This window comes from Lissotriton vulgaris, chromosome 1_1, assembly GCF_964263255.1.
Source record: "Lissotriton vulgaris chromosome 1_1, aLisVul1.2, whole genome shotgun sequence".
Lineage (NCBI taxonomy): Eukaryota > Metazoa > Chordata > Amphibia > Caudata > Salamandridae > Lissotriton > Lissotriton vulgaris.
This window is the reverse complement of record NC_141685.1, coordinates 1,371,002,247-1,371,145,487: the sequence shown is the minus strand read 5'-3', so window position 1 is coordinate 1,371,145,487 and position 143,241 is coordinate 1,371,002,247. Positions and strand designations below refer to the sequence as shown.

The window sequence follows — 143,241 nt, the reverse complement described above, 5'->3', positions numbered from 1 at the left end:
ATTAGTTGGTGGTGTATGCGGGTGGCGTTTTTGAAGGCGTCCCTGGTGATGGTGTTTGGGTCTTTTTTCCAGGCCTTCTCGAGGGAGCGACAGAGTTTCTTCGATTTCTTAAGATCATCGTTGTACCAGGATGTCGGCTCTGTTGGATAGCCATTGGGTGAGGTTAATGGCTGCTTGGTCGGGGTTTGAGGAGTGGGCGGGGGTTTAGAAGAAGCGATGAGGAGATCTGGTCGATGGTGATTTTGTTCCAATTTCTTCGCAGGGTGGGTTGAGGATGGTTGTGGATTGTGGTCTTATTGTAGATAAAGTGAACGCAGCTGTGGTCCGTCCAATGAAGAGCTGTGGTGTGACTGAATGAGACATGTTTGCTTGAGGTGAAGATAGGGTCGAGTGTGTGACCTGCAATGTGGGTGGGGATAGTGACAAGTTGTTTGAGTCCGAGGTTGGCGACATTGTCCAGAAGGGTGGTGGCGTTGCTGTCGTTGCTCTTTTCCAGGTGGAAATTGAGGTCTCCCAATAAAATGTAGTCCTCGGAGGGGAGGGCGTGTGGGGTGATAAAGTCAATGATGTCGTCACTGAATTGTGCACGGGGTCCTGGGGCCGGTAGAGGAGGGTGCCACTGAGTGTGGTCTTGGGGTCGGTGTGGATCTGGAAGTGGAGGTGTTCGGCGCTGGCAAGGTTGACGTCTGAGCTGGTTGAGATGCGGATGGAGTTCTTATGGACGATAGCGATGCCTCCTCCTGTTTGCTTGATGCGGTCCTTATGGATGATCTTGTATCCTTCCGGGATGGCAACGGTGATGTCTGGGGCTGAAGAGGCATTCATCCATGTTTCAGTTAGGAAGGCGACGTCCGGTGAGATGGTGTCTAGTAGATTCCAGAGGTCGATGGCGTGTCTGTGGACCGAGCGGGTGTTGAGCAAGATGCATTTTAGGTGGTTGGTGTCAGGTCTCTGTTTGGTGTTGGTGGATGGGGAGTTGGTTTTGGTGCCGTCGAACTTGAGTTCGACGGCACCAAAACCAACTGAGGGTCACTGAGGTCAGTTTCAATAATTCCTCAAAAACGTAACCATGCAGTCCCCCCTAACTGTGTAGTTATCTTGCTTTACTGCTGTTTGTGTGATTAGCTGGGAGGAGCTCACGGCAGCATCCTCCCAATAAAAGTGTAGATGGACCGTTCCTTAACTCTTTCTTGCTTCACATACAGATGGCTTGAGGAGGTACAGGGGAGATGCAGGTCTAATAAACAGAATAGAATATCTGTGCCCGGTGTGTTTCTCTGCATTGGTGTCCCATCACAGGCCCACCAGTGTATGTGTGATCTTTGACTCCTGCCAGTTCACAAGCAGGCGGCCAGGAAACGGTTTCAGCCTATCAACCACTGAGGAGATAAAGCCTTTGTATAAGGAATGAGGAAGCAATGAACACATTCAGCCTATCACAGGAGTAGCCCTGAGTGTTCCGAATTATAATTTCTTCATGTCACTGTACGTTATTGAGCCCAAGTAGCTCGCCGTGATCGTATAGTGGTTAGTACTCTACGTTGGGGCCGCAGCAACCTCGGTTCGAATCCGAGTCACAGCATTGTGGTTGGCAATGTCACGGCAGTTGGGTTTTTCCTTTACAGAATTCCCATATGTACCAGTTGTTTTTGTAAAATGTCTATTAAAAACAGATCCTTTTCAATATTTAAACGATCTAACGACAAATTATTTAAACACACATGATTATAAGATGTAGGTATACTGTACTTACTGACATAAATTATCATTCTTGAACATATTTGCCGTAAGGGGAGCGGAGCTCTCCCCCAGGCCAATCAGAATGCAGATGAATGCAGTTGCAGTTGAGTGACCTGTGTTGTGGCTGTTTACAGGGAATTCACATATGTAGCTGTCTCGCAGCCCAATCCAGACGTCAATTGAAGACAGGTTTTCATGCAAATAGAGCAGTAAGTGCAGAGAAATGCTCACTCTCTAAAAATTGCATTTATACAATAGTAAGATTAAATCTAACCTCACCAGTAGATAGGATTTATCAATAAATAAATAAAGCTTCTCCTCTCTGATATGGAATTACCCCCCAAAAAGTATAAGGGAATACCCAATGCTAACCTATGAGAGGGGCAGACCTCACAGTAGTGAAAAATGTAATAGACTGTTTGATACTACTAGGACATACAAACTACCACAGTACATGTCTTACCTTTTACTTACATAGCATGATGCCCCTAGGACTACCTAGGGCCTACCTTAGGGGTTACTGATATGTAATAAAATTGGAGTTTAAGGCTTGGCAAGTAGTTTTAAATGCCAAGTCGAAGTGGCAGTACACTGCAGCACAGGCACTGCAGTAGCAGGCTTGAGACAGGTTTGAAATGCTATTTCTTTGGGCGGCACAATCAGTCCCTGGGTATATGGTATACCACTTTACAAGGGGCTTTCAAGTAAATTAAATCTGTCAGTCAGGTATACTCCAATTATACACATGATTGGGGAAGAAGCACGTGCACTTCAGCAGTGATTAGTAGCGATAAAGTGATCAGAGTCCTAAGGCCAACAAAAAGATACAGCAAAATGCGGAGGTGAAAAGCAATAAGGTGGGGTTGGGACCACCTTAAGAATGCAAGGTCTAACAAAAACGAACTAAGGATAACATGAGTAAAACATCAGGTTTCTCTACAGCATTTGGTGAGACAAGTGGGCCTACTTTTATCTTCCATAAATGCAATCTTTACCGGACCCCTTTATTATATAGCTCTTCAAGGAAAAAATATAAAGCACTTACAAAGGAGCCTCAAATACTCAAAGATGGTAGACTTCTGTAATATGGGCCATATACTAAAAGCAGCACGAAAACAGAGTGCAATAGGGTCCAAAAAACTTGAGTGACCCATGAGAGTATGCATGCAAGCCTATGGTATTCCAAACTAGAGATATACGCCTGCAATTTTTGTTTTTAGGAGAGAATGTGCCTGCTGAAAAAAACGTTATTTTTAAAAAGTGCGTTGCAGAATATCAGGAATTTGCAGTGGGGCACCTTGAAAACTTGCATGCAGATTATGTGCACACACCTTACAGTCAGTTGTTGTGGCCGAGTGGTTAAGGCGATGGACTTGAAATCCATTGGGATCTCCCCGCGCAGGTTCGAATCCTGCCGACAACGAGAATCTTTTTAACATCGGCTACAATTTCAGAAGTTAACCTTTAGTATTTCTTCCATGTCAGTTTTATAAATAGGTGGCTTATTTTGGTGTCACTATTGCCATATCACATATTTAATATCGCTCCCCCTTTCATATCTTTGCTATAACTCTCGTCCTTCATTAGCGCTGGTGCAAACGCTTCAAATTATTATACCCTGGCTCTCTCGGTCATACCTGTGCATGCACTTGAAACTTACTTTACCAATAAAAGAAGCAAATAGAGAAATAAAATAAAAGTGCTAGCTGGATTAGGCAAACACACTTCATAAAACTGCATTTTCTTTTCTATTCTCCCCCGTGTTACAAGCTTAACTGCTCCCTGTGTAATTTCTCTTAACCTGCTGTTCCTGGAAGAGAATTTCATCTACAAGCTCTTTCTGTGTTTTTTCCTAGTCTTTTCTTTCCCTTTTCTTAGATTTGTAACTGTTCCTTTACGTGCTCTATTTAGGCGCCATTAATCTCATTTGAGCTCCCTGTATCTGCTGCTGTTTTCTCCACACCTCATACTGTCTTTTCCCTCTTTCTCTCTTTCTCTGCGGTTGGTGGCTACTTTCCAAAGTGTCTGATGCCCCAATGTTCCTTCGTCTTGTTGTCAGACGTGAATTTGAAAAGCAACAAAATTAACAAGCCTTTACCACTCACACATGGCAGAAGTTTATACTTTAATTCAATGAGCTAAGAAAAGTGTGTGTGGGGCCCCTACGAGCCATGGTGCTTGCTTCATCATAATTAGGCATGCAGTCATTAGCCACAGCTCTGATTATGGGTCACTGAGGTCAGTTTCAATAATTCCTCAAAAACCTAACCATGCAGTCCCCCTAACTGTGTAGTTATCTTGCTTTACTGCTGTTTGTGTGATTAGCTTTGAGGAGCTCACGGCAGCATCCTCCCAATAAAAGTGTAGATGGACCGTTCCTTAACTCTGTCTTGCTTCACATACAGATGGCTTGAGGAGGTACAGGGGAGATGCAGGTCTAATAAACAGAATAGAATATCTGCGCCAGGTGTGTTTCTCTGCATTGGTGTCCCATCACAGGCCCACCAGTGTATGTGTGATCTTTGACTCCTGCCAGTTCACAAGCAGGCGGCCAGGAAACGGTTTCAGCCTATCAACCACTGAGGAGATAAAGCCTTTGTATAAGGAATGAGGAAGCAATGAACACATTCAGCCTATCACAGGAGTAGCCCTGAGTGTTCCGAATTATAATTTCTTCATGTCACTGTATGTTATTGAGACCAAGTAGCTCGCCGTGATCGTATAGAGGTTAGTACTCTGCGTTGTGGCCGCAGCAACCTCGGTTCGAATCCGAGTCACGGCATTGTGGTTGGCAATGTCAAGGCAGTTGGGTTTTTCCTTTACAGAATTCCCAAATGTACCAGTTGTTTTTGTAAAATGTCTATTAAAAACAGATCCTTTTCAATATTTAAACGATCTAACGACAAATTATTTAAACACACATGATTATAAGATGTAGGTATACTGTACTTACTGACATAAATTATCATTCTTGAACATATTTGCGGTAAGGGGAGCAGAGCTCTCCCCCAGGCCAATCAGAATGCAGATGAATGCAGTTGCAGTTGAGTGACCTGTGTTGTGGCTGTCTACAGGGAATGCACATATGTAGCTGTCTCGCAGCCCAATCCAGACGTCAATTGAAGACAGGTTTCCATGCAAATAGAGCAGTAAGTGCAGAGAAATGCTCACTCTCTAAAAATGGCATTTATACAATAGTAAGATTAAATCCAGCCTCACCAGTAGATAGGATTTATCAATAAATAAATAAAGCTTCTCCTCTCTGATATGGAATTACCCCCCCAAAAGTATAAGGGAATACCCAATGCTAACCTATGAGAGGGGCAGACCTCACAGTAGTGAAAAATGTAATAGACTGTTTGATACTACTAGGACATACAAACTACCACAGTACATGTCTTACCTTTTACTTACATAGCATGATGCCCCTAGGACTACTTAGGGCCTACCTTAGGGGTTACTGATATGTAATAAAATTGGAGTTTAAGGCTTGGCAAGTAGTTTTAAATGCCAAGTCGAAGTGGCAGTACACTGCAGCACAGGCACTGCAGTAGCAGGCTTGAGACAGGTTTGAAATGCTATTTCTTTGGGCGGCACAATCAGTCCCTGGGTATATGGTATACCACTTTACAAGGGGCTTTCAAGTAAATTAAATCTGTCAGTCAGGTATACTCCAATTATACACATGATTAGGGAAGAAGCACGTGCACTTCAGCACTGATTAGTAGCGATAAAGTGATCAGAGTCCTAAGGCCAACAAAAAGATACAGCAAAATGCGGAGGTGAAAAGCAATAAGGTGGGGTTGGGACCACCTTAAGAATGCAAGGTCTAACAAAAACGAACTAAGGATAACATGAGTAAAACATCAGGTTTCTCTACAGCATTTGGTGAGACAAGTGGGCCTTCTTTTATCTTCCATAAATGCAATCTTTCCCGGACCCCTTTATTATATAGCTCTTCAAGGAAAAAATATAAAGCACTTACAAAGGAGCCTCAAATACTCAAAGATGGTAGACTTCTGTAATAAGGGCCATATACTAAAAGCAGCAAGAAAACAGAGTGCAATAGGGTCCAAAAAACTTGAGTGACCCATGAGAGTATGCAAGCAATCATATGGTATTCCAAACTAGAGATATACGCATGCAATTTTTGTTTTTAGGAGAGAATGTGCCTGCTGAAAAAAACATTATTTTTAAAAAGTGCGTTGCAGAATATCAGGAATTTGCTGTGGGACACCTTGAAAACTTGCATACAGATTATGTGCACACGGCTTACAGTCAGTTGTTGTGGCCGAGTGGTTAAGGCGATGGACTAGAAATCCATTGGGGTCTCCCCGCGCAGGTTTGAATCCTGCCGACAACGAGAATCTTTTTAACATCGGCTACAATTTCAGAAGTTAACCTTTAGTATTTCTTCCATGTCAGTTTTATAAATAGGTGGCTTATTTTGGTGTCACTATTGCCATATCACATTTTTATTATCGCTCCCCCTTTCATATCTTTGCTATAACTTTCGTCCTTCATTAGCGCTGGTGCAAACGCTTCAAATTATTATACCTTGGCTCTCTCGGTCATACCTGTGCATGCACTTGAAACTTACTTTACCAATAAAAGAAGCAAATAGAGAAATAAAATAAAAGTGCTAGCTGGATTAGGCAAACACACTTCATAAAACTGCATTTTCTTTTCTATTCTCCCCGTGTTACAAGCTTAACTGCTCCCTGTGTAATTTCTCTTAACCTGCTGTTCCTGGAAGAGAATTTCATCTACAAGCTCTTTCTGTGTTTTTTCCTAGTCTTTTCTTTCCCTTTTCTTAGATTTGTAACTGTTCCTTTACGTGCTCTATTTAGGCGCCATTAATCTCATTTGAGCTCCTTGTACCTGCTGCTGTTTTCTCCACACCTCATACTGTCTTTTCCCTCTTTCTCTCTTTCTCTCTTTCTCTGCGGTTGGTGGCTACTTTCCAAAGCGTCTGATACCCCAATGTTCCTTCGTCTTGTTGTCAGACGTGAATTTGAAAAGCAACAAAATTAACAAGCCTTTACCATTCACACATGGCAGAAGTTTATACTTTAATTCAATGAGCTAAGAAAAGTGTGTGTGGCGCCCCTACGAGCCATGGTGCTTGCTTCATCATAATTAGGCATGCAGTCATTAGCCACAGCTCTGATTATGGGTCACTGGGGTCAGTTTCAATAATTCCTCAAAAACCTAACCATGCAGTCCCCCCTAACTGTGTAGTTATCTTGCTTTACTGCTGTTTGTGTGATTAGCTGGGAGGAGCTCACGGCAGCATCCTCCCAATAAAGGTGTAGATGGACCGTTCCTTAACTCTTTCTTGCTTCACATACAGATGGCTTGAGGAGGTACAGGGGAGATGCAGGTCTAATAAACAGAATAGAATATCTGCGCCAGGTGTGTTTCTCTGCATTGGTGTCCCATCACAGGCCCACCAGTGTATGTGTGATCTTTGACTCCTGCCAGTTCACAAGCAGGCGGCCAGGAAACGGTTTCAGCCTATCAACCACTGAGGAGATAAAGCCTTTGTATAAGGAATGAGGAAGCAATGAACACATTCAGCCTATCACAGGAGTAGCCCTGAGTGTTCCGAATTATAATTTCTTCATGTCACTGTACATTATTGAGCCCAAGTAGCTCGCTGTGATCGTATAGTGGTTAGTACTCTGCGTTGTGGCCGCAGCAATCTCAGTTCGAATCTGAGTCATGGCATTGTGGTTGGCAATGTCACGGCAGTTGGGTTTTTCCTTTACAGAATTCCCAAATGTACCAGTTGTTTTTGTAAAATGTCTAATAAAAACAGATACTTTTCAATATTTAAACGATCTAACGACAAATTATTTAAACACACATGATTATAAGATGTAGGTATACTGTACTTACTGACATAAATTATCGTTCTTGAACATTTTTGCGGTAAGGGGAGCGGAGCTCTCCCCCAGGCCAATCAGAATGCAGATGAATGCAGTTGCAGTTGAGTGACCTGTGCTGTGGCTGTCTACAGGGAATGCACATATGTAGCTGTCTCGCAGCCCAATCCAGACGTCAATTGAAGACAGGTTTTCATGCAAATAGAGCAGTAAATGCATAGAAATGCTCACTCTCTAAAAATGGCATTTATACAATAGTAAGATGAAATCCAACCTCACCAGTAGATAGGATTTATCAATAAATAAATAAAGCTTCTCCTCTCTGATATGGAATTACCCCCCAAAAAGTATAAGGGAATACCCAATGCTAACCTATGAGAGGGGCAGACCTCACAGTATTGAAACATGTAATAGACTGTTTGATACTACTAGGACATACAAACTACCACAGTACATGTCTTACCTTTTACTTACATAGCATGATGCTCTAGGACTACCTAGGGCCTACCTTAGGGGTTACTGATATGTAATAAAATTGGAGTTTAAGGCTTGGCAAGTAGTTTTAAATGCCAAGTCGAAGTGGCAGTACACTGCAGCACAGGCACTGCAGTAGCAGGCTTGAGACAGGTTTGAAATGCTATTTCTTTGGGCGGCACAATCAGTCCCTGGGTATATGGTATACCACTTTACAAGGGGCTTTCAAGTAAATTAAATCTGTCAGTCAGGTATACTCCAATTATACACATGATTAGGGAAGAAGCACGTGCACTTCAGCACTGATTAGTAGCGATAAAGTGATCAGATTCCTAAGGCCAACAAAAAGATACAGCAAAATGCGGAGGTGAAAAGCAATAAGGTGGGGTTGGGACCACCTTAAGAATGCAAGGTCTAACAAAAACGAACTAAGGATAACATGAGTAAAACATCAGGTTTCTCTACAGCATTTGGTGAGACAAGTGGGCCTTCTTTTATCTTCCATAAATGCAATCTTTCCCGGACCCCTTTATTATATAGCTCTTCAAGGAAAAAATATAAAGCACTTACAAAGGAGCCTCAAATACTCAAAGATGGTAGACTTCTGTAATAAGGGCCATATACTAAAAGCAGCAAGAAAACAGAGTGCAATAGGGTCCAAAATACTTGAGTGACCCATGAGAGTATGCATGCAAGCCTATGGTATTCCAAACTAGAGATATACGCATGCAATTTTTGTTTTTAGGAGAGAATGTGCATGCTGAAAAAAACATTATTTTTAAAAAGTGCGTTGCAGAATATCAGGAATTTGCTGTGGGACACCTTGAAAACTTGCATACAGATTATGTGCACACGCCTTACAGTCAGTTGTTGTGGCCGAGTGGTTAAGGCGATGGACTAGAAATCCATTGGGGTCTCCCCGCGCAGGTTCGAATCCTGCCGACAACAAGAATCTTTTTAACATCGGCTACAATTTCAGAAGTTAACCTTTAGTATTTCTTCCATGTCAGTTTTATAAATAGGTGGCTTATTTTGGTGTCACTATTGCCATATTACATATTTATTATCGCTCCCCCTTTCATATCTTTGCTATAACTTTCGTCCTTCATTAGCGCTGGTGCAAACGCTTCAAATTATTATACCCTGGCTCTCTCGGTCATACCTGTGCATGCACTTGAAACTTACTTTACCAATAAAAGAAGCAAATAGAGAAATAAAATAAAAGTGCTAGCTGGATTAGGCAAACACACTTCATAAAACTGCATTTTCTTTTCTATTCTCCCCGTGTAACAAGCTTAACTGCTCCCTGTGTAATTTCTCTTAACCTGCTGTTCCTGGAAGAGAATTTCATCTACAAGCTCTTTCTGTGTTTTTTCCTAGTCTTTTCTTTCCCTTTTCTTAGATTTGTAACTGTTCCTTTACGTGCTCTATTTAGGCGCCATTAATCTCATTTGAGCTCCTTGTACCTGCTGCTGTTTTCTCCACACCTCATACTGTCTTTTCCCTCTTTCTCTCTTTCTCTGCGGTTGGTGGCTACTTTCCAAAGCGTCTGATACCCCAATGTTCCTTCGTCTTGTTGTCAGACGTGAATTTGAAAAGCAACAAAATTAACAAGCCTTTACCATTCACACATGGCAGAAGTTTATACTTTAATTCAATGAGCTAAGAAAAGTGTGTGTGGCGCCCCTACGAGCCATGGTGCTTGCTTCATCATAATTAGGCATGCAGTCATTAGCCACAGCTCTGATTATGGGTCACTGGGGTCAGTTTCAATAATTCCTCAAAAACCTAACCATGCAGTCCCCCCTAACTGTGTAGTTATCTTGCTTTACTGCTGTTTGTGTGATTAGCTGGGAGGAGCTCACGGCAGCATCCTCCCAATAAAGGTGTAGATGGACCGTTCCTTAACTCTTTCTTGCTTCACATACAGATGGCTTGAGGAGGTACAGGGGAGATGCAGGTCTAATAAACAGAATAGAATATCTGCGCCAGGTGTGTTTCTCTGCATTGGTGTCCCATCACAGGCCCACCAGTGTATGTGTGATCTTTGACTCCTGCCAGTTCACAAGCAGGCGGCCAGGAAACGGTTTCAGCCTATCAACCACTGAGGAGATAAAGCCTTTGTATAAGGAATGAGGAAGCAATGAACACATTCAGCCTATCACAGGAGTAGCCCTGAGTGTTCCGAATTATAATTTCTTCATGTCACTGTACGTTATTGAGCCCAAGTAGCTCGCTGTGATCGTATAGTGGTTAGTACTCTGCGTTGTGGCCGCAGCAATCTCGGTTCGAATCCGAGTCATGGCATTGTGTTTGGCAATGTCACGGCAGTTGGGTTTTTCCTTTACAGAATTCCCAAATGTACCAGTTGTTTTTGTAAAATGTCTAATAAAAACAGATCCTTTTCAATATTTAAACGATCTAACGACAAATTATTTAAACACACATGATTATAAGATGTAGGTATACTGTACTTACTGACATAAATTATCGTTCTTGAACATATTTGCGGTAAGGGGAGCGGAGCTCTCCCCCAGGCCAATCAGAATGCAGATGAATGCAGTTGCAGTTGAGTGACCTGTGCTGTGGCTGTCTACAGGGAATGCACATATGTAGCTGTCTCGCAGCCCAATCCAGACGTCAATTGAAGACAGGTTTTCATGCAAATAGAGCAGTAAGTGCATAGAAATGCTCACTCTCTAAAAATGGCATTTATACAATAGTAAGATGAAATCCAACCTCACCAGTAGATAGGATTTATCAATAAATAAATAAAGCTTCTCCTCTCTGATATGGAATTACCCCCCAAAAAGTATAAGGGAATACCCAATGCTAACCTATGAGAGGGGCAGACCTCACAGTAGTGAAAAATGTAATAGACTGTTTGATACTACTAGGACATACAAACTACCACAGTACATGTCTTACCTTTTACCTACATAGCATGATGCCCCTAGGACTACCTAGGGCCTACCTTAGGGGTTACTGATATGTAATAAAATTGGAGTTTAAGGCTTGGCAAGTAGTTTTAAATGCCAAGTCGAAGTGGCAGTACACTGCAGCACAGGCACTGCAGTAGCAGGCTTGAGACAGGTTTGAAATGCTATTTCTTTGGGCGGCACAATCAGTCCCTGGGTATATGGTATACCACTTTACAAGGGGCTTTCAAGTACATTAAATCTGTCAGTCAGGTATACTCCAATTATACACATGATTAGGGAAGAAGCACGTGCACTTCAGCACTGATTAGTAGCGATAAAGTGATCAGAGTCCTAAGGCCAACAAAAAGATACAGCAAAATGCGGAGGTGAAAAGCAATAAGGTGGGGTTGGGACCACCTTAAGAATGCAAGGTCTAACAAAAACGAACTAAGGATAACATGAGTAAAACATCAGGTTTCTCTACAGCATTTGGTGAGACAAGTGGGCCTACTTTTATCTTCCATAAATGCAATCTTTACCGGACCCCTTTATTATATAGCTCTTCAAGGAAAAAATATAAAGCACTTACAAAGGAGCCTCAAATACTCAAAGATGGTAGACTTCTGTAATATGGGCCATATACTAAAAGCAGCACGAAAACAGAGTGCAATAGGGTCCAAAAAACTTGAGTTACCCATGAGAGTATGCATGCAAGCCTATGGTATTCCAAACTAGAGATATACGCCTGCAATTTTTGTTTTTAGGAGAGAATGTGCCTGCTGAAAAAAACATTATTTTTAAAAAGTGCGTTGCAGAATATCAGGAATTTGCAGTGGGGCACCTTGAAAACTTGCATGCAGATTATGTGCACATACCTTACAGTCAGTTGTTGTGGCCGAGTGGTTAAGGCGATGGACTTGAAATCCATTGGGGTCTCCCCGCGCAGGTTCGAATCCTGCCGACAACGAGAATCTTTTTAACATCGGCTACAATTTCAGAAGTTAACCTTTAGTATTTCTTCCATGTCAGTTTTATAAATAGGTGGCTTATTTTGGTGTCACTATTGCCATATCACATATTTATTATCGCTCCCCCTTTCATATCTTTGCTATAACTCTCGTCCTTCATTAGCGCTGGTGCAAACGCTTCAAATTATTATACCCTGGCTCTCTCGGTCATACCTGTGCATGCACTTGAAACTTACTTTACCAATAAAAGAAGCAAATAGAGAAATAAAATAAAAGTGCTAGCTGGATTAGGCAAACACACTTCATAAAACTGCATTTTCTTTTCTATTCTCCCCCGTGTTACAAGCTTAACTGCTCCCTGTGTAATTTCTCTTAACCTGCTGTCCTGGAAGAGAATTTCATCTACAAGCTCTTTCTGTGTTTTTTCCTAGTCTTTTCTTTCCCTTTTCTTAGATTTGTAACTGTTCCTTTACGTGCTCTATTTAGGCGCCATTAATCTCATTTGAGCTCCTTGTACCTGCTGCTGTTTTCTCCACACCTCATACTGCCTTTTTCCTCTTTCTCTCTTTCTCTGCGGTTGGTGGCTACTTTCCAAAGCGTCTGATGCCCCAATATTCCTTTGTCTTGTTGTCAGACGTGAATTTGAAAAGCAACAAAATTAACAAGCCTTTACCACTCACACATGGCAGAAGTTTATACTTTAATTCAATGAGCTAAGAAAAGTGTGTTGTGGGGCCCCTACGAGCCATGGTGCTTGCTTCATCATAATTAGGCATGCAGTCATTAGCCACAGCTCTGATTATGGGTCACTGAGGTCAGTTTCAATAATTCCTCAAAAACCTAACCATGCAGTCCCCCCTAACTGTGTAGTTATCTTGCTTTACTGCTGTTTGTGTGATTAGCTGGGAGGAGCTCACGGCAGCATCCTCCCAATAAAAGTGTAGATGAAACGTTCCTTAACTCTTTCTTGCTTCACATACAGATGGCTTGAGGAGGTACAGGGGAGATGCAGGTCTAATAAACAGAATAGAATATCTGCGCCAGGTGTGTTTCTCTGCATTGGTGTCCCATCACAGGCCCACCAGTGTATGTGTGATCTTTGACTCCTGCCAGTTCACAAGCAGGCGGCCAGGAAACGGTTTCAGCCTATCAACCACTGAGGAGAGAAAGCCTTTGTATAAGGAATGAGGAAGCTATGAACACATTCAGCCTATCACAGGAGTAGCCCTGAGTGTTCCGAATTATAATTTCTTCATGTCACTGTACGTTATTGAGCCCAAGTAGCTCGCCGTGATCGTATAGTGGTTAGTACTCAGCGTTGTGGCCGCAGCAACCTCGGTTCGAATCCGAGTCACGTCATTGTGGTTGGCAATGTCACGGCAGTTGGGTTTTTCCTTTACAAAATTCCCAAATGTACCAGTTGTTTTTGTAAAATGTCTATTAAAAACAGATCCTTTTCAATATTTAAACGATCTAACGACAAATTATTTAAACACACATGATTATAAGATGTAAGTATACTGTACTTACTGACATAAATTATCGTTCTTGAACATATTTGCGGTAAGGGGAGCGGAGCTCTCCCCCAGGCCAATCAGAATGCAGATGAATGCAGTTGCAGTTGAGTGACATGTGTTGTGGCTGTCTACAGGGAATGCACATATGTAGCTGTCTCGCAGCCCAATCCAGACGTCAATTGAAGACAGGTTTTCATGCAAATAGAGCAGTAAGTGCAGAGAAATGCTCACTCTCTAAAAATGGCATTTATACAATAGTAAGATTAAATCCAACCTCACCAGTAGATAGGATTTATCAATAAATAAATAAAGCTTCTCCTCTCTGATATGGAATTACCCCCCAAAAAGTATAAGGGAATACCCAATGCTAACCTATGAGAGGGGCAGACCTCACAGTAGTGAAAAATGTAATAGACTGTTTGATACTACTAGGACATACAAACTACCAGAGTACACGTCTTACCTTTTACTTACATAGCATGATGCCCCTAGGACTACCTAGGGCCTACCTTAGGGGTTACTGATATGTAATAAAATTGGAGATTAAGGCTTGGCAAGTAGTTTTAAATGCCAAGTCGAAGTGGCAGTACACTGCAGCACAGGCACTGCAGTAGCAGGCTTGAGACAGGTTTGAAATGCTATATCTTTGGGCGGCACAATCAGTCCCTGGGTATATGGTATACCACTTTACAAGGGGCTTTCAAGTAAATTAAATCTGTCAGTCAGGTATACTCCAATTATACACATGATTAGGGAAGAAGCACGTGCACTTCAGCAGTGATTAGTAGCGATAAAGTGATCAGAGTCCTAAGGCCAACAAAAAGATACAGCAAAATGCGGAGGTGAAAAGCAATAAGGTGGGGTTGGGACCACCTTAAGAATGCAAGGCAAGACAAGTGGGCCTACTTTTATCTTCCATAAATGCAATCTTTACCGGACCCCTTTATTATATAGCTCTTCAAGGAAAAAATATAAAGCACTTACAAAGGAGCCTCAAATACTCAAAGATGGTAGACTTCTGTAATAAGGGCCATATACTAAAAGCAGCACGAAAACAGAGTGCAATAGGGTCCAAAAAACTTGAGTGACCCATGAGAGTATGCATGCAAGCCTATGGTATTCCAAACTAGAGATATACGCCTGCAATTTTTGTTTTTAGGAGAGAATGTGCCTGCTGAAAAAAACATTATTTTTAAAAAGTGCGTTGCAGAATATCAGGAATTTGCAGTGGGGCACCTTGAAAACTTGCATGCAGATTATGTGCACTTACCTTACAGTCAGTTGTTGTGGCCGAGTGGTTAAGGCGATGGACTTGAAATCCATTGGGATCTCCCCGCGCAGGTTCGAATCCTGCCGACAACGAGAATCTTTTTAACATCGGCTACAATTTCAGAAGTTAACCTTTAGTATTTCTTCCATGTAAGTTTTATAAATAGGTAGCTTATTTTGGTGTCACTATTGCCATATCACATATTTATTATCGCTCCCCCTTTCATATCTTTGCTATAACTCTCGTCCTTCATTAGCGCTGGTGCAAACGCTTCAAATTATTATACCCTGGCTCTCTCGGTCATACCTGTGCATGCACTTGAAACTTACTTTACCAATAAAAGAAGCAAATAGAGAAATAAAATAAAAGTGCTAGCTGGATTAGGCAAACACACTTCATAAAACTGCATTTTCTTTTCTATTCTCCCCCGTGTTACAAGCTTAACTGCTCCCTGTGTAATTTCTCTTAACCTGCTGTTCCTGGAAGAGAATTTCATCTACAAGCTCTTTCTGTGTTTTTTCCTAGTCTTTTCTTTCCCTTTTCTTAGATTTGTAACTGTTCCTTTACGTGCTCTATTTAGGCGCCATTAATCTCATTTGGGCTCCCTGTACCTGCTGCTGTTTTCTCCACACCTCATACTGTCTTTTCCCTCTTTCTCTCTTTCTCTGCGGTTGGTGGCTACTTTCCAAAGTGTCTGATGCCCCAATGTTCCTTCGTCTTGTTGTCAGACGTGAATTTGAAAAGCAACAAAATTAACAAGCCTTTACCACTCACACATGGCAGAAGTTTATACTTTTATTCAATGAGCTAAGAAAAGTGTGTGTGGGGCCCCTACGAGCCATGGTGCTTGCTTCATCATAATTAGGCATGCAGTCATTAGCCACAGCTCTGATTATGGGTCACTGAGGTCAGTTTCAATAATTCCTCAAAAACCTAACCATGCAGTCCCCCTAACTGTGTAGTTATCTTGCTTTACTGCTGTTTGTGTGATTAGCTGGGAGGAGCTCACGGCAGCATCCTCCCAATAAAAGTGTAGATGGACCGTTCCTTAACTCTGTCTTGCTTCACATACAGATGGCTTGAGGAGGTACAGGGGAGATGCAGGTCTAATAAACAGAATAGAATATCTGCGCCAGGTGTGTTTCTCTGCATTGGTGTCCCATCACAGGCCCACCAGTGTATGTGTGATCTTTGACTCCTGCCAGTTCACAAGCAGGCGGCCAGGAAACGGTTTCAGCCTATCAACCACTGAGGAGATAAAGCCTTTGTATAAGGAATGAGGAAGCAATGAACACATTCAGCCTATCACAGGAGTAGCCCTGAGTGTTCCGAATTATAATTTCTTCATGTCACTGTATGTTATTGAGACCAAGTAGCTCGCCGTGATCGTATAGTGGTTAGTACTCTGCGTTGTGGCCGCAGCAACCTCGGTTCGAATCCGAGTCACGGCATTGTCGTTGGCAATGTCAAGGCAGTTGGGTTTTTCCTTTACAGAATTCCCAAATGTACCAGTTGTTTTTGTAAAATGTCTATTAAAAACTGATCCTTTTCAATATTTAAACGATCTAACGACAAATTATTTAAACACACATGATTATAAGATGTAGGTATACTGTACTTACTGACATAAATTATCATTCTTGAACATATTTGCGGTAAGGGGAGCGGAGCTCTCCCCCAGGCCAATCAGAATGCAGATGAATGCAGTTGCAGTTGAGTGACCTGTGTTGTGGCTGTCTACAGGGAATGCACATATGTAGCTGTCTCGCAGCCCAATCCAGACGTCAATTGAAGACAGGTTTTCATGCAAATAGAGCAGTAAGTGCAGAGAAATGCTCACTCTCTAAAAATGGCATTTATACAATAGTAAGATTAAATCCAGCCTCACCAGTAGATAGGATTTATCAATAAATAAACAAAGCTTCTCCTCTCTGATATGGAATTACCCCCCAAAAAGTATAAGGGAATACCCAATGCTAACCTATGAGAGGGGCAGACCTCACAGTAGTGAAAAATGTAATAGACTGTTTGATACTACTAGGACATACAAACTACCACAGTACATGTCTTACCTTTTACTTACATAGCATGATGCCCCTAGGACTACTTAGGGCCTACCTTAGGGGTTACTGATATGTAATAAAATTGGAGTTTAAGGCTTGGCAAGTAGTTTTAAATGCCAAGTCGAAGTGGCAGTACACTGCAGCACAGGCACTGCAGTAGCAGGCTTGAGACAGGTTTGAAATGCTATTTCTTTGGGCGGCACAATCAGTCCCTGGGTATATGGTATACCACTTTACAAGGGGCTTTCAAGTAAATTAAATCTGTCAGTCAGGTATACTCCAATTATACACATGATTAGGGAAGAAGCACGTGCACTTCAGCACTGATTAGTAGCGATAAAGTGATCAGATTCCTAAGGCCAACAAAAAGATACAGCAAAATGCGGAGGTGAAAAGCAATAAGGTGGGGTTGGGACCACCTTAAGAATGCAAGGTCTAACAAAAACGAACTAAGGATAACATGAGTAAAACATCAGGTTTCTCTACAGCATTTGGTGAGACAAGTGGGCCTACTTTTATCTTCCATAAATGCAATCTTTACCGGACCCCTTTATTATATAGCTCTTCAAGGAAAAAATATAAAGCACTTACAAAGGAGCCTCAAATACTCAAAGATGGTAGACTTCTGTAATATGGGCCATATACTAAAAGCAGCACGAAAACAGAGTGCAATAGGGTCCAAAAAACTTGAGTGACCCATGAGAGTATGCATGCAAGCCTATGGTATTCCAAACTAGAGATATACGCCTGCAATTTATGTTTTTAGGAGAGAATGTGCCTGCTGAAAAAAACGTTATTTTTAAAAAGTGCGTTGCAGAATATCAGGAATTTGCAGTGGGGCACCTTCAAAACTTGCATGCAGATTATGTGCACACACCTTACAGTCAGTTGTTGTGGCTGAGTGGTTAAGGCGATGGACTTGAAATCCATTGGGATCTCCCCGCGCAGGTTCGAATCCTGCCGACAACGAGAATCTTTTTAACATCGGCTACAATTTCAGAAGTTAACCTTTAGTATTTCTTCCATGTCAGTTTTATAAATAGGTGGCTTATTTTGGTGTCACTATTGCCATATCACATATTTAATATCGCTCCCCCTTTCATATCTTTGCTATAACTCTCGTCCTTCATTAGCGCTGGTGCAAACGCTTCAAATTATTATACCCTGGCTCTCTCGGTCATACCTGTGCATGCACTTGAAACTTACTTTACCAATAAAAGAAGCAAATAGAGAAATAAAATAAAAGTGCTAGCTGGATTAGGCAAACACACTTCATAAAACTGCATTTTCTTTTCTATTCTCCCCCGTGTTACAAGCTTAACTGCTCCCTGTGTAATTTCTCTTAACCTGCTGTTCCTGGAAGAGAATTTCATCTACAAGCTCTTTCTGTGTTTTTTCCTAGTCTTTTCTTTCCCTTTTCTTAGATTTGTAACTGTTCCTTTACGTGCTCTATTTAGGCGCCATTAATCTCATTTGAGCTCCCTGTATCTGCTGCTGTTTTCTCCACACCTCATACTGTCTTTTCCCTCTTTCTCTCTTTCTCTGCGGTTGGTGGCTACTTTCCAAAGTGTCTGATGCCCCAATGTTCCTTCGTCTTGTTGTCAGACGTGAATTTGAAAAGCAACAAAATTAACAAGCCTTTACCACTCACACATGGCAGAAGTTTATACTTTAATTCAATGAGCTAAGAAAAGTGTGTGTGGGGCCCCTACGAGCCATGGTGCTTGCTTCATCATAATTAGGCATGCAGTCATTAGCCACAGCTCTGATTATGGGTCACTGAGGTCAGTTTCAATAATTCCTCAAAAACCTAACCATGCAGTCCCCCTAACTGTGTAGTTATCTTGCTTTACTGCTGTTTGTGTGATTAGCTGGGAGGAGCTCACGGCAGCATCCTCCCAATAAAAGTGTAGATGGACCTTTCCTTAACTCTGTCTTGCTTCATATACAGATGGCTTGAGGAGGTACAGGGGAGATGCAGGTCTAATAAACAGAATAGAATATCTGCGCCAGGTGTGTTTCTCTTCATTGGTGTCCCATCACAGGCCCACCAGTGTATGTGTGATCTTTGACTCCTGCCAGTTCACAAGCAGGCGGCCAGGAAACGGTTTCAGCCTATCAACCACTGAGGAGATAAAGCCTTTGTATAAGGAATGAGGAAGCAATGAACACATTCAGCCTATCACAGGAGTAGCCCTGAGTGTTCCGAATTATAATTTCTTCATGTCACTGTATGTTATTGAGACCAAGTAGCTCGCCGTGATCGTATAGTGGTTAGTACTCTGCGTTGTGGCCGCAGCAACCTCGGTTCGAATCCGAGTCACGGCATTGTGGTTGGCAATGTCAAGGCAGTTGGGTTTTTCCTTTACAGAATTCCCAAATGTACCAGTTGTTTTTGTAAAATGTCTATTAAAAACAGATCCTTTTCAATATTTAAACGATCTAATGACAAATTATTTAAACACACATGATTATAAGATGTAGGTATACTGTACTTACTGACATAAATTATCATTCTTGAACATATTTGCGGTAAGGGGAGCGGAGCTCTCCCCCAGGCCAATCAGAATGCAGATGAATGCAGTTGCAGTTGAGTGACCTGTGTTGTGGCTGTCTACAGGGAATGCACATATGTAGCTGTCTCGCAGCCCAATCCAGACGTCAATTGAAGACAGGTTTTCATGCAAATAGAGCAGTAAGTGCAGAGAAATGCTCACTCTCTAAAAATGGCATTTATACAATAGTAAGATTAAATCCAGCCTCACCAGTAGATAGGATTTATCAATAAATAAATAAAGCTTCTCCTCTCTGATATGGAATTACCCCCCAAAAAGTATAAGGGAATACCCAATGCTAACCTATGAGAGGGGCAGACCTCACAGTAGTGAAAAATGTAATAGACTGTTTGATACTACTAGGACATACAAACTACCACAGTACATGTCTTACCTTTTACTTACATAGCATGATGCCCCTAGGACTACTTAGGGCCTACCTTAGGGGTTACTGATATGTAATAAAATTGGAGTTTAAGGCTTGGCAAGTAGTTTTAAATGCCAAGTCGAAGTGGCAGTACACTGCAGCACAGGCACTGCAGTAGCAGGCTTGAGACAGGTTTGAAATGCTATTTCTTTGGGCGGCACAATCAGTCCCTGGGTATATGGTATACCACTTTACAAGGGGCTTTCAAGTAAATTAAATCTGTCAGTCAGGTATACTCCAATTATACACATGATTAGGGAAGAAGCACGTGCACTTCAGCACTGATTAGTAGCGATAAAGTGATCAGATTCCTAAGGCCAACAAAAAGATACAGCAAAATGCGGAGGTGAAAAGCAATAAGGTGGGGTTGGGACCACCTTAAGAATGCAAGGTCTAACAAAAACGAACTAAGGATAACATGAGTAAAACATCAGGTTTCTCTACAGCATTTGGTGAGACAAGTGGGCCTTCTTTTATCTTCCATAAATGCAATCTTTCCCGGACCCCTTTATTATATAGCTCTTCAAGGAAAAAATATAAAGCACTTACAAAGGAGCCTCAAATACTCAAAGATGGTAGACTATTGTAATAAGGGCCATATACTAAAAGCAGCAAGAAAACAGAGTGCAATAGGGTCCAAAAAACTTGAGTGACCCATGAGAGTATGCATGCAAGCCTATGGTATTCCAAACTAGAGATATACGCATGCAATTTTTGTTTTTAGGAGAGAATGTGCCTGCTGAAAAAAACATTATTTTTAAAAAGTGCGTTGCAGAATATCAGGAATTTGCTGTGGGACACCTTGAAAACTTGCATACAGATTATGTGCACAGGCCTTACAGTCAGTTGTTGTGGCCGAGTGGTTAAGGCGATGGACTAGAAATCCATTGGGGTCTCCCCGCGCAGGTTCGAATCCTGCCGACAACGAGAATCTTTTTAACATCGGCTACAATTTCAGAAGTTAACCTTTAGTATTTCTTCCATGTCAGTTTTATAAATAGGTGGCTTATTTTGGTGTCACTATTGCCATATTACATATTTATTATCGCTCCCCCTTTCATATCTTTGCTATAACTTTCGTCCTTCATTAGCGCTGGTGCAAACGCTTCAAATTATTATACCCTGGCTCTCTCGGTCATACCTGTGCATGCACTTGAAACTTACTTTACCAATAAAAGAAGCAAATAGAGAAATAAAATAAAAGTGCTAGCTGGATTAGGCAAACACACTTCATAAAACTGCATTTTCTTTTCTATTCTCCCCGTGTAACAAGCTTAACTGCTCCCTGTGTAATTTCTCTTAACCTGCTGTTCCTGGAAGAGAATTTCATCTACAAGCTCTTTCTGTGTTTTTTCCTAGTCTTTTCTTTCCCTTTTCTTAGATTTGTAACTGTTCCTTTACGTGCTCTATTTAGGCGCCATTAATCTCATTTGAGCTCCTTGTACCTGCTGCTGTTTTCTCCACACCTCATACTGTCTTTTCCCTCTTTCTCTCTTTCTCTGCGGTTGGTGGCTACTTTCCAAAGCGTCTGATACCCCAATGTTCCTTCGTCTTGTTGTCAGACGTGAATTTGAAAAGCAACAAAATTAACAAGCCTTTACCATTCACACATGGCAGAAGTTTATACTTTAATTCAATGAGCTAAGAAAAGTGTGTGTGGCGCCCCTACGAGCCATGGTGCTTGCTTCATCATAATTAGGCATGCAGTCATTAGCCACAGCTCTGATTATGGGTCACTGGGGTCAGTTTCAATAATTCCTCAAAAACCTAACCATGCAGTCCCCCCTAACTGTGTAGTTATCTTGCTTTACTGCTGTTTGTGTGATTAGCTGGGAGGAGCTCACGGCAGCATCCTCCCAATAAAGGTGTAGATGGACCGTTCCTTAACTCTTTCTTGCTTCACATACAGATGGCTTGAGGAGGTACATTGGAGATGCAGGTCTAATAAACAGAATAGAATATCTGCGCCAGGTGTGTTTCTCTGCATTGGTGTCCAATCACAGGCCCACCAGTGTATGTGTGATCTTTGACTCCTGCCAGTTCACAAGCAGGCGGCCAGGAAACGGTTTCAGCCTATCAACCACTGAGGAGATAAAGCCTTTGTATTAGGAATGAGGAAGCAATGAACACATTCAGCCTATCACAGGAGTAGCCCTGAGTGTTCCGAATCATAATTTCTTCATGTCACTGTATGTTATTGAGACCAAGTAGCTCGCCGTGATCGTAAAGTGGTTAGTACTCTGCGTTTCGGCCGCAGCAACCTCGGTTCGAATCCGAGTCACGGCATTGTGGTTGGCAATGTCAAGGCAGTTGGGTTTTTCCTTTACAGAATTCCCAAATGTACCAGTTGTTTTTGTAAAATGTCTATTAAAAACAGATCCTTTTCAATATTTAAACGATCTAATGACAAATTATTTAAACACACATGATTATAAGATGTAGGTATACTGTACTTACTGACATAAATTATCATTCTTGAACATATTTGCGGTAAGGGGAGCGGAGCTCTCCCCCAGGCCAATCAGAATGCAGATGAATGCAGTTGCAGTTGAGTGACCTGTGTTGTGGCTGTCTACAGGGAATGCACATATGTAGCTGTCTCGCAGCCCAATCCAGACGTCAATTGAAGACAGGTTTTCATGCAAATAGAGCAGTAAGTGCAGAGAAATGCTCACTCTCTAAAAATGGCATTTATACAATAGTAAGATTAAATCCAGCCTCACCAGTAGATAGGATTTATCAATAAATAAATAAATAAAGCTTCTCCTCTCTGATATGGAATTACCCCCCAAAAAGTATAAGGGAATACCCAATGCTAACCTATGAGAGGGGCAGACCTCACAGTAGTGAAAAATGTAATAGACTGTTTGATACTACTAGGACATACAAACTACCACAGTACATGTCTTACCTTTTACTTACATAGCATGATGCCCCTAGGACTACTTAGGGCCTACCTTAGGGGTTACTGATATGTAATAAAATTGGAGTTTAAGGCTTGGCAAGTAGTTTTAAATGCCAAGTCGAAGTGGCAGTACACTGCAGCACAGGCACTGCAGTAGCAGGCTTGAGACAGGTTTGAAATGCTATTTCTTTGGGCGGCACAATCAGTCCCTGGGTATATGGTATACCACTTTACAAGGGGCTTTCAAGTAAATTAAATCTGTCAGTCAGGTATACTCCAATTATACACATGATTAGGGAAGAAGCACGTGCACTTCAGCACTGATTAGTAGCGATAAAGTGATCAGAGTCCCAAGGCCAACAAAAAGATACAGCAAAATGCGGAGGTGAAAAGCAATAAGGTGGGGTTGGGACCACCTTAAGAATGCAAGGTCTAACAAAAACGAACTAAGGATAACATGAGTAAAACATCAGGTTTCTCTACAGCATTTGGTGAGACAAGTGGGCCTTCTTTTATCTTCCATAAATGCAATCTTTCCCGGACCCCTTTATTATATAGCTCTTCAAGGAAAAAATATAAAGCACTTACAAAGGAGCCTCAAATACTCAAAGATGGTAGACTTCTGTAATAAGGGCCATATACTAAAAGCAGCAAGAAAACAGAGTGCAATAGGGTCCAAAAAACTTGAGTGACCCATGAGAGTATGCATGCAAGCCTATGGTATTCCAAACTAGAGATATACGCATGCAATTTTTGTTTTTAGGAGAGAATGTGCCTGCTGAAAAAAACATTATTTTTAAAAAGTGCGTTGCAGAATATCAGGAATTTGCTGTGGGACACCTTGAAAACTTGCATACGATTATGTGCACATGCCTTACAGTCAGTTGTTGTGGCCGAGTGGTTAAGGCGATGGACTAGAAATCCATTGGGGTCTCCCCGCGCAGGTTCGAATCCTGCCGACAACGAGAATCTTTTTAACATCGGCTACAATTTCAGAAGTTAACCTTTAGTATTTCTTCCATGTCAGTTTTATAAATAGGTGGCTTATTTTGGTGTCACTATTGCCATATTACATATTTATTATCGCTCCCCCTTTCATATCTTTGCTATAACTTTCGTCCTTCATTAGCGCTGGTGCAAACGCTTCAAATTATTATACCCTGGCTCTCTCGGTCATACCTGTGCATGCACTTGAAACTTACTTTACCAATAAAAGAAGCAAATAGAGAAATAAAATAAAAGTGCTAGCTGGATTAGGCAAACACACTTCATAAAACTGCATTTTCTTTTCTATTCTCCCCGTGTAACAAGCTTAACTGCTCCCTGTGTAATTTCTCTTAACCTGCTGTTCCTGGAAGAGAATTTCATCTACAAGCTCTTTCTGTGTTTTTTCCTAGTCTTTTCTTTCCCTTTTCTTAGATTTGTAACTGTTCCTTTACGTGCTCTATTTAGGCGCCATTAATCTCATTTGAGCTCCTTGTACCTGCTGCTGTTTTCTCCACACCTCATACTGTCTTTTCCCTCTTTCTCTCTTTCTCTGCGGTTGGTGGCTACTTTCCAAAGCGTCTGATACCCCAATGTTCCTTCGTCTTGTTGTCAGACGTGAATTTGAAAAGCAACAAAATTAACAAGCCTTTACCATTCACACATGGCAGAAGTTTATACTTTAATTCAATGAGCTAAGAAAAGTGTGTGTGGCGCCCCTACGAGCCATGGTGCTTGCTTCATCATAATTAGGCATGCAGTCATTAGCCACAGCTCTGATTATGGGTCACTGGGGTCAGTTTCAATAATTCCTCAAAAACCTAACCATGCAGTCCCCCCTAACTGTGTAGTTATCTTGCTTTACTGCTGTTTGTGTGATTAGCTGGGAGGAGCTCACGGCAGCATCCTCCCAATAAAGGTGTAGATGGACCGTTCCTTAACTCTTTCTTGCTTCACATACAGATGGCTTGAGGAGGTACAGGGGAGATGCAGGTCTAATAAACAGAATAGAATATCTGCGCCAGGGGGGCGTGGCTTGGCGCCGTGGGCAATGGCAGCGCCTGAGTGAGGCTCCGGCTGGACACCGGGAGAACTCCCTTTCTCCATTCACAGTTCCTGTCCTTTGGTCCTGAATCCCCGTCGGAATACCTCCGCCATGTAGTGGCACCTTCGTGGACCTTTTTCCGACGTCGGAGGCTGAGGTATTTGCGAGTTTGCCTTCAGGGACGCTCCGGTATTAGTGGCCGCCATTTCGCGGCTCCAGTCACGGAGCAGTCCCCTGGTGAGGGCGAATGTGATTTTACCCAGTGTGAGCGCTCTCCTCAATATGCCTGCAGTCCGCCTCTGACTCCCTCTTCAAGACCGCGCTGCATGTCTCGCCTGCTCTGCGCCGTCCGACGGCAGTAAAGATTCTCCTCACACAGAGTGACCACCATCTTGCGCGCTATTGAGTCCTTCAGCCTGGAAAGCGGAATGTCTGTCAAGCTTTCATTTTCCCTCAAGGTTTGACTTCTCCTGCACTTTTTACTATCTGGATACTTTTTAAAACGTCTTTTGGTAATCCTTTTTCATTTCAATACCAACAGGGACAGCAGTTTGATTATTGTTCCCATCAGTCCTTATGTTTACATGGGATGTCCTTCAATGCTGCAGATGTATCCTTCCTGCCTTCTTCTAATTTCTAATTTCGGTGGCGCACTGGGAATTTGTCATATTTACAAGCTTTGCGGTTTTGACTCTCTCTCCATTTCTGATGAGCTCTATTTGTATTTCAGCCTCTCATGAACTTTAAAGCAGAATTTCATTTTCTTCTGTGACATAACTGGACGCACGCTCCCACCTTCATGCACTGCGCGCTCTATGTGTGCACGTATATCCTCATTGACTTTTCTCAATATGCCTGAGTGGGTTATCTTTATATGAGCTCTTTCTTTGTTTTCTTCAGCAGCGCACCTTCTTCATTAAGGTTGTGACTAGTGCTTCTGCTTGCTACCATCCAGTGTTTGTCACTCTTCGTCCCAGGCTCCTTGCATGGGAAAACACCAACACATGTCTCGCTTTTCATCTAAACCACCTACAAAGGTGGCTTTTGTCAAGAACTCTAAAGTTTTTTCAGCTTTGTCCCAAATGGAAGACTCCCTTCCACCTTCTGACTCGGAGGCACTCCTGGAAACGCCGTCTCCTACTTCTTCAGGAAAAGTAACGGCCAAACGACTCAAAAAGCATCCTCCGTCTCCACCTAAATCACCGTCACCTGTTTCCATGGAACTATTATTAGAGGAAATTCGTTCTTTTCGTCCTTTCCTTGAAGAAATTGGAACTTTACGCCCTTTCATGGAGGAAACTAATACCAAACTCCAAGTTTTAACGGACAATTGGTCTCAAATTGAAACGAGAGTTTCTACGGTGGAGCAATCTGTTGCATCTTTTCAAGAATCTCAAACTAAAGTCACACACTTGTCTTCACAGGTAGGGGCTCTTCAGAAGCAGGTGGAGGAGTTGGAAAATAGAGGCAGGCGTAATAATCTTCGCATTTACGGCCTGGCGGAAAATCTTGAAGGGTCCGATCCGCTTGCCTTTTTCAAGTCCTTCCTTCCCAAACTGCTCCATTTACCACAGGATACCTCTCTCAACATTCAACGGGCGCATCGTCTAGGCCGTTTGCCTACATCCCTCTCCATGTCACAAAGGCCACGAGGTGTCATCCTTTATTTCCTGGAATACACTGACCTCCTGAAAGTTCTAGCAGCTGCCAAGGCTCTTCCCAAATTGTCTTGGTTGGACTCTCCATTGTTCTTCGCCCAGGACTACGCTAAAGCAACTGCTAACCGTAGGAAAGCTTTCCTCAGCATGAGAGAGGCCCTCCGTGCCATGGGCGCCCGCTATGGCCTGTACCATCCATGTCTGTTTAAGGTCACTTACAATAACAAGACCACCACCTATGAGGATCCTGTGAGACTGCAGAGTTTCATTAATGCGCATCGTACTTCTACCATGGATACCTCTGGTCCTTCGTCCTTCTCTCCTGGCTGACTTTTGCACTACGAGTCTGTCTCAAGATTCCAGTTTTCATGTTGATGCGTTGTTGTTCGCTTCATGTTTTTGGCTGACTGTCTGGTTATGTTAGCGAAGTTCTTGTTCTCCTGGTTGACTCTTTGCACCACACGCCTGTTTTCAGGTTCCAGTTCTCTTACTGATATGTTGTTGTTCGCCTCATGTCTTTGGCTGATTATCTGGTTATGTTGGCGAAGTTCTTGTTCTCCTCATACGTTCAGTTAATGTGTTTTTTCCCTTTTTGAAATTTTCTGATTGCTTGTTTATTCTATTCCTTTTTAATATTGTAATGCATTTTATTTAGTTTCATTCTCTTCTCTTCACTTTTTGCTACTGCTCTTTGTATTATTGTCTCAGTTTTACCCCGTCTTTGTTCCCGCAGGAACTCCTCATCGTATGATGTCATCTCCCTGGTTCCTTGCCCGGCTGTCCTCAGTTGTGTTGCCTCTCCCACCTGGCTCCTTCCCCCCTCAACCTCTTCTCGTACCTCCCCTTAATAGGTATGTTATTTTCATGTTTTTTGTACCTTCCTTGTTTTTTGTTCCTCTTTACTTCCCCTTCCTTTATCAGTGACTTCATGTTTTGCTTTACGATGATGATTTCTTTCTTCTCAGGTTATATTACATCTTTTCTTCCTTTCTTTCCTCTTTATTTCTTAATCCTGTCTTCATTCTTCTGTACTCCTTCTCTGCTTCTTACTCATTACTCGTTACTCTTTGATCTCTCTCCTCTTTATAATCTTTCTCTTCATGTATATTTATCCCATCTTCCACAGCTTCCTTTCTTCTTTTTTCATCTCTTTTTCCTCGTTCTTTCATTTATTTCTACCTTCTTTTCTTCTATTCCTCATTACTTCCTTGAATCGTTGATCAAGAAATTTATGGCTTTCATGTACATACTATGTCTCTAAATTTGGTTACATGGAATGTTAAGGGTATTAACTCCCCAATTAAGCGTCAGCGCATTTTATCTCACTTAGCTAAATTAAATGTTGACATTGCGTTTCTTCAAGAAACTCACCTTTCGGACCTAGAATCTGACAAACTCAAGAGAGGTTGGGTGGGTGACGTCTTTTTCTCACAGGGTGATGGGAAACGTAATGGTGTTGCCATTTTATGTCGTAGGTCACTTCCTCTAACGGTTATATCTCAAGAATCTGATACTAATGGCAGATGGATTCATGTCAGACTATCACTTAGAGGTGTTCCAATCTCTCTCCTTAATGTTTATGGTCCCACGGCTGGTGAACCCCTTTTTTGGGCTGATCTTTCTCCCCGCATCACCCAATTCATGGACGATAACTTCATCCTTGCGGGAGACTGTAATCACCCTTTTGATCCTTTTCTGGACAGGAAGTCTGATGCCACTTATATTCCCACGAAATCGCACAAATTGTTTACCCAAGCTATTTTGCAACATAAGCTTGTGGACTCCTGGCGTTTATGTAACCCAACTTTACAAGAATTCACTTTTTACTCCCCTCACCATCGGTCCCAATCACGGCTTGATTACATTTTTGTCTCCCACGCACTTACTCAAACTCTCCAGGCAGCAGAAATCGGCCCGATTTTACTTTCTGACCATGCCCCTGTACTGGTCAGTCTCGAAGTTTTACCCAAAACTGATGGTCCTAAACGATGGCGTTTCAACAATGCCCTTCTTTTGGATCCCAACTTTTCTGCTTCTTTTTCTGCCTTTTTTGATGAGTTTTTCCTCTTTAATGATATCCCACCCATTTCGAAACATACCCTTTGGGATACCTTTAAAGCAGCTGCTCGTGATTTTACTATTACTTTTGTTGCTAAAAAACGTAAATCTGCACGCCAATTTACCAAAACCCTTCTTCATGACATTAAAAGATTGGAACACGCCTACTTCACTTCTCATTCCTCAGATAGTCTGACATCTCTGGTTGCTGCCAAACTTAAATTTAATGAACAGTCAACTGAAGATGCTTCTCTGTACTTGCTTAAATCTAGTGCCAAGTTTTATGGTGGTAGGAACAAGGCCGGGAAGATTCTTGCTAATTACTTAAAGATCAAACAAAATAAAGTCAATATTGAATCAATTTATGATGATAATGCCCATTTACAACATAAAGATGCTGACATTCTTGCTACCTTCTCACATTTTTATGAGTCCTTATACACTTCAGATACACCCTCTTCTCCTCAGTCTCTTACTCACTTTTTCTCTACCATTCAGACCCCCCCTTCCTTCCCTCTTGACCTTTCATCCTTAGAATCTGATGCCTCACAGCCAGAATTGTTTGCTGCTCTTCATCGTTTGAAACTAAACAAAGCCCCTGGCCCTGACGGGTTCACTGTTGAGTTTTATCTTCACTTTTCGAAGCTTCTTATTCCAAAACTTCACTCCCTTATATCCTCTTTTACTGAGTTAGGCACTTCTTCCGGTACTTTCTCAGACGCCCATATTTGTCTAATTCCCAAACCTGGAAAAGATGTCCAATATTGTAAAAATTACAGACCTATTTCACTAGTTAATATAGATTACAAAATTTTCGCTAAATTATTGGCAATGAGATTAGACCGTTTACTCCCTGAACTGCTTGGAGATGAACAATCAGGCTTTGTTAAAGGCCGTTACATTACAGATAACACAAGGCTCCTATTCAACATCTTAACAAAATCTTCCCATCTCCAATCTCCCCTTGCAGCCATAGCCTTAGATGCTGAAAAGGCATTCGACAGGGTCGAATGGTCGTACCTTTTTCACACTCTTAATTGGTTTGGATTCGGTCCTAAATTTATCTCCCTAGTCTCACTGTTATACTCTCATCCCCGGGCTGCAGTTTTCGCTAATGGCCAAATTTCTCCTTATTTTGATCTCGGTAGAGGTGTCCGTCAAGGTTGTCCCCTCTCACCCTTCCTTTTCAACCTGGCCCTCGAACCTTTTTTATCCAAACTCCGTCAAAACCCTAATATTACTGGTTTTAGTACTACAGAGCTCTCCGTAAAACTAGCTGCTTACGCAGACGACATTTTATTATTTATTTCGAATCCTACTGTTTCCATCCCTGCTTTTTTAGCGGAAGTGCAACATTATTCCTCAGTCTCTGGTTATAAACTTAATAACGATAAATGCGAAATTTTACCTTTAACAAAGTTTACTTTTAAAAATGATTTCACTGCCTCCAACTTCACCTGGAGTCCTTCCAATATTAAATACCTAGGTTTACATATTACCCCCTCAATTCGTGAAACTGTCTCCCTTTGTTTAACCAAGTGCATCCAGAAAATATCTGATCTCAAGGCTAGGTGGCATCCCCTTTACTTGTCCTGGTGGGGTCGCCTTGATACAATCAAGATGATGATCTCCCCTATTATTCTTTACACCTTATCCAATATTCCCGTTCCCATTCCAGCTAAATTCATCAAAAAAATAAATTCAGTTTTATCTTCCTTTCTTTGGCATAAAAGCAAACCTAGAATGTCTTTAGCTAGACTTAGTCGTCCTACCTCCGAAGGTGGGGTCAACTTTCCAAATTTCTCCGCTTATCACAAGGCCTTTTTGCTACGTCAGTCTTCCTTCTGGTTACAAGACCCTGATTCTCCATGCCCTTTATGGACAAAGGTAGAGCGCCTCTTTCTCTCACCTTTCTCTTTTGCTGAATGCATCTCCTTTTCCCGCAAGCCTGCCTCACTTCTTACCCCTATTCATAAGTTCACCCTCAAACTCCTCCTTTCCTCTCACCCTCCGGCCCCTACTTGTATTGCTGACTTCCTCTCCTCTACTATATGGCATAATAAATACCTTCTGACCTGAGGTAAACCCATCCTATGGAAGTCTTGGAGATCCCATGGATTGCTTTGGGTTTCCCAATTGTTTTCACAATCCACTTTCTTACCCTTTTCCACTCTTCGTCTCACCTTTCAACTACCCCTCTCCTGTCTTCCCCAGTATCTTCTCCTTAAGGCGTCAGTCATGGACGTGTATGTTACACTTTCTGCCACTCCTCCTCCTACACCTACTCCAGACCCTATCGCTCACCTTCATTCCACTTTACTCACCCTTCCAAAAGCTTCTCTTCTTTATAAACAGCTTCATGTACACACTATTCCCAGACTTAAGAGCAAAGTTGAGGAGCAGTGGGAGACTGATCTTTCCCTCTCCTGGCCGACTCCCCTTTGGGATAGGATTTGGTTAAAGATTCGTAAACCCTCCAGGGCTGCTTCCTTAACGCAATCCCTATTCTTCATTTATAACCGTCTATTACACACTCCTTACACCCTTCACCAACGTTTCCCTAAAACACCCGATACTTGTTGGTCATGTGCTTCCCCACATGCTACCTTGTTTCACATGTTGTTCCTTTGCAAGAATGTTCATGCCTTCTGGTTACAAGTTTGGGCACAAATTAATGTCATTTTTTCCACTACTATTCCGTTCTCAAATGCTCATGTTTTCCTGGGTAGCCTGTCTCCTTGTTGGGACTGTAATGACCTTAATGTTCGAATTGTTGATTTATTATTAGCGGTTGCCTTTCAACAGATCAAGATCAATTGGAAGTCTACATCCAGTATTACTTTTAAAGCTTGGTGGTGTAATGTAGTTCACAACCACAGACTCGATACTGCTTTTGTTTTTCCTCCACAGATGGCAACTAAACGTGCTGACTTATGGCTTCCTATTACATTGTATTTAGATAAATGTGCACTCCGTTCTTTTCGCCCTCGACCTGCGCAGCAGGAAGTACCTAAACCTCCTTGATACCCTTCACATTACTTTCTATTTAACCATTCTATTTTACTGCATAGCCGTATTTGCATTCTATTACATTACTTGTTTATTATGCCCTTTATTTTTTGTGCTTTCCCAAATATGATTCACTTCTATATTTTGTATGTTGTATTGATTGTGTTGAATTGCATTGCTCTCCTTTTTATTACTCCATCATTGTAAGATTTTATTTCCCCTCTCCCCTACTCCCTTCTTATTATTTCTCCACCATTGCTCCCTTATTAGTATTGTCCCTGATTTGTATTATTACCATGCTCTTCTTCAATAAACTTGATTTTGAACTGAAAAAGAATATCTGCGCCAGGTGTGTTTCTCTGCATTGGTGTCCCATCACAGGCCCACCAGTGTATGTGTGATCTTTGACTCCTGCCAGTTCACAAGCAGGCGGCCAGGAAACGGTTTCAGCCTATCAACCACTGAGGAGATAAAGCCTTTGTATAAGGAATGAGGAAGCAATGAACACATTCAGCCTATCACAGGAGTAGCCCTGAGTGTTCCGAATTATAATTTCTTCATGTCACTGTACGTTATTGAGCCCAAGTAGCTCGCTGTGATCGTATAGTGGTTAGTACTCTGCGTTGTGGCTGCAGCAATCTCGGTTCGAATCCGAGTCATGGCATTGTGTTTGGCAATGTCACGGCAGTTGGGTTTTTCCTTTACAGAATTCCCAAATGTACCAGTTGTTTTTGTAAAATGTCTAATAAAAACAGATCCTTTTCAATATTTAAACGATCTAACGACAAATTATTTAAACACACATGATTATAAGATGTAGGTATACTGTACTTACTGACATAAATTATCGTTCTTGAACATATTTGCGGTAAGGGGAGCGGAGCTCTCCCCCAGACCAATCAGAATGCAGATGAATGCAGTTGCAGTTGAGTGACCTGTGCTGTGGCTGTCTACAGGGAATGCACATATGTAGCTGTCTCGCAGCCCAATCCAGACGTCAATTGAAGACAGGTTTTCATGCAAATAGAGCAGTAAGTGCATAGAAATGCTCACTCTCTAAAAATGGCATTTATACAATAGTAAGATGAAATCCAACCTCACCAGTAGATAGGATTTATCAATAAATAAATAAAGCTTCTCCTCTCTGATATGGAATTACCCCCCAAAAAGTATAAGGGAATACCCAATGCTAACCTATGAGAGGGGCAGACCTCACAGTAGTGAAAAATGTAATAGACTGTTTGATACTACTAGGACATAGAAACTACCACAGTACATGTCTTACCTTTTACCCTACATAGCATGATGCCCCTAGGACTACCTAGGGCCTACCTTAGGGGTTACTGATATGTAATAAAATTGGAGTTTAAGGCTTGGCAAGTAGTTTTAAATGCCAAGTCAAAGTGGCAGTACACTGCAGCACAGGCACTGCAGTAGCAGGCTTGAGACAGGTTTGAAATGCTATTTCTTTGGGCGGCACAATCAGTCCCTGGGTATATGGTATACCACTTTACAAGGGGCTTTCAAGTACATTAAATCTGTCAGTCAGGTATACTCCAATTATACACATGATTAGGGAAGAAGCACGTGCACTTCAGCACTGATTAGTAGCGATAAAGTGATCAGAGTCCTAAGGCCAACAAAAAGATACAGCAAAATGCGGAGGTGAAAAGCAATAAGGTGGGGTTGGGACCACCTTAAGAATGCAAGGTCTAACAAAAACGAACTAAGGATAACATGAGTAAAACATCAGGTTTCTCTACAGCATTTGGTGAGACAAGTGGGCCTACTTTTATCTTCCATAAATGTAATCTTTACCGGACCCCTTTATTATATAGCTCTTCAAGGAAAAAATATAAAGCACTTACAAAGGAGCCTCAAATACTCAAAGATGGTAGACTTCTGTAATATGGGCCATATACTAAAAGCAGCACGAAAACAGAGTGCAATAGGGTCCAAAAAACTTGAGTGACCCATGAGAGTATGCATGCAAGCCTATGGTATTCCAAACTAGAGATATACGCCTGCAATTTTTGTTTTTAGGAGAGAATGTGCCTGCTTAAAAAAACATTATTTTTAAAAAGTGTGTTGCAGAATATCAGGAATTTGCAGTGGGGCACCTTGAAAACTTGCATGCAGATTAGTGCACATACCTTACAGTCAGTTGTTGTGGCCGAGTGGTTAAGGCGATGGACTTGAAATCCATTGGGGTCTCCCCGCGCAGGTTCGAATCCTGCCGACAACGAGAATCTTTTTAACATCGGCTACAATTTCAGAAGTTAACCTTTAGTATTTCTTCCATGTCAGTTTTATAAATAGGTGGCTTATTTTGGTGTCACTATTGCCATATCACATATTTATTATCGCTCCCCCTTTCATATCTTTGCTATAACTCTCGTCCTTCATTAGCGCTGGTGCAAACGCTTCAAATTATTATACCCTGGCTCTCTCGGTCATACCTGTGCATGCACTTGAAACTTACTTTACCAATAAAAGAAGCAAATAGAGAAATAAAATAAAAGTGCTAGCTAGATTAGGCAAACACACTTCATAAAACTGCATTTTCTTTTCTATTCTCCCCCGTGTTACAAGCTTAACTGCTCCCTGTGTAATTTCTCTTAACCTGCTGTTCCTGGAAGAGAATTTCATCTACAAGCTCTTTCTGTGTTTTTTCCTAGTCTTTTCTTTCCCTTTTCTTAGATTTGTAACTGTTCCTTTACGTGCTCTATTTAGGCGCCATTAATATCATTTGAGCTCCTTGTACCTGCTGCTGTTTTCTCCACACCTCATACTGCCTTTTTCCTCTTTCTCTCTTTCTCTGCGGTTGGTGGCTACTTTCCAAAGCGTCTGATGCCCCAATATTCCTTTGTCTTGTTGTCAGACGTGAATTTGAAAAGCAACAAAATTAACAAGCCTTTACCACTCACACATGGCAGAAGTTTATACTTTAATTCAATGAGCTAAGAAAAGTGTGTTGTGGGGCCCCTACGAGCCATGGTGCTTGCTTCATCATAATTAGGCATGCAGTCATTAGCCACAGCTCTGATTATGGGTCACTGAGGTCAGTTTCAATAATTCCTCAAAAACCTAACCATGCAGTCCCCCCTAAGTGTGTAGTTATCTTGCTTTACTGCTGTTTGTGTGATTAGCTGGGAGGAGCTCACGGCAGCATCCTCCCAATAGAAAGTGTAGATGAAACGTTCCTTAACTCTTTCTTGCTTCACATACAGATGGCTTGAGGAGGTACAGGGGAGATGCAGGTCTAATAAACAGAATAGAATATCTGCGCCAGGTGTGTTTCTCTGCATTGGTGTCCCATCACAGGCCCACCAGTGTATGTGTGATCTTTGACTCCTGCCAGTTCACAAGCAGGCGGCCAGGAAACGGTTTCAGCCTATCAACCACTGAGGAGAGAAAGCCTTTGTATAAGGAATGAGGAAGCAATGAACACATTCAGCCTATCACAGGAGTAGCCCTGAGTGTTCCGAATTATAATTTCTTCATGTCACTGTACGTTATTGAGCCCAAGTAGCTCGCCGTGATCGTATAGTGGTTAGTACTCAGCGTTGTGGCCGCAGCAACCTCGGTTCGAATCCGAGTCACGGCATTGTGGTTGGCAATGTCACGGCAGTTGGGTTTTTCCTTTACAAAATTCCCAAATGTACCAGTTGTTTTTGTAAAATGTCTATTAAAAACAGATCCTTTTCAATATTTAAACGATCTAACGACAAATTATTTAAACACACATGATTATAAGATGTAAGTATACTGTACTTACTGACATAAATTATCGTTCTTGAACATATTTGCGGTAAGGGGAGCGGAGCTCTCCCCCAGGCCAATCAGAATGCAGATGAATGCAGTTGCAGTTGAGTGACATGTGTTGTGGCTGTCTACAGGGAATGCACATATGTAGCTGTCTCGCAGCCCAATCCAGACGTCAATTGAAGACAGGTTTTCATGCAAATAGAGCAGTAAGTGCAGAGAAATGCTCACTCTCTAAAAATGGCATTTATACAATAGTAAGATTAAATCCAACCTCACCAGTAGATAGGATTTATCAATAAATAAATAAAGCTTCTCCTCTCTGATATGGAATTACCCCCCAAAAAGTATAAGGGAATACCCAATGCTAACCTATGAGAGGGGCAGACCTCACAGTAGTGAAAAATGTAATAGACTGTTTGATACTACTAGGACATACAAACTACCACAGTACATGTCTTACCTTTTACTTACATAGCATGATGCCCCTAGGACTACCTAGGGCCTACCTTAGGGGTTACTGATATGTAATAAAATTGGAGTTTAAGGCTTGGCAAGTAGTTTTAAATGCCAAGTCGTAGTGGCAGTACACTGCAGCACAGGCACTGCAGTAGCAGGCTTGAGACAGGTTTGAAATGCTATTTCTTTGGGCGGCACAATCAGTCCCTGGGTATATGGTATACCACTTTACAAGGGGCTTTCAAGTAAATTAAATCTGTCAGTCAGGTATACTCCAATTATACACATGATTAGGGAAGAAGCACGTGCACGTCAGCACTGATTAGTAGCGATAAAGTGATCAGAGTCCTAAGGCCAACAAAAAGATACAGCAAAATGCGGAGGTGAAAAGCAATAAGTTGGGGTTGGGACCACCTTAAGAATGCAAGGTCTAACAAAAACGAACTAAGGATAACATGAGTAAAACATCAGGTTTCTCTACAGCATTTGGTGAGACAAGTGGGCCTTCTTTTATCTTCCATAAATGCAATCTTTCCCGGACCCCTTTATTATATAGCTCTTCAAGGAAAAAATATAAAGCACTTACAAAGGAGCCTCAAATACTCAAAGATGGTAGACTTCTGTAATATGGGCCATATACTAAAAGCAGCACGAAAACAGAGTGCAATAGGGTCCAAAAAACTTGAGTGACCCATGAGAGTATGCATGCAAGCCTATGGTATTCCAAACTGGAGATATACGCATGCAATTTTTGTTTTTAGGAGAGAATGTGCCTGCTGAAAAAAACATTATTTTTAAAAAGTGCATTGCAGAATATCAGGAATTTGCTGTTGGACACCTTGAAAACTTGCATACAGATTATGTGCACACGCCTTACAGTCAGTTGTTGTGGCCGAGTTGTTAAGGCGATGCACTAGAAATCCATTGGGGTCTCCCCGCGCAGGTTCGAATCCTGCCGACAACGAGAATCTTTTTAACATCGGCTACAATTTCAGAAGTTAACCTTTAGTATTTCTCCCATGTCAGTTTTATAAATAGGTGGCTTATTTTGGTGTCACTATTGCCATATCACATATTTAATATCGCTCCCCCTTTCATATCTTTGCTATAACTCTCGTCCTTCATTAGCGCTGGTGCAAACGCTACAAATTATTATACCCTGGCTCTCTCGGTCATACCTGTGCATGCACTTGAAACTTACTTTACCAATAAAAGAAGCAAATAGAGAAATAAAATAAAAGTGCTAGCTGGATTAGGCAAACACACTTCATAAAACTGCATTTTTTTTTCTATTCTCCCCCGTGTTACAAGCTTAACTGCTCCCTGTGTAATTTCTCTTAACCTGCTGTTCCTGGAAGAGAATTTCATCTACAAGCTCTTTCTGTGTTTTTTCATAGTCTTTTCTTTCCCTTTTCTTAGATTTGTAACTGTTCCTTTACGTGCTCTATTTAGGCGCCATTAATCTCATTTAAGCTCCTTGTACCTGCTGCTGTTTTCTCCACACCTCATACTGTCTTTTCCCTCTTTCTCTCTTTCTCTGCAGTTGGTGGCTACTTTCCAAAGCGTCTGATGCCCTAATGTTCCTTCGTCTTGTTGTCAGACGTGAATTTGAAAAGCAACAAAATTAACAAGCCTTTACCACTCACACATGGCAGAAGTTTATACTTTAATTCAATGAGCTAAGAAAAGTGTGTTGTGGGGCCCCTACGAGCCATGGTGCTTGCTTCATCATAATTAGGCATGCAGTCATTAGCCACAGCTCTGATTATGGGTCACTGAGGTCAGTTTCAATAATTCCTCAAAAACCTAACCATGCAGTCCCCCCTAACTGTGTAGTTATCTTGCTTTACTGCTGTTTGTGTGATTAGCTGGGAGGAGCTCACGGCAGCATCCTCCCAATAAAAGTGTAGATGGACCGTTCCTTAACTCTGTCTTGCTTCACATACAGATGGCTTGAGGAGGTACAGGGGAGATGCAGGTCTAATAAACAGAATAGAATATCTGCGCCAGGTGTGTTTCTCTGCATTGGTGTCCCATCACAGGCCCACCAGTGTATGTGTGATCTTTGATTCCTGCCAGTTCACAAGCAGGCGGCCAGGAAACGGTTTCAACCTATCAACCACTGAGGGGATAAAGCCTTTGTATAAGGAATGAGGAAGCAATGAACACATTCAGCCTATCACAGGAGTAGCCCTGAGTGTTCCGAATTATAATTTCTTCATGTCACTGTACATTATTGAGCCCAAGTAGCTCGCCGTGATCGTATAGTGGTTAGCCCTCTGCGTTGTGGCCGCAGCAACCTCGGTTCGAATCCGAGTCACGGCATTGTGGTTGGCAATGTCACGGCAGTTGGGTTTTTCCTTTACAGAATTCCCAAATGTACCAGTTGTTTTTGTAAAATGTCTATTAAAAACAGATCCTTTTCAATATTTAAACGATCTAACAACAAATTATTTAAACACACATGATTATAAGATGTAGGTATACTGTACTTACTGACATAAATTATCGTTCATGAACATATTTGCAGTAAGGGGAGCGGAGCTCTCCCCCAGGCCAATCAGAATGCAGATGAATGCAGTTGCAGTTGAGTGACCTGTGTTGTGGCTGTCTACAGGGAATGCACATATGTAGCTGTCTCGCAGCCCAATCCAGACGTCAATTGAAGACAGGTTTTCATGCAAATAGAGCAGTAAGTGCAGAGAAATGCTCACTCTCTAAAAATGGCATTTATACAATAGTAAGATTAAATCCAACCTCACCAGTAGATAGGATTTATCAATAAATAAATAAAGCTTCTCCTCTCTGATTTGGAATTACCCCCCAAAAAGTATAAGGGAATACCCAATGCTAAACTATGAGAGGGGCAGACCTCACAGTAGTGAAAAATGTAATAGACTGTTTGATACTACTAGGACATACAAACTACCACAGTACATGTCTTACCTTTTACTTACATAGCACGATGCCCCTAGGACTACCTAGGGCCTACCTTAGGGGTTACTGATATGTAATAAAATTGGAGTTTGGGGCTTGGCAAGTAGTTTTAAATGCCAAGTCGAAGTGGCAGTACACTGCAGCACAGGCACTGCAGTAGCAGGCTTGAGACAGGTTTGAAATGCTATTTCTTTGGGCGGCACAATCAGTCCCTGGGTATATGGTATACCACTTTACAAGGGGCTTTCAAGTAAATTAAATCTGTCAGTCAGGTATACTCCAATTATACACATGATTAGGGAAGAAGCACGTGCACTTCAGCACTGATTAGTAGCGATAAAGTGATCAGAGTCCTAAGGCCAACAAAAAGATACAGCAAAATGCGGAGGTGAAAAGCAATAAGGTGGGGTTGGGACCACCTTAAGAATGCAAGGTCTAACAAAAACGAACTAAGGATAACATGAGTAAAACATCAGGTTTCTCTACAGCATTTGGTGAGACAAGTGGGCCTTCTTTTATCTTCCATAAATGCAATCTTTCCCGGACCCCTTTATTATATAGCTCTTCAAGGAAAAAATATAAAGCACTTACAAAGGAGCCTCAAATACTCAAAGATGGTAGACTTCTGTAATATGGGCCATATACTAAAAGCAGCACGAAAACAGAGTGCAATAGGGTCCAAAAAACTTGAGTGACCCATGAGAGTATGCATGCAAGCCTATGGTATTCCAAACTAGAGATATACGCATGCAATTTTTGTTTTTAGGAGAGAATGTGCCTGCTGAAAAAAACATTATTTTTAAAAAGTGAATTGCAGAATATCAGGAATTTGCTGTGGGACACCTTGAAAACATGCATACAGATTATGTGCGCACGCCTTACAGTCAGTTGCTGTGGCCGAGCGGTTAAGGCGATGGACTAGAAATCCATTGGGGTCTCCCCGCGCAGGTTCGAATCCTGCCGACAACGAGAATCTTTTTAACATCGGCTACAATTTCAGAAGTTAACCTTTAGTATTTCTTCCATGTCAGTTTTATAAATAGGTGGCTTATTTTGGTGTCACTATTGCCATATCACATATTTATTATCGCTCCCCCTTTCATATCTTTGCTATAACTCTCGTCCTTCATTAGCGCTGCTGCAAACGCTTCAAATTATTATACCCTGGCTCTCTCGGTCATACCTGTGCATGCACTTGAAACTTACTTTACCAATAAAAGAAGCAAATAGAGAAATAAAATAAAAGTGCTAGCTGGATTAGGCAAACACACTTCATAAAACTGCATTTTCTTTTCTATTCTCCCCCGTGTTACAAGCTTAACTGCTCCCTGTGTAATTTCTCTTAACCTGCTGTTCCTGGAAGAGAATTTCATCTACAAGCTCTTTCTGTGTTTTTTCCTAGTCTTTTCTTTCCCTTTTCTTAGATTTGTAACTGTTCCTTTACGTTCTCTATTTAGGCGCCATTAATCTCATTTGAGCTCCTTGTACCTGCTGCTGTTTTCTTCACACCTCATACTGTCTTTTCCCTCTTTCTCTCTTTCTCTGCGGTTGGTGGCTACTTTCCAAAGCGTCTGATGCCCCAATGTTCCTTCGTCTTGTTGTCAGACATGAATTTGAAAAGCAACAAAATTAACAAGCCTTTACCACTCACACATGGCAGAAGTTTATACTTTAATTCAATGAGCTAAGAAAAGTGTGTTGTGGGGCCCCTACGAGCCATGGTGCTTGCTTCATCATAATTAGGCATGCAGTCATTAGCCACAGCTCTGGTTATGTCAATTCAAGTCAAGTCAAGTCAAGAGATTTATATAGCGCGCTACATACCCATAGGGTCTCAAGGCGCTTGAGGAAGGTTGGGGAATTATTTGTCGAATATCCAAGTTTTAAGTTGCTTTCTGAATGCTAGGTGGTTCTGAGTAAGGCGAAGGTGAGTGGGAAGAGAGTTCCAAGTTTTAGCTGCCAGGTAGGAGAAGGATCTACCTCCCATGGTGGTGTTGTTGATGCGAGGTACAGTGGCAAGGGATTTGTTGGAGGATCGTAGCTGACGGGAGGGGGTGTAGAAGGACAATCGTGTGTTGAGACATTCGGGTCCAAGTGCGTAAAGTGCTTTGTGTGCGTGGGTTAGGAGGCGGAAAGTAATCCTCTTATTTATGGGGAGCCAGTGGAGGTTTTTCAGGTGACCAGAGATGTGTTCTTTACGCGGGATGTCTAGTATGAGCCTCACTGAAGCGTTCTGGATGCGTTGGAGTTTTTGCTGGAGTTTTGCGGTGGTACCGGCGTATAGGGTGTTTCCGTAGTCCAGGCGGCTTGTGACCAGTGCGTGGGTGACCGTTTTTCTAGTTTCGGTGGGGATCCAGCGAAATGTTTTTTTGAGCATGCGAAGAATGTTGAAGCAAGATGATGAAACGGCGTTGACTTGTCTGGTCATCGAGAGTGAGGAGTCCAGGATGACGCCCAGGTTCCGTGCGTGGTCCGTCGGGATGGGTGCTTTTCCAAGGGCCTCTGGCCACCAAGAGTCATCCCAGGCGGAGGGGGAGGTGCCTAAGATGAGGACTTCTGTTTTGTCTGAATTCAGTTTCAGACGGCTGTGCTTCATCCACTCGGCTACTTCTTTCATTCCTTGGTGTAAGTTGGTTTTGGCGGTGTTAGGGTCTTTGGTGAGTGAGAGGATCAGTTGAGTGTCGTCAGCGTAGGAGATGATGTTGAGATTGTGTTGGCGAGCGATGGCCGCAAGGGGGCTCATGTATACGTTGAAGAGGGTGGGGCTGAGAGACGATCCTTGTGGCACGCCGCAGATGACTTCAGAGGCCTCTGATTTGAATGGTGGGAGGCGGACTCTCTGGGTTCTTCCTGTGAGGAACGAGGTGATCCATTCCAGTGCTTTTCCTTGGATTCCGACGTTTCTGAGGCGCTGTAGAAGGGTGCTATGACAGACTGTGTCGAAGGCAGCGGAGAGGTCGAGGAGGATGAGGGCGACTGTGTCTCCGTTGTCCAGTAGAGTTTGAATGTCGTCTGTTGCTGCGATAAGTGCGGTCTCAGTGCTGTGTTTGGCTCGGAAGCCGGACTGTGAGGAGTCAGGGGATTCGTTGGTTTTGAGGAAGGTGGCGAGCTGGTTGTTGACAGCTTTCTCGATGACTTTGGCCGGGAATGGAAGAAGCGAGATGGGGCGGTAGTTTTTGAGTTCGGTGGGGTCAGCTGTGGGTTTTTTCAGAAGGGCGCTGAGTTCTGCGTGTTTCCAGCTTTCCGGGAAGGTGGCGGAGTTGAGGGAGCAGTTGATGACATCTCGGAGGTGTGGTGCTATGAAGGAGTCTGCTTTGTTGAAGATGTGGTGAGGGCATGGGTCAGTTGGGGATCCTGAGTGGATGGAGTTCATCAGGCGGATGGTGTCCTCAGTGGAGATTGGGTTCCATTCGTTAAGGATGTTCAAGGGGGGTGAAGGTCCTGCCGAAGGTTGGGTGGGTTGGTCTCCGGGTCGGTTGTCGAAGCTGTTGTGGATGTCTGCGATTTTGTTGTGGAAGAAGGAAGCTAGGGAGTCGCAGAGGGCTTGGGAGGGGGTGATGTCGTTGGAGTTGGCTGATGGGTTGGTAAATTCTTTGACGATGTTGAATAATTCCTTGCTGTTGTGGGCGTTGTTGTCTAGTCGGTCTTTGAATGCGGCTTTCTTGGCAGACCGGATTAGTTGGTGGTGTATGCGGGTGGCGTTTTTGAAGGCGTCCCTGGTGATGGTGTTTGGGTCTTTTTTCCAGGCCTTCTCGAGGGAGCGACAGAGTTTCTTCGATTTCTTAAGATCATCGTTGTACCAGGAGGTGTTTTTGCTGCCTAGTTTGATTTGATGTTTTTTCAACAGTGCTAGGATGTCGGCGCTGTTGGATAGCCATTGGGTGAGGTTAATGGCTGCTTGGTCGGGGTTTGAGGAGTGGGCGGGGGGGGTTTAGAAGAAGCGATGAGGAGATCTGGTCGATGGTGATTTTGTTCCAATTTCTTCGCAGGGTGGGTTGAGGATGGTTGTGGATTGTGGTCTTATTGTAGATAAAGTGAACGCAGCTGTGGTCCGTCCAATGAAGAGCTGTGGTGTGACTGAATGAGACATGCTTGCTGGAGGTGAAGATAGGGTCGAGTGTGTGACCTGCAATGTGGGTGGGGGTAGTGACAAGTTGTTTGAGTCCGAGGTTGGCGACATTGTCCAGAAGGGTGGTGGCGTTGCTGTCGTTGCTCTTTTCCAGGTGGAAATTGAGGTCTCCCAATAAAATGTAGTCCTCGGAGGGGAGGGCGTGTGGGGTGATAAAGTCAATGATGTCGTCACTGAATTGTGCACGGGGTCCTGGGGGCCGGTAGAGGAGGGTGCCTCTGAGTGTGGTCTTGGGATCGGTGTGGATCTGGAAGTGGAGGTGTTCGGCGCTGGCAAGGTTGACGTCTGAGCTGGTTGAGATGCGGATGGAGTTCTTATGGACGATAGCGATGCCTCCTCCTATTTGCTTGATGAGGTCCTTACGGATGATCTTGTATCCTTCCGGGATGGCAACGGTGATGTCTGGGGCTGAAGAGGCATTCATCCATGTTTCAGTTAGGAAGGCGACATCCGGTGAGATGGTGTCTAGTAGATTCCAGAGGTCGATGGCGTGTCTGTGGACCGAGCGGGTGTTGAGCAAGATGCATTTTAAGTGGTTGGTGTCAGGTCTCTGTTTGGTGTTGGTGGATGGGGAGTTGGTTTTGGTGCCGTCGAACTTGAGTTCGACGGCACCAAAACCAACTGAGGGTCACTGAGGTCAGTTTCAATAATTCCTCAAAAACGTAACCATGCAGTCCCCCCTAACTGTGTAGTTATCTTGCTTTACTGCTGTTTGTGTGATTAGCTGGGAGGAGCTCACGGCAGCATCCTCCCAATAAAAGTGTAGATGGACCGTTCCTTAACTCTTTCTTGCTTCACATACAGATGGCTTGAGGAGGTACAGGGGAGATGCAGGTCTAATAAACAGAATAGAATATCTGCGCCAGGTGTGTTTCTCTGCATTGGTGTCCCATCACAGGCCCATCAGTGTATGTGTGATCTTTGACTCCTGCCAGTTCACAAGCAGGCGGCCAGGAAACGGTTTCAGCCTATCAACCACTGAGGAGATAAAGCCTTTGTATAAGGAATGAGGAAGCAATGAACACATTCAGCCTATCACAGGAGTAGCCCTGAGTGTTCCGAATTATAATTTCTTCATGTCACTGTACGTTATTGAGCCCAAGTAGCTCGCCGTGATCGTATAGTGGTCAGTACTCTGCGTTGTGGCCGCAGCAACCTCGGTTCGAATCCGAGTCACAGCATTGTGGTTGGCTATGTTACGGCAGTTGGGTTTTTCCTTTACAGAATTCCCAAATGTACCAGTTGTTTTTGTAAAATGTCTATTAAAAACAGATCCTTTTCAATATTTAAACGATCTAACGACAAATTATTTAAACACACATGATTATAAGATGTAGGTATACTGTACTTACTGACATAAATTATCATTCTTGACATATTTGCGGTAAGGGGAGCGGAGCTCTCCCCCAGGCCAATCAGAATGCAGATGAATGCAGTTGCAGTTGAGTGACCTGTGTTGTGGCTGTCTACAGGGAATGCACATATGTAGCTGTCTCGCAGCCCAATCCAGACGTCAATTGAAGACAGGTTTTCATGCAAATAGAGCAGTAAGTGCAGAGAAATGCTCACTCTCTAAAATTGGCATTTATACAATAGTAAGATTAAATCTAACCTCACCAGTAGATAGGATTTATCAATAAATAAATAAAGCTTCTCCTCTCTGATATGGAATTACCCCCCAAAAAGTATAAGGGAATACCCAATGCTAACCTATGAGAGGGGCAGACCTCACAGTAGTGAAAAATGTAATAGACTGTTTGATACTACTAAGACATACAAACTACCACAGTACATGTCTTACCTTTTACTTACATAGCATGATGCCCCTAGGACTACTTAGGGCCTACCTTAGGGGTTACTGATATGTAATAAAATTGGAGTTTAAGGCTTGGCAAGTAGTTTTAAATGCCAAGTCGAAGTGGCAGTACACTGCAGCACAGGCACTGCAGTAGCAGGGTTGAGACAGGTTTGAAATGCTATTTCTTTGAGCGGCACAATCAGTCCCTGGGTATATGGTATACCACTTTACAAGGGGCTTTCAAGTAAATTAAATCTGTCAGTCAGGTATACTCCAATTATACACATGATTAGGGAAGAAGGGCGTGCACTTCAGCACTGATTAGTAGCGATAAAAAGATCAGAGTCCTAAGTCCAACAAAAAGATACGGCAAAATGCGGAGGTGAAAAGCAATAAGGTGGGGTTGGGACCACCTTAAGAATGCAAGGTCTAACAAAAACGAACTAAGGATAACATGAGTAAAACATCAGGTTTCTCTACAGCATTTGGTGAGACAAGTGGGCCTACTTTTATCTTCCATAAATGCAATCTTTCCCGGACCCCTTTATTATATAGCTCTTCAAGGAAAAAATATAAAGCACTTACAAAGGAGCCTCAAATACTCAAAGATGGTAGACTTCTGTAATATGGGCCATATACTAAAAGCAGCATGAAAACAGAGTGCAATAGGGTCCAAAAAACTTGAGTGACCCATGAGAGTATGCATGCAAGCCTAAGGTATTCCAAACTAGAGATATACGCATGCAATTTTTGTTTTTAGGAGAAAATGTGCCTGCTGAAAAAAACATTATTTTTAAAAAGTGCGTTGCAGAATATCAGGAATTTGCAGTGGGGCACCTTGAAAACTTGCATACAGATTATGTGCACACGCCTTACAGTCAGTTGTTGTGGCCGAGAGGTTAAGGCGATGGACTTGAAATCCATTGGGGTCTCCCCGCGCAGGTTCGAATCCTGCCGACAACGAGAATGTTTTTAACATCGGCTACAATTTCAGAAGTTAACCTTTAGTATTTCTTCCATGTAAGTTTTATAAATAGGTGGCTTATTTTGGTGTCACTATTGCCATATCACATATTTATTATCGCTCCCCCTTTCATATCTTTGCTATAACTCTCGTCCTTCATTAGCGCTGGTGCAAACGCTTCAAATTATTATACCCTGGCTCTCTCGGTCATACCTGTGCATGCACTTGAAACTTACTTTACCAATAAAAGAAGCAAATAGAGAAATAAAATAAAAGTGCTAGCTGGATTAGGCAAACACACTTCATAAAACTGCATTTTCTTTTCTATTCTCCCCCGTGTTACAAGCTTAACTGCTCCCTGTGTAATTTCTCTTAACCTGCTGTTCCTGGAAGATAATTTCATCTACAAGCTCTTTCTGTGTTTTTTCCTAATCTTTTCTTAGATTTGTAACTGTTCCTTTACGTGCTCTATTTAGGCGCCATTAATCTCATTTGAGCTCCTTGTACCTGCTGCTGTTTTCTCCACACCTCATACTGTCTTTTCCCTCTTTCTCTCTTTCTCTGCGGTTGGTGGCTACTTTCCAAAGCGTCTGATGCCCCAATGTTCCTTCGTCTTGTAGTCAGACGTGAATTTGAAAAGCAACAAAATTAACAAGCCTTTACCACTCACACATGGCAGAAGTTTATACTTTAATTCATTGAGCTAAGAAAAGTGTGTTGTGGGGCCCCTACGAGCCATGATGCTTGCTTCATCATAATTAGGCATGCAGTCATTAGCCACAGCTCTGATTATGGGTCACTGAGGTCAGTTTCAATAATTCCTCAAAAACCTAACCATGCAGTCCCCCCTAACTGTGTAGTTATCTTGCTTTACTGCTGTTTGTGTGATTAGCTGGGAGGAGCTCACGGCAGCATCCTCCCAATAAAAGTGTAGATGGACCGTTACTTAACTCTTTCTTGCTTCACATACAGATGGCTTGAGGAGGTACAGGGGAGATGCAGGTCTAATAAACAGAATGGAATATCTGCGCCAGGTGTGTTTGTCTGCATTGGTGTCCCATCACAGGCCCACCAGTGTATGTGTGATCTTTGACTCCTGCCAGTTCACAAGCAGGCGGCCAGGAAACGGTTTCAGCCTATCAACCACTGAGGAGATAAAGCCTTTGTATAAGGAATGAGGAAGCAATGAACACATTCAGCCTATCACAGGAGTAGCCCTGAGTGTTCCGAATTATAATTTCTTCATGTCACTGTACGTTATTGAGCCCAAGTAGCTCGCCATGATCGTATAGTGGTTAGTAGTCTGCGTTGTGGCCGCAGCAACCTCGGTTCGAATCCGAGTCACGGCATTGTGGTTGGCAATGTCACGGCAGTTGGGTTTTTCCTTTACAGAATTCCCAAATGTACCAGTTGTTTTTGTAAAATGTCTATTAAAAACAGATCCTTTTCAATATTTAAACGACCTAACGACAAATTATTTAAACACACATGATTATAAGATGTAGGTATACTGTACTTACTGACATAAATTATCGTTCTTGAAAATATTTGCGGTAAGGGGAGCGGAGCTCTCCCCCAGGCCAATCAGAATGCAGATGAATGCAGTTGCAGTTGAGTGACCTGTGTTGTGGCTGTCTACAGGGAATGCACATATGTAGCTGTCTCGCAGCCCAATCCAGACGTCAATTGAAGACAGGTTTTCATGCAAATAGAGCAGTAAGTGCAGAGAAATGCTCACTCTCTAAAAATGGCATTTATACAATAGTAAGATTAAATCCAACCTCACCAGTAGATAGGATTTATCAATAAATAAATAAAGCTTCTCCTCTCTGATATGGAATTACCCCCCAAAAAGTATAAGGGAATACCCAATGCTAACCTATGAGAGGGGCAGACCTCACAGTAGTGAAAAATGTAATAGACTGTTTGATACTACTAGGACATACAAACTACCACAGTACATGTCTTACCTTTTACTTACATAGCACGATGCCCCTAGGACTACCTAGGGCCTACCTTAGGGGTTACTGATATGTAATAAAATTGGAGTTTAAGGCTTGGCAATTAGTTTTAAATGCCAAGTCGAAGTGGCAGTACACTGCAGCACAGGCACTGCAGTAGCAGGCTTGAGACAGGTTTGAAATGCTATTTCTTTGGGCGGCACAATCAGTCCCTGGGTATATGGTATACCACTTTACAAGGGGCTTTCAAGTAAATTAAATCTGTCAGTCAGGTATACTCCAATTATACACATGATTAGGGAAGAAGCACGTGCACTTCAGCACTGATTAGTAGCCATAAAGTGATCAGAGTCCTAAGGCCAACAAAAAGATACAGCAAAATGCGGAGGTGAAAAGCAATAAGGTGGGGTTGGGACCACCTTAAGAATGCAAGGTCTAACAAAAACGAACTAAGGATAACATGAGTAAAACATCAGGTTTCTCTACAGCATTTGGTGAGACAAGTGGGCCTTCTTTTATCTTCCATAAATGCAATCTTTCCCGGACCCCTTTATTATATAGCTCTTCAAGGAAAAAATATAAAGCACTCACAAAGGAGCCTCAAATACTCAAAGATGGTAGACTTCTGTAATGTGGGCCATATACTAAAAGCAGCACGAAAACAGAGTGCAATAGGGTCCAAAAAACTTGAGTGACCCATGAGAGTATGCATGCAAGCCTATGGTATTCCAAACTAGAGATACACGCATGCAATTTTTGTTTTTAGGAGAGAATGTGCCTGCTGAAAAAAACATTATTTTTAAAAAGTGAATTGCAGAATATCAGGAATTTGCTGTGGGACACCTTGAAAACTTGCATACAGATTATGTGCACACGCCTTACAGTCAGTTGTTGTGGCCGAGTGGTTAAGGCGATGGACTAGAAATCCATTGGGGTCTCCGCGCGCAGGTTTGAATCCTGCCGACAACGAGAATCTTTTTAACATCGGCTACAATTTCAGAAGTTAACCTTTAGTATTTCTTCCATGTCAGTTTTATAAATAGGTGGCTTATTTTGGTGTCACTATTGCCATATCACATATTTATTATCGCTCCCCCTTTCATATCTTTGCTATAACTCTCGTCCTTCATTAGCGCTGCTGCAAACGCTTCAAATTATTATATCCTAGCTCTCTCGGTCATACCTGTGCATGCACTTGAAACTTACTTTACCAATAAAAGAAGCAAATAGAGAAATAAAATAAAAGTGCTAGCTGGATTAGGCAAACACACTTCATAAAACTGCATTTTCTTTTCTATTCTCCCCCGTGTTACAAGCTTAACTGCTCCCTGTGTAATTTCTCTTAACCTGCTGTTCCTGGAAGAGAATTTCATCTACAAGCTCTTTCTGTGTTTTTTCCTAGTCTTTTCTTTCCCTTTTCTTAGATTTGTAACTGTTCCTTTACGTGCTCTATTTAGGCGCCATTAATCTCATTTGAGCTCCTTGTACCTGCTGCTGTTTTCTCCACACCTCATACTGTCTTTTCCCTCTTTCTCTCTTTCTCTGCGGTTGGTGGCTACTTTCCAAAGCGTCTGATGCCCCAATGTTCCTTCGTCTTGTTGTCAGACATGAATTTGAAAAGCAACAAAATTAACAAGCCTTTACCACTCACACATGGCAGAAGTTTATACTTTAATTCAATGAGCTAAGAAAAGTGTGTTGTGGGGCCCCTACGAGCCATGGTGCTTGCTTCATCATAATTAGGCATGCAGTCATTAGCCACAGCTCTGGTTATGTCAAGTCAAGTCAAGTCAAGTCAAGAGATTTATATAGCGCGCTACATACCCATAGGGTCTCAAGGCGCTTGAGGAAGGTTGGGGAATTATTTGTCGAATATCCAAGTTTTAAGTTGCTTTCTGAATGCTAGGTGGTTCTGAGTAAGGCGAAGGTGAGTGGGAAGAGAGTTCCAAGTTTTAGCTGCCAGGTAGGAGAAGGATCTACCTCCCATGGTGGTGTTGTTGATGCGAGGTACAGTGGCAAGGGATTTGTTGGAGGATCGTAGCTGACGGGAGGGGGTGTAGAAGGACAATCGTGTGTTGAGACATTCGGGTCCAAGTGCGTAAAGTGCTTTGTGTGCGTGGGTTAGGAGGCGGAAAGTAATCCTCTTATTTATGGAGAGCCAGTGGAGGTTTTTCAGGTGACCAGAGATGTGTTCTTTACGCGGGATGTCTAGTATGAGCCTCGCTGAAGCGTTCTGGATGCGTTGGAGTTTTTGCTGGAGTTTTGCGGTGGTACCGGCGTATAGGGTGTTTCCGTAGTCCAGGCGGCTTGTGACCAGTGCGTGGGTGACCGTTTTTCTAGTTTCGGTGGGGATCCAGCGAAATGTTTTTTTGAGCATGCGAAGAATGTTGAAGCAAGATGATGAAACGGCGTTGACTTGTCTGGTCATCGAGAGTGAGGAGTCCAGGATGACGCCCAGGTTCCGTGCGTGGTCCGTCGGGATGGGTGCTTTTCCAAGGGCCTCTGGCCACCAAGAGTCATCCCAGGCGGAGGGAGAGGTGCCTAAGATGAGGACTTCTGTTTTGTCTGAATTCAGTTTCAGACGGCTGTGCTTCATCCACTCGGCTACTTCTTTCATTCCTTCGTGTAAGTTGGTTTTGACGGTGTTAGGGTCTTTGGTGAGTGAGAGGATCAGTTGAGTGTCGTCAGCGTAGGAGATGATGTTGAGATTGTGTTGGCGAGCGATGGCCGCAAGGGGGCTCATGTATACGTTGAAGAGGGTGGGGCTGAGAGACGATCCTTGTGGCACGCCGCAGATGACTTCAGAGGCCTCTGATTTGAATGGTGGGAGGCGGACTCTCTGGGTTCTTCCTGTGAGGAACGAGGTGATCCATTCCAGTGCTTTTCCTTGGATTCTGACGTTTCTGAGGCGCTGTAGAAGGGTGCTATGACAGACTGTGTCGAAGGCAGCGGAGAGGTCGAGGAGGATGAGGGCGACTGTGTCTCCGTTGTCCAGTAGAGTTCGAATGTCGTCTGTTGCTGCGATAAGTGCGGTCTCAGTGCTGTGTTTGGCTCGGAAGCCGGACTGTGAGGAGTCGAGGGATTCGTTGGTTTTGAGGAAGGTGGCGAGCTGGTTGTTGACAGCTTTCTCAATGACTTTGGCCGGGAATGGAAGAAGCGAGATGGGGCGGTAGTTTTTGAGTTCGGTGGGGTCAGCTGTGGGTTTTTTCAGAAGGGCGCTGAGTTCTGCGTGTTTCCAGCTTTCCGGGAAGGTGGCGGAGTTGAGGGAGCAGTTGATGACATCTCGGAGGTGTGGTGCTATGAAGGAGTCTGCTTTGTTGAAGATGTGGTGAGGGCATGGGTCAGTTGGGGATCCTGAGTGGATGGAGTTCATCAGGCGGATGGTGTCCTCAGTGGAGATTGGGTTCCATTCGTTAAGGATGTTCAAGGGGGGTGAAGGTCCTGCCGAAGGTTGGGTGGGTTGGTCTCCGGGTCGGTTGTCGAAGCTGTTGTGGATGTCTGCGATTTTGTTGTGGAAGAAGGAAGCTAGGGAGTCGCAGAGGGCTTGGGAGGGGGTGATGTCGTTGGAGTTGGCTGATGGGTTGGTAAATTCTTTGACGATGTTGAATAATTCCTTGCTGTTGTGGGCGTTGTTGTCTAGTCGGTCTTTGAATGCGGCTTTCTTGGCAGACCGGATTAGTTGGTGGTGTATGCGGGTGGCGTTTTTGAAGGCGTCCCTGGTGATGGTGTTTGGGTCTTTTTTCCAGGCCTTCTCGAGGGAGCGACAGAGTTTCTTCGATTTCTTAAGATCATCGTTGTACCAGGAGGTGTTTTTGCTGCCTAGTTTGATTTGATGTTTTTTCAACGGTGCTAGGATGTCGGCGCTGTTGGATAGCCATTGGGTGAGGTTAATGGCTGCTTGGTCGGGGTTTGAGGAGTGGGCGGGGGGGGTTTAGAAAAAGCGAAGAGGAGATCTGGTCGATGGTGATTTTGTTCCAATTTCTTCGCAGGGTGGGTTGAGGATGGTAGTGGATTGTGGTCTTATTGTAGATAAAGTGAACGCAGCTGTGGTCCGTCCAATGAAGAGCTGTGGTGTGACTGAATGAGACATGTTTGCTGGAGGTGAAGATAGGGTCGAGTGTGTGACCTGCAATGTGGGTGGGGGTAGTGACAAATTGTTTGAGTCCGAGGTTGGCGACATTGTCCAGAAGGGTGGTGGCGTTGCTGTCGTTGCTCTTTTCCAGGTGGAAATTGAGGTCTCCCAATAAAATGTAGTCCTCGGAGGGGAGGGCGTGTGGGGTGATAAAGTCAATGATGTCGTCACTGAATTGTGCACGGGGTACTGGGGGCCGGTAGAGGAGGGTGCCTCTGAGTGTGGTCTTGGGATCGGTGTGGATCTGGAAGTGGAGGTGTTCGGCGCTGGCAAGGTTGACGTCTGAGCTGGTTGAGATGCGGATGGAGTTCTTATGGACGATAGCGATGCCTCCTCCTATTTGCTTGATGAGGTCCTTACGGATGATCTTGTATCCTTCCGGGATGGCAACGGTGATGTCTGGGGCTGAAGAGGCATTCATCCATGTTTCAGTTAGGAAGGCGACGTCCGGTGAGATGGTGTCTAGTAGATTCCAGAGGTCGATGGCGTGTCTGTGGACCGAGCGGGTGTTGAGCAAGATGCATTTTAAGTGGTTGGTGTCAGGTCTCTGTTTGGTGTTGGTGGATGGGGAGTTGGTTTTGGTGCCGTCGAACTTGAGTTCGACGGCACCAAAACCAACTGAGGGTCACTGAGGTCAGTTTCAATAATTCCTCAAAAACGTAACCATGCAGTCCCCCCTAACTGTGTAGTTATCTTGCTTTACTGCTGTTTGTGTGATTAGCTGGGAGGAGCTCACGGCAGCATCCTCCCAATAAAAGTGCAGATGGACCGTTCCTTAACTCTTTCTTGCTTCACATACAGATGGCTTGAGGAGGTACAGGGGAGATGCAGGTCTAATAAACAGAATAGAATATCTGCGCCAGGTGTGTTTCTCTGCATTGGTGTCCCATCACAGGCCCACCAGTGTATGTGTGATCTTTGACTCCTGCCAGTTCACAAGCAGGCGGCCAGGAAACTGTTTCAGCCTATCAACCACTGAGGAGATAAAGCCTTTGTATAAGGAATGAGGAAGCAATGAACACATTCAGCCTATCACAGGAGTAGCCCTGAGTGTTCCGAATTATAATTTCTTCATGTCACTGTACGTTATTGAGCCCAAGTAGCTCGCCATGATCGGATAGTGGTTAGTACTCTGCGTTGTGGCCGCAGCAACCTCGGTTGGAATCCGAGTCACAGCATTGTGGTTGGCTATGTCACGGCAGTTGGGTTTTTCCTTTACAGAATTCCCAAATGTACCAGTTGTTTTTGTAAAATGTCTATTAAAAACAGATCCTTTTCAATATTTAAACGATATAACGACAAATTATTTAAACACACATGATTATAAGATGAAGGTATACTGTACTTACTGACATAAATTATCGTTCTTGAACATATTTGCGGTAAGGGGAGCGGAGCTCTCCCCCAGGCCAATCAGAATGCAGATGAATGCAGTTGCAGTTGAGTGACCTGTGTTGTGGCTGTCTACAGGGAATGCACATATGTAGCTGTCTCGCAGCCCAATCCAGACGTCAATTGAAGACAGGTTTTCATGCAAATAGAGCAGTAAGTGCAGAGAAATGCTCACTCTCTAAAAATGGCATTTATACAATAGTAAGATTAAATCTAACCTCACCAGTAGATAGGATTTATCAATAAATAAATAAAGCTTCTCCTCTCTGATATGGAATTACCCCCCAAAAAGTATAAGGGAATACCCAATGCTAACCTATGAGAGGGGCAGACCTCACAGTAGTGAAAAATGTAATAGACTGTTTGATACTACTAGGACATACAAACTACCACAGTACATGTCTTACCTTTTACTTACATAGCATGACGCCCCTAGGACTACTTAGGGCCTACCTTAGGGGTTACTGATATGTAATAAAATTGGAGTTTAAGGCTTGGCAAGTAGTTTTAAATGCCAAGTCGAAGTGGCAGTACACTGCAGCACAGGCACTGCAGTAGCAGGCTTGAGACAGGTTTGAAATGCTATTTCTTTGAGCGGCACAATCAGTCCCTGGGTGTATGGTATACCACTTTACAAGGGGCTTTCAAGTAAATGAAATCTGTCAGTCAGGTATACTCCAATTATACACATGATTAGGGAAGAAGCACGTGCACTTCAGCACTGATTAGTAGCGATAAAAAGATCAGAGTCCTAAGGCCAACAAAAAGATACGGCAAAATGCGGAGGTGAAAAGCAATAAGGTGGGGTTGGGACCACCTTAAGAATGCAAGGTCTAACAAAAATGAACTAAGGATAACATGAGTAAAACATCAGGTTTCTCTACAGCATTTGGTGAGACAAGTGGGCCTACTTTTATCTTCCATAAATGCAATCTTTCCCGGACCCCTTTATCATATAGCTCTTCAAGGAAAAAATATAAAGCACTTACAAAGGAGCCTCAAATACTCAAAGATGGTAGACTTCTGTAATATGGGCCATATACTAAAAGCAGCATGAAAACAGAGTGCAATAGGGTCCAAAAAACTTGAGTGACCCATGAGAGTATGCATGCAAGCCTAAGGTATTCCAAACTAGAGATATACGCATGCAATTTTTGTTTTTAGGAGAGAATGTGCCTGCTGAAAAAAACATTATTTTTAAAAAGTGCGTTGCAGAATATCAGGAATTTGCAGTGGGGCACCTTGAAAACTTGCATACAGATTATGTGCACATGCCTTACAGTCAGTTGTTGTGGCCGAGTGGTTAAGGCGATGGACTTGAAATCCATTGGGGTCTCCCCGCGCAGGTTCGAATCCTGCCGACAACGAGAATGTTTTTAACATCGGCTACAATTTCAGAAGTTAACCTTTAGTATTTCTTCCATGTAAGTTTTATAAATAGGTGGCTTATTTTGGTGTCACTATTGCCATATCACATATTTATTATCGCTCCCCCTTTCATATCTTTGCTATAACTCTCGTCCTTCATTAGCGCTGGTGCAAACGCTTCAAATTATTATACCCTGGCTCTCTCGGTCATACCTGTGCATGCACTTGAAACTTACTTTACCAATAAAAGAAGCAAATAGAGAAATAAACGAAAAGTGCTAGCTGGATTAGGCAAACACACTTCATAAAACTGCATTTTCTTTTCTATTCTCCCCCGTGTTACAAGCTTAACTGCTCCCTGTGTAATTTCTCTTAACCTGCTGTTCCTGGAAGATAATTTCATCTACAAGCTCTTTCTGTGTTTTTTCCTAATCTTTTCTTAGATTTGTAACTGTTCCTTTACGTGCTCTATTTAGGCGCCATTAATCTCATTTGAACTCCTTGTACCTGCTGCTGTTTTCTCCACACCTCATACTGTCTTTTCCCTCTTTCTCTCTTTCTCTGCGGTTGGTGGCTACTTTCCAAAGCGTCTGATGCCCCAATGTTCCTTCGTCTTGTTGTCAGACGTGAATTTGAAAAGCAACAAAATTAACAAGCCTTTACCACTCACACATGGCAGAAGTTTATACTTTAATTCATTGAGCTAAGAAAAGTGTGTTGTGGGGCCCCTACGAGCCATGGTGCTTGCTTCATCATAATTAGGCATGCAGTCATTAGCCACAGCTCTGATTATGGGTCACTGAGGTCAGTTTCAATAATTCCTCAAAAACCTAACCATGCAGTCCCCCCTAACTGTGTAGTTATCTTGCTTTACTGCTGTTTGTGTGATTAGCTGGGAGGAGCTCACGGCAGCATCCTCCCAATAAAAGTGTAGATGGACCGTTACTTAACTCTTTCTTGCTTCACATACAGATGGCTTGAGGAGGTACAGGGGAGATGCAGGTCTAATAAACAGAATAGAATATCTGCGCCAGGTGTGTTTGTCTGCATTGGTGTCCCATCACAGGCCCACCAGTGTATGTGTGATCTTTGACTCCTGCCAGTTCACAAGCAGGCGGCCAGGAAACGGTTTCAGCCTATCAACCACTGAGGAGATAAAGCCTTTGTATAAGGAATGAGGAAGCAATGAACACATTCAGCCTATCACAGGAGTAGCCCTGAGTGTTCCGAATTATAATTTCTTCATGTCACTGTACGTTATTGAGCCCAAGTAGCTCGCCATGATCGTATAGTGGTTAGTACTCTGCGTTGTGGCCGCAGCAACCTCGGTTGGAATCCGAGTCACGGCATTGTGGTTGGAATTGTCACGGCAGTTGGGTTTTTCCTTTACAGAATTCCCAAATGTACCAGTTGTTTTTGTAAAATGTCTATTACAAACAGATCCTTTTCAATATTTAAACGATATAACGACAAATTATTTAAACACACATGATTATAAGATGTAGGTATACTGTACTTACTGACATAAATTATCGTTCTTGAACATATTTGCGGTAAGGGGAGCGGAGCTCTCCCCCAGGCCAATCAGAATGCAGATGAATGCAGTTGCAGTTGAGTGACCTGTGTTGTGGCTGTCTACAGGGAATGCACATATGTAGCTGTCTCGGAGCGCAGTCCAGACGTCAATTGAAGACAGGTTTTCATGCAAATAGAGCAGTAAGTGCAGAGAAATGCTCACTCTCTAAAAATGGCATTTATACAATAGTAAGATGAAATCCAACCTCACCAGTAGATAGGATTTATCAATAAATAAATAAAGCTTCTCCTCTCTGATATGGAATTACCCCCCAAAAAGTATAAGGGAATACCCAATGCTAACCTATGAGAGGGGCAGACCTCACAGTAGTGAAAAATGTAATAGACTGTTTGATACTACTAGGACATACAAACTACCACAGTACATGTCTTACCTTTTACTTACTTAGCATGATGCCCCTAGGACTACCTAGGGCCTACCTTAGGGGTTACTGATATGTAATAAAATTGGAGTTTAAGGCTTGGCAAGTAGTTTTAAATGCCAAGTCGAAGTGGCAGTACACTGCAGCACAGGCACTGCAGTAGCAGGCTTGAGACAGGTTTGAAATGCTATTTCTTTGGGTGGCACAATCAGTCCCTGGGTATATGGTATACCACTTTACAAGGGACTTTCAAGTAAATTAAATCTGTCAGTCAGGTATACTCCAATTATACACATGATTAGGGAAGAAGCACGTGCACTTCAGCACTGATTAGTAGCCATAAAGTGATCAGAGTCCTAAGGCCAACAAAAAGATACAGCAAAATGCGGAGGTGAAAAGCAATAAGGTTGGGTTAGGACCACCTTAAGAATGCAAGGTCTAACAAAAACGAACTAAGGATAACATGAGTAAAACATCAGGTTTCTCTACAGCATTTGGTGAGACAAGTGGGCCTTCTTTTATCTTCCATAAATGCAATCTTTACCGGACCCCTTTATTATATAGCTCTTCAAGGAAAAAATATAAAGCACTTACAAAGGAGCCTCAAATACTCAAAGATGGTAGACTTCTGTAATATGGGCCATATACTAAAAGCAGCACGAAAACAGATTGCAATAGGGTCCAAAAAACTTGAGTGACCCATGAGAGTATGCATGCAAGGCTATGGTATTCCAAACTAGAGATATACGCATGCAATTTTTGTTTTTAGGAGAGAATGTGCCTGCTGAAAAAAACATTATTTTTAAAAAGTGCATTGCAGAATATCAGGAATTTGCTGTGGGACACCTTGAAAACTTGCATACAGATTATGTGCACACGCCTTGCAGTCAGTTGTTGTGGCCGAGTGGTTAAGGCGATGGACTAGAAATCCATTGTGGTCTCCCCGCGCAGGTTCGAATCCTGCCGACAACGAGAATCTTTTTAACATCGGCTACAATTTCAGAAGTTAACCTTTAGTATTTCTTCCATGTCAGTTTTAAAAAATAGGTGGCTTATTTTGGTGTCACTATTGCCATATCACATATTTATTATCGCTCCCCCTTTCATATCTTTGCTATAACTCTCATCCTTCATTAGCGCTGGTGCAAACGCTTCAAATTAATATACCCTGGCTCTCTCGGTCATACCTGTGCATGCACTTGAAACTTGCTTTACCGATAAAAGAAGCAAATAGAGAAATAAAATAAAAGTGCTAGCTGGATTAGGCAAACACACTTCATAAAACTGCATTTTCTTTTCTATTCTCCCCCGTGTTACAAGCTTAACTGCTCCCTGTGTCATTTCTCTTAACCTGCTGTTCCTGGAAGAGAATTTCATCTACAAGCTCTTTCTGTGTTTTTTCCTAGTCTTTTCTTTCCCTTTTCTTAGATTTGTAACTGTTCCTTTACGTGCTCTATTTAGGCGCCATTAATCTCATTTGAGCTCCTTGTACCTGCTGCTGTTTTCTCCACACCTCATACTGTCTTTCCCCTCTTTCTCTCTTTCTCTGCCATTGGTGGCTACTTTCCAAAGCGTCTGATGCCCCAATGTTCCTTCGTCTTGTTGTCAGACGTGAATTTGAAAAGCAACAAAATTAACAAGCCTTTACCACTCACACATGGCAGAAGTTTATACTTTAATTCAATGAGCTAAGAAAAGTGTGTTGTGGGGTCCCTACGAGCCATGGTGCTTGCTTCATCATAATTAGGCATGCAGTCATTAGCCACAGCTCTGATTATGGGTCACTGAGGTCAGTTTCAATAATTCCTCAAAAACCTAACCATGCAGTCCCCCCTAACTGTGTAGTTATCTTGCTTTACTGCTGTTTGTGTGATTAGCTGGGAGGAGCTCACGGCAGCATCCTCCCAATAAAAGTGTAGATGGACCGTTCCTTAACTCTTTCTTGCTTCACATACAGATGGCTTGAGGAGGTACAGGGGAGATGCAGGTCTAATAAGCAGAATAGAATATCTGCGCCAGGTGTGTTTCTCTGATTTGGTGTCCCATCACCGGCCCACCAGTGTATGTGTGATCTTTGACTCCTGACAGTTCACAAGCAGGCTGCCAGGAAACGGTTTCAGCCTATCAACCACTGTGGAGATAAAGCCTTTGTATAAGGAATGAGGAAGCAATGAACACATTCAGCCTATCACAGGAGTAGCCCTGAGTGTTCCGAATTATAATTTCTTCATGTCACTGTTCGTTATTGAGCCCAAGTAGCTCGCCGTGATCGTATAGTGGTTAGTACTCTGCGTTGTGGCCGCAGCAACCTTGGTTCGAATCCGAGTCACGGCATTGTGGTTGGCAATGTCACGGCAGTTGGGTTTTTCCTTTACAGAATTCCCAAATGTACCAGTTGTTTTTGTAAAATGTCTATTAAAACAGATCCTTTTCAATATTTAAACGATCGAACGACAAATTATTTAAACACACATGATTATAAGATGTAGGTATACTGTACTTACTGACATAAATTATCGTTCTTGAACATATTTGCGGTAAGGGGAGCGGAGCTCTCCCCCAGGCCAATCAGAATGCAGATGAATGCAGTTGCAGTTGAGTGACCTGTGTTGTGGCTGTCTACAGGGAATGCACATATGTAGCTGTCTCGCAGCCCAATCCAGACGTCAATTGAAGACAGGTTTTCATGCAAATAGAGCAGTAAGTGCAGAGAAATGCTCACTCTCTAAAAATGGCATTTATACAATAGTAAGATTAAATCCAACCTCACCAGTAGATAGGATTTATCAATAAATAAATAAAGCTTCTCCTCTCTGATACGGAATTTCCCCCCAAAAAGTATAAGGGAATACCCAATGCTAACCTATGAGAGGGGCAGACCTCACAGTAGTGAAAAATGTAATAGACTGTTTGATACTACTAGGACATACAAACTACCACAGTACATGTCTTACCTTTTACTTACATAGCATGATGCCCCTAGGACTACCTAGGGCCTACCTTAGGGGTTACTGATATGTAATAAAATTGGAATTTAAGGCTTGGCAAGTAGTTTTCAATGCCAAGTCGAAGTGGCAGTACACTGCAGCACAGGCACTGCAGTAGCAGGCTTGAGACAGGTTTGAAATGCTATTTCTTTGGGCGGCACAATCAGTCCCTGGGTATATGGTATACCACTTTACAAGGGGCTTTCAAGTAAATTAAATCTGTCAGTCTGGTATACTCCAATTATACACATGATTAGGGAAGAAGCACGTGCACTTCAGCACTGATTAGTAGCAACAAAGTGATCAGAGTCCTAAGGCCAACAAAAAGATACAGCTAAATGCGGAGGTGAAAAGCAATAAGGTGGGGTTGGGACCACCTTAAGAATGCAAGGTCTAACAAAAACGAACTAAGGATAACATGAGTAAAACATCAGGTTTCTCTACAGCATTTGGTGAGACAAGTGGGCCTTCTTTTATCTTCCATAAATGCAATCTTTCCCGGACCCCTTTATTATATAGCTCTTCAAGGAAAAAATATAAAGCACTTACAAAGGAGCCTCAAATACTCAAAGATGGTAGACTTCTGTAATATGGGCCATATACTAAAAGCAGCACGAAAACAGAGTGCAATAGGGTCCAAAAAACTTGAGTGACCCATGAGAGTATGCATGCAAGCCTATGGTATTCCAAACTAGAGATATACACATGCAATTTTTGTTTTTAGGAGAGAATGTGCCTGCTGAAAAAAACATTATTTTTAAAAAGTGCATTGCAGAATATCAGGAATTTGCTGTGGGACACCTTCAAAACGCATACAGATTATGTGCACACGACTTACAGTCAGTTGTTGTGGCCGAGTGGTTAAGGCGATGGACTAGAAATCAATTGGGGTCTCCCCACGCAAGTTCGAATCAAGCCGACAACGAGAATCTTTTTAACATCGGCTACAATTTCAGAAGTTAACCTTTAGTATTTCTTCCATGTCAGTTTTATAAATAGGTGGCTTATTTTGGTGTCACTATTGCCATATCACATATTTATTATCGCTCCCCCTTTCATATCTTTGCTATAACTCTCGTCCTTCATTAGCGCTGGTGCAAACGCCTCAAATTATTATACCCTGGCTCTCTCGGTCATACCTGTGCATGCACTTGAAACTTACTTTACCAATAAAAGAAGCAAATAGAGAAATAAAATAAAAGTGCTAGCTGGATTATGCAAACACACTTCATAAAACTGCATTTTCTTTTCTATTCTCCCCCGTGTTACAAGCTTAACTGCTCCCTGTGTAATTTCTCTTAACCTGCTGTTCCTGGAAGAGAATTTCATCTACAAGCTCTTTCTGTGTTTTTTCCTAGTCTTTTCTTTTTCTTTTCTTAGATGTGTAACTGTTCCTTTACGTGCTCTATTTAGGCGCCATTAATCTCATTTGAGCTCCTTGTACCTGCTGCTGTTTTCTCCACACCTCATACTGTCTTTTCCCTCTTTCTCTCTTTCTCTGCGGTTGGTGGCTACTTTCCAAAGCGTCTGATGCCCCAATGTTCCTTCCTCTTGTTGTCAGACGTGAATTTGAAAAGCAACAAAATTAACAAGCCTTTACCACTCACACATGGCAGAAGTTTATACTTTAATTCAATGAGCTAAGAAAAGTTTGTTGTGGGGCCCCTACGAGCCATGGTGCTTGCTTCATCATAATTAGGCATGCAGTCATTAGCCACAGCTCTGATTATGGGTCACTGAGGTCAGTTTCAATAATTCCTCAAAAACCTAACCATGCAGTCCCCCCTAACTGTGTAGTTATCTTGCTGTTTGTGTGATTAGCTGGGAGGAGCTCACGGCAGCATCCTCCCAATAAAAGTGTAGATGGACCGTTCCTTAACTCTTTCTTGCTTCACATACAGTTGGCTTGAGGAGGTACAGGGGAGATGCAGGTCTAATAAACAGAATAGAATATCTGCGCCAGGTGTGTTTCTCTGCATTGGTGTCCCATCACAGGCCCACCAGTGTATGTGTGATCTTTGACTCCTGCCAGTTCACAAGCAGGCGGCCAGGAAACGGTTTCAGCCTATCAACCACTGAGGAGATAAAGCCTTTGTATAAGGAATGAGGAATCAATGAACACATTCAGCCTATCATAGGAGTAGCCCTGAGTGTTCCGAATTATAATTTCTTCATGTCACTGTACGTTATTGAGCCCAAGTAGCTCGCCGTGATCGTATAGTGGTTAGTACTCTGCGTTGTGGCCGCAGCAACCTCGGTTCGAATCCGAGTCACGGCAATGTGGTTGGCATTGTCACGGCAGTTGGGTTTTTCCTTTACAGAATTCCCAAATGTACCAGTTGTTTTTGTAAAATGTCTATTAAAAACAGATCCTTTTCAATATTTAAACGATCTAACGACAAATTATTTAAACACACATGATTATAAGATGTAGGTATACTGTACTTACTGACATAAATGATCGTTCTTGAACATATTTGCAGTAAGGGGAGCGGAGCTCTCCCCCAGGCCAATCAGAATGCAGATGAATGCAGTTGCAGTTGAGTGACCTGTATTGTGGCTGTCTACAGGGAATGCACATATGTAACTGTCTCGCAGCCCAATCCAGACGTCAATTGAAGACAGGTTTCAATGCAAATAGAGCAGTAAGTGCAGAGAAATGCTCACTCTCTAAAAATGGCATTTATAAAATAGTAAGATTAAATCCAACCTCACCAGTAGATAAGATTTATCAATAAATAAATAAAGCTTCTCCTCTCTGAAATGGAATTACCCCCCAAAAAGTATAAGGGAATACCCAATGCTAACCTATGAGAGGGGCAGACCTCACAGTAGTGAAAAATGTAATAGACTGTTTGATACTACTAGGACATACAAAGTACCACAGTACATGTCGTACCTTTTACTTACATAGCATGATGCCCCTAGGACTACCTAGGGCCTACCTTAGGGGTTACTGATATGTAATAAAATTGGAGTTTAAGGCTTGGCAAGTAGTTTTAAATGCCAAGTCAAAGTGGCAGTACACTGCAGCACAGGCACTGCAGTAGCAGGCTTGAGACAGGTTTGAAATGCTATTTCTTTGGGCGGCACAATCAGTCCCTGGGTATATGGTATACCACTTTACAAGGGGCTTTCAAGTAAATTAAATCTGTCAGTCAGGTATACTCCAATTATACACATGATTAGGGAAGAAGCACGTGCACTTCAGCACTGATTAGTAGCGATAAAGTGATCAGAGTCCTAAGGCCAACAAAAAGATACAGCAAAATGCGGAGGTGAAAAGCAATAAGGTGGGGTTGGGACCACCTTAAGAATGCAAGGTCTAACAAAAACGAACTAAGGATAACATGAGTAAAACATCAGGTTTCTCTACAGCATTTGGTGAGACAAGTGGGCCTTCTTTTATCTTCCATAAATGCAATCTTTCCCGGACCCCTTTATTATATAGCTCTTCAAGGAAAAAATATAAAGCACTTACAAAGGAGCCTCAAATACTCAAAGATGGTAGACTTCTGTAATATGGGCCATATACTAAAAGCAGCACGAAAACAGAGTGCAATAGGATCCAAAAAACTTGAGTGACCCATGAGAGAATGCATGCAAGCCTATGGTATTCCAAACTAGAGATATACGCATGCAATTTTTGTTTTTAGGAGAGAATGTGCCTGCTGAAAAAAACATTATTTTTAAAAAGTGCATTGCAGAATATCAGGAATTTGCTGTGGGACACCTTGAAAACGCATACAGATTATGTGCACACGGCTTACAGTCAGTTGTTGTGGCCGAGTGGTTAAGGCGATGGACTAGAAATCAATTGGGGTCTCCCCACGCAAGTTCGAATCAAGCCGACAACGAGAATCTTTTTAACATCGGCTACAATTTCAGAAGTTAACCTTTAGTATTTCTTCCATGTCAGTTTTATAAATAGGTGGCTTATTTTGGTGTCACTATTGCCATATCACATATTTATTATCGCTCCCCCTTTCATATCTTTGCTATAACTCTCGTCCTTCATTAGCGCTGGTGCAAACGCCTCAAATTATTATACCCTGGCTCTCTCGGTCATACCTGTGCATGCACTTGAAACTTACTTTACCAATAAAAGAAGCAAATAGAGAAATAAAATAAAAGTGCTAGCTGGATTATGCAAACACACTTCATAAAACTGCATTTTCTTTTCTATTCTCCCCCGTGTTAAAAGCTTAACTGCTCCCTGTGTAATTTCTCTTAACCTGCTGTTCCTGGAAGAGAATTTCATCTACAAGCTCTTTCTGTGTTTTTTCCTAGTCTTTTCTTTTTCTTTTCTTAGATGTGTAACTGTTCCTTTACGTGCTCTATTTAGGCGCCATTAATCTCATTTGAGCTCCTTGTACCTGCTGCTGTTTTCTCCACACCTCATACTGTCTTTTTCCTCTTTCTCTCTTTCTCTGCGGTTGGTGGCTACTTTCCAAAGCGTCTGATGCCCCAATGTTCCTTCCTCTTGTTGTCAGACGTGAATTTGAAAAGCAACAAAATTAACAAGCCTTTACCACTCACACATGGCAGAAGTTTATACTTTAATTCAATGAGCTAAGAAAAGTGTGTTGTGGGGCCCCTACGAGCCATGGTGCTTGCTTCATCATAATTAGGCATGCAGTCATTAGCCACAGCTCTGATTATGGGTCACTGAGGTCAGTTTCAATAATTCCTCAAAAACCTAACCATGCAGTCCCCCCTAACTGTGTAGTTATCTTGCTGTTTGTGTGATTAGCTGGGAGGAGCTCACGGCAGCATCCTCCCAATAAAAGTGTAGATGGACCGTTCCTTAACTCTTTCTTGCTTCACATACAGATGGCTTGAGGAGGTACAGGGGAGATGCAGGTCTAATAAACAGAATAGAATATCTGCGCCAGGTGTGTTTCTCTGCATTGGTGTCCCATCACAGGCCCACCAGTGTATGTGTGATCTTTGACTCCTGCCAGTTCACAAGCAGGCGGCCAGGAAACGGTTTCAGCCTATCAACCACTGAGGAGATAAAGCCTTTGTATAAGGAATGAGGAATCAATGAACACATTCAGCCTATCATAGGAGTAGCCCTGAGTGTTCCGAATTATAATTTCTTCATGTCACTGTACGTTATTGAGCCCAAGTAGCTCGCCGTGATCGTATAGTGGTTAGTACTCTGCGTTGTGGCCGCAGCAACCTCGGTTCGAATCCGAGTCACGGCAATGTGGTTGGCATTGTCACGGCAGTTGGGTTTTTCCTTTACAGAATTCCCAAATGTACCAGTTGTTTTTGTAAAATGTCTATTAAAAACAGATCCTTTTCAATATTTAAACGATCTAACGACAAATTATTTAAACACACATGATTATAAGATGTAGGTATACTGTACTTACTGACATAAATTATCATTCTTGAACATATTTGCAGTAAGGGGAGCGGAGCTCTCCCCCAGGCCAATCAGAATGCAGATGAATGCAGTTGCAGTTGAGTGACCTGTATTGTGGCTGTCTACAGGGAATGCACATATGTAACTGTCTCGCAGCCCAATCCAGACGTCAATTGAAGACAGGTTTCAATGCAAATAGAGCAGTAAGTGCAGAGAAATGCTCACTCTCTAAAAATGGCATTTATAAAATAGTAAGATTAAATCCAACCTCACCAGTAGATAAGATTTATCAATAAATAAATAAAGCTTCTCCTCTCTGAAATGGAATTACCCCCCAAAAAGTATAAGGGAATACCCAATGCTAACCTATGAGAGGGGCAGACCTCACAGTAGTGAAAAATGTAATAGACTGTTTGATACTACTAGGACATACAAAGTACCACAGTACATGTCGTACCTTTTACTTACATAGCATGATGCCCCTAGGACTACCTAGGGCCTACCTTAGGGGTTACTGATATGTAATAAAATTGGAGTTTAAGGCTTGGCAAGTAGTTTTAAATGCCAAGTCAAAGTGGCAGTACACTGCAGCACAGGCACTGCAGTAGCAGGCTTGAGACAGGTTTGAAATGCTATTTCTTTGGGCGGCACAATCAGTCCCTGGGTATATGGTATACCACTTTACAAGGGGCTTTCAAGTAAATTAAATCTGTCAGTCAGGTATACTCCAATTATACACATGATTAGGGAAGAAGCACGTGCACTTCAGCACTGATTAGTAGCGATAAAGTGATCAGAGTCCTAAGGCCAACAAAAAGATACAGCAAAATGCGGAGGTGAAAAGCAATAAGGTGGGGTTGGGACCACCTTAAGAATGCAAGGTCTAACAAAAACGAACTAAGGATAACATGAGTAAAACATCAGGTTTCTCTACAGCATTTGGTGAGACAAGTGGGCCTTCTTTTATCTTCCATAAATGCAATCTTTCCCGGACCCCTTTATTATATAGCTCTTCAAGGAAAAAATATAAAGCACTTACAAAGGAGCCTCAAATACTCAAAGATGGTAGACTTCTGTAATATGGGCCATATACTAAAAGCAGCACGAAAACAGAGTGCAATAGGATCCAAAAAACTTGAGTGACCCATGAGAGTATGCATGCAAGCCTATGGTATTCCAAACTAGAGATATACGCATGCAATTTTTGTTTTTAGGAGAGAATGTGCCTGCTGAAAAAAACATTATTTTTAAAAAGTGCATTGCAGAATATCAGGAATTTGCTGTGGGACACCTTGAAAACGCATACAGATTATGTGCACACGGCTTACAGTCAGTTGTTGTGGCCGAGTGGTTAAGGCGATGGACTAGAAATCCATTGGGGTCTCCCCGCGCAAGTTCGAATCATGCCGACAACGAGAATCTTTTTAACATCGGCTACAATTTCAGAAGTTAACCTTTAGTATTTCTTCCATGTCAGTTTTATAAATAGGTGGCTTATTTTGGTGTCACTATTGCCATATCACATATTTATTATCGCTCCCCCTTTCATATCTTTGCTATAACTCTCGTCCTTCATTAGCGCTGGTGCAAACGCCTCAAATTATTATACCCTGGCTCTCTCGGTCATACCTGTGCATGCACTTGAAACTTACTTTACCAATAAAAGAAGCAAATAGAGAAATAAAATAAAAGTGCTAGCTGGATTATGCAAACACAATTCATAAAACTGCATTTTCTTTTCTATTCTCCCCCGTGTTACAAGCTTAACTGCTCCCTGTGTAATTTCTCTTAACCTGCTGTTCCTGGAAGAGAATTTCATCTACAAGCTCTTTCTGTGTTTTTTCCTAGTCTTTTCTTTCCCTTTTCTTAGATTTGTAACTGTTCCTTTACGTGCTCTATTTAGGCGCCATTAATCTCATTTGAGCTCCTTGTACCTGCTGCTGTTTTCTCCACACCTCATACTGTCTTTTCCCTCTTTCTCTCTTTCTCTGCGGTTGGTGGCTACTTTCCAAAGCGTCTGATGCCCCAATGTTCCTTCGTCTTGTTGTCAGACGTGAATTTGAAAAGCAACACAATTAACAAGCCTTTACCACTCACACATGGCAGAAGTTTATACTTTAATTCAATGAGCTAAGAAAAGTTTGTTGTGGGGCCCCTACGAGCCATGGTGCTTGCTTCATCATAATTAGGCATGCAGTCATTAGCCACAGCTCTGATTATGGGTCACTGAGGTCAGTTTCAATAATTCCTCAAAAACCTAACCATGCAGTCCCCCCTAACTGTGTAGTTATCTTGCTTTACTGCTGTTTGTGTGATTAGCTGGGAGGAGCTCACGGCAGCATCCTCCCAATAAAAGTGTAGATGGACCGTTCCTTAACTCTTTCTTGCTTCACATACAGATGGCTTGAGGAGGTACTGGGGAGATGCAGGTCTAATAAACAGAATAGAATATCTGCACCAGGTGTGTTTCTCTGCATTGGTGTCCCATCACAGGCCCACCAGTGTATGTGTGATCTTTGACTCCTGCCAGTTCACAAGTAGGCGGCCAGGAAACGGTTTCAGCCTATCAACCACTGAGGAGATAAAGCCTTTGTATAAGGAATGAGGAATCAATGAACACATTCAGCCTATCATAGGAGTAGCCCTGAGTGTTCCGAATTATAATTTCTTCATGTCACTGTACGTTATTGAGCCCAAGTAGCTCGCCGTGATCGTATAGTGGTTAGTACTCTGCGTTGTGGCCGCAGCAACCTCGGTTCGAATCCGAGTCACGGCATTGTGGTTGGCATTGTCACGGCAGTTGGGTTTTTCCTTTACAGAATTCCCAAATGTACCAGTTGTTTTTGTAAAATGTCTTTTAAAAACAGATCCTTTTCAATATTTAAACGATCTAACGACAAATTATTTAAACACACATGATTATAAGATGTAGGTATACTGTACTTACTGACATAAATTATCATTCTTGAACATATTTGCGGTAAGGGGAGCGGAGCTCTCCCCCAGGCCAATCAGAATGCAGATGAATGCAGTTGCAGTTGAGTGACCTGTGTTGTGGCTGTCTACAGGGAATGCACATATGTAGCTGTCTCGCAGCCCAATCCAGACGTCAATTGAAGACAGGTTTTCATGCAAATAGAGCAGTAAGTGCAGAGAAATGCTCACTCTCTAAAAATGGCATTTATACAATAGTAAGATTAAATCCAACCTCACCAGTAGATAGGATTTATCAATAAATAAATAAAGCTTCTCCTCTCTGATATGGAATTACCCCCCAAAAAGTATAAGGGAATACCCAATGCTAACCTATGAGAGGGGCAGACCTCACAGTAGTGAAAAATGTAATAGACTGTTTGATACTACTAGGACATACAAAGTACCACAGTACATGTCGTACCTTTTACTTACATAGCATGATGCCCCTAGGACTACCTAGGGCCTACCTTAGGGGTTACTGATATGTAATAAAATTGGAGTTTAAGGCTTGGCAAGTAGTTTTAAATGCCAAGTCAAAGTGGCAGTACACTGCAGCACAGGCACTGCAGTAGCAGGCTTGAGACAGGTTTGAAATGCTATTTCTTTGGGCGGCACAATCAGTCCCTGGGTATATGGTATACCACTTTACAAGGGGCTTTCAAGTAAATTAAATCTGTCAGTCAGGTATACTCCAATTATACACATGATTAGGGAAGAAGCACGTGCACTTCAGCACTGATTAGTAGCGATAAAGTGATCAGAGTCCTAAGGCCAACAAAAAGATACAGCAAAATGCGGAGGTGAAAAGCAATAAGGTGGGGTTGGGACCACCTTAAGAATGCAAGGTCTAACAAAAACGAACTAAGGATAACATGAGTAAAACATCAGGTTTCTCTACAGCATTTGGTGAGACAAGTGGGCCTTCTTTTATCTTCCATAAATGCAATCTTTCCCGGACCCCTTTATTATATAGCTCTTCAAGGAAAAAATATAAAGCACTTACAAAGGAGCCTCAAATGCTCTAAGATGGTAGACTTCTGTAATATGGGCCATATACTAAAAGCAGCACGAAAACAGAGTGCAATGGGGTCCAAAAAACTTGAGTGACCCATGAGAGTATGCATGCAAGCCTATGGTATTCCAAACTAGAGATATGCGCATGCAATTTTTGTTTTTAGGAGAGAATGTGCCTGCTGAAAAAAACATTATTTTTAAAAAGTGCATTGCAGAATATCAGGAATTTGCTGTGGGACACCTTGAAAACTTGCATACAGATTATGTGCACACGCCTTACAGTCAGTTGTTGTGGCCGAGTAGTTAAGGCGACGGACTAGAAATCCATTGGGGTCTCCCCGCGCAAGTTCGAATCCTGCCGACAACGAGAATCTTTTTAACATCGGCTACAATTTCAGAAGTTAACCTTTAGTATTTCTTCCATTTCAGTTTTATAAATAGGTGGCTTATTTTGGTGTCACTATTGCCATATCACATATTTATTATCGCTCCCCCTTTCATATCTTTGCTATAACTCTCGTCCTTCATTAGCGCTGGTGCAAACGCTTCAAATTATTATACCCTGGCTCTCTCGGTCATACCTGTGCATGCACTTGAAACTTACTTTACCAATAAAAGAAGCAAATAGAGAAATAAAATAAAAGTGCTAGCTGGATTAGGCAAACACACTTCATAAAACTGCATTTTCTTTTCTATTCTCCCCCGTGTTACAAGCTTAACTGCTCCCTGTGTAATTTCTCTTAACCTGCTGTTCCTGGAAGAGAATTTCATCTACAAGCTCTTTCTGTGTTTTTTCCTAGTCTTTTCTTTCCCTTTTCTTAGATGTGTAACTGTTCCTTTACGTGCTCTATTTAGGCGCCATTAATCTCATTTGAGCTCCTTGTACCTGCTGCTGTTTTCTCCACACCTCATACTGTCTTTTCCCTCTTTCTCTCTTTCTCTGCGGTTGGTGGCTACTTTCCAAAGCGTCTGATGCCCCAATGTTCCTTCGTCTTGTTGTCAGACGTGAATTTGAAAAGCAACAAAATTAACAAGCCTTTACCACTCACACATGGCAGAAGTTTATACTTTAATTCAATGAGCTAAGAAAAGTGTGTTGTGGGGCCCCTACGAGCCATGGTGCTTGCTTCATCATAATTAGGCATGCAGTCATTAGCCACAGCTCTGATTATGGGTCACTGAGGTCAGTTTCAATAATTCCTCAAAAACCTAACCATGCAGTCCCCCCTAACTGTGTAGTTATCTTGCTTTACAGCTGTTTGTGTGATTAGCTGGGAGGAGCTCACGGCAGCATCCTCCCAATAAAAGTGTAGATGGACCGTTCCTTAACTCTTTCTTGCTTCACATACAGATGGCTCTAGGCGGTACAGGAGAGATGCAGGTCTAATAAACAGAATAGAATATCTGCGCCAGGTGTGTTTCTCTGCATTGGTGTCCCATCACAGGCCCACCAGTGTATGTGAGATCTTTGACTCCTGCCAGTTCACAAGCAGGCGGCCAGGAAACGGTTTCAGCCTATCAACCACTGAGGAGATAAAGCCTTTGTATAAGGAATGAGGAATCAATGAACACATTCAGCCTATCATAGGAGTAGCCCTGAGTGTTCCGAATTATAATTTCTTCATGTCACTGTACGTTATTGAGCCCAAGTAGCTCGCCGTGATCGTATAGTGGTTAGTACTCTGCGTTGTGGCCGCAGCAACCTCGGTTCAAATCCGAGTCACAGCATTGTGGTTTGCAATGTCACGGCTGTTGGGTTTTTCCTTTACAGAATTCCCAAATGTACCAGTTGTTTTTGTAAAATGTCTATTAAAAACAGATCCTTTTCAATATTTAAACGATCTAACAACAAATTATTTAAACACACATGATTATAAGATGTAGGTATACTGTACTTACTGACATAAATTATCGTTCTTGAACATATTTGCAGTAAGGGGAGCGGAGCTCTCCCCCAGGCCAATCAGAATGCAGATGAATGCAGTTGCAGTTGAGTGACCTGTGTTGTGGCTGTCTACAGGGAATGCACATATGTAGCTGTCTCGCAGCCCAATCCAGACGTCAATTGAAGACAGGTTTTCATGCAAATAGAGCAGTAAGTGCAGAGACATGCTCACTCTCTAAAAATGGCATTTATACGATAGTAAGATTAAATCCAACCTCACCAGTAGATAGGATTTATCAATAAATAAATAAAGCTTCTCCTCTCTGATATGGAATTACCCCCCAAAAAGTATAAGGGAATACCCAATGCTAACCTATGAGAGGGGTAGACCTCACAGTAGTGAAAAATGTAATAGACTGTTTGATACTACTAGGACATAGAAACTACCACAGTACATGTCTTACCTTTTACTTACATAGCATGATGCCCCTATGACTACCTAGGGCCTACCTTAGGGGTTACTGATATGTAATAAAATTGGAGTTTGAGGCTTGGCAAGTAGTTTTAAATGCCAAGTCGAAGTGGCAGTACACTGCAGCACAGGAACTGCAGTAGCAGGCTTGAGACAGGTTTGAAATGCTATTTCTTTTGGCGGCACAATCAGTCCCTGGGTATATGGTATACCACTTTACAAGGGGCTTTCAAGTAAATTAAATCTGTCAGTCAGGTATACTCCAATTATACACATGATTAGGGAAGAAGCACTTGCACTTCAGCACTGATTAGTAGCGATAAAGTGATCAGAGTCCTAAGGCCAACAAAAAGATACAGCAAAATGCGGAGGTGAAAAGCAATAAGGTGGGGTTGGGACCACCTTAAGAATGCAAGGTCTAACAAAAACGAACTAAGGATAACATGCGTAAAACATCAGGTTTCTCTACAGCATTTGGTGAGACAAGTGGGCCTACTTTTATCTTCCATAAATGCAATGTTTCCCGGACCCCTTTATTATATAGCTCTTCAAGGAAAAATATAAAGCACTTACAAAGGAGCCTCAAATACTCAAAGATGGTAGACTTCTGTAATATGGGCCATATACTAAAAGCAGCATGAAAACAGAGTGAAATAGGGTCCAAAAAACTTGAGTGACCCATGAGAGTATGCATGCAAGCCTATGGTATTCCAAACTAGAGATATACGCATGCAATTTTTGTTTTTAGGAGAGAATGTGCCTGCTGAAAAAATCATTATTTTTAAAAAGTGCGTTGCAGAATATCAGGAATTTGCAGTGGGGCACCTTGAAAACTTGCATACAGATTATGTGCACACGCCTTACAGTCAGTTGTTGTGGCTGAGTGGTTAAGGCGATGGACTTGAAATCCATTGGGGTCTCCCCGCGCAGGGTCGAATCCTGCCGACAACGAGAATCTTTTTAACATCGGCTACAATTTCAGAAGTTAACCTTTAGTATTTCTTCCATGTCAGTTTTATAAATAGGTGGCTTATTTTGGTGTCACTATTGCCATATCACATATTTATTATCGCTCCCCCTTTCATATCTTTGCTATAACTCTCGTCCTTCATTAGCGCTGGTGCAAACGCTTCAAATTATTATACCCTGGCTCTCTCGGTCATACCTGTGCATGCACTTGAAACTTGCTTTACCAAAAAAAGAAGCAAATAGAGAAATAAAATAAAAGTGCTAGCGGGATTAGGCAAACACACTTCATAAAACTGCATTTTCTTTTCTATTCTCCCCCGTGTTACAAGCTTTACTGCTCCCTGTGTAATTTCTCTTAACCTGCTGTTCCTGGAAGAGAATTTCATCTACAAGCTCTTTCTGTGTTTTTTCCTAGTCTTTTCTTTCCCTTTTCTTACATTTGTAACTGTTCCTTTACGTGCTCTATTTAGGCGCCATTAATCTCATTTGAGCTCCTTGTACCTGCTGCTGTTTTCTCCACACTTCATACTGTCTTTTCCCTCTTTCTCTCTTTCTCTGCGGTTGGTGGCTACTTTCCAAAGCGTCTGATGCCCCAATGTTCCTTCGTCTTGTTGTCAGACTTGAATTTGAAAAGCAACAAAATTAACAAGCCTTTACCACTCACACATGGCAGAAGTTTATACTTTAATTCAATGAGCTAAGAAAAGTGTGTTGTGGGGCCCCTACGAGCCATGGTGCTTGCTTCATCATAATTAGGCATGCAGTCATTAGCCACAGCTCTGATTATGGGTCACTGAGGTCAGTTTCAATAATTCCTCAAAAACCTAACCATGCAGTCCCCCCTAACTGTGTAGTTATCTTGCTTTACTGCTGTTTGTGTGATTAGCTGGGAGGAGATCACGGCAGCATCCTCCCAATAAAAGTGTAGATGGACCGTTCCTTAACTCTTTCTTGCTTCACATACAGATGGCTTGAGGAGGTACAGGGGAGATGCAGGTCTAATAAACAGAATAGAATATCTGCGCCAGGTTTGTTTCTCTGCATTGGTGTCCCATCACAGGCCCACCAGTGTATGTGCGATCTTTGACTCCTGCCAGTTCACAAGCAGGCGGCCAGGAAACGGTTTCAGCCTATCAACCACTGAGGAGATAAAGCCTTTGTATAAGGAATGAGGAAGCAATGAACACATTCAGCCTATCACAGGAGTAGCCCTGTGTGTCCCAAATTATAATTTCTTCATGTCACTGTAAGTTATTGAGCCCAAGTAGCTCGCCGTGATTTTATAGTGGTTAGTAATCTGCGTTGTGGCCGCAGCAACCTCGGTTCGAATCCGAGTCACGGCATTGTGGTTGGCAATGTCACGGCAGTTGGGTTTTTCCTTTACAGAATTCCCAAATGTACCAGTTGTTTTTGTAAAATGTCTATTAAAAACAGATCCTTTTCAATATTTAAACGATCTAACGACAAATTATTTGAACACACATGATTATAAGATGTAGGTATACTGTACTTACTGACATAAATTATCGTTCTTGAACATATTTGCGGTAAGGGGAGCGGAGCTCTCCCCCAGGCCAATCAGAACGCAGATGAATGCAGTTGCAGTTGAGTGACCTGTGTTGTGGCTGTCTACAGGGAATGCACATATGTAGCTGTCTCGCAGCCCAATCCAGACGTCAATTGAAGACAGGTTTTCATGCAAATAGAGCAGTAAGTGCAGAGAAATGCTCACTCTCTAAAAATGGCATTTATACAATAGTAAGATTAAATCCAACCTCACCAGTAGATAGGATTTATCAATAAATAAATAAAGCTTCTCCTCTCTGATATGGAATTACCCCCCAAAAAGTATAAGGGAATACCCAATGCTAACCTATGAGAGGGGCAGACCTCACAGTAGTGAAAAATGTAATAGACTGTTTGACACTACTAGGACATAGAAACTACCACAGTACATGTCTTACCTTTTACTTACATAGCATGATGCCCCTAGGACTACCTAGGGCCTACCTTAGGGGTTACTGATATGTAATAAAATTGGAGTTTAAGGCTTGGCAAGTAGTTTTAAATGCCAAGTCGAAGTGGCAGTAAACTGCAGCACAGGCACTGTAGTAGCAGGCTTGAGACAGGTTTGAAATGCTATTTCTTTGGGCGGCGCAATCAGTCCCTGGGTATATGGTATACCACTTTACAAGGGGCTTTCAAGTAAATTAAATCTGTCAGTCAGGTATACTCCAATTATACACATGATTAGGGAAGAAGCACGTGCACTTCAGCACTGATTAGTAGCGATAAAGTGATCAGAGTCCAAAGGCCAACAAAAAGATACAGCAAAATGCGGAGGTGAAAAGCAATAAGGTGGGGTTAGGACCACCTTCAGAATGCAAGGTCTAACAAAAACGAACTAAGGATAACATGAGTAAAACATCAGGTTTCTCTACAGCATTTGGTGAGACAAGTGGGCCTTCTTTTATCTTCCATAAATGCAATCTTTCCCGGACCCCTTTATTATATAGCTATTCAAGGAAAAAATATAAAGCACTTACAAAGGAGCCTCAAATACTCAAAGATGGTAGACTTCTGTAATATGGGCCATATACTAAAAGCAGCACGAAAACAGAGTGCAATAGGGTCCAAAAAACTTGAATGACCCATGAGAGTATGCATGCAAGCCTATGGTATTCCAAACTAGAGATATACGCATGCAATTTTTGTTTTTAGGAGAGAATGTGCCTGCTGAAAAAAACATTATTTTTAAAAAGTGCATTGCAGAATATCAGGAATTTGCTGTGGGACACCTTGAAAACTTGCATACAGATTATGTGCACACGCCTTACAGTCAGTTGTTGTGGCCGAGTGGTTAAGGCGATGGACTAGAAATCCATTGGGGTCACCCCGCGCAGGTTCGAATCCTGCCGACAACGAGAATCTTTTTAACATCGGCTACAATTTCAGAAGATAACCTTTAGTATTTCTTCCATGTCAGTTTTATAAATAGGTGGCTTATTTTGGTGTCACTATTGCCATATCACATATTTATTATCGCTCCCCCTTTCATATCTTTGCTATAACTCTCGTCCTTCATTAGCGCTGGTGCAAACGCTTCAAATTAATATACCCTGGCTCTCTCGGTCATACCTGTGCATGCACTTGAAACTTGCTTTACCAATAAAAGAAGCAAATAGAGAAATAAAATAAAAGTGCTTGCTGGATTAGGCAAACACACTTCATAAAACTGCATTTTCTTTTCTATTCTCCCCCGTGTTATAAGCTTAACTGCTCCCTGTGTAATTTCTCTTAACCTGCTGTTCCTGGAAGAGAATTTCATCTACAAGCTCTTTCTGTGTTTTTTCCTAGTCTTTTCTTTCCCTTTTCTTAGATTTGTAACTGTTCCTTTACGTGCTCTATTTAGGCACCATTAATCTCATTTGAGCTCCTTGTACCTGCTGCTGTTTTCTCCACACCTCATACTGCCTTTTCCCTCTTTCTCTCTTTCTCTGCGGTTGGTGGCTACTTTCCAAAGCGTCTGATGCCCCAATGTTCCTTCGGCTTGTTGTCAGACGTGAATTTGAAAAGCAACAAAATTAACAAGCCTTTACCACTCACACATGGCAGAAGTTTATACTTTAATTCAATGAGCTAAGAAAAGTGTGTTGTGGGGCCCCTACGAGCCATGGTGCTTGCTTCATCATAATTAGGCATGCAGTCATTAGCCACAGCTCTGATTATGGGTCACTGAGGTCAGTTTCAATAATTCCTCAAAAACCTAACCATGCAGTCCCCCCTAACTGTGTAGTTATCTTGCTTTACTGCTGTTTGTGTGATTAGCTGGGAGGAGCTCACAGCAGCATCCTCCTAATAAAAGTGTAGATGGACCGTTCCTTAACTCTTTCTTGCTTCACATACAGATGGCTTGAGAAGGTACAGGAGAGATGCAGGTCTAATAAACAGAATAGAATATCTGCGCCAGGTGTGTTTCTCTGCATTGGTGTCCCATCACAGGCCCACCAGTGTATGTGTGATCTTTGACTCCTGCCAGTTCAAAAGCAGGCGTCCAGGAAACGGTTTCAGCCTATCAACCACTGAGGAGATAAAGCCTTTGTACAAGGAATGAGGAAGCAATGAACACATTCAGCCTATCACAGGAGTAGCCCTGAGTGTTCCGAATTATAATTTCTTCATGTCACTGTACATTATTGAGCCCAAGTAGCTCGCCGTGATCGTATAGTGGTTAGTACTCTGCGTTGTGGCCGCAGCAACCTCGGTTCGAATCCAGGTCACGGAATTGTGGTTGGCAATGTCACGGCAGATGGGTTTTTCCTTTACAAAATTCCCAAATGTACCAGTTGTTTTTGTAAAATGTCTATTAAAAACAGATCCTTTTCAATATTTAAACGATCTAACGACAAATTATTTAAACACACATGATTATAAGATGTAGGTATACTGTACTTACTGACATAAATTATCGTTCTTGAACAAATTTGCGGTAAGGGGAGCGGAGCTCTCCCCCAGGCCAATCAGAATGCAGATGAATGCAGTTGCAGTTGAGTGACATGTGTTGTGGCTGTCTACAGGGAATGCACATATGTAGCTGTCTCGAAGCCCAATCCAGACGTCAATTGAAGACAGGTTTTCATGCAAATAGAGCAGTAAGTGCAGAGAAATGCTCACTCTCTAAAAATGGCATTTATACAATAGTACGATTAAATCCAACCTCACCAGTAGATAGGATTTATCAATAAATAAATAAAGCTTCTCCTCTCTGATATGGAATTACCCCCCAAAAAGTATAAGGGAATACCCAATGCTAACCTATGAGAGGGGCAGACCTCACAGTAGTGAAAAATGTAATAGACTGTTTGATACTACTAGGACATACAAACTACCACAGTACATGTCTTACCTTTTACTTGCATAGCATGATGCCCCTAGGACTACTTAGGGCCTACCTTAGGGGTTACTGATATGTAATAAAATTGGAGTTTAAGGCTTGGCAAGTAGTTTTAAATGCCAAGTCGAAGTGGCAGTACACTGCAGCACAGGCACTGCAGTAGCAGGCTTGAGACAGGTTTGAAATGCTATTTCTTTGGGCGGCACAATCAGTCCCTGGGTATATGGTATACCACTTTACAAGGGGCTTTCAAGTAAATTAAATCTGTCAGTCAGGTATACTCCAATTATACACATGATTAGGGAAGAAGCACGTGCACTTCAGCACTGATTAGTAGCGATAAAGTGATCAGAGTCCTAAGGCCAACAAAAAGATACAGCAAAATGCGGAGGTGAAAAGCAATAAGGTGGGGTTGGGACCACCTTAAGAATGCAAGGTCTAACAAAAACGAACTAAGGATAACATGAGTAAAACATCAGGTTTCTCTACAGCATTTGGTGAGACAAGTGGGCCTTCTTTTATCTTCCATAAATGCAATCTTTCCCGGACCCCTTTATTATATAGCTCTTCAAGGAAAAAATATAAAGCACTTACAAAGGAGCCTCAAATACTCAAAGATGGTAGACTTCTGTAATATGGGCCATATACTAAAAGCAGCACGAAAACTGAGTGCAATAGGGTCCAAAAAACTTGAGTGACCCATGAGAGTATGCATGCAAGCCTATGGTATTCCAAAGTAGAGATATACGCATGCAATTTTTGTTTTTAGGAGAGAATGTGCCTGCTGAAAAATACATTATTTTTAAAAAGTGCATTGCAGAATATCAGGAATTTGCTGTGGGACACCTTGAAAACTTGCATACAGATTATGTGCACACGCCTTACAGTCAGTTGTTGTGGCCGAGTAGTTAAGGCGACGGACTAGAAATCCATTGGGGTCTCCCCGCACAAGTTCGAATCCTGCCGACAACGAGAATCTTTTTAACATCGGCTACAATTTCAGAAGTTAACCTTTAGTATTTCTTCCATTTCAGTTTTATAAATAGGTGGCTTATTTTGGTGTCACTATTGCCATATCACATATTTATTATCGCTCCCCCTTTCATATCTTTGCTATAACTCTCGTCCTTCATTAGCGCTGGTGCAAACGCTTCAAATTATTATACCCTGGCTCTCTCGGTCATACCTGTGCATGCACTTGAAACTTACTTTACCAATAAAAGAAGCAAATAGAGAAATAAAATAAAAGTGCTAGCTGGATTAGGCAAACACACTTCATAAAACTGCATTTTCTTTTCTATTCTCCCCCGTGTTACAAGCTTAACTGCTCCCTGTGTAATTTCTCTTAACCTGCTGTTCCTGGAAGAGAATTTCATCTACAAGCTCTTTCTGTGTTTTTTCCTAGTCTTTTCTTTCCCTTTTCTTAGATGTGTAACTGTTCCTTTACGTGCTCTATTTAGGCGCCATTAATCTCATTTGAGCTCCTTGTACCTGCTGCTGTTTTCTCCACACCTCATACTGTCTTTTCCCTCTTTCTCTCTTTCTCTGCGGTTGGTGGCTACTTTCCAAAGCGTCTGATGCCCCAATGTTCCTTCGTCTTGTTGTCAGACGTGAATTTGAAAAGCAACAAAATTAACAAGCCTTTACCACTCACACATGGCAGAAGTTTATACTTTAATTCAATGAGCTAAGAAAAGTGTGTTGTGGGGCCCCTACGAGCCATGGTGCTTGCTTCATCATAATTAGGCATGCAGTCATTAGCCACAGCTCTGATTATGGGTCACTGAGGTCAGTTTCAATAATTCCTCAAAAACCTAACCATGCAGTCCCCCCTAACTGTGTAGTTATCTTGCTTTACAGCTGTTTGTGTGATTAGCTGGGAGGAGCTCACGGCAGCATCCTCCCAATAAAAGTGTAGATGGACCGTTCCTTAACTCTTTCTTGCTTCACATACAGATGGCTCTAGGCGGTACAGGAGAGATGCAGGTCTAATAAACAGAATAGAATATCTGCGCCAGGTGTGTTTCTCTGCATTGGTGTCCCATCACAGGCCCACCAGTGTATGTGAGATCTTTGACTCCTGCCAGTTCACAAGCAGGCGGCCAGGAAACGGTTTCAGCCTATCAACCACTGAGGAGATAAAGCCTTTGTATAAGGAATGAGGAATCAATGAACACATTCAGCCTATCATAGGAGTAGCCCTGAGTGTTCCGAATTATAATTTCTTCATGTCACTGTACGTTATTGAGCCCAAGTAGCTCGCCGTGATCGTATAGTGGTTAGTACTCTGCGTTGTGGCCGCAGCAACCTCGGTTCGAATCCGAGTCACAGCATTGTGGTTTGCAATGTCACGGCTGTTGGGTTTTTCCTTTACAGAATTCCCAAATGTACCAGTTGTTTTTGTAAAATGTCTATTAAAAACAGATCCTTTTCAATATTTAAACGATCTAACAACAAATTATTTAAACACACATGATTATAAGATGTAGGTATACTGTACTTACTGACATAAATTATCGTTCTTGAACATATTTGCAGTAAGGGGAGCGGAGCTCTCCCCCAGGCCAATCAGAATGCAGATGAATGCAGTTGCAGTTGAGTGACCTGTGTTGTGGCTGTCTACAGGGAATGCACATATGTAGCTGTCTCGCAGCCCAATCCAGACGTCAATTGAAGACAGGTTTTCATGCAAATAGAGCAGTAAGTGCAGAGAAATGCTCACTCTCTAAAAATGGCATTTATACGATAGTAAGATTAAATCCAACCTCACCAGTAGATAGGATTTATCAATAAATAAATAAAGCTTCTCCTCTCTGATATGGAATTACCCCCCAAAAAGTATAAGGGAATACCCAATGCTAACCTATGAGAGGGGTAGACCTCACAGTAGTGAAAAATGTAATAGACTGTTTGATACTACTAGGACATAGAAACTACCACAGTACATGTCTTACCTTTTACTTACATAGCATGATGCCCCTATGACTACCTAGGGCCTACCTTAGGGGTTACTGATATGTAATAAAATTGGAGTTTGAGGCTTGGCAAGTAGTTTTAAATGCCAAGTCGAAGTGGCAGTACACTGCAGCACAGGAACTGCAGTAGCAGGCTTGAGACAGGTTTGAAATGCTATTTCTTCTGGCGGCACAATCAGTCCCTGGGTATATGGTATACCACTTTACAAGGGGCTTTCAAGTAAATTAAATCTGTCAGTCAGGTATACTCCAATTATACACATGATTAGGGAAGAAGCACTTGCACTTCAGCACTGATTAGTAGCGATAAAGTGATCAGAGTCCTAAGGCCAACAAAAAGATACAGCAAAATGCGGAGGTGAAAAGCAATAAGGTGGGGTTGGGACCACCTTAAGAATGCAAGGTCTAACAAAAACGAACTAAGGATAACATGAGTAAAACATCAGGTTTCTCTACAGCATTTGGTGAGACAAGTGGGCCTACTTTTATCTTCCATAAATGCAATGTTTCCCGGACCCCTTTATTATATAGCTCTTCAAGGAAAAATATAAAGCACTTACAAAGGAGCCTCAAATACTCAAAGATGGTAGACTTCTGTAATATGGGCCATATACTAAAAGCAGCATGAAAACAGAGTGAAATAGGGTCCAAAAAACTTGAGTGACCCATGAGAGTATGCATGCAAGCCTATGGTATTCCAAACTAGAGATATACGCATGCAATTTTTGTTTTTAGGAGAGAATGTGCCTGCTGAAAAAATCATTATTTTTAAAAAGTGCGTTGCAGAATATCAGGAATTTGCAGTGGGGCACCTTGAAAACTTGCATACAGATTATGTGCACACGCCTTACAGTCAGTTGTTGTGGCTGAGTGGTTAAGGCGATGGACTTGAAATCCATTGGGGTCTCCCCGCGCAGGTTCGAATCCTGCCGACAACGAGAATCTTTTTAACATCGGCTACAATTTCAGAAGTTAACCTTTAGTATTTCTTCCATGTCAGTTTTATAAATAGGTGGCTTATTTTGGTGTCACTATTGCCATATCACATATTTATTATCGCTCCCCCTTTCATATCTTTGCTATAACTCTCGTCCTTCATTAGCGCTGGTGCAAACGCTTCAAATTATTATACCCTGGCTCTCTCGGTCATACCTGTGCATGCACTTGAAACTTGCTTTACCAATAAAAGAAGCAAATAGAGAAATAAAATAAAAGTGCTAGCGGGATTAGGCAAACACACTTCATAAAACTGCATTTTCTTTTCTATTCTCCCCCGTGTTACAAGCTTTACTGCTCCCTGTGTAATTTCTCTTAACCTGCTGTTCCTGGAAGAGAATTTCATCTACAAGCTCTTTCTGTGTTTTTTCCTAGTCTTTTCTTTCCCTTTTCTTACATTTGTAACTGTTCCTTTACGTGCTCTATTTAGGCGCCATTAATCTCATTTGAGCTCCTTGTACCTGCTGCTGTTTTCTCCACACTTCATACTGTCTTTTCCCTCTTTCTCTCTTTCTCTGCGGTTGGTGGCTACTTTCCAAAGCGTCTGATGCCCCAATGTTCCTTCGTCTTGTTGTCAGACTTGAATTTGAAAAGCAACAAAATTAACAAGCCTTTACCACTCACACATGGCAGAAGTTTATACTTTAATTCAATGAGCTAAGAAAAGTGTGTTGTGGGGCCCCTACGAGCCATGGTGCTTGCTTCATCATAATTAGGCATGCAGTCATTAGCCACAGCTCTGATTATGGGTCACTGAGGTCAATTTCAATAATTCCTCAAAAACCTAACCATGCAGTCCCCCCTAACTGTGTAGTTATCTTGCTTTACTGCTGTTTGTGTGATTAGCTGGGAGGAGATCACGGCAGCATCCTCCCAATAAAAGTGTAGATGGACCGTTCCTTAACTCTTTCTTGCTTCACATACAGATGGCTTGAGGAGGTACAGGGGAGATGCAGGTCTAATAAACAGAATAGAATATCTGCGCCAGGTTTGTTTCTCTGCATTGGTGTCCCATCACAGGCCCACCAGTGTATGTGCGATCTTTGACTCCTGCCAGTTCACAAGCAGGCGGCCAGGAAACGGTTTCAGCCTATCAACCACTGAGGAGATAAAGCCTTTGTATAAGGAATGAGGAAGCAATGAACACATTCAGCCTATCACAGGAGTAGCCCTGAGTGTCCCAAATTATAATTTCTTCATGTCACTGTAAGTTATTGAGCCCAAGTAGCTCGCCGTGATTTTATAGTGGTTAGTAATCTGCGTTGTGGCCGCAGCAACCTCGGTTCGAATCCGAGTCACGGCATTGTGGTTGGCAATGTCACGGCAGTTGGGTTTTTCCTTTACAGAATTCCCAAATGTACCAGTTGTTTTTGTAAAATGTCTATTAAAAACAGATCCTTTTCAATATTTAAACGATCTAACGACAAATTATTTGAACACACATGATTATAAGATGTAGGTATACTGTACTTACTGACATAAATTATCGTTCTTGAACATATTTGCGGTAAGGGGAGCGGAGCTCTCCCCCAGGCCAATCAGAACGCAGATGAATGCAGTTGCAGTTGAGTGACCTGTGTTGTGGCTGTCTACAGGGAATGCACATATGTAGCTGTCTCGCAGCCCAATCCAGACGTCAATTGAAGACAGGTTTTCATGCAAATAGAGCAGTAAGTGCAGAGAAATGCTCACTCTCTAAAAATGGCATTTATACAATAGTAAGATTAAATCCAACCTCACCAGTAGATAGGATTTATCAATAAATAAATAAAGCTTCTCCTCTCTGATATGGAATTACCCCCCAAAAAGTATAAGGGAATACCCAATGCTAACCTATGAGAGGGGCAGACCTCACAGTAGTGAAAAATGTAATAGACTGTTTGACACTACTAGGACATAGAAACTACCACAGTACATGTCTTACCTTTTACTTACATAGCATGATGCCCCTAGGACTACCTAGGGCCTACCTTAGGGGTTACTGATATGTAATAAAATTGGAGTTTAAGGCTTGGCAAGTAGTTTTAAATGCCAAGTCGAAGTGGCAGTAAACTGCAGCACAGGCACTGTAGTAGCAGGCTTGAGACAGGTTTGAAATGCTATTTCTTTGGGCGGCGCAATCAGTCCCTGGGTATATGGTATACCACTTTACAAGGGGCTTTCAAGTAAATTAAATCTGTCAGTCAGGTATACTCCAATTATACACATGATTAGGGAAGAAGCACGTGCACTTCAGCACTGATTAGTAGCGATAAAGTGATCAGAGTCCAAAGGCCAACAAAAAGATACAGCAAAATGCGGAGGTGAAAAGCAATAAGGTGGGGTTAGGACCACCTTCAGAATGCAAGGTCTAACAAAAACGAACTAAGGATAACATGAGTAAAACATCAGGTTTCTCTACAGCATTTGGTGAGACAAGTGGGCCTTCTTTTATCTTCCATAAATGCAATCTTTCCCGGACCCCTTTATTATATAGCTATTCAAGGAAAAAATATAAAGCACTTACAAAGGAGCCTCAAATACTCAAAGATGGTAGACTTCTGTAATATGGGCCATATACTAAAAGCAGCACGAAAACAGAGTGCAATAGGGTCCAAAAAACTTGAATGACCCATGAGAGTATGCATGCAAGCCTATGGTATTCCAAACTAGAGATATACGCATGCAATTTTTGTTTTTAGGAGAGAATGTGCCTGCTGAAAAAAACATTATTTTTAAAAAGTGCATTGCAGAATATCAGGAATTTGCTGTGGGACACCTTGAAAACTTGCATACAGATTATGTGCACACGCCTTACAGTCAGTTGTTGTGGCCGAGTGGTTAAGGCGATGGACTAGAAATCCATTGGGGTCACCCCGCGCAGGTTCGAATCCTGCCGACAACGAGAATCTTTTTAACATCGGCTACAATTTCAGAAGATAACCTTTAGTATTTCTTCCATGTCAGTTTTATAAATAGGTGGCTTATTTTGGTGTCACTATTGCCATATCACATATTTATTATCGCTCCCCCTTTCATATCTTTGCTATAACTCTCGTCCTTCATTAGCGCTGGTGCAAACGCTTCAAATTAATATACCCTGGCTCTCTCGGTCATACCTGTGCATGCACTTGAAACTTGCTTTACCAATAAAAGAAGCAAATAGAGAAATAAAATAAAAGTGCTTGCTGGATTAGGCAAACACACTTCATAAAACTGCATTTTCTTTTCTATTCTCCCCGTGTTATAAGCTTAACTGCTCCCTGTGTAATTTCTCTTAACCTGCTGTTCCTGGAAGAGAATTTCATCTACAAGCTCTTTCTGTGTTTTTTCCTAGTCTTTTCTTTCCCTTTTCTTAGATTTGTAACTGTTCCTTTACGTGCTCTATTTAGGCACCATTAATCTCATTTGAGCTCCTTGTACCTGCTGCTGTTTTCTCCACACCTCATACTGCCTTTTCCCTCTTTCTCTCTTTCTCTGCGGTTGGTGGCTACTTTCCAAAGCGTCTGATGCCCCAATGTTCCTTCGGCTTGTTGTCAGACGTGAATTTGAAAAGCAACAAAATTAACAAGCCTTTACCACTCACACATGGCAGAAGTTTATACTTTAATTCAATGAGCTAAGAAAAGTGTGTTGTGGGGCCCCTACGAGCCATGGTGCTTGCTTCATCATAATTAGGCATGCAGTCATTAGCCACAGCTCTGATTATGGGTCACTGAGGTCAGTTTCAATAATTCCTCAAAAACCTAACCATGCAGTCCCCCCTAACTGTGTAGTTATCTTGCTTTACTGCTGTTTGTGTGATTAGCTGGGAGGAGCTCACAGCAGCATCCTCCTAATAAAAGTGTAGATGGACCGTTCCTTAACTCTTTCTTGCTTCACATACAGATGGCTTGAGAAGGTACAGGAGAGATGCAGGTCTAATAAACAGAATAGAATATCTGCGCCAGGTGTGTTTCTCTGCATTGGTGTCCCATCACAGGCCCACCAGTGTATGTGTGATCTTTGACTCCTGCCAGTTCAAAAGCAGGCGTCCAGGAAACGGTTTCAGCCTATCAACCACTGAGGAGATAAAGCCTTTGTACAAGGAATGAGGAAGCAATGAACACATTCAGCCTATCACAGGAGTAGCCCTGAGTGTTCCGAATTATAATTTCTTCATGTCACTGTACATTATTGAGCCCAAGTAGCTCGCCGTGATCGTATAGTGGTTAGTACTCTGCGTTGTGGCCGCAGCAACCTCGGTTCGAATCCAGGTCACGGAATTGTGGTTGGCAATGTCACGGCAGATGGGTTTTTCCTTTACAAAATTCCCAAATGTACCAGTTGTTTTTGTAAAATGTCTATTAAAAACAGATCCTTTTCAATATTTAAACGATCTAACGACAAATTATTTAAACACACATGATTATAAGATGTAGGTATACTGTACTTACTGACATAAATTATCGTTCTTGAACAAATTTGCGGTAAGGGGAGCGGAGCTCTCCCCCAGGCCAATCAGAATGCAGATGAATGCAGTTGCAGTTGAGTGACATGTGTTGTGGCTGTCTACAGGGAATGCACATATGTAGCTGTCTCGAAGCCCAATCCAGACGTCAATTGAAGACAGGTTTTCATGCAAATAGAGCAGTAAGTGCAGAGAAATGCTCACTCTCTAAAAATGGCATTTATACAATAGTACGATTAAATCCAACCTCACCAGTAGATAGGATTTATCAATAAATAAATAAAGCTTCTCCTCTCTGATATGGAATTACCCCCCAAAAAGTATAAGGGAATACCCAATGCTAACCTATGAGAGGGGCAGACCTCACAGTAGTGAAAAATGTAATAGACTGTTTGATACTACTAGGACATACAAACTACCACAGTACATGTCTTACCTTTTACTTGCATAGCATGATGCCCCTAGGACTACTTAGGGCCTACCTTAGGGGTTACTGATATGTAATAAAATTGGAGTTTAAGGCTTGGCAAGTAGTTTTAAATGCCAAGTCGAAGTGGCAGTACACTGCAGCACAGGCACTGCAGTAGCAGGCTTGAGACAGGTTTGAAATGCTATTTCTTTGGGCGGCACAATCAGTCCCTGGGTATATGGTATACCACTTTACAAGGGGCTTTCAAGTAAATTAAATCTGTCAGTCAGGTATACTCCAATTATACACATGATTAGGGAAGAAGCACGTGCACTACAGCACTGATTAGTAGCGATAAAGTGATCAGAGTCCTAAGGCCAACAAAAAGATACAGCAAAATGCGGAGGTGAAAAGCAATAAGGTGGGGTTGGGACCACCTTAAGAATGCAAGGTCTAACAAAAACGAACTAAGGATAACATGAGTAAAACACCAGGTTTCTCTACAGCATTTGGTGAGACAAGTGGGCCTTCTTTTATCTTCCATAAATGCAATCTTTCCCGGACCCCTTTATTATATAGCTCTTCAAGGAAAAAATATTAAGCACTTACAAAGGAGCCTCAAATACTCAAAGATGGTAGACTTCTGTAATATGGGCCATATACTAAAAGCAGCACGAAAACTGAGTGCAATAGGGTCCAAAAAACTTGAGTGACCCATGAGAGTATGCATGCAAGCCTATGGTATTCCAAACTAGAGATATACGCATGCAATTTTTGTTTTTAGGAGAGAATGTGCCTTCTGAAAAAAACATTATTTTTAAAAAGTGCATTGCAGAATATCAGGAATTTGCTGTGGGACACCTTGAAAACTTGCATACAGATTATGTGCACACGCCTTACAGTCAGTTGTTGTGGCCGAGTAGTTAAGGCGACGGACTAGAAATCCATTGGGGTCTCCCCGCGCAAGTTCGAATCCTGCCGACAATGAGAATCTTTTTAACATCGGCTACAATTTCAGAAGTTAACCTTTAGTATTTCTTCCATGTCAGTTTTATAAATAGGTGGCTTATTTTGGTGTCACTATTGCCATATCACATATTTATTATCGCTCCCCCTTTCATATCTTTGATATAACTCTCGTCCTTCATTAGCGCTGGTGCAAACGCTTCAAATTATTATACCCTGGCTCTCTCGGTCATACCTGTGCATGCACTTGAAACTTACTTTACCAATAAAAGAAGCAAATAGAGAAATAAAATAAAAGTGCTAGCTGGATTAGGCAAACACACTTCATAAAACTGCATTTTCTTTTCTATTCTCCCCCGTGTTACAAGCTTAACTGCTCCCGGTGTAATTTCTCTTAACCTGCTGTTCCTGGAAGAGAATTTAATCTACAAGCTCTTTCTGTGTTTTTTCCTAGTTTTTTCTTTCCCTTTTCTTAGATGTGTAACTGTTCCTTTACGTGCTCTATTTAGGCGCCATTAATCTCATTTGAGCTCCTTGTACCTGCTGCTGTTTTCTCCACACCTCATACTGTCTTTTCCCTCTTTCTCTCTTTCTCTGCGGTTGGTGGCTACTTCCCAAAGCGTCTGATGCCCCAATGCTCCTTCGTCTTGTTGTCAGACGTGAATTTGAAAAGCAACAAAATTAACAAGCCTTTACCACTCACACATGGCAGAAGTTTATACTTTAATTCAATGAGCTAAGAAAAGTGTGTTGTGGGGCCCCTAGGAGCCATGGTGCTTGCTTCATCATAATTAGGCATGCAGTCATTAGCCACAGCTCTGATTATGGGTCACTGAGGTCAGTTTCAATAATTCCTCAAAAACCTAACCATGCAGTCCCCCCTAACTGTGTAGTTATCTTGCTTTATTGCTGTTTGTGTGATTAGCTGGGAGGAGCTCACGGCAGCATCCTCCCAATAAAAGTGTAGATGGACCGTTCCTTAACTCTTTCTTGCTTCACATACAGATGGCTCTAGGCGGTACAGGAGAGATGCAGGTCTAATAAACAGAATAGAATATCTGCGCCAGGTGTGTTTCTCTGCATTGGTGTCCCATCACAGGCCCACCAGTGTATGTGTGATCTTTGACTCCTGCCAGTTCACAAGCAGGCGGCCAGGAAACGGTTTCAGCCTATCAACCACTGAGGAGATAAAGCCTTTGTATAAGGAATGAGGAAGCAATGAACACATTCAACCTATCACAGGAGTAGCCCTGAGTGTTCCGAATTATAATTTCTTCATGTCACTGTACATTATTGAGCCCAAGTAGCTCGCTGTGATCGTATAGTGGTTAGTACTCTGCGTTGTGGCCGCAGCAACCTCGGTTTGAATCCGAGTCACGGCATTGTGGTTGGCAATGTCACGGCAGTTGGGTTTTTCCTTTACAGAATTCCCAAATGTACCAGTTGTTTTTGTAAAATGTCTATTAAAAACAGATCCTTATCAATATTTAAACGATCTAACGACAAATTATTTAAACACACATGATTATAAGATGTAGGTATACTATACTTACTGACATAAATTATCGTTCTTGAACATATTTGCGGTAAGGGGAGCGGAGCTCTCCCCCAGGCCAATCAGAATGCAGATAATTGCAGTTGCAGTTGAGTGACCTGTGTTGTGGCTGTCTACAGGGAATGCACATATGTAGCTGTCTCGCAGCCCAATCCAGACGTCAATTGAAGACAGGTTTTCATGCAAATAGAGCAGTAAGTGCAGAGAAATGCTCACTCTCTAAAAATGGCATTTATACAATAGTAAGATTAAATCCAACCCCACCAGTAGATAGTATTTATCAATAAATAAATAAAGCTTCTCCTCTCTTATATGGAATTAACCCCCAAAAAGTATAAGGGAATACCCAATGCTAACCTATGAGAGGGGCAGACCTCACAGTAGTGAAAAATGTAATAGACTGTTTGATACTACTAGGACATACAAACTACCACAGTACATGTCTTACCTTTTACTTACATAGCATGATGCCCCTAGGACTACTTAGGGCCTACCTTAGGGGTTACTGATATGTAATAAAATTGGAGTTTAAGGCTTGGCAAGTAGTTTTAAATGCCAAGTCGAAGTGGCAGTACACTGCAGCACAGGCACTGCAGTAGCAGGCTTGAGACAGGTTTGAAATGCTATTTCTTTGGGCGGCACAATCAGTCCCTGGGTATATGGTATACCACTTTACAAGGGGCTTTCAAGTAAATTAAATCTGTGAGCCAGGTATACTCCAATTATACACATGATTAGGGAAGAAGCACGTGCACTTCAGCACTGATTAGTAGCGATAAAGTGATCAGAGTCCTAAGGCCAACAAAAAGATACAGCAAAATGCGGAGGTGAAAAGCAATAAGGTGGGGTTGGGACCACCTTAAGAATGCAAGGTCTAACAAAAACGAACTAAGGATAACATGAGTAAAACATCAGGTTTCTCTATAGCATTTGGTGAGACAAGTAGGCCTACTTTTATCTTCCATAAATGCAATGTTTCCCGGACCCCTTTATTATATAGCTCTTCAAGGAAAAAATATAAAGCACTTACAAAGGAGCCTCAAATACTCAAAGATGGTAGACTTCTGTAATATGGGCCATATACTAAAAGCAGCATGAAAACAGAGTGAAATAGGGTCCAAAAAACTTGAGTGACCCATGAGAGTATGCATGCAAGCCTATGGTATTCCAAACTAGAGATATACGCATGCAATTTTTGTTTTTAGGAGAGAATGTGCCTGCTGAAAAAATCATTATTTTTAAAAAGTGCGTTGCAGAATATCAGGAATTTGCTGTGGGACACCTTGAAAACTTGCATACAGATTATGTGCACACGCCTTACAGTCAGTTGTTGTGGCCAAGTGGTTAAGGCGATGGACTAGAAATCCATTGGGGTCTCCCCGCGCAGGTTCGAATCCTGCCGACAACGAGAATCTTTTTAACATCGGCTACAATTTCAGAAGATAACCTTTAGTATTTCTTCCATGTCAGTTTTATAAATAGGTGGCTTATTTTGGTGTCACTATTGCCATATCACATATTTATTATCGCTCCCCCTTTCATATCTTTGCTATAACTCTCGTCCTTCATTAGCGCTGGTGCAAACGCTTCAAATTAATATACCCTGGCTCTCTCGGTCATACCTGTGCATGCACTTGAAACTTGCTTTACCAATAAAAGAAGCAAATAGAGAAATAAAATAAAAGTGCTAGCTGGATTAGGCAAACACACTTCATAAAACTGCATTTTCTTTTCTATTCTCCCCCGTGTTATAAGCTTAACTGCTCCCTGTGTAATTTCTCTTAACCTGCTGTTCCTGGAAGAGAATTTCATCTACAAGCTCTTTCTGTGTTTTTTCCTAGTCTTTTCTTTCCCTTTTCTTAGATTTGTAACTGTTCCTTTACGTGCTCTATTTAGGCACCATTAATCTCATTTGAGCTCCTTGTACCTGCTGCTGTTTTCTCCACACCTCATACTGCCTTTTCCCTCTTTCTCTCTTTCTCTGCGGTTGGTGGCTACTTTCCAAAGCGTCTGATGCCCCAATGTTCCTTCGGCTTGTTGTCAGACGTGAATTTGAAAAGCAACAAAATTAACAAGCCTTTACCACTCACACATGGCAGAAGTTTATACTTTAATTCAATGAGCTAAGAAAAGTGTGTTGTGGGGCCCCTACGAGCCATGGTGCTTGCTTCATCATAATTAGGCATGCAGTCATTAGCCACAGCTCTGATTATGGGTCACTGAGGTCAGTTTCAATAATTCCTCAAAAACCTAACCATGCAGTCCCCCCTAACTGTGTAGTTATCTTGCTTTACTGCTGTTTGTGTGATTAGCTGGGAGGAGCTCACGGCAGCATCCTCCTAATAAAAGTGTAGATGGACCGTTCCTTAACTCTTTCTTGCTTCACATACAGATGGCTTGAGAAGGTACAGGAGAGATGCAGGTCTAATAAACAGAATAGAATATCTGCGCCAGGTGTGTTTCTCTGCATTGGTGTCCCATCACAGGCCCACCAGTGTATGTGTGATCTTTGACTCCTGCCAGTTCAAAAGCAGGCGGCCAGGAAACGGTTTCAGCCTATCAACCACTGAGGAGACAAAGCCTTTGTATAAGGAATGAGGAAGCAATGAACACATTCAGCCTATCACAGGAGTAGCCCTGAGTGTTCCGAATTATAATTTCTTCATGTCACTGTACGTTATTGAGCCCAAGTAGCTCGCCGTGATCGTATAGTGGTTAGTACTCTGCGTTGTGGCCGCAGCAACCTCGGTTCGCATCCGAGTCACGGCATTGTGGTTGGCAATGTCACGGCAGTTGAGTTTTTCCTTTACAGAATTCCCAAATGTACCAGTTGTTTTTGTAAAATGTCTATTAAAAACAGATCCTTTTCAATATTTAAACAATCTAACGACAAATTATTTAAACACACATGATTATAAGATGTAGGTGTACTGTACTTACTGACATAAATTATCGTTTTTGAACATATTTGCGGTAAGGGGAGCGGAGCTCTCCCCCAGGCCAATCAGAATGCAGATGAATGCAGTTGCAGTTGAGTGACCTGTGTTGTGGCTGTCTACAGGGAATGCACATATGTAGCTGTCTCGCAGCCCAATCCAGACGTCAATTGAAGACAGGTTTTCATGCAAATAGAGCAGTAAGTACAGAGAAATGCTCACTCTCTAAAAATGGCATTTATACAATAGTAAGATTAAATCCAACCTCACCAGTAGACAGGATTTATCAATAAATAAATAAAGCTTCTCCTCTCTGATATGGAATTACCCCCCAAAAAGTATAAGGGAATACCCAATGCTAACCTATGAGAGGGGCAGACCTCACAGTAGTGAAAAATGTAATAGACTGTTTGATACTACTAGGACATACAAACTACCACAGTACATGTCTTACCTTTTACTTACATAGCATGATGCCCCTAGGACTACCTAGGGCCTACCTTAGGGGTTACTGATATGTAATAAAATTGGAGTTTAAGGCTTGGCAAGTAGTTTTAAATGCCAAGTCGAAGTGGCAGTACACTGCAGCACAGGCACTGCAGTAGCAGGCTTGAGACAGGTTTGAAATGCTATTTCTTTGGGCGGCACAACCAGTCCCTGGGTATATGGTATACCACTTTACAAGGGGCTTTCAAGTAAATTAAATCTGTCAGTCAGGTATACTCCAATTATACACATGATTAGGGAAGAAGCACGTGCACTTCAGCACTGATTAGTAGCGATAAAGTGATCAGAGTCCTAAGGCCAACAAAAAGATACAGCAAAATGCGGAGGTGAAAAGCAATAAGGTGGGGTTAGGACCACCTTAAGAATGCAAGGTATAACAAAAACGAACTAAGGATAACATGAGTAAAACATCAGGTTTCTCTACAGCATTTGGTGAGACAAGTGGGCCTTCTTTTATCTTCCATAAATGCAATCTTTCCCGGACCCCTTTATTATATAGCTCTTCAAGGAAAAAATATAAACCACTTACAAAGGAGCCTCAAATACTCAAAGATGGTAGACTTCTGTAATATGGGCCATATACTAAAAGCAGCACGAAAACAGAGTGCAATAGGGTCCAAAAAACTTGAGTGACCCATGAGAGTATGCATGCAAGCCTATGGTATTCCAAACTAGAGATATACACATGCAATTTTTGTTTTTAGGAGAGAATGTGCCTGCTGAAAAAAACATTATTTTTAAAAAGTGCATTGCAGAATATCAGGAATTTGCTGTGGGACACCTTGAAAACTTGCTTACAGATTATGTGCACGCGCCTTACAGTCAGTTGTTGTGGCCGAGTGGTTAAGGCGATGGACTAGAAATCCATTGGGGTCTCCCCGCGCAGGTTCGAATCCTGCCGACAACGAGAATCTTTTTAACATCGGCTACAATTTCAGAAGTTAACCTTTAGTATTTCTTCCATGTCAGTTTTATAAATAGGTGGCTTATTTTGGTGTCACTATTGCCATATCACATATTTATTATCGCTCCCCCTTTCATATCTTTGCTATAACTCTCGTCCTTCATTAGCGCTGGTGCAAACGCTTCAAATTATTATACCCTGGCTCTCTCGGTCATACCTGTGCATGCACTTGAAACTTACTTTACCAATAAAAGAAGCAAATAGAGAAATAAAATAAAAGTGCTAGCTGGATTAGGCAAACACACTTCATAAAACTGCATTTTCTTTTCTATTCTCCCCCGTGTTACAAGCTTAACTGCTCCCTGTGTAATTTCTCTTAACCTGCTGTTCCTGGAAGAGAATTTCATCTACAAGCTCTTTCTGTGTTTTTTCCTAGTCTTTTCTTTCCCTTTTCTTAGATTTGTAACTGTTCCTTTACGTGCTCTATTTAGGCGCCATTAATCTCATTTGAGCTCCTTGTACCTGCTGCTGTTTTCTCCACACCTCATACTGTCTTTTCCCTCTTTCTCTCTTTCTCTGCGGTTGGTGGCTACTTTCCAAAGCGTCTGATGCCCCAATGTTCCTTTGTCTTGTTGTCAGACGTGAATTTGAAAAGCAACAAAATTAACAAGCCTTTACCACTCACACATGGCAGAAGTTTATACTTTAATTCAATGAGCTAAGAAAAGTGTGTTGTGGGGCCCCTACAAGCCATGGTGCTTGCTTCATCATAATTAGGCATGCAGTTATTAGCCACAGCTCTGATTATGGGTCACTGAGGTCAGTTTCAATAATTCCTCAAAAACCTAACCATGCATTCCCCCCTAACTGTGTAGTTACCTTGCTTTACTGCTGTTTGTGTGATTAGCTGGGAGGAGCTCACAGCAGCATCCTCCCAATAAAAGTGTAGATGGACCGTTCCTTAACTCTGTCTTGCTTCACATACAGATGGCTTGAGGAGGTACAGGGGAGATGCAGGTCTAATAAACAGAATAGAATATCTGCGCCAGGTGTGTTTCTCTGCATTGGTGTCCCATCACAGGCCCACCAGTGTATGTGTGATCTTTGACTCCTGCCAGTTCACAAGCAGGCGGCCAGGAAACGGTTTCAGCCTATCAACCACTGAGGAGATGAAGCCTTTGTATAAGGAATGAGGAAGCAATGAACACATTCAGCCTATCACAGGAGTAGCCCTGGGTGTTCCGAATAATAATTTCTTCATGTCACTGTACGTTATTGAGTCCAGGTAGCTCGCCGTGATCGTATAGTGGTTAGTACTCTGCGTTGTGGCCGCAGCAACCTCGGTTCGAATCCGAGTCACGGCATTGTGGTTGGCAATGTCACGGCAGTTGGGTTTTTCCTTTACAGAATTCCCAAATGTACCAGTTGTTTTTGTAAAATGCCTGTTAAAAACAGATCCTTTTCAATATTTAAATGATCTAACGACAAATTATTTAAACACACATGATTATAAGATGTAGGTATACTGTACTTACTGACATAAATTATCGTTCTTGAACATATTTGCGGTAAGGGGAGCGGAGCTCTCCCCCAGGCTAATCAGAATGCAGATGAATGCAGTTGCAGTTGAGTGACCTGTGTTGTGGCTGTCTACAGGGAATGCACATATGTAGCTGTCTCGCAGCCCAATCCAGACGTCAATTGAAGACAGGTTTTCATGCAAATAGAGCAGTAAGTGCAGGGAAATGCTCATTCTCTAAAAATGGCATTTATACAATAGTAAGATTACATCCAACCTCACCAGTAGATAGGATTTATCAATAAATAAATAAAGCTTCTCCTCTCTGATATGGAATTACCCCCCAAAAAGTATAAGGGAATACCCAATGCTAACCTATGAGAGGGGCAGACCTCACAGTAGTGAAAAATGTAATAGACTGTTTGATACTACTAGGACATACAAAGTACCACAGTACATGTCTTACCTTTTACTTACATAGCATGATGCCCCTAGGACTACCTAGGGCCTACCTTAGGGGTTACTGATATGTAATAAAATTGGAGTTTAAGGCTTGGCAAGTAGTTTTAAATGCCAAGTCGAAGTGGCAGTACACTGCAGCACAGGCACTGCAGTAGCAGGCTTGAGACAGGTTTGAAATGCTATTTCTTTTGGCGGCACAATCAGTCCCTGGGTATATGGTATACCACTTTACAAGGGGCTTTCAAGTAAATTAAATCTGTCAGTCAGGTATACTCCAATTATACACATGATTAGGGAAGAAGCACGTGCACTTCAGCACTGATTAGTAGCGATAAAGTGATCAGAGTCCTAAGGCCAACAAAAAGATACAGCAAAATGCGGAGGTGAAAAGCAATAAGGTGGGGTTGGGACCACCTTAAGAATGCAAGGTCTAACAAAAACGAACTAAGGATAACATGAGTAAAACATCAGGTTTCTCTACAGCATTTGGTGAGACAAGTGGGCCTTCTTTTATCTTCCATAAATGCAATCTTTCCCGGACCCCTTTATTATATAGCTCTTCAAGGAAAAAATATAAAGCACTTACAAAGGAGCCTCAAATACTCAAAGATGGTAGACTTCTGTAATATGGGCCATATACTAAAAGCAGCACGAAAACAGAGTGCAATAGGGTCCAAAAAACTTGAGTGACCCATGAGAGTATGCATGCAAGCCTATGGTATTCCAAACTAGAGATATACACATGCAATTTTTGTTTTTAGGAGAGAATGTGCCTGCTGAAAAAAACATTATTTTTAAAAAGTGCATTGCAGAATATCAGGAATTTGCTGTGGGACACCTTGAAAACTTGCATACAGATTATGTGCACACGCCTTTCAGTCAGTTGTTGTGGCCGAGTGGTTAAGGTGATGGACTAGAAATCCATTGGGGTCTCCCCGCGCAGGTTCGAATCCTGCCAACAACGAGAATCTTTTTTACATCGGCTACAATTTCAGAAGTTAACCTTTTGTATTTCTTCCATGTCAGTTTTATAAATAGGTGGCTTATTTTGGTGTCACTATTGCCATATCACATATTTATTATCGCTCCCCCTTTCATATCTTTGCTATAACTCTCGTCCTTCATTAGCGCTGGTGCAAACGCTTCAAATTATTATACCCTGCCTCTCTCGGTCATACCTGTGCATGCACTTGAAACTTACTTTACCAATAAAAGAAGCAAATAGAGAAATAAAATAAAAGTGCTAGCTGGATTAGGCAAACACACTTCATAAAACTGCATTTTCTTTTCTATTCTCCCCCGTGTTACAAGCTTAACTGCTCCCTGTGTAATTTCTCTTAACCTGCTGTTCCTGGAAGAGAATTTCATCTACAAGCTCTTTCTGTGTTTTTTCCTAGTCTTTTCTTTCCCTTTTCTTAGATTTGTAACTGTTCCTTTACGTGCTCTATTTAGGCGCCATTAATCTCCTTTGAGCTCCTTGTACCTGCTGCTGTTTTCTCCACACCTCATACTGTCTTTTCCCTCTTTCTCTCTTTCTCTGCGGTTGGTGGCTACTTTCCAAAGCGTCTGATGCCCCAATGTTCCTTCGTCTTGTTGTCAGACGTGAATTTGAAAAGCAACAAAATTAACAAGCCTTTACCACTCACACATGACAGAAGTTTATACTTTAATTCAATGAGCTAAGAAAAGTGTGTTGTGGGGCCCCTACGAGCCATGGTGCTTGCTTCATCATAATTAGGCATGCAGTCATTAGCCACAGCTCTGATTATGGGTCACTGAGGTCAGTTTCAATAATTCCTCAAAAACCTAACCATGCAGTCCCCCCTAACTGTGTAGTTATCTTGCTTTACTGCTGTTTGTGTGATTAGCTGGGAGGAGCTCACGGCAGCATCCTCCCAATAAAAGTGCAGATGGACCGTTCCTTAACTCTGTCTTGCTTCACATACAGATGGCTTGAGGAGGTACAGGGGAGATGCAGGTCTAATAAACAGAATAGAATATCTGCGCCAGGTGTGTTTCTCTGCATTGGTGTCCCATCACAGGCCCACCAGTGTATGTGTGATCTTTGACTCCTGCCAGTTCACAAGCAGGCGGCCAGGAAACGGTTTCAGTCTATCAACCACTGAGGAGATAAAGCCTTTGTATAAGGAATGAGGAAGCAATGAACACATTCAGCCTACCACAGGAGTAGCCCTGAGTGTTCCGAATTATAATTTCATCATGTCACTGTACGTTATTGCTCGCCGTGATCGTATAGTGATTAGTACTCTGCGTTGTGGCCGCAGCAACCTCTGTTCGAATCCGAGTCACGGCATTGTGGTTGGCAATGTCACGGCAGTTGGGTTTTTCCTTTACAGAATTCCCAAATGTACCAGTTGTTTTTGTAAAATGTCTATTAAAGCAGATCCTTTTCAATATTTAAACGATCTAATGACAAATTATTTAAACACACATGATTATAAGATGTAGGTATACTGTACTTACTGACATAAATTATCGTTCTTGAACATATTTGCGGTAAGGGGAGCGGAGCTCTCCCCCAGGCCAATCAGAATGCAGATGAATGCAGATGCAGTTGAGTGACCTGTGTTGTGGCTCTCTACAGGGAATGCACATATGTAGCTGTCTCGCAGCCCAATCCAGACGTCAATTGAAGACAGGTTTTCATGCAAATAGAGCAGTAAGTGCAGAGAAATGCTCACTCTCTAAAAATGGCATTTATACAATAGTAAGATTAAATCCAACCTCACCAGTAGATAGGATTTATCAATAAATAAATAAAGCTTCTCCTCTCTGATATGGAATTACCCCCCAAAAAGTATAAGGGAATACCCAATGCTAACCATTGAGAGGGGCAGACCTCACTGTAGTGAAAAATGTAATAGACTGTTTGATACTACTAGGACATACAAACTACCACAGTACATGCCTTACCTTTTACTTGCATAGCATGATGCCCCTAGGACTACTTAAGGCCTACCTTAGGGGTTACTGATATGTAATAAAATTGGAGTTTAAGGCTTGGCAAGCAGTTTTAAATGCCAAGTCGAAGTGGCAGTACACTGCAGCACAGGCACTGCAGTAGCAGGCTTGAGACAGGTTTGAAATGCTATTTCTTTGGGCGGCACAATCAGTCCCTGGGTATATGGTATACCACTTTACAAGGGGCTTTCAAGTAAATTAAATCTGTCAGTCAGGTATACTCCAATTATACACATGATTAGGGACGAAGCACGTGCACTTCAGCACTGATTAGTAGCGATAAAGTGATCAGAGTCCTAAGGCCAACAAAAAGATACAGCAAAATGCGGAGGTGAAAAGCAATAAGGTGGGGTTGGGACCACCTTAAGAATGCAAGGTCTAACAAAAACGAACTAAGGATAACATGAGTAAAACATCAGGTTTCTCTACAGCATTTGGTGAGACAAGTGGGCCTTATTTTATCTTCCATAAATGCAATCTTTCCCGGACCCCTTTATTATATAGCTCTTCAAGGAAAAAATATAAAGCACTTACAAAGGAGCCTCAAATACTCAAAGATCGTAGACGTCTGTAATATGGGCCATATACTAAAAGCAGCACGAAAACAGAGTGCAATAGGGTCCAAACAACTTGAGTGACTCATGAGAGTATGCATGCAAGCCTATGTTATTCCAAACTAGAGATATACACATGCAATTTTTGTTTTTAGGAGAGAATGTGCCTGCTGAAAAAAACATTATTTTTAAAAAGTGCATTGCAGAATATCAGGAATTTGCTGTGGGACACCTTGAAATCTTGCATACAGATTATGTGCACAGGCCTTTCAGTCAGTTGTTGTGGCCGAGTGGTTAAGGCGATGGACTAGAAATCAATTGGGGTCTCCCCGCGCAGGTTCGAATCCTGCAAACAACGAGAATCTTTTTAACATCGGCTACAATTTCAGAAGTTAACCTTTAGTATTTCTTCCATGTCAGTTTTATAAATAGGTGGCTTATTTTGGTGTCACTATTGCCATATCACATATTTATTATCGCTCCCCCTTTCATATCTTTGCTATAACTCTCGTCCTTCATTAGCGCTGGTGCAAACGCTTCAAATTATTATACCCTGGCTCTCTCGGTCATACCTGTGCATGCACTTGAAACTTACTTTACCAATAAAAGAAGCAAATAGAGAAATAAAATAAAAGTGCTAGCTGGATTAGGCAAACACACTTCATAAAACTGCATTTTCTTTTCTATTCTCCCCCGTGTTACAAGCTTAACTGCTCCCTGTGTAATTTCTCTTAACCTGCTGTTCCTGGAAGAGAATTTCATCTACAAGCTCTTTCTGTGTTTTTTCCTAGTCTTTTCTTTCCCTTTTCTTAGATTTGTAACTGTTCCTTTACGTGCTCTATTTAGGCGCCATTAATCTCATTTGAGCTGCTTGTACCTGCTGCTGTTTTCTCCACACCTCATACTGTCTGTTCCCTCTTTCTCTCTTTCTCTGCGGTTGGTGGCTACTTTCCAAAGCGTCTGAAAGCCCAATGTTCCTTCGTCTTGTTGTGAGACGTGAATTTGAAAAGCAACAAAATTAACAAGCCTTTACCACTCACACATGGCAGAAGTTTATACTTTAATTCAATGAGCTAAGAAAAGTGTGTTGTGGGGCCCCTACGAGCCATGGTGCTTGCTTCATTATAATTAGGCATGCAGTCATTAGCCACAGCTCTGATTATGGGTCACTGAGGTCAGTTTCAATAATTCCTCAAAAACCTAACCATGCAGTCCCCACTAACTGTGTAGTTATCTTGCTTTACTGCTGTTTGTGTGATTAGCTGGGAGGAGCTCACGGCAGCATCCTCCCAATAAAAGTGTAGATGGACCGTTCCTTAACTCTTTCTTGCTTCACATACAGATGGCTTGAGGAGGTACAGGGGAGATGCAGGTCTAATAAACAGAATAGAATATCTGCGCCAGGTGTGTTTCTCTGCATTGGTGTCCCATCACAGGCCCACCAGTGTATGTGTGATCTTTGACTCCTGCCAGTTCACAAGCAGGCAGCCAGGAAACGGTTTCAGCCTATCAACCACTGAGGAGATAAAGCCTTTGTATAAGGAATGAGGAAGCAATGAGCACATTCAGCCTATCACAGGAGTAGCCCTGAGTGTTCCGAATTATAATTTCTTCATGTCACTGTACGTTATTGAGCCCAAGTAGCTCGCCGTGATCGTATAGTGGTTAGTACTCTGCGTTGTGGCCGCAGCAACCTCGGTTCGAATCCGAGGCACGGCATTGTGGTTGGCACTGTCAGGGCAGTTGGGTTTTTCCTTTACAGAATTCCCAAATGTACCAGTTGTTTTTGTAAAATGTCTATTAAAACAGATCCATTTCAATATTTAAACGATCTAACGACAAATTATTTAAACACACATGATTATAAGATGTAGGTATACTGTACTTACTGACATAAATTATCGTTCTTGAACATATTTGCGGTAAGGGGAGCGGAGCTCTCCCCCAGGCCAACCAGAATGCAGATGAATGCAGTTGCAGTTGAGTGACCTGTGTTGTGGCTGTCTACAGGGAATGCACATATGTAGCTGTCTCGCAGCCCAATCCAGACATCAATTGAAGACAGGTTTTCATGCAAATAGAGCAGCAAGTGCAGAGAAATGCTCACTCTCTAAAAATGGCATTTATACAATAGTAAGATTAAATCCAACCTCACCAGTAGATAGGATTTATCAATAAATAAATAAAGCTTCTCCTCTCTGATATGGAATTACCCCCCAAAAAGTATAAGGGAATACCCAATGCTAACCTATGAGAGGGGCAGACCTCACAGTAGTGAAAAATGTAATAGACTGTTTGATACTACTAGGACATACAAACTACCACAGTACATGTCTTACCTTTTACTTGCATAGCATGATGCCCCTAGGACTACTTAGGGCCTACCTTAGGGGTTACTGATATGTAATAAAATTGGAGTTTAAGGCTTGGCAAGTAGTTTTAAATGCCAAGTCGAAGTGGCAGTACACTGCAGCACAGGCACTGCAGTAGCAGGCTTGAGACAGGTTTGAAATGCTATTTCTTTGGGCGGCACAATCAGTCCCTGGGTATATGGTATACCACTTTACAAGGGGCTTTCAAGTAAATTAAATCTGTCAGTCAGGTATACTCCAATTATACACATGATTAGGGAAGAAGCACGTGCACTTCAGCACTGATTAGTAGCGATAAAGTGATCAGAGTCCTAAGGCCAACAAAAAGATACAGCAAAATGCGGAGGTGAAAAGCAATAAGGTGGGGTTGGGACCACCTTAAGAATGCAAGGACTAACAAAAACGAACTAAGGATAACATGAGTAAAACATCAGGTTTCTCTACAGCATTTGGTGAGACAAGTGGGCCTTCTTTTATCTTCCATAAATGCAATCTTTCCCGGACCCCTTTATTATATAGCTCTTCAAGGAAAAAATATAAAGCACTTACAAAGGAGCCTCAAATACTCAAAGATGGTAGACTTCTGTAATATGGGCCATATACTAAAAGCAGCACGAAAACAGAGTGCAATAGGGTCCAAAAAACTTGAGTGACCCATGAGAGTATGCATGCAAGCCTATGGTATTCCAAACTAGAGATATACGCATGCAATTTTTGTTTTTAGGAGAGAATGTGCCTGCTGAAAAAAACATTATTTTTAAAAAGTACATTGCAGAATATCAGGAATTTGCTGTGGGACACCTTGAAAACGCATACAGATTATGTGCACACGCTTTACAGTCAGTTGTTGTGGCCGAGTGGTTAAGGCGATGGACTAGAAATCCATTGGGGTCTCCCCGCGCAAGTTCGAATCCTGCCGACAACGAGAATCTTTTTAACATCGGCTACAATTTCAGAAGTTAACCTTTAGTATTTCTTCCATGTCAGTTTTATAAATAGGTGGCTTATTTTGGTGTCACTATTGCCATATCACATATTTATTATCGCTCCCCCTTTCATATCTTTGCTATAACTCTCGTCCTTCATTAGCGCTGGTGCAAACGCTTCAAATTATTATACCCTGGCTCTCTCGGTCATACCTGTGCATGCGCTTGAAACTTACTTTACCAATAAAAGAAGCAAATAGAGAAATAAAATAAAAGTGCTAGCTGGATTAGGCAAACACACTTCATAAAACTGCATTTTCTTTTCTATTCTTCCCCGTGTTACAAGCTTAACTGCTCCCTGTGTAATTTCTCTTAACCTGCTGTTCCTGGAAGAGAATTTCATCTACAAGCTCTTTCTGTGTTTTTTCCTAGTCTTTTCTTTCCCTTTTCTTAGATATGTAACTGTTCCTTTACCTGCTCTATTTAGGCGCCATTAATCTCATTTAAGCTCCTTGTACCTGCTGCTGTTTTCTCCACACCTCATACTGTCTTTTCCCTCTTTCTCTCTTTCTCTGCGGTTGGTGGCTACTTTCCAAAGCGTCTGATGCCCCAATGTTCCTTCGTCTTGTTGTCAGACGTGAATTTGAAAAGCAACAAAATTAACAAGCATTTACCACTCACACATGGCAGAAGTTTATACTTTAATTCAATGAGCTAAGAAAAGTGTGTTGTGGGGCCCCTACGAGCCATGGTGCTTGCTTCATCATAATTAGGCATGCAGTCATTAGCCACAGCTCTGATTATGGGTCAATGAGGTCAGTTTCAACATTTCCTCAAAAACCTAACCATGCAGTCCCCCCTAACTGTGTAGTTATCTTGCTTTACTGCTGTTTGTGTGATTAGCTGGGAGGAGCTCACGGCAGCATCCTCCCAATAAAAGTGTAGATGAACCGTTCCTTAACTCTTTCTTGCTTCACATACAGATGGCTTGAGGAGGTACAGGGGAGATGCAGGTCTAATAAACAGAATAGAATATCTGCGCCAGGTGTGTTTCTCTGCATTGGTGTCCCATCACAGGCCCACCAGTGTATGTGTGATCTTTGACTCCTGCCAGTTCACAAGCAGGCGGCCAGGAAACGGTTTCAGCCTATCAACCACTGAGGAGAGAAAGCCTTTGTATAAGGAATGAGGAAGCAATGAACACATTCAGCCTATCACAGGAGTAGCCCTGAGTGTTCCGAATTATAATTTCTTCATGTCACTGTACGTTATTGAGCCCAAGTAGCTCGCCGTGTTCGTATAGTGGTTAGTACTCTGCGTTGTGGCCGCAGCAACCTCGGTTCGAATCCGAGTCACGGCATTGTGGTTGGCAATGTCACGGCAATTGGGTTTTTCCTTTACAGAATTCCCAAATGTACCAGTTGTTTTTGTAAAATGTCTATTAAAAACAGATCCTTTTCAATATTTAAACGATCTAACGACAAATTATTTAAACACACATGATTATAAGATGTAGGTATACTGTACTTACTGACATAAATTATCGTTCTTGAACAAATTTGCGGTAAGGGGAGCGGAGCTCTCCCCCAGGCCAATCAGATTGCAGATGAATGCAGTTGCAGTTGAGTGACATGTGTTGTGGCTGTCTACAGGGAATGCACATATGTAGCTGTCTCGCAGCCCAATCCAGACATCAATTGAAGACAGGTTTTCATGCAAATAGAGCAGTAAGTGCAGAGAAATGCTCACTCTCTAAAAATGGCATTTATACAATAGTAAGATTAAATCCAACCTCACCAGTAGATAGGATTTATCAATAAATAAATAAAGCTTCTCCTCTCTGATATGGAATTACCCCCCAAAAAGTATAAGGGAATACCCAATGCTAACCTATGAGAGGGGCAGACCTCACAGTAGTGAAAAATGTAAGACTGTTTGATAGTACTAGGACATACAAACTACCACAGTACATGTCTTACCTTTTACTTACATAGCATGATGCCCCTAGGACTACCTAGGGCCTACATTAGAGGTTACTGATATGTAATAAAATTGAAGTTTAAGGCTTGGCAAGTAGTTTTAAATGCCAAGTCGAAGTGGCAGTACACTGCAGCACAGGCACTGCAGTAGCAGGCTTGAGACAGGTTTGAAATGCTATATCTTTGGGCGGCACAATCAGTCCCTGGGTATATGGTATACCACTTTACAAGGGGCTTTCAAGTAAATTAAATCTGTCAGTCAGGTATACTCCAATTATACACATGATTAGGGAAGAAGCACGTGCACTTCAGCACTGATTAGTTGCGATAAAGTGATCAGAGTCCTAAGGCCAACAAAAAGGTACAGCAAAATGCGGAGGTGAAAAGCAATAAGGTGGGGTTGGGACCACCTTAAGAATGCAAGGTCTAACAAAAACGAACTAAGGATAACATGAGTAAAACATCAGGTTTCTCTACAGCATTTGGTGAGACAAGTGGGCCTTCTTTTATCTTCCATAAATGCAATCTTTCCCGGACCCCTTTATTATATAGCTCTTCAAGGAAAAAATATAAAGCACTTACAAAGGAGCCTCAAATACTCAAAGATGGTAGACTTCTGTAATATGGGCCATATACTAAAAGCAGCACGAAAACAGAGTGCAATAGGGTCCAAAAAACTTGAGTGACCCATGAGAGTATGCATGCAAGCCTATGGTATTCCAAACTAGAGATATACGCATGCAATTTTTGTTTTTAGGAGAGAATGTGCCTGCTGAAAAAAACATTATTTTTAAAAAGTGCATTGTAGAATATCAGGAATTTGCAGTGGGGCACCTTGAAAACTTGCATACAGATTATGTGCACATGCCTTACAGTCAGTTGTTGTGGCCGAGTGGTTAAGGCGATGGACTAGAAATCCATTGGGGTCTCCCCGCGCAGGTTCGAATCCTGCCGACAACGAGAATCTTTTTAACATCGGCTACAATTTCAGAAGTTAATCTTTAGTATTTCTTCCATGTCAGTTTTATAAATGGGTGGCTTATTTTGGTGTCACTATTGCCATATCACATATTTATTATTGCTCCCCCTTTCATATCTTTGCTATAACTCTCGTCCTTCATTAGCGCTGGTGCAAACGCTTCAAATTAATATACCCTGGCTCTCTCGGTCATACCTGTGCATGCACCTGAAACTTACTTTACCAATAAAAGAAGCAAATAGAGAAATAAAATAAAAGTGCTAGCTGGATTAGCCAAACACACTTCATAAAACTGCATTTTCTTTTCTATTCTCCCCCGTGTTACAAGCTTAACTGCTCCCTGTGTAATTTCTCTTAACCTGCTGTTCCTGGAAGAGAATTTCATCTACAAGCTCTTTCTGTGTTTTTTCCTAGTCTTTTCTTTCCCTTTTCTTAGATTTGTAGCTGTTCCTTTACGTGCTCTATTTAGGCGCCATTAATCTCATTTGAGCTCCTTGTACCTGCTGCTGTTTTCTTCACACCTCATACTGTCTTTTCCCTCTTTCTCTCTTTCTCTGCGGTTGGTGGCTACTTTCCAAAGCGTCTGATGCCCCAATGTTCCTTCGTCTTGTTGTCAGACGTGAATTTGAAAAGCAACAACACTAACAAGCCTTTACCACTCACACATGGCAGAAGTTTATACTTTAATTCAATGAGCTAAGAAAAGTGTGTTGTGGGGCCCCTACGAGCCATGGTGCTTGCTTCATCATAATTAGGCATGCAGTCATTAGCCACAGCTCTGATTATGGGTCACTGAGGTCAGTTTCAATAATTCCTCAAAAACCTAACCATGCAGTCCCCCCTAACTGTGTAGTTATCTTGCTTTACTGCTGTTTGTGTGATTAGCTGGGAGGAGCTCACGGCAGCATCCTCCCAATAAAAGTGTAGATGGACCGTTCCTTAACTCTTTCTTGCTTCACATACAGATGGCTTGAGGAGGTACAGGGGAGATGCAGGTCTAATAAACAGAATAGAATATCTGCGCCAGGTGTGTTTGTCTGCATTGGTGTCCCATCAAGGGCCCACCAGTGTATGTGTGATCTTTGACTCCTGCCAGTTCACAAGCAGGCGGCCAGGAAACGGTTTCAGCCTATCAACCACTGAGGAGATAAAGCCTTTGTATAAGGAATGAGGAAGCAATGAACACATTCAGCCTATCACAGGAGTAGCCCTGAGTGTTCCGAATTATAATTTCTTCATGTCACTGTACGTTATTGAGCCCAAGTAGCTCGCCGTGATCGTATGGTGGTTAGTACTCTGCGTTGTGGCCGCATCAACCTCTGTTCGAATCCGAGTCACGGCATTGTGGTTGGAAATGTCACGGCAGTTGGGTTTTTCCTTTACAGAATTCCCAAATGTACCAGTTGTTTTTGTAAAATGTCTATTAAAAACAGATCCTTTTCAATATTTAAACGATCTAATGACAAATTATTTAAACACACATGATTATAAGATGTAGGTATACTGTATTTACTGACATAAATTATTGTTCTTGAAAATATTTGCGGTAAGGGGAGCGGAGCTCTCCCCCAGGCCAATCAGAATGCAGATGAATGCAGTTGCAGTTGAGTGACCTGTGTTGTGGCTGTCTACAGGGAATGCACATATGTAGCTGTCTCGCAGCGCAATCCAGACGTCAATTGAAGACAGGTTTTCATGCAAATAGAGCAGTAAGTGCAGAGAAATGCTCACTCTCTAAAAATGGCATTTATACAATAGTAAGATTAAATCCAACCTCACCAGTAGATAGGATTTATCAATAAATAAATAAAGCTTCTCCTCTCTGATATGGAATTACCCCCCAAAAAGTATAAGGGAATACCCAATGCTAACCTATGAGAGGGGCAGACCTCACAGTAGTGAAAAATGTAATAGACTGTTTGATACAACTAGGACATACAAACTACCACAGTACATGTCTTACCTTTTACTTACATAGCATGATGCCCCTAGGACTACTTAGGGCCTACCTTAGGGGTTACTGATATGTAATAAAATTGGAGTTTAAGGCTTGGCAAGTAGTTTTAAATGCCAAGTCGAAGTGGCAGTACACTGCAGCACAGGCACTGCAGTAGCAGGCTTGAGACAGGTTTGAAATGCTATTTCTTTGGGCGGCACAATCAGTCCCTGGGTATATGGTATACCACTTTACAAGGGGCTTTCAAGTAAATTAAATCTGTCAGTCAGGTATACTCCAATTATACACATGATTAGGGAAGAAGCACGTGCACTTCAGCACTGATTAGTAGAGATAAAGTGATCAGAGTCCTAAGGCCAACAAAAAGATACAGCAAAATGCGGAGGTGAAAAGCAATAAGGTGGGGTTGGGACCACCTTAAGAATGCAAGGTCTAACAAAAACGAACTAAGGATAACATGAGTAAAACATCAGGTTTCTCTACAGCATTTGGTGAGACAAGTGGGCCTTCTTTTATCTTCCATAAATGCAATCTTTCCCGGACCCCTTTATTATATAGCTCTTCAAGGAAAAAATATAAAGCACTTACAAAGGAGCCTCAAATACTCAAAGATGGTAGACTTCTGTAATATGGGCCATATACTAAAAGCAGCACGAAAACAGAGTGCAATTTTTGTTTTTAGGAGAGAATGTGCCTGCTGAAAAAAACATTATTTTTAAAAAGTGCATTGCAGAATATCAGGAATTTGCTGTGGGACACCTTGAAAACTTGCATACAGATTATGTGGACACGCCTTACAGTCAGTTGTTGTGGCCGAGTGGTTAAGGCGATGGACTAGAAATCCATTGGGGTCTCCCCGCGCAGGTTCGAATCCTGCCGACAACGAGAATCTTTTTAACATCGGCTACAATTTCAGAAGTTAACCTTTAGTATTTCTCCCATGTCAGTTTTATAAATAGGTGGCTTATTTTGGTGTCACTATTGCCATATCACATATTTATTATCGCTCCCCCTTTCATATCTTTGCTATAACTCTCGTCCTTCATTAGCGCTGGTGCAAACGCTTCAAATTATTATACCCTGGCTCTCTCGGTCATACCTGTGCATGCACTTGAAACTTACTTTACCAATAAAAGAAGCAAATAGAGAAATAAAATAAAAGTGCTAGCTGGATTAGGCAAACACACTTCATAAAACTGCATTTTCTTTTCTATTCTCCCCCGTGTTACAAGCTTAACTGCTCCCTGGGCAATTTCTCTTAACCTGCTGTTCCTGGAAGAGAATTTCATCTACAAGCTCTTTCTGTGTTTTTTCCTAGTCTTTTCTTTCCCTTTTCTTAGATTTGTAACTGTTAATTTACGTGCTCTATTTAGGCGCCATTAATCTCATTTGAGCTCCTTGTACCTGCTGCTGTTTTCTCCACACCTCATACTGTCTTTTCCCTCTTTCTCTCTTTCTCTGCGGTTGGTGGCTACTTTCCAAAGCGTCTGATGCCCCAATGTTCCTTCGTCTTGTTGTCAGACGTGAATTTGAAAAGCAACAAAATTAACAAGCCTTTACCACTCACACATGGCAGAAGTTTATACTTTAATTCAATGAGCTAAGAAAAGTGTGTTGTGGGGCCCCTACGAGCCATGGTGCTTGCTTCATCATAATTAGGCATGCAGTTATTAGCCACAGCTCTGATTATGGGTCACTGAGGTCAGTTTCAATAATTCCTCAAAAACCTAACCATGCATTCCCCCCTAACTGTGTAGTTACCTTGCTTTACTGCTGTTTTTGTGATTAGCTGGGAGGAGCTCACGGCAGCATCCTCCCAATAAAAGTGTAGATGGACCGTTCCTTAACTCTTTCTTGCTTCACATACAGATGGCTTGAGGAGGTACAGGGGAGATGCAGGTCTAATAAACAGAATAGAATATCTGCGCCAGGTGTGTTTCTCTGCATTGGTGTCCCATCACAGGCCCACCAGTGTATGTGTGATCTTTGACTCCTGCCAGTTCACAAGCAGGCGGCCAGGAAACGGTTTCAGCCTATCAACCACTGAGGAGATAAAGCCTTTGTATAAGGAATGAGGAAGCAATGAACACATTCAGCCTATCACAGGAGTAGCCCTGAGTGTTCCGAATTATAATTTCTTCATGTCACTGTATGTTATTGAGCCCAAGTAGCTCGCCGTGATCGTATAGTGGTTAGTACTCTGCGTTGTGGCCGCAGCAACCTTGGTTTGAATCCGAGTCACGGCATTGTGGTTGGCAATGTCACAGCAGTTGGGTTTTTCCTTTACAGAATTCCCAAATGTACCAGTTGTTTTTGTAAAATGTCTTTTAAAAACAGATCCTTTTCAATATTTAAACGATCTAACGACAAATTATTTAAACACACATGATTATAAGATGTAGGTATACTGTACTTACTGACATAAATTATCATTCTTGAACATATTTGCGGTAAGGGGAGCGGAGCTCTCCCCCAGGCCAATCAGAATGCAGATGAATGCAGTTGCAGTTGAGTGACCTGTGTTGTGGCTGTCTACAGGGAATGCACATATGTAGCTGTCTCGCAGCCCAATCCAGACGTCAATTGAAGACAGGTTTTCATGCAAATAGAGCAGTAAGTGCAGAGAAATGCTCACTCTCTAAAAATGGCATTTATACAATAGTAAGATTAAATCCAACCTCACCAGTAGATAGGATTTATCAATAAATAAATAAAGCTTCTCCTCTCTGATATGGAATTACCCCCCAAAAAGTATAAGGGAATACCCAATGCTAACCTATGAGAGGGGCAGACCTCACAGTAGTGAAAAATGTAATAGACTGTTTGATACTACTAGGACATACAAACTACCACAGTACATGTCTTACCTTTTACTTACATAGCATGATGCCCCTAGGACTACTTAGGGCCTACCTTAGGGGTTACTGATATGTAATAAAATTGGAGTTTAAGGCTTGGCAAGTAGTTTTAAATGCCAAGTCGAAGTGGCAGTACACTGCAGCACAGGCACTGCAGTAGCAGGCTTGAGACAGGTTTGAAATGCTATTTCTTTGGGCGGCACAATCAGTCCCTGGGTATATGGTATACCACTTTACAAGGGGCTTTCAAGTAAATTAAATCTGTCAGTCAGGTATACTCCAATTATACACATGATTAGGGAAGAAGCACGTGCACTTCAGCACTGATTAGTAGCGATAAAGTGATCAGAGTCCTAAGGCCAACAAAAAGATACAGCAAAATGCGGAGGTGAAAAGCAATAAGGTGGGGTTGGGACCACCTTAAGAATGCAAGGTCTAACAAAAACGAACTAAGGATAACATGAGTAAAACATCAGGTTTCTCTACAGCATTTGGTGAGACAAGTGGGCCTTCTTTTATCTTCCATAAATGCAATCTTTCCCGGACCCCTTTATTATATAGCTCTTCAAGGAAAAAATATAAAGCACTTACAAAGGAGCCTCAAATACTCAAAGATGGTAGACTTCTGTAATATGGGCCATATACTAAAAGCAGCACGAAAACAGAGTGCAATAGGGTCCAAAAAACTTGAGTGACCCATGAGAGTATGCATGCAAGCCTATGGTATTCCAAACTAGAGATATACGCATGCAATTTTTGTTTTTAGGAGAGAATGTGCCTGCTGAAAAAAACATTATTTTTAAAAAGTGTATTGCAGAATATCAGGAATTTGCTGTGGGACACCTTGAAAACTTGCATACAGATTATGTGCACACGCCTTACAGTCAGTTGTTGTGGCCGAGTGGTTAAGGCGATGGACTAGAAATCCATTGGGGTCTCCCCGCGCAGGTTCGAATCCTGCCGACAACGAGAATCTTTTTAACATCGGCTACAATTTCAGAAGTTAACCTTTAGTATTTCTCCCATGTCAGTTTTATAAATAGGTGGCTTATTTTGGTGTCACTATTGCCATATCACATATTTATTATCGCTCCCCCTTTCATATCTTTGCTATAACTCTCGTCCTTCATTAGCGCTGGTGCAAACGCTTCAAATTATTATACCCTGGCTCTCTCGGTCATACCTGTGCATGCACTTGAAACTTGCTTTACCAATAAAAGAAGCAAATAGAGAAATAAAATAAAAGTGCTAGCTGGATTAGGCAAACACACTTCATAAAACTGCATTTTCTTTTCTATTCTCCCCCGTGTTACAAGCTTAACTGCTCCCTGTATAATTTCTCTTAACCTGCTGTTCCTGGAAGAGAATTTCATCTACAAGCTCTTTCTGTGTTTTTTCCTAGTCTTTTCTTTCCCTTTTCTTAGATTTGTAATTGCTAATTTACGTGCTCTATTTAGGCGCCATTAATCTCCTTTGAGCTCCTTGTACCTGCTGCTGTTTTCTCCACACCTCATACTGTCTTTTCCCTCTTTCTCTCTTTCTCTGCGGTTGGTGGCTACTTTCCAAAGCGTCTGATGCCCCAATGTTCCTTCGTCTTGTTGTCAGACGTGAATTTGAAAAGCAACAAAATTAACAAGCCTTTACCACTCACACATGGCAGAAGTTTATACTTTAATTCAATGAGCTAAGAAAAGTGTGTTGTGGGGCCCCTACGAGCCATGGTGCTTGCTTCATCATAATTAGGCATGCAGTCATTAGCCACAGCTCTGATTATGGGTCACTGAGGTCAGTTTCAATAATTCCTCAAAAACCTAACCATGCAGCCCCCCCTAACTGTGTAGTTATCTTGCTTTACTGCTGTTTGTGTGATTAGCTGGGAGGAGCTCACGGCAGCATCCTCCCAATAAAAGTGTAGATGGACCGTTACTTAACTCTTTCTTGCTTCACATACAGATGGCTTGAGGAGGTACAGGGGAGATGCAGGTCTAATAAACAGAATAGAATATCTGCGCCAGGTGTGTTTGTCTGCATTGGTGTCCCATCAAGGGCCCACCAGTGTATGTGTGATCTTTGACTCCTGCCAGTTCACAAGCAGGCGGCCAGGAAACGGTTTCAGCCTATCAACCACTGAGGAGATAAAGCCTTTGTATAAGGAATGAGGAAGCAATGAACACATTCAGCCTATCACAGGAGTAGCCCTGAGTGTTCAGAATTATAATTTCTTCATGTCACTGTACGTTATTGAGCCCAAGTAGCTCGCCGTGATCGTATGGTGGTTAGTACTCTGCGTTGTGGCCGCAGCAACCTCGGTTCGAATCCGAGTCACGGCATTGTGGTTGGAAATGTCACGGCAGTTGGGTTTTTCCTTTACAGAATTCCCAAATGTACCAGTTGTTTTTGTAAAATGTCTATTAAAAACAGATCCTTTTCAATATTTAAACGATCTAATGACAAATTATTTAAACACACATGATTATAAGATGTAGGTATACTGTACTTACTGACATAAATTATTGTTCTTGAACATATTTGCGGTAAGGGGAGCGGAGCTCTCCCCCAGGCCAATCAGAATGCAGATGAATGCAGTTGCAGTTGAGTGACCTGTGTTGTGGCTGTCTACAGGGAATGCACATATGTAGCTGTCTCGCAGCGCAATCCAGACGTCAATTGAAGACAGGTTTTCATGCAAATAGAGCAGTAAGTGCAGAGAAATGCTCACTCTCTAAAAATGGCATTTATACAATAGTAAGATTAAATCCAACCTCACCAGTAGATAGGATTTATCAATAAATAAATAAAGCTTCTCCTCTCTGATATGGAATTACCCCCCAAAAAGTATAAGGGAATACCCAATGCTAACCTATGAGAGGGGCAGACCTCACAGTAGTGAAAAATGTAATAGACTGTTTGATACTACTAGGACATACAAACTACCACAGTACATGTCTTACCTTTTACTTACATAGCATGATGCCCCTAGGACTACCTAGGGCCTACCTTAGGGGTTACTGATATGTAATAAAATTGGAGTTTAAGGCTTGGCAAGTAGTTTTAAATGCCAAGTCGAAGTGACAGTACACTGCAGCACAGGCACTGCAGTAGCAGGCTTGAGACAGGTTTGAAATGCTATTTCTTTGGGCGGCACAATCAGTCCCTGTGTATATGGTATACCACTTTACAAGGGGCTTTCAAGTAAATTAAATCTGTCAGTCAGGTATACTCCAATTATACACATGATTAGGGAAGAAGCACGTGCACTTCAGCACTGATTAGTAGCGATAAAGTGATCAGAGTCCTAAGGCCAACAAAAAGATACAGCAAAATGCGGAGGTGAAAAGCAATAAGGTGGGGTTGGGACCACCTTAAGAATGCAACGTCTAACAAAAACGAACTAAGGATAACATGAGTAAAACATCAGGTTTCTCTACAGCATTTGGTGAGACAAGTGGGCCTTCTTTTATCTTCCATAAATGCAATCTTTCCCGGACCCCTTTATTATATAGCTCTTCAAGGAAAAAATATAAAGCACTTACAAAGGAGCCTCAAATACTCAAAGATGGTAGACTTCTGTAATATGGGCCATATACTAAAAGCAGCACGAAAACAGAGTGCAATTTTTGTTTTTAGGAGAGAATGTGCCTGTTGAAAAAAACATTATTTTTAAAAAGTGCATTGCAGAATATCAGGAATTTGCTGTGGAACACCTTGAAAACTTGCATACAGATTATGTGGACACGCCTTACAGTCAGTTGTTGTGGCCGAGTGGTTAAGGCGATGGACTAGAAATCCATTGGGGTCTCCCCGCGCAGGTTCGAATCCTGCCGACAACGAGAATCTTTTTAACATCGGCTACAATTTCAGAAGTTAACCTTTAGTATTTCTCCCATGTCAGTTTTATAAATAGGTGGCTTATTTTGGTGTCACTATTGCCATATCACATATTTATTATCGCTCCCCCTTTCATATCTTTGCTATAACTCTCGTCCTTCATTAGCGCTGGTGCAAACGCTTCAAATTATTATACCCTGGCTCTCTCGGTCATACCTGTGCATGCACTTGAAACTTACTTTACCAATAAAAGAAGCAAATAGAGAAATAAAATAAAAGTGCTAGCTGGATTAGGCAAACACACTTCATAAAACTGCATTTTCTTTTCTATTCTCCCTTGTGTTACAAGCTTAACTGCTCCCTGTGTAATTTCTCTTAACCTGCTGTTCCTGGAAGAGAATTTCATCTACAAGCTCTTTCTGTGTTTTTTCCTAGTCTTTTCTTTCCCTTTTCTTACATTTGTAACTGTTCCTTTACGTGCTCTATTTAGGCGCCATTAATCTCATTTGAGCTCCTTGTACCTGCTGCTGTTTTCTCCACACCTCATACTGTCTTTTCCCTCTTTCTCTCTTTCTCTGCGGTTGGTGGCTACTTTCCAAAGAGTCTGATGCCCCAATGTTCCTTCGTCTTGTTGTCAGACGTGAATTTGAAAAGCAACAAACTTAACAAGCCTTTACCACTCACACATGGCAGATGTTTATACTTTAATTCAATGAGCTAAGAAAAGTGTGTTGTGGGGCCCCTACGAGCCATGGTGCTTGCTTCATCATAATTACGCATGCAGTCATTAGCCACAGCTCTGATTATGGGTCACTGAGGTCAGTTTCAATAATTCCTCAAAAACCTTACCATGCAGTCCCCCCTAACTGTGTAGTTATCTTGCTTTACTGCTGTTTGTGTGATTAGCTGGGAGGAGCTCACGGCAGCATCCTCCCAATAAAAGTGTAGATGGACCTTTCCTTAACTCTTTCTTGCTTCACATACAGATGGCTTGAGGAGGTACAGGGGAGATGCAGGTCTAATAAACAGAATAGAATATCTGCGCCAGGTGTGTTTCTCTGCATTGGTGTCCCATCACAGGCCCACCAGTGTATGTGTGATCTTTGACTCCTGCCAGTTCACAAGCAGGCAGCCAGGAAACGGTTTCAGCCTATCAACCACTGAGGAGATAAAGCCTTTGTATAAGGAATGAGGAAGCAATGAACACATTCAGCCTATCACAGGAGTAGCCCTTAGTGTTCCGAATTATAATTTCTTCATGTCACTGTACGTTATTGAGCCCAAGTAGCTCGCCGTGATCGTATAGTGGTTAGTACTCTGTGTTGTGGCCGCAGCAACCTCGGTTCGAATCCGAGTCACGGCATTGTGGTTGGCAATGTCACGGCAGTTGGGTTTTTCCTTTACAAAATTCCCAAATGTACCAGTTGTTTTTGTGAAATGTCTATTAAAAACAGATCCTTTTCAATATTTAAACGATCTAACGACAAATTATTTGAACACACATGATTATAAGATGTAGGTATACTGTACTTACTGACATAAATTATCGTTCTTGAACATATTTGCGGTAAGGGGAGCGGAGCTCTCCCCCAGGCCAATCAGAATGCAGATGAATGCAGTTGCAGTTGAGTGACCTGTGTTGTGGCTGTCTACAGGGAATGCACATATGTAGCTGTCTCGCAGCCCAATCCAGACGTCAATTGAAGACAGGTTTTCATGCAAATAGAGCAGTAAGTGCAGAGAAATGCTCACTCTCTAAAAATGGCATTTATACAATAGTAAGATTAAATCCAACCTCACCAGTAGATAGGAATTATCAATAAATAAATAAAGCTTCTCCTCTCTGATATGGAATTACCCCCCAAAAAGGAAAAGGGAATACCCAATGCTAACCTATGAGAGGGGCAGACCTCACAGTAGTGAAAAATGTAATAGACTGTTTGATACTACTAGGACATACAAACTACCACAGTACATGTCTTACCTTTTACTTACATAGCATGATGCCCCTAGGACTACCTAGGGCCTACCTTAGGGGTTACTGATATGTAATAAAATTGGAGTTTAAGGCTTGGCAAGTAGTTTTAAATGCCAAGTCGAAGTGGCAGTACACTGCAGCACAGGCACTGCAGTAGCACGCTTGAGACAGGTTTGAAATGCTATTTCTTTGGGCGGCACAATCAGTCCCTGGGTATATGGTATACCACTTTACAAGGGGCTTTCAAGTAAATTAAATCTGTCAGTCAGGTATACTCCAATTATACACATGATTAGGGAAGAAGCACGTGCACTTCAGCACTGATTAGTAGCGATAAAGTGATCAGAGTCCTAAGGCCATCAAAAAGATACAGCAAAATGCGGAGGTGAAAAGCAATAAGGTGGGGTTAGGACCACCTTAAGAATGCAAGGTCTAACAAAAACGAACTAAGGATAACATGAGTAAAACATCAGGTTTCTCTACAGCATTTGGTGAGACAAGTGTGCCTTCTTTTATCTTCCATAAATGCAATCTTTCCCGGACCCCTTTATTATTTAGCTCTTCAAGGAAAAAATATAAAGCACTTACAAAGGAGCCTCAAATACTCAAAGATGGTAGACTTCTGTAATATGGGCCATATACTGAAAGCAGCACGAAAACAGAGTGCAATAGGGTCCAAAAAACTTGAGTGACCGATAAGAGTATGCATGCAAGCCTATGGTATTCCAAACTAGAGATATACGCATGCAATTTTTGTTTTTAGGAGAGAATGTGCCTGCTGAAAAAAACATTATTTTTAAAAAGTGCATTGCAGAATATCAGGAATTTGCTGTGGGACACCTTGAAAACTTGCATACAGATTATGTGCACCTGCCTTACAGTCAGTTGTTGTGGCCGAGTCGTTAAGGCGATGGACTAGAAATCCATTGGGGTCTCCCTGCGCAGGTTCGAATCCTGCCGACAACGAGAATCTTTTTAACATCGGCTACAATTTCAGAAGCTAACCTTTAGTATTTCTTCCATGTCATTTTTATAAATAGGTGGCTTATTTTGGTGTCACTATTGCCATATCACATATTTATTATCGCTCCCCCTTTCATATCTTTGCTATAACTCTCGTCCTTCATTAGCGCTGGTGCAAACGCTTCAAATTATTATACCCTGGCTCTCTCGGTCATACCTGTGCATGCACTTGAAACTTACTTTACCAATAAAAGAAGCAAATAGAGAAATAAAATAAAAGTGCTAGCTGGATTAGGCAAACACACTTCATAAAACTGCATTTTCTTTTCTGTTCTCCCCCGTGTTACAAGCTTAACTGCTCCCTGTGTAATTTCTCTTAACCTGCTGTTCCTGGAAGAGAATTTCATCTACAAGCTCTTTCTGTGTTTTTTCCTAGTCTTTTCTTTCCCTTTTCTTAGATTTGTAACTGTTCCTTTACGTGCTCTATTTAGGCACCATTAATCTCATTTGAGCTCCTTGTACCTGCTGCTGTTTTCTCCACACCTCATACTGCCTTTTCCCTCTTTCTCTCTTTCTCTGCGGTTGGTGGCTACTTTCCAAAGCGTCTGATGCCCCAATGTTCCTTCGTCTTGTTGTCAGACGTGAATTTGAAAAGCAACAAAATTAACAAGCCTTTACCACTCACACATGGCAGAAGTTTATACTTTAATTCAATGAGCTAAGAAAAGTGTGTTGTGGGGCCCCTACGAGCCATGGTGCTTGCTTCATCATAATTAGGCATGCAGTCATTAGCCACAGCTCTGATTATGGGTCACTGAGGTCAGTTTCAATAATTCCTCAAAAACCTAACCATGCAGTCCCCCCTAACTGTGTAGTTATCTTGCTTTACTGCTGTTTGTGTGATTAGCTGGGAGGAGCTCACGGCAGCATCCTCCCAATAAAAGTGTAGATGGACCGTTCCTTAACTCTTTCTTGCTTCACATACAGATGGCTTGAGGAGGTACAGGAGAGATGCAGGTCTAATAAACAGAATAGAATATCTGCGCCAGGTGTGTTTGTCTGCATTGGTGTCCCATCACAGGCCCACCAGTGTATGTGTGATCTTTGACTCCTGCCAGTTCAGAAGCAGGCGGCCAGGAAACGGTTTCAGCCTATCAACCACTGAGTAGATAAAGCCTTTGCATAAGGAATGAGGAAGCAATGAACACATTCAGCCTATCACAGGAGTAGCCCTGAGTGTTCCGAATTATAATTTCTTCATGTCACTGTACGTTATTGAGCCCAAGTAGCTCGGCCTGATCGTATTGTGGTTAGTACTCTGCGTTGTGGCCGCAGCAACCTCGGTTCGAATCCGAGTCACGGCATTGTGGTTGGCAATGTCACGGCAGTTGGGTTTTTCCTTTACAGAATTCCCAAATGTACCAGTTGGTTTTGTAAAATGTCTATTAAAAACAGATCCTTTTCAATATTTAAACAATCTAACGACAAATTATTTAAACACACATGATTATAAGATGTAGGTATACTGTACTTACTGACATAAATTATCGTTCTTGAACATATTTGCGGTAAGGGGAGCGGAGCTCTCCCCCAGGCCAATCAAAATGCAGATGAATGCAGTTGCAGTTGAGTGACCTGTGTTGTGGCTGTCTACAGGGAATGCACATATGTAGCTGTCTCGCAGCGCAATCCAGACGTGAATTGAAGACAGGTTTTCATGCAAATAGAGCAGTAAGTACAGAGAAATGCTCACTCTCTAAAAATGGCATTTATACAATAGTAAGATTAAATCCAACCTCACCAGTAGATAGGATTTATCAATAAATAAATAAAGCTTCTCCTCTCGATATGGAATTACCCCCCAAAAAGTATAAGGGAATACCTAATGCTAACCTATGAGAGGGGCAGACCTCACAGTAGTGAAAAATGTAATAGACTATTTGATACTACTAGGACATACAAACTACCACAGTACATGTCTTACCTTTTACTTACATAGCATGATGCCCCTAGGACTACTTAGGGCCTACCTTAGGGGTTACTGATATGTAATAAAATTGGAGTTTAAGGCTTGGCAAGTAGTTTTAAATGCCAAGTCGAAGTTGCAGTACACTGCAGCACAGGCACTGCAGTAGCAGGCTTGAGACAGGTTTGAAATGCTATTTCTTTGGGCGGCACAATCAGTCCCTGGGTATATGGTATACCACTTTTACAAGGGGCTTTCAAGTAAATTAAATCTGTCAGTCAGGTATACTCCAATTATACACATGATTAGGGAAGAAGCACGTGCACTTCAGCACTGATTAGTAGCGATAAAGTGATCAGAGTCCTAAGGCCAACAAAAAGATACAGCAAAATGCAGAGGTGAAAAGCAATAAGGTGGGGTTGGGACCACCTTAAGAATGCAAGGTCTAACAAAAACGAACTAAGGATAACATGAGTAAAACATCAGGTTTCTCTACAGCATTTGGTGAGACAAGTGGGCCTTCTTTTATCTTCCATAAATGCAATCTTTCCCGGACCCCTTTATTATATAGCTCTTCAAGGAAAAAATATAAAGCACTTACAAAGGAGCCTCAAATACTCAAAGATGGTAGACTTCTGTAATATGGGCCATATACTAAAAGCAGCACGAAAACAGAGTGCAATAGGGTCTAAAAAACTTGAGTGACCCATGAGAGTATGCATGCAAGCCTATGGTATTCCAAACTAGAGATATATGCATGCAATTTTTGTTTTTAGGAGAGAATGTGCCTGCTGAAAAAAATATTTTTAAAAAGTGCATTGCAGAATATCAGGAATTTGCTGTGGGACACCTTGAAAACTTGCATACAGATTATGTGCACACGCCTTACAGTCAACTTTTGTGGCCGAGTGGTTAAGGCGATGGACTAGAAATCCAATGGGGTCCCCCTGCGCAGGTTCGAATCCTGCCGACAACGAGAATCTTTTTAACATCGGCTACAATTTCAGAAGTTAACCTTTAGTATTTCTTCCATGTCGGTTTTATAAATAGGTGGCTTATTTTGGTGTCACTATTGCCATATCACATATTTATTATCGCTCCCCCTTTCATATCTTTGCTATAACTCTCGTCCTTCATTAGCGATGGTGCAAACGCTTCAAATTATTATACCCTGGCTCTCTCGGTCATACTTGTGCATGCACTTGAAACTTACTTTACCAATAAAAGAAGCAAATAGAGAAATAAAATAAAAGTGCTAGCTGGATTAGGCAAACACACTTCATAAAACTGCATTTTCTTTTCTATTCTCCCCCGTGTTACAAGCTTAACTGCTCCCTGTGTAATTTCTCTTAACCTGCTGTTCCTGGAAGAGAATTTCATCTACAAGCTCTTTCTGTGTTTTTTCCTAGTCTTTTCTTTCCCTTTCCTTAGATTTGTAACTGTTCCTTTACGTGCTCTATTTAGGCGCCATTAATCTCATTTGAGCTCCTTGTACCTGCTGCTGTTTTCTCCACACCTCATACTGCCTTTTCCCTCTTTCTCTCTTTCTCTGCGGTTGGTGGCTACTTTCCAAAGCGTCTGATGCCCCAATGTTACTTCGTCTTGTTGTCAGACGTGAATTTGAAAAGCAACAAAATTAACAAGCCTTTACCACTCACACATGGCAGAAGTTTATACTTTAATTCAATGAGCTAAGAAAAGTGTGTTGTGGGGCCCCTACGAGCCATGGTGCTTGCTTCATCATAATTAGGCATGCAGTCATTAGCCACAGCTCTGATTATGGGTCACTGAGGTCAGTTTCAATAATTCCTCAAAAACCTAACCATGCAGTCCCCCCTAACTGTGTAGTTATCTTGCTTTACTGCTGTTTGTGTGATTAGCTGGGAGGAGCTCACGGCAGCATCCTCCCAATAAAAGTGTATATGGACCGTTCCTTAACTCTTTCTTGCTTCACATATAGATGGCTTGAGGAGGTACAGGGGAGATGCAGGTCTAATAAACAGAATAGAATATCTGCGCCAGGTGTGTTTCTCTGCATTGGTGTCCCATCACAGGCCCACCAGTGTATGTGTGGACTTTGACTCCTGCCAGTTCACAAGCAGGCGGCCAGGAAACGGTTTCAGCCTATCAACCACTGAGGAGATAAAGCCTTTGTATAAGGAATGAGGAAGCAATGAACACATTCAGCCTATCACAGGAGTAGCCCTGAGTGTTCCGAATTATAATTTCTTCATGTCACTGTACGTTATTGAGCCCAAGTAGCTCAATGTGATCGTATAGTGGTTAGTACTCTGCGTTGTGGCCGCAGCAACCTCGGTTCGAATCCGAGTCATGGCATTGTGGTAGGCAATGTCACGGCAGTTGGGTTTTTCCTTTACAGAATTCCCAAATGTACCAGTTGTTTTTGTAAAATGTCTATTAAAAACAGATCCTTTTCAATATTTAAACGATCTAACGACAAATTATTTAAACACACATGATTATAAGATGTAGGTATACTGTACTTACTGACATAAATTATCGTTCTTGAACATATTTGCGGTAAGGGGAGCGGAGCTCTCCCCCAGGCCAATCAGAATGCAGATGAATGCAGTTGCAGTTGAGTGACCTGTGCTGTGGCTGTCTACAGGGAATGCACATATGTAGCTGTCTCGCAGCCCAATCCAGACGTCAATTGAAGACAGGTTTTCATGCAAATAGAGCAGTAAGTGCAGAGAAATGCTCACTCTCTAAAAATGGCATTTATACAATAGTAAGATTAAATCCAACCTCACCAGTAGATAGGATTTATCAATAAATAAATAAAGCTTCTCCTCTCTGATATGGAATTACCCCCCAAAAAGTATAAGGGAATACCCAATGCTAACCTATGAGAGGGGCAGACCTCACAGTAGTGAAAAATGTAATAGACTGTTTGATACTCCTAGGACATTCAAACTACCACAGTACATGTCTTACCTTTTACTTACATAGCATGATGCCCCTAGGACTACCTAGGGCCTACCTTAGGGGTTACTGATATGTAATAAAATTGGAGTTTAAGGCTTGGCAAGTAGTTTTAAATGCCAAGTCGAAGTGGCAGTACACTGCAGCACAGGCACTGCAGTAGCAGGCTTGAGACAGGTTTGAAATGCTATTTCTTTGGCCGGCACAATCAGTCCCTGGGTATATGGTATACCACTTTACAAGGGGCTTTCAAGTAAATTAAATCTGTCAGTCAGGTATACTCCAATTATACACATGATTAGGGAAGAAGCACGTGCACTTCAGCACTGATTAGTAGCGATAAAGTGATCAGAGTCCTAAGGCCAACAAAAAGATACAGCAAAATGCGGAGGTGAAAAGCAATAAGGTGGGGTTGGGACCACCATAGGAATGCAAGGTCTAACAAAAACGAACTAAGGATAACATGAGTAAAACATCAGGTTTCTCTACAGCATTTGGTGAGACAAGTGGGCCTTCTTTTATCTTCCATAAATGCAATCTTTCCCGGACCCCTTTATTATATAGCTCTTCAAGGAAAAAATATAAAGCACTTACAAAGGAGCCTCAAATACTCAAAGATGGTAGACTTCTGTAATATGGGCCATATACTAAAAGCAGCACGAAAACAGTGTGCAATAGGGTCCAAAAAACTTGAGTGACCCATGAGAGTATGCATGCAAGCCTATGGTATTCCAAAGTAGAGATATACGCATGCAATTTTTGTTTTTAGGAGAGAATGTGCCTGCTGAAAAAAACATTATTTTTAAAAAGTGCATTGCAGAATATCAAGAATTTGCTGTGGGACACCTTGAAAACTTGCATACAGATTATGTGCACACGCCTCACAGTCAGTTGTTGTGGCCGAGTGGTTAAGGCGATGGACTAGAAATCCATTGGGGTCTCCCCGCGCAGGTTCGAATCCTGCCGACAACGAGAATCTTTTTAACATCGGCTACAATTTCAGAAGTTAACCTTTAGTATTTCTTCCATGTCAGTTTTATAAATAGGTGGCTTATTTTGGTGTCACTATTGCCATATCACTTAATTATTATCGCTCCCCCTTTCACATCTTTGCTATAACTCTCGTCCTTCATTAGCGCTGGTGCAAACGCTTCAAATTATTATACCCTGGCTCTCTCGGTCATACCTGTGCATGCACTTGAAACTTACTTTACCAATAAAAGAAGCAAATAGAGAAATAAAATAAAAGTGCCAGCTGGATTAGGCAAACACACTTCATAAAACTGAATTTTCTTTTCTATTCTCCCCCGTGTTACAAGCTTAACTGCTCCCTGTGTAATTTCTCTTAACCTGCTGTTCCTGGAAGAGAATTTCATCTACAAGCTCTTTCTGTGTTTTTTCCTAGTCTTTTCTTTCCCTTTTCTTAGATTTGTAACTGTTCCTTTAAGTGCTCTATTTAGGCGCCATTAATCTCATTTGAGCTCCTTGTACCTGCTGCTGTTTTCTCCACACCTCATACTGCCTTTTCACTCTTTCTCTCTCTCTCTTTGGTTGGTGGCTACTTTCCAAAGCGTCTGATGCCCCAATGTTCCTTCGTCTTGTTGTCAGACGTGAATTTGAAAAGCAACAAAATTAACAAGCCTTTACCACTCACACATGGCAGAAGTTTATACTTTAATTCAATGAGCTAAGAAAAGTGTGTTGTGGGGCCCCTACGAGCCATGGTGCTTGCTTCATCATAATTAGGCATGCAGTCATTAGCCACAGCTCTGATTATAGGTCACTGAGGTCAGTTTCAATAATTCCTCAAAAACCTAACCATGCAGTCCCCCCTAACTGTGTAGTTATCTTGCTTTACTGCTGTTTGTGTGATTAGCTGGGAGGAGCTCACGGCAGCATCCTCCCAATAAAAGTGTAGATGGACCGTTCCTTAACTCTTTTTTGCTTCACATACAGATGGCTTGAGGAGGTACAGGGGAGATGCAGGTCTAATAAACTGAATAGAATATCTGCCCCAGGTGTGTTTCTCTGCATTGGTGTCCCATCACAGGCCCACCAGTGTATGTGTGATCTTTGACTCCTGCCAGTTCACAAGCAGGCGGCCAGGAAACGGTTTCAGCCTATCAACCACTGAGGAGATAAAGCCTCTGTATAAGGAATGAGGAAGCAATGAACACATTCAGCCTATCACAGGAGTAGCCCTGAGTGTTCCGAATTATAAATTCTTCATGTCACTGTACGTTATTGAGCCCAAGTAGATTGCCGTGATCGTATAGTGGTTAGTACTCTGCGTTGTGGCCGCAGCAACCTCGGTTCGTATCCGAGTCACGGCATTGTGGTTGGCAATGTTACGGCAGTTGGGTTTTTCCTTTACAGAATTCCCAAATGTACCAGTTGTTTTTGTAAAATGTCTTTTAAAAACAGATCCTTTTCAATATTTAAACGATCTAACGACAAAATATTTAAACACACATGATTATAAGATGTAGGTATACTGTACTTACTGACATAAATTATCGTTCTTGAACATATTCGCGGTAAGGAGAGCGGAGCTCTCCCCCAGGCCAATCAGAATGCAGATGAATGCAGTTGCAGTTGAGTGACCTGTGTTGTGGCTGTCTACAGGGAATGCACATATGTAGCTGTCTTGCAGCCCAATCCAGACGTCAATTGAAGACAGGTTTTCATGCAAATAGAGCAGTAAGTGCAGAGAAATGCTCACTCTCTAAAAATGGCATTTATACAATAGTAAGATTAAATCCAACCTCACCAGTAGATAGGATTTATCAATAAATAAATAAAGCTTCTCCTCTCGATATGGAATTACCCCCCAAAAAGTATAAGGGAATACCTAATGCTAACCTATGAGAGGGGCAGACCTCACAGTAGTGAAAAATGTAATAGACTATTTGATACTACTAGGACATACAAACTACCACAGTACATGTCTTACCTTTTACTTACATAGCATGATGCCCCTAGGACTACTTAGGGCCTACCTTAGGGGTTACTGATATGTAATAAAATTGGAGTTTAAGGCTTGGCAAGTAGTTTTAAATGCCAAGTCGAAGTGGCAGTACACTGCAGCACAGGCACTGCAGTAGCAGGCTTCAGACAGGTTTGAAATGCTATTTCTTTGGGCGGCACAATCAGTCCCTGGGTATATGGTATACCACTTTACAAGGGGCTTTCAAGTAAATTAAATCTGTCAGTCAGGTATACTCCAATTATACACATGATTAGGGAAGAAGCACGTGCACTTCAGCACTGATTAGTAGCGATAAAGTGATCAGAGTCCTAAGGCCAACAAAAAGATACAGCAAAATGCGAGGTGAAAAGCAATAAGGTGGGGTTGGGACCACCTTAAGAATGCAAGGTCTAATAAAAAACGAACTAAGGATAACATGAGTAAAACATCAGGTTTCTCTACAGCATTTGGTGAGACAAGTGGGTCTTCTTTTATCTTCCATAAATGCATTCTTTCCCGGACCCCTTTATTATATAGCTCTTCAAGGAAAAAATATAAAGCACTTACAAAGGAGCCTCAAATACTTAAAGATGGTAGACTTCTGTAATATGGGCCATATACTGAAAGCAGCACGAAAACAGAGTGCAATAGGGTCCAAAAAACTTGAGTGACCCATGAGAGTATGCATGCAAGCCTATGGTATTCCAAACTAGAGATATACGCATGCAATTTTTGTTTTTAGGAGAGAATGTGCCTGCTGAAAAAAACATTATTTTTAAAAAGTGCATTGCAGAATATCAGGAATTTGCTGTGGGACACCTTGAAAACTTGCATACAGATTATGTGCACACGCATTACAGTCAGTAGTTGTTGTCGAGTGGTTAAGGCGATGGACTAAAAAATCCATTGGGGTCTCCCCGCGCAGTTTCGAATCCTGCCGACAACGAGAATCTTTTTAACATCGGCTACAATTTCAGAAGTTAACCTTTAGTATTTCTTCCATGTCAGTTTTATAAATAGGTGGCTTATTTTGGTGTCACTATTGCCATATCACATATTTATTATCGCTCCCCCTTTCATATCTTTGCTATAACTCTCGTCCTTCATTAGCGCTGGTGCAAACGCTTCAAATTATCATACCCTGGCTCTCTCGGTCATACCTGTGCATGCACTTGAAACTTACTTTACCAATAAAAGAAGCAAATAGAGAAATAAAATAAAAGTGCTAGCTGGATTAGGCAAACACACTTCATAAAACTGCATTTTCTTTTCTATTCTCCCCCGTGTTACAAGCTTAACTGCTCCCTGTGTAATTTCTCTTAACCTGCTGTTCCTGGAAGAGAATTTCATCTACAAGCTCTTTCTGTGTTTTTTCCTAGTCTTTTCTTTCCCTTTTCTTAGATTTGTAACTGTTCCTTTACGTGCTCTATTTAGGCGCCATTAATCTCATTTGAGCTCCTTGTACCTGCTGCTGTTTTCTCCACACCTCATACTGTCTTTTCCCTCTTTCTCTCTTTCTCTGCGGTTGGTGGCTACTTTCCAAAACGTCTGATGCCCCAATGTTGCTTCGTCTTGTTGTCAGACGTGAATTTGAAAAGCAACAAAATTAACAAGCCTTTACCACTCACACATGGCAGAAGTTTATACTTTAATTCAATGAGCTAAGAAAAGTGTGTTGTGGGGCCCCTACGAGCCATGGTGCTTGCTTCATCATAATTAGGCATGCAGTCATTAGCCACAGCTCTGATTAAGGGTCACTGATGTCAGTTTCAATAATTCCTCGAAAAACCTAACCATGCAGTCCCCCCTAACTGTGTAGTTATCTTGCTTTACTGCTGTTTGTGTGATTAGCTGGGAGGAGCTCACGGCAGCATCCTCCCAATAAAAGTGTAGATGGACCGTTCCTTAACTCTTTCTTGCTTCACATACAGATGGCTTGAGGAGGTACAGGGGAGATGCAGGTCTAATAAACAGAATAGAATATCTGCACCAGGTGTGTTTCTCTGCATTGGTGTCCCATCACAGGCCCACCAGTGTATGTGTGGACTTTGACTCCTGCCAGTTCACAAGCAGGCGGCCAGGAAACGGTTTCAGCCTATCAACCACTGAGGAGATAAAGCCTTTGTATAAGGAATGAGGAAGCAATGAACACATTCAGCCTATCACAGGAGTAGCCCTGAGTGTTCCGAATTATAATTTCTTCATGTCACTGTACATTATTGAGACCAAGTAGCTCGCTGTGATCGTATAGTGGTTAGTACTCTGCGTTGTGGCCGCAGCAACCTCGGTTCGAGTCCGAGTCACGGCATTGTGGTTGGCAATGTCATGGCAGTTTGGTTTTTGCTTTACAGAATTCCCAAATGTACCAGTTGTTTTTGTAAAATGTCTATTAAAAACAGATCCTTTTCAATATTTAAACGATCTAACAACAAATTATTTAAACATACATGATTATAAGGGGGAACATCACTTACAACGCATTTATTATTTATTTATTTGTTAACATTTGTAATGCGCACAGCTACCCAACAAAGGGTTTCCCGGCGCGGCAGATCCCAATAGCAATGCGGTTACAGAAAACTAGATGTTAAAGAGCCATGTTTTTAAGGCTTTTCTGAATTTGATGTAATTCGACTCAGACCGCAATGTATGTGGCATTGAATTCCAGAGAGAAGGTCCTAGGAATGAGAAGGACTTGCCACCCATGCGTGACAGCCTGGTCCTTGGAATTTCAAAATGATTTGCCGTGGAAGACCGAAGAGATCTGAAAGGACGGTAGGGGCGCACCTCGCACTACCATTACAACGCAACCATTACAACGCAAACCATTACAACGCATTGCGCTGGGGGGCGCTCTAGGATAGGGAATATATTTAATTTACTATCCAACACCTTCCCTACTATCCACGGGGACTGGAGTTGGAATAGTAAATTAAATAAATCACTATCCAGCACTTAAAAGCACTATGCGTTGTAGTGGTATGCGATGTAAAAACCGCATTGTAACAGCAGGCGTTGTAATAGCCTGCGTTGTAACGACACCAATCCGATTATAAGATGTAGGTATACTGTACTTACTGACATAAATTATCGTTCTTGAACATATTTGCGGTAAAGGGAGCGGAGCTCTCCCCCAGGCCAATCAGAATGCAGATGAATGCAGTTGCAGTTGAGTGACCTGTGTTGTGGCTGTGTACAGGGAATGCACATATGTAGCTGTCTCGCAACCCAATCCAGACGTCAATTGAAGACAGGTTTTGATGCAAATAGAGCAGTAAGTGCAGAGAAATGCTCACTCTCTAAAAATGGCATTTATACAATAGTAAGATTAAATCCAACCTTACCAGTAGATAGGATTTATCAATAAATAAATAAAGCTTCTCCTCTCTGATATGGAATTACCCCCCAAAAAGTATAAGGGAATACCCAATGCTAACCTATGAGAGGGGCAGACCTCACAGTAGTGACAAATTTAATAGACTGTTTGATACGACTAGGACATACAAACTACCACAGTACATGTCTTACCTTTTACTTACATAGCATGATGCCCCTAGGACTACCTAGGGCCTACCTTAGGGGTTACTGATATGTAATAAAATTGGAGTTTAAGGCTTGGCAAGTAGTGTTAAATGCCAAGTCGAAGTGGCAGTACACTGCAGTACAGGCACTGCAGTAGCAGGCTTGAGACAGGTTTGAAATGCTATTTCTTTGGGCGGCACAATCAGTCCCTGGGTATATGGTATACCACTTTACAAGGGGCTTTCAAGTAAATTAAATCTGTCAGTCAGGTATACTCCAATTCTGCACATGATTAGGGAAGAAGCACGTGCACTTCAGCACTGATTAGTAGCGATAAAGTGATCAGAGTCCTAAGGCCAACAAAAAGATACAGCAAAATGCGAGGTGAAAAGCAATAAGGTGGGGTTGGGACCACCTTAAGAATGCAAGGTCTAATAAAAAACGAACTAAGGATAACATGAGTAAAACATCAGGTTTCTCTACAGCATTTGGTGAGACAAGTGGGCCTTCTTTTATCTTCCATAAATGCATTCTTTCCCGGACCCCTTTATTATATAGCTCTTCAAGGAAAAAATATAAAGCACTTACAAAGGAGCCTCAAATACTCAAAGATGGTAGACTTCTGTAATATGGGCCATATACTAAAAGCAGCACGAAAACAGAGTGCAATAGGGTCCAAAAAACTTGAGTGACCCATGAGAGTATGCATGCAAGCCTATGGTATTCCAAACTAGAGATATACGCATGCAATTTTTGTTTTTAGGAGAGAATGTGCCTGCTGAAAAAAACATTATTTTTAAAAAGTGCATTGCAGAATATCAGGAATTTGCTGTGGGACACCTTGAAAACTTGCATACAGATTATGTGCACACGCATTACAGTCAGTAGTTGTTGTCGAGTGGTTAAGGCGATGGACTAAAAAATCCATTGGGGTCTCCCCGCGCAGTTTCGAATCCTGCTGACAACGAGAATCTTTTTAACATCGGCTACAATTTCAGAAGTTAACCTTTAGTATTTCTATCATGTCATTTTTATAAATAGGTGGCTTATTTTGGTGTCACTATTGCCATATCACATATTTATTATCGCTCCCCCTTTCATATCTTTGCTATAACTCTCGTCCTTCATTAGCGCTGGTGCAAACGCTTCAAATTATCATACCCTGGCTCTCTCGGTCATACCTGTGCATGCACTTGAAACTTACTTTACCAATAAAAGAAGCAAATAGAGAAATAAAATAAAAGTGCTAGCAGGATTAGGCAAACACACTTCATAAAACTGCATTTTCTTTTCTATTCTCCCCCGTGTTACAAGCTTAACTGCTCCCTGTGTAATTTCTCTTAACCTGCTGTTCCTGGAAGAGAATTTCATCTACAAGCTCTTTCTGTGTTTTTTCCTAGTCTTTTCTTTCCCTTTTCTTAGATTTGTAACTGTTCCTTTTTTGGCTCTATTTAGGCGCCATTAATCTCATTTGAGCTCCTTGTACCTGCTGCTGTTTTCTCCATACCTCATACTGTCTTTTCCCTCTTTCTCTCTTTCTCTGCGGTTGGTGGCTACTTTCCAAAACGTCTGATGCCCCAATGTTGCTTCGTCTTGTTGTCAGACGTGAATTTGAAAAGCAACAAAATTAACAAGCCTTTACCACTCACACATGGCAGAAGTTTATACTTTAATTCAATGAGCTAAGAAAAGTGTGTTGTGGGGCCCCTACGAGCCATGGTGCTTGCTTCATCATAATTAGGCATGCAGTCATTAGCCACAGCTCTGATTATGGGTCACTGATGTCAGTTTCAATAATTCCTCAAAAACCTAACCATGCAGTCCCCCCTAACTGTGTAGTTATCTTGCTTTACTGCTGTTTGTGTGATTAGCTGGGAGGAGCTCACGGCAGCATCCTCCCAATAAAAGTGTAGATGGACCATTCCTTAACTCTTTCTTGCTTCACATACAGATGGCTTGAGGAGGTACAGGGGAGATGCAGGTCTTATAAACAGAATAGAATATCTGCGCCAGGTGTGTTTCTCTGCATTGGTGTCCCATCACAGGCCCACCAGTGTATGTGTGATCTTTGACTCCTGCCAGTTCACAAGCAGGCGGCCAGGAAACGGTTTCAGCCTATCAACCACTGAGGGGATAAAGCCTTTGTATAAGGAATGAGGAAGCAATGAACACATTCAGCCTATCACAGGAGTAGCCCTGAGTATTCCGAATTATAATTTCTTCATTACACTGTACGTTAGTGAGCCCAAGTAGCTAGCCGTGATCGTATAGTGGCTAGTACTCTGCGTTGTGGCCGCAGCAACCTCGGTTCGAATCTGAGTCACGGCATTGTGGTTGGCAATGTCACGTCAGTTGGGTTTTTCCTTTACAGAATTCCCAAATGTACCAGTTGTTTTTGTAAAATGTCTATTAAAAACAGATCCTTTTCAATATTTAAACGATCTAACGACAAATTATTTAAACACACATGATTATAAGATGTAGGTATACTGTACTTACTGACATAAATTATCGTTCTTGAACATATTTGCGGTAAGGGGAGCGGAGCTCTCCCCCAGGCCAATCAGAATGCAGATGAATGCAGTTGCAGTTGAGTGACCTGTGTTGTGGCTGTCTACAGGGAATGCACATATGTAGCTGTCTCGCAGCCCAATCCAGACGTCAATTGAAGACAGGTTTTCATGCAAATAGAGCAGTAAGTGCAGAGAAATGCTCACTACCTAAAAATGGCATTTATACAATAGTAAGATTAAATCCAACCTCACCAGTAGATAGGATTTATCAATAAATAAATAAAGCTTCTCCTCTCTGATATGGAATTACCCCCCAAAAAGTATAAGGGAATACCCAATGCTAACCTATGAGAGGGGCAGACCTCACAGTAGTGAAAAATGTAATAGACTGTTTGATACTACTAGGACATACAAACTACCACAGTACATGTCTTACCTTTTACTTACATAGCATGATGCCCCTAGGACTACTTAGGGCCTACCATAGGGGTTACTGATATGTAATAAAATTGGAGTTTAAGGCTTGGCAAGTAGTTTTAAATGCCAAGTCAAAGTGGCAGTACACTGCAGCACAGGCACTGCAGTAGCAGGCTTGAGACAGGTTTGAAATGCTATTTCTTTGGGCGGCACAATCAGTCCCTGGGTATATGGTATACCACTTTACAAGGGGCTTTCAAGTAAATTAAATCTGTCAGTCAGGTATACTCCAATTATACACATGATTAGGGAAGAAGCACGTGCACTTCAGCACTGATTAGTAGCGATAAAGTGATCAGAGTCCTAAGGCCAACAAAAAGATACAGCAAAATGCGGAGGTGAAAAGCAATAAGGTGGGGTTGGGACCACCTTAAGAATGCAAGGTCTAACAAAAACGAACTAAGGATAACATGAGTAAAACATCAGGTTTCTCTACAGCATTTGGTGAGACAAGTGGGCCTTCTTTTATCTTCCATAAATGCAATCTTTCCCGGACCCCTTTATTATATAGCTCTTCAAGGAAAAAATATAAAGCACTTACAAAGGAGCCTCAAATACTCAAAGATGGTAGACTTCTGTAATATGGGCCATATACTAAAAGCAGCACGAAAACAGAGTGCAATAGGGTCCAAAAAACTTGAGTGACCCATGGGAGTATGCATGCAAGCCTATGGTATTCCAAACTAGAGATATACGCATGCAATTTTTGTTTTTAGGAGAGAATGTGCCTGCTGAAAAAATCATTATTTTTAAAAAGTGCATTGCAGAATATCAGGAATTTGCTGTGGGACACCTTGAAAACTTGCATACAGATTATGTGCACACGCCTTACAGTCAGTTGTGGTGGCCGAGTGGTTAAGGCGATGGACTAGAAATCCATTGGGGTCTCCCCGCGCAGGTTCGAATCCTGCCGACAACGAGAATCTTTTTAACATCGGCTACAATTTCAGAAGATAACCTTTAGTATTTCTTCCATGTCAGTTTTATAAATAGGTGGCTTATTTTGGTGTCACTATTGCCATATCACATATTTATTATCGCTCCCCCTTTCATATCTTTGCTATAACTCTCGTCCTTCATTAGCGCTGGTGCAAACGCTTCAAATTATTATACCCTGGCTCTCTCGGTCATACCTGTGCATGCACTTGAAACTTACTTTACCAATAAAAGAAGCAAATAGAGAAATAAAATAAAAGTGCTAGCTGGATTAGGCAAACACACTTCATAAAACTGCATTTTCTTTTCTATTCTCCCCCGTGTTACAGGCTTAACTGCTCCCTGTGTAATTTCTCTTAACCTGCTGTTCCTGGAAGAGAATTTCATCTACAAGCTCTTTCTGTGTTTTTTCCTAGTCTTTTCTTTCCCTTTTCTTAGATTTGTAACTGTTCCTTTACGTGCTCTATTTAGGCGCCATTAATCTCATTTGAGCTCCTTGTACCTGCTGCTGTTTTCTCCACACCTCATACTGTCTTTTCCCTCTTTCTCTCTTTCTCTGCGGTTGGTGGCTACTTTCCAAAACGTCTGATGCCCCAATGTTGCTTCGTCTTGTTGTCAGACGTGAATTTGAAAAGCAACAAAATTAACAAGCCTTTACCACTCACACATGGCAGAAGTTTATACTTTAATTCAATGAGCTAAGAAAAGTGTGTTGTGGGGCCCCTACGAGCCATGGTGCTTGCTTCAACATAATTAGGCATGCAGTCATTAGCCACAGCTCTGATTATGGGTCACTGATGTCAGTTTCAATAATTCCTCAAAAACCTAACCATGCAGCCCCCCCTAACTGTGTAGTTATCTTGCTTTACTGCTGTTTGTGTGATTAGCTGGGAGGAGCTCACGGCAGCATCCTCCCAATAAAAGTGTAAATGGACCGTTCCTTAACTCTTTCTTGCTTCACATACAGATGGCTTGAGGAGGTACAGGGGAGATGCAGGTCTAATAAACAGAATAGAATATCTGCGCCAGGTGTGTTTCTCTGCATTGGTGTCCCATCACAGGCCCACCAGTGTATGTGTGATCTTTGACTCCTGCCAGTTCACAAGCAGGCGGCCAGGAAACGGTTTCAGCCTATCAACCACTGAGGAGATAAAGCCTTTGTATAAGGAATGAGGAAGCAATGAACACATTCAGCCTATCACAGGAGTAGCCCTGAGAGTTCCGAATTATAATTTCTTCATGTCACTGTACGTTATTGAGACCAAGTAGCTCGCCGTGATCGTATAGTGGTTAGTACTCTGCGTTGTGGCCGCAGCAACCTCGGTTCGAATCCGAGTCACGGCATTGTGGTTGGCAATGTCATGGCAGTTGGGTTTTTCCTTTACAGAATTCCCAAATGTACCAGTTGTTTTTGTAAAATGTCTATTAAAAACAGATCCTTTTCAATATTTAAACGATCTAACGACAAATTATTTAAACACACATGATTATAAGGGGGAACATCACTTACAACGCATTTATTACAACGCACTACCATTACAACGCAACCATTACAACGCAAACCATTACAACGCATTGCGCTGGGGGGCGCTCTAGGATAGGGAATATATTTAATTTACTATCCAACACCTTCCCTACTATCCACGGGGACTGGAGATGGAATAGTAAATTAAATAAATCACTATCCAGCACTTAAAAGCACTATGCGTTGTAGTGGTATGCGATGTAAAAACCGCATTGTAACAGCAGGCGTTGTAATAGCCTGCGTTGTAACGACACCAATCCGATTATAACATGTAGGTATACTGTACTTACTGACATAAATTATCGTTCTTGAACATATTTGCGGTAAAGGGAGCGGAGCTCTCCCCCAGGCCAATCAGAATGCAGATGAATGCAGTTGAGTGACCTGTGTTGTGGCTGTGTACAGGGAATGCACATATGTAGCTGTCTCGCAGCCCAATCCAGACGTCAATTGAAGACAGGTTTTGATGCAAATAGAGCAGTAAGTGCAGAGAAATGCTCACTCTCTAAAAATGGCATTTAAACAATAGTAAGATTAAATCCAACCTCACCAGTAGATAGGATTTATCAATAAATAAATAAAGCTTCTCCTCTCTGATATGGAATTACCCCCCAAAAAGTATAAGGGAATACCCAATGCTAACCTATGAGAGGGGCAGACCTCACAGTAGTGACACATTTAATAGACTGTTTGATACTACTAGAACATACAAACTACCACAGTACATGTCTTACCTTTTACTTACATAGCATGATGCCCCTAGGACTACCTAGGGCCTACCTTAGGGGTTACTGATATGTAATAAAATTGGAGTTTAAGGCTTGGCAAGTAGTTTTAAATGCCAAGTCGAAGTGGCAGTACACTGCAGCACAGGCACTGCAGTAGCAGGCTTGAGACAGGTTTGAAATGCTATTTCTTTGGGCGGCACAATCAGTCCCTGGGTATATGGTATACCACTTTACAAGGGGCTTTCAAGTAAATTAAATCTGTCAGTCAGGTATACTCCAATTATACACATGATTAGGGAAGAAGCACGTGCACTTCAGCACTGATTAGTAGCGATAAAGTGATCAGAGTCCTAAGGCCAACAAAAAGATACAGCAAAATGCGGAGGTGAAAAGCAATAAGGTGGGGTTGGGACCACCTTAAGAATGCAAGGTCCAACAAAAACGAACTAAGGATAACATGAGTAAAACATCAGGTTTCTCTGCAGCATTTGGTGAGACAAGTGGGCCTTCTTTTATCTTCCATAAATGCAATCTTTCCCGGACCCCTTTATTATAAAGCTCTTCAAGGAAAAAATATAAAGCACTTACAAAGGAGCCTCAAATACTCAAAGATGGTAGACTTCTGTAATATGGGCCATATACTAAAAGCAGCACGAAAACAGAGTGCAATAGGGTCCAAAAAACTTGAGTGACCCATGAGAGTATGCATGCAAGCCTATGGTATTCCAAACTAGAGATATACACATGCAATTTTTGTTTTTAGGAGAGAATGTGCCTGCTGAAAAAAACATTATTTTTAAAAAGTGCATTGCAGAATATCAGGAATTTGCTGTGGGACACCTTGAAAACTTGCATACAGATTATTTGCACACGCCTTACAGTCAGTTGTTGTGGCCGAGTGGTTAAGGCGATGGACTAGAAATCCATTGGGGTCTCCCCGCGCAGGTTCGAATCGTGCCGACAACGAGAATCTTTTTAACATCGGCTACAATTTCAGAAGTTAACATTTAGTATTTCTTCCATGTCAGTTTTATAAATAGGTGGCTTATTTTGGTGTCACTATTGCCATATCACATATTTATTATCGCTCCCCCTTTCATATCTTTGCTATAACTCTCGTCCTTCATTAGCGCTGGTGCAAACGCTTCAAATCATTATACCCTGGCTCTCTGGGTCATACCTGTGCATGCACTTGAAACTTACTTTACCAATAAAAGAAGCAAATAGAGAAATAAAATAAAAGTGCTAGCTGGATTAGGCAAACACACTTCATAAAACTGCATTTTCTTTTCTATTCTCCCCCGTGTTACAAGCTTAACTGCTCCCTGTGTAATTTCTCTTAACCTGCTGTTCCTGGAAGAGAATTTCATCTACAAGCTCTTTTTGTTTTTTTTCCTAGTCTTTTCTTTCCCTTTTCTTAGATTTGTAACTGTTCCTTTACGTGCTCTATTTAGGCGCCATTAATCTCATTTGAGCTCCTTGTACCTGCTGCTGTTTTCTCCACACCTCATACTGTCTTTTCCCTCTTTCTCTCTTTCTCTGCGGTTGGCGGCTACTTTCCAAAGCGTCTGATGCCCCAATGTTCCTTCGTCTTGTTGTCAGACGTGAATTTGAAAAGCAACAAAATTAACAAGCCTTTACCACTCACACATGGCAGAAGTTTATACTTTAATTCAATGAGCTAAGAAAAGTGTGTTGTGGGGCCCCTACGAGCCATGGTGCTTGCTTCATCATAATTAGGCATGCAGTCATTAGCCACAGCTCTGATTATGGGTCACTGAGGTTAGTTTCAATAATTCCTCAAAAACCTAACCATGCAGTCCCCCCTAACTGTGTAGTTATCTTGCTTTACTGCTGTTTGTGTGATTAGCTGGGAGGAGCTCACGGCAGCATCCTCCCAATAAAAGTGTAGATGGACCGTTCCTTAACTCTTTCTTGCTTCACATACAGATGGCTTGAGGAGGTACAGGGGAGATGCAGGTCTAATAGACAGAATAGAATATCTGCGCCAGGTGTGTTTCTCTGCATTGGTGTCCCATCACAGGCCCACCAGTGTATGTGTGATCTTTGACTCCTGCCAGTTCACAAGCAGGCGGCCAGGAAACGGTTTCATCCTATCCACCACTGAGGAGATAAAGCCTTTGTATAAGGAATGAGGAAGCAATGAACACATTCATCCTATCACAGGAGTAGCCCTGAGTGTTCCGAATTATAATTTCTCCATGTCACGGTACGTTATTGAGCCCAAGTAGCTCGCTGTGATCGTATAGTGGTTAGTACTCTGTGTTGTGGCCGCAGCAACCTCGGTTGGAATCCGAGACACGGCATTGTGGCTGGCAATGTCACGGCAGTTGGGTATTTCCTTTACAGAATTCCCAAATGTACCAGTTGTTTTTGTAAAATGTCTATTAAAAACAGATCATTTTAAATACTTTAACGATCTGACGACAAATTATTTAAACACACATGATTATAAGATGTAGGTATACTGTACTTACTGACATAAATTATCGTTCTTGAACATATTTGCGGTAAGGGGAGCGGAGCTCTCCCCCAGGCCAATCAGATTGCAGATGAATGCAGTTGCAGTTGAGTAACCTGTATTGTGGCTGTCTACAGGGAATGCACATATGTAGCTGTCTCGCAGCCCAATCCAGACGTCAATTGAAGACAGGTTTTCATGCAAATAGAGCAGTAAGTGCAGAGAAATGCTCACTCTCTAAAAATGGCATTTATACACTAGTAAGATTAAATCCAACCTCACCAGTAGATAGGATTTATCAATAAATAAATAAAGCTTCTCCTCTCTGATATGGAATTACCCCCCAAAAAGTATAAGGGAATACCCAATGCTAACCTATGAGAGGGGCAGACCTCACAGTAGTGAAAAATGTAATAGACTGTTTGATACTACTAGGACATACAAACTACCACAGTACATGTCTTACCTTTTACTTACATAGCATGATGCCCCTAGGACTACCTAGGGCCTACCTTAGGGGTTACTGATATGTAATAAAATTGGAGTTTAAGGCTTGGCAAGTAGTTTTAAATGCCAAGTCGAAGTGGCAGTACACTGCAGCACAGGCACTGCAGTAGCAGGCTTGAGACAGGTTTGAAATGCTATTTCTTTGGGCAGCACAATCAGTCACTGGGTATATGGTATACCACTTTACAAGGGGCTTTCAAGTAAATTAAATCTGTCAGTCAGGTATACTCCAATTATACACATGATTAGGGAAGAAGCACGTGCACCTCAGCACTGATTAGTAGCGATAAAGTGATCAGAGTCCTAAGGCCAACAAAAAGATACAGCAAAATGCGGAGGTGAAAAGCAATAAGGTGGGGTTGGGACCACCTTAAGAATGCAAGGTCTAACAAAAACGAACTAAGGATAACATGAGTAAAACATCAGGTTTCTCTACAGCATTTGGTGAGACAAGTGGGCCTTCTTTTATCTTCCATAAATGCAATCTTTCCCGGACCCCTTTATTATATAGCTCTTCAAGGAAAAAATATAAAGCACTTACAAAGGAGCCTCAAATACTAGAAGATGGTAGACTTCAGTAATATGGGCCATATACTAAAAGCAGTACGAAAACAGGGTGCAATAGGGTCCAAAAAACTTGAGTGACCCATGAGAGTATGCATGCAAGCCTATGGTATTCCAAAGTAGAGATATACGCATGCAATTTTTGTTTTTAGGAGAGAATGTGCCTTCTGAAAAAAACATTTTTTTTAAAAAGTGCATTGCAGAATATCAGGAATTTGCTGTGGGACACCTTGAAAACTTGCATACAGATTATGTGCACACGCCTCACAGTCAGTTGTTGTGTCACAGTGGTTAAGGCGATGGGCTAGAAATCCATTGGGGTCTCCCCGCGCAGGTTTGAATCCTGCCGACAACGAGAATCTTTTTACATCGGCTACAATTTCAGAAGTTAACCTTTAGTATTTCTTCCATGTCAGTTTTATAAATAGGTGGCTTATTTTGGTGTCACTATTGCCATAACACATAATTATTATCGCTCCCCCTTTCACATCTTTGCTATAACTCTCGTCCTTCATTAGCGCTGGTGCAAACGCTTCAAATTATTATACCCTGGCTTACTCGGTCATACCTGTGCATGCACTTGAAACTTACTTTACCAATAAAAGAAGCAAATAGAGAAATAAAATAAAAGTGCTAGCTGGATTAGGCAAACACACTTCATAAAACTGCATTTTCTTTTCTATTCTCCCCTGTGTTACAAGCTTAACTGCTCCCTGTGTAATTTCTCTTAACCTGCTGTTCCTGGAAGAGAATTTCATCTACAAGCTCTTTCTTTGTTTTTTCCTAGTCTTTTCTTAGATTTGTAACTGTTCCTTTACGTGCTCTATTTAGGCGCCATTAATCTCATTTGAGCTCCTTGTACCTGCTGCTGTTTTCTCCACACCTCATACTGCCTTTTCCCTCTTTCTCTCTTTCTCTGCGGTTGGTGGCTACTTTCCAAAGCGTCTGATGCCCCAATGTTCCTTCGTCTTGTTGTCAGACGTGAATTTGAAAAGCAACAAAATTAACAAGCCTTTACCACTCACACATGGCAGAAGTTTATACTTTAATTCAATGAGCTAAGAAAAGTGTGTTGTGGGGCCCCTACGAGCCATGGTGCTTGCTTCATCATAATTAGGCATGCAGTCATTAGCCACAGCTCTGATTATGGGTCACTGAGGTCAGTTTCAATAATTCCTCAAAAACCTAACCATGCAGTCCCCCCTAACTGTGTAGTTATCTTGCTTTACTGCTGTTTGTGTGATTAGCTGGGAGGAGCTCACGGCAGCATCCTCCCAATAAAAGTGTAGATGGACCATTCCTACGTCTGTGGCTGATTGCTCTAGGCCCGACCTCCCTCACAAAGCCAGTAGGAACTGGAAACGTCTTGATTTAAATAAATTAAACTCTCTTCTCGCCAATTCTAAACCCACGGCTTCCATGATGACTATCAAAGAGCTACCTGCTGTTAGATCATGGTTAACCACCGCTTTGGACTCCTGTCTCCCTACCCAAAAAAATAAATCTCAAGTCCAACACCCCCCGGCACCCTGGTTTAACGACTCCCTCCGTGCAGAAAAATCCAACTGTAAAAAATTGGAGCGCATATGGCGTTCCAACTATGACTCCGATCACAAAGTAAAATATAAGTCCGCCCTCAAAGCCTATCATGCGGCCTGTGATACCGACAGAGCTAATTTTGCTAACAGCACCATACTTACAGCTCAAAACAGACCTAAGGCCCTGTTTAAAATAGTCAAGGAGCTCTCAGGTGCATCCTCGGTACCTGAGGATCCTTGTCTAGACACTGCTCAGTGTAATGCCTTAGCCAATTTTTTTCTTGAAAAAATTGATAAGATCTATGCCATTTTTAATTCGACTCCCGCTTCCTCCACTCACTCTGTTCAAGATCTACGCAACTCTCCCCCTGGTATTATTCCTTGCCCTCTGCCCGCCACCTCCTCACTTCTTGCTGGGGATCCTATTTCCCCCGCGCTTCTAAACAAGTATCTCCAAGACATCAAATCTGGCTCCCCCCTTGACCCCATGCCCCCTCAAGTTCTGAGTTCTCTGGACCCAGCACTTCTCCACATTATTTTAGATGTCCTGAACGCTTCGCTAACAGAAGCGATTGTCCCAAACGAATGGAAGCACGCAATGGTGGTCCCATTACTAAAAAAGGTTAACGCAGACCCCACCAACCTCTCCAATTTTCGCCCTATTTCTTTGCTTTCATGTTTTTCCAAGATTTTGGAGAAACACGTTAATTCTTTGCTTAATTCCTTTGTTGAACCTTCCAATTTTCTTCATGGTTCTCAATCCGGGTTCAGGGCTGGCTTCTCCACGGAAACCACTCTCCTCGGCGTGTCAGAGACCATCAGACGCCAAGTGGATAATGGTGAGACTGTGGCACTCATTCTGCTTGACTTGAGTGCCGCATTTGACACCGTCTCCCATTCCATCTTACTGTCCACTTTGGAGGCGGTTGGTGTCGGTGGTTCCGCCCTGGCCTGGATTGCTAATTTTCTTTCTGATCGCACGTTCCAAGTCTTTTCCTCTACATCTGTTTCATCCATTCTCCCCTCCACTCACGGTGTTCCCCAAGGGTCCATCCTTAGTCCCCTTTTCTTTAACCTGTACGTGAGGCTGCTTGCTTTTTTGGCGGAACAGGCGGGCCTCACAATTTATTCCTACGCTGATGACACTCAAGTCATCTATTCACTTTCCACCAATAAAAACCTCCCCTCTTCCTCTCTTCAATCCGGGCTGAAACAAATATCGGATTGGATGCTGAAGCACAAATTAAAATTAAATGGGGACAAAACAGAACTGCTCCTGTTCGGCCCGGACACTTCACTCTGGGGCCCACACCATTGGCCACCGGAGATGGGTCCTCTACCTATCCCATCAGTGTCTGCTCGCAATCTTGGGGTTCTCTTCGATAATCAACTAACCTTCAAGCAACACGCTGTGAAAGTCTCCACCACCTGTACCACCATCATCAGGTGGCTGAGAAAAATCACGTGGATGCTGCCAGCGGACACCTTGAGGACCGTAGTCCAGGCTCTTGTCATCTCCCGCCTGGACTATGGGAACATCCTTCTCTTGGGTGCCGCCAAGGAGGTTACTAGGAAGTACCAGGTGGTACAGAATATGGCAGTTCGCCTTATCTGTCACCTTCCTGCCAGATCCTCGGTTACTCACCACATGCGGAAATTGCACTGGTTGCGAATCGAGAATAGAGTTAAGTTTAAAGCACTTTGCTATATGCATAAGATCATGACTGGTAGAGCCCCTCACTATCTCTCTGCTCTGGTGCAGCAATATATTCCCCCCCGTACACTCAGGTCTTCCACGCAGAACAAGTTTATGATTCCGCGTATCAACAGAGCCAAAATGGGAGGACGCTCGTTTTCCCTGCTGGCCCCTTCCTTATGGAATTCTTTACCCCAACTTTTGCGTTCTGAACTTTGCTTTCTGACATTCCGTAAGGGAATTAAAACTTGGCTTTTCAACACTTAACTTTATGGTTTAATACTCCTCCCACCTTTTATACCGTTCAGTTTGCCTTAGCGCCGGGAAACCTCCGGGTAGCTGCGCGCTTAACAAATGTAATTATAAATAAATATAAATAAATACATTCCTTAACTCTTTCTTGCTTCACATACAGATGGCTTGAGGAGGTACAGGGGAGATGCAGGTCTAATAAACAGAATAGAATATCTGCGCCAGGTGTGTTTCTCTGCATTGGTGTCCCATCACAGGCCCACCAGTGTATGTGTGATCTTTGACTCCTGCCAGTTCACAAGCAGGAGGCCAGGAAACGGTTTCAGCCTATCAACCACTGAGGAGATAAAGCCTTTGTATAAGGAATGAGGAAGCAATGAACACATTCAGCCTATCACAGGAGTAGCCCTGAGTGTTCCGAATTATAATTTCTTCATGTCACTGTATGTTATTGAGCCCAAGTAGCTCGCCGTGATCGTATAGTGGTTAGTACTCTGCGTTGTGGCCGCAGCAACCTCGGTTCGAATCCGAGTCACGGCATTGTGGTTGGAAATGTCACGGCAGTTGGGTTTTCCTTTACAGAATTCCCAAATGTACCAGTTTGTTTTTGTAAAATGTCTATTAAAAACAGATCCTTTTCAATATTTAAACGATCTAACGACAAATTATTTAAACACACATGATTATGAGATGTAGGTATACTGTACTTACTGACATAAATTATCGTTCTTGAACATATTTGCGGTAAGGGGAGCGGAGCTCTCCCCCAGGCCAATCAGAATGCAGATGAATGCAGTTGCAGTTGAGTGACCTGTGTTGTGGCTGTCTACAGGGAATGCACATATGTAGCTGTCTCGCAGCCCAATCCAGACGTCAATTGAAGACAGGTTTTCATGCAAATAGAGCAGTAAGTGCAGAGAAATGCTAACTCTCTAAAAATGGCATTTATACAATAGTAAGAAAAAATCCAACCTCACCAGTAGATAGGATTTATCAATAAATAAATAAAGCTTCTCCTCTCTGATATGGAATTACCCCCCAAAAAGTATAAGGGAATACCCAATGCTAACCTATGAGAGGGGCAGACCTCACAGTAGTGAAAAATGTAATAGACTGTTTGATACTACTAGGACATACAAACTACCACAGTACATGTCTTACCTTTTACTTACATAGCATGATGCCTCTAGGACTACCTAGGGCCTACCTTAGGGGTTACTGATATGTAATAAAATTGGAGTTTAAGGCTTGGCAAGTAGTTTTAAATGCCAAGTCGAAGTGGCAGTACACTGCAGCACAGGCACTGCAGTAGCAGGCTTGAGACAGGTTTTAAATGCTATTTCTTTGGGCGGCACAATCAGTCACTGGGTATATGGTATACCACTTTACAAGGGGCTTTCAAGTAAATGAAATCTGTCAGTCAGGTATACTCCAATTATACACATGATTAGGGAAGAAGCACGTGCACTTCAGCACTGATTAGTAGCAATAAAGTGATCAGAGTCCTAAGGCCAACAAAAAGATACAGCAAAATGCGGAGGTGAAAAGCAATAAGGTGGGGTTGGGACCACCTTAAGAATGCAAGGTCTAATAAAAAACGAACTAAGGATAACATGAGTAAAACATCAGGTTTCTCTATAGCATTTGGTGAGACAAGTGGGTCTTCTTTTATCTTCCATAAATGCAATCTTTCCCGGACCCCTTTATTATATAGCTCTTCAAGGAAAAAATATAAAGCACTTACAAAGGAGCCTCAAATACTCAAAGATGGTAGACTTCTGTAATATGGGCCATATTCTAAAAGCAGCACGAAAACAGAGTGCAATAGGGTCCAAAAAACTTGAGTGACCCATGAGAGTATGCATGCAAGCCTATGGTATTCCAAACTAGAGATATACGCATGCAATTTTTGTTTTTAGGAGAGAATGTGCCTGCTGAAAAAAACATTATTTTTAAAAAGTGCATTGCAGAATATCAGGAATTTGCTGTGGGACACCTTGAAAACTTGCATACAGATTATGTGCACACGCATCACAGTCAGTTGTAGTTGTCGAGTGGTTAAGGCGACGGACTAAAAAAGCCATCGGGGTCTCCCCGCGCAGGTTCGAATCCTGCCGACAACGAGAATGTTTTTAACATCGGCTACAATTTCAGAAGTTAACCTTTAGTATTTCTTCCATGTCAGTTTTATAAATAGGTGGCTTATTTTGGTGTCACTATTGCCATATCACATATTTATTATCGCTCCCCCTTTCATATCTTTGCTATAACTCTCGTCCTTCATTAGCGCTGGTGCAAACGCTTCAAATTATTATACCCTGGCTCTCTCGGTCATACCTGTGCATGCACTTGAAACTTACTTTACCAATAAAAGAAGCAAATAGAGAAATAAAATTAAAGTGCTAGCTGGATTAGGCAAACACACTTCATAAAACTGCATTTTCTTTTCTATTCTCCCCCGTGTTACAGGCTTAACTGCTCCCTGTGTAATTTCTCTTAACCTGCTGTTCCTGAAAGAGAATTTCATCTACAAGCTCTTTCTGTGTTTTTTCCTAGTCTTTTCTTTCCCTTTTCTTAGATTTGTAACTGTTCCTTTACGTGCTCTATTTAGGCGCCATTAATCTCATTTGAGCTCCTTGTACCTGCTGCTGTTTTCTCCACACCTCATACT

General features: G+C 42.0%; 31 non-coding genes across 31 annotated transcripts; all 31 read left to right on the top strand.

The window, feature by feature from the left end:
* Positions 1-6,021: 6,021 nt before the first annotated feature.
* On the top strand, positions 6,022-6,103 carry TRNAS-AGA (transfer RNA serine (anticodon AGA)). Its single transcript has one exon. It is a non-coding gene; the product is annotated as a tRNA-Ser (tRNA).
* Positions 6,104-8,968: 2,865 nt separating this feature from the next.
* Positions 8,969-9,050, top strand: TRNAS-AGA (transfer RNA serine (anticodon AGA)). The gene has a single exon. It is a non-coding gene; the product is annotated as a tRNA-Ser (tRNA).
* Positions 9,051-11,908: 2,858 nt separating this feature from the next.
* TRNAS-UGA (transfer RNA serine (anticodon UGA)) lies at positions 11,909-11,990 on the top strand. The gene has a single exon. It is a non-coding gene; the product is annotated as a tRNA-Ser (tRNA).
* A 4,167-nt stretch (positions 11,991-16,157) lies between these two features.
* TRNAH-GUG (transfer RNA histidin (anticodon GUG)) lies at positions 16,158-16,229 on the top strand. The gene has a single exon. It is a non-coding gene; the product is annotated as a tRNA-His (tRNA).
* A 2,868-nt stretch (positions 16,230-19,097) lies between these two features.
* On the top strand, positions 19,098-19,169 carry TRNAH-GUG (transfer RNA histidin (anticodon GUG)). The gene has a single exon. It is a non-coding gene; the product is annotated as a tRNA-His (tRNA).
* Positions 19,170-20,668: 1,499 nt separating this feature from the next.
* On the top strand, positions 20,669-20,750 carry TRNAS-AGA (transfer RNA serine (anticodon AGA)). Its single transcript has one exon. It is a non-coding gene; the product is annotated as a tRNA-Ser (tRNA).
* Positions 20,751-23,611: 2,861 nt separating this feature from the next.
* On the top strand, positions 23,612-23,693 carry TRNAS-AGA (transfer RNA serine (anticodon AGA)). The gene has a single exon. It is a non-coding gene; the product is annotated as a tRNA-Ser (tRNA).
* A 9,952-nt stretch (positions 23,694-33,645) lies between these two features.
* Positions 33,646-33,727, top strand: TRNAS-UGA (transfer RNA serine (anticodon UGA)). The gene has a single exon. It is a non-coding gene; the product is annotated as a tRNA-Ser (tRNA).
* An 11,724-nt stretch (positions 33,728-45,451) lies between these two features.
* Positions 45,452-45,533, top strand: TRNAS-UGA (transfer RNA serine (anticodon UGA)). The gene has a single exon. It is a non-coding gene; the product is annotated as a tRNA-Ser (tRNA).
* An 8,771-nt stretch (positions 45,534-54,304) lies between these two features.
* TRNAS-UGA (transfer RNA serine (anticodon UGA)) lies at positions 54,305-54,386 on the top strand. The gene has a single exon. It is a non-coding gene; the product is annotated as a tRNA-Ser (tRNA).
* A 4,221-nt stretch (positions 54,387-58,607) lies between these two features.
* On the top strand, positions 58,608-58,679 carry TRNAH-GUG (transfer RNA histidin (anticodon GUG)). The gene has a single exon. It is a non-coding gene; the product is annotated as a tRNA-His (tRNA).
* Positions 58,680-61,538: 2,859 nt separating this feature from the next.
* On the top strand, positions 61,539-61,610 carry TRNAH-GUG (transfer RNA histidin (anticodon GUG)). The gene has a single exon. It is a non-coding gene; the product is annotated as a tRNA-His (tRNA).
* Positions 61,611-64,470: 2,860 nt separating this feature from the next.
* Positions 64,471-64,542, top strand: TRNAH-GUG (transfer RNA histidin (anticodon GUG)). The gene has a single exon. It is a non-coding gene; the product is annotated as a tRNA-His (tRNA).
* A 2,868-nt stretch (positions 64,543-67,410) lies between these two features.
* On the top strand, positions 67,411-67,482 carry TRNAH-GUG (transfer RNA histidin (anticodon GUG)). Its single transcript has one exon. It is a non-coding gene; the product is annotated as a tRNA-His (tRNA).
* A 7,382-nt stretch (positions 67,483-74,864) lies between these two features.
* TRNAS-AGA (transfer RNA serine (anticodon AGA)) lies at positions 74,865-74,946 on the top strand. The gene has a single exon. It is a non-coding gene; the product is annotated as a tRNA-Ser (tRNA).
* Positions 74,947-80,747: 5,801 nt separating this feature from the next.
* On the top strand, positions 80,748-80,829 carry TRNAS-UGA (transfer RNA serine (anticodon UGA)). Its single transcript has one exon. It is a non-coding gene; the product is annotated as a tRNA-Ser (tRNA).
* Positions 80,830-83,689: 2,860 nt separating this feature from the next.
* On the top strand, positions 83,690-83,771 carry TRNAS-AGA (transfer RNA serine (anticodon AGA)). Its single transcript has one exon. It is a non-coding gene; the product is annotated as a tRNA-Ser (tRNA).
* Positions 83,772-89,572: 5,801 nt separating this feature from the next.
* TRNAS-AGA (transfer RNA serine (anticodon AGA)) lies at positions 89,573-89,654 on the top strand. The gene has a single exon. It is a non-coding gene; the product is annotated as a tRNA-Ser (tRNA).
* Positions 89,655-92,514: 2,860 nt separating this feature from the next.
* On the top strand, positions 92,515-92,596 carry TRNAS-AGA (transfer RNA serine (anticodon AGA)). Its single transcript has one exon. It is a non-coding gene; the product is annotated as a tRNA-Ser (tRNA).
* Positions 92,597-93,885: 1,289 nt separating this feature from the next.
* On the top strand, positions 93,886-93,957 carry TRNAH-GUG (transfer RNA histidin (anticodon GUG)). Its single transcript has one exon. It is a non-coding gene; the product is annotated as a tRNA-His (tRNA).
* A 1,499-nt stretch (positions 93,958-95,456) lies between these two features.
* On the top strand, positions 95,457-95,538 carry TRNAS-AGA (transfer RNA serine (anticodon AGA)). Its single transcript has one exon. It is a non-coding gene; the product is annotated as a tRNA-Ser (tRNA).
* Positions 95,539-101,325: 5,787 nt separating this feature from the next.
* On the top strand, positions 101,326-101,407 carry TRNAS-AGA (transfer RNA serine (anticodon AGA)). Its single transcript has one exon. It is a non-coding gene; the product is annotated as a tRNA-Ser (tRNA).
* Positions 101,408-104,265: 2,858 nt separating this feature from the next.
* Positions 104,266-104,347, top strand: TRNAS-AGA (transfer RNA serine (anticodon AGA)). Its single transcript has one exon. It is a non-coding gene; the product is annotated as a tRNA-Ser (tRNA).
* A 2,779-nt stretch (positions 104,348-107,126) lies between these two features.
* On the top strand, positions 107,127-107,208 carry TRNAS-AGA (transfer RNA serine (anticodon AGA)). The gene has a single exon. It is a non-coding gene; the product is annotated as a tRNA-Ser (tRNA).
* Positions 107,209-110,068: 2,860 nt separating this feature from the next.
* Positions 110,069-110,150, top strand: TRNAS-AGA (transfer RNA serine (anticodon AGA)). The gene has a single exon. It is a non-coding gene; the product is annotated as a tRNA-Ser (tRNA).
* Positions 110,151-112,929: 2,779 nt separating this feature from the next.
* TRNAS-AGA (transfer RNA serine (anticodon AGA)) lies at positions 112,930-113,011 on the top strand. Its single transcript has one exon. It is a non-coding gene; the product is annotated as a tRNA-Ser (tRNA).
* Positions 113,012-114,300: 1,289 nt separating this feature from the next.
* TRNAH-GUG (transfer RNA histidin (anticodon GUG)) lies at positions 114,301-114,372 on the top strand. The gene has a single exon. It is a non-coding gene; the product is annotated as a tRNA-His (tRNA).
* A 7,380-nt stretch (positions 114,373-121,752) lies between these two features.
* TRNAS-AGA (transfer RNA serine (anticodon AGA)) lies at positions 121,753-121,834 on the top strand. The gene has a single exon. It is a non-coding gene; the product is annotated as a tRNA-Ser (tRNA).
* A 9,345-nt stretch (positions 121,835-131,179) lies between these two features.
* On the top strand, positions 131,180-131,261 carry TRNAS-AGA (transfer RNA serine (anticodon AGA)). Its single transcript has one exon. It is a non-coding gene; the product is annotated as a tRNA-Ser (tRNA).
* Positions 131,262-132,550: 1,289 nt separating this feature from the next.
* Positions 132,551-132,622, top strand: TRNAH-GUG (transfer RNA histidin (anticodon GUG)). Its single transcript has one exon. It is a non-coding gene; the product is annotated as a tRNA-His (tRNA).
* An 8,416-nt stretch (positions 132,623-141,038) lies between these two features.
* Positions 141,039-141,110, top strand: TRNAH-GUG (transfer RNA histidin (anticodon GUG)). Its single transcript has one exon. It is a non-coding gene; the product is annotated as a tRNA-His (tRNA).
* Positions 141,111-143,241: the final 2,131 nt, after the last annotated feature.